The sequence below is a fragment of the Hippopotamus amphibius genome, chromosome 1, assembly GCF_030028045.1.
Source record: "Hippopotamus amphibius kiboko isolate mHipAmp2 chromosome 1, mHipAmp2.hap2, whole genome shotgun sequence".
NCBI classification, from domain to species: Eukaryota; Metazoa; Chordata; class Mammalia; order Artiodactyla; family Hippopotamidae; genus Hippopotamus; species Hippopotamus amphibius.
Window position 1 is genome coordinate 114,163,203 of NC_080186.1, and position 141,770 is coordinate 114,304,972.

At 45.6% G+C, this 141,770-nt stretch overlaps 4 protein-coding genes, 1 non-coding gene and 1 pseudogene across 12 annotated transcripts; 2 read left to right on the forward strand and 4 right to left on the reverse strand.

The window, feature by feature from the left end:
• Positions 1-16,481: 16,481 nt before the first annotated feature.
• Positions 16,482-16,588, reverse strand: LOC130842420 (U6 spliceosomal RNA). The gene has a single exon (XR_009050431.1). It is a non-coding gene; the product is annotated as a U6 spliceosomal RNA (small nuclear RNA).
• Positions 16,589-38,808: 22,220 nt separating this feature from the next.
• Positions 38,809-48,282, forward strand: ZNF687 (zinc finger protein 687). Of its 3 annotated transcripts, none has more exons than XM_057723074.1 (9): positions 38,809-39,686; positions 42,689-44,814; positions 44,964-45,142; positions 45,545-45,721; positions 45,815-45,977; positions 46,136-46,468; positions 46,593-46,705; positions 46,898-47,039; positions 47,158-48,282. In XM_057723074.1, the coding sequence occupies exons 2-9, from the start codon at positions 42,706-42,708 to the stop codon at positions 47,653-47,655; spliced, it is 3,714 nt and encodes a 1,237-aa protein (XP_057579057.1). In that variant the 5' UTR covers positions 38,809-39,686; positions 42,689-42,705; the 3' UTR covers positions 47,656-48,282. The 3 variants fall into 3 exon arrangements, with proteins under 3 accessions (XP_057579057.1, XP_057579047.1, XP_057579067.1); XM_057723064.1 differs by having other exon boundaries at positions 38,810-39,671; XM_057723084.1 differs by lacking the exon at positions 38,809-39,686 and adding an exon at positions 41,089-41,184.
• Positions 48,283-48,512: 230 nt separating this feature from the next.
• On the reverse strand, positions 48,513-75,966 carry PI4KB (phosphatidylinositol 4-kinase beta). 5 transcript variants are annotated; one of them, XM_057723129.1, is made up of 13 exons: positions 74,484-74,646; positions 67,185-68,121; positions 62,594-62,638; positions 59,908-60,135; positions 58,838-59,065; positions 57,071-57,180; positions 56,376-56,480; positions 56,072-56,195; positions 54,760-55,025; positions 50,801-50,933; positions 50,442-50,562; positions 49,748-49,810; positions 48,513-49,354 (listed from the first exon to the last, which is right to left on the reverse strand). In XM_057723129.1, exons 1-13 carry the CDS (start codon positions 74,489-74,491, stop codon positions 49,173-49,175), a joined length of 2,550 nt encoding a protein of 849 aa, XP_057579112.1. In that variant the 5' UTR covers positions 74,492-74,646; the 3' UTR covers positions 48,513-49,172. The 5 variants fall into 5 exon arrangements, with proteins under 5 accessions (XP_057579112.1, XP_057579087.1, XP_057579080.1 ...); XM_057723104.1 differs by lacking the exons at positions 49,748-49,810; positions 74,484-74,646 and adding an exon at positions 75,562-75,966; XM_057723097.1 differs by lacking the exon at positions 49,748-49,810 and having other exon boundaries at positions 74,484-74,639.
• A 6,119-nt stretch (positions 75,967-82,085) lies between these two features.
• RFX5 (regulatory factor X5) lies at positions 82,086-89,976 on the reverse strand. Of its 2 annotated transcripts, XM_057723141.1 has the most exons (10): positions 89,834-89,976; positions 88,826-88,954; positions 88,544-88,577; positions 88,036-88,118; positions 87,654-87,773; positions 87,362-87,481; positions 87,141-87,222; positions 86,636-86,837; positions 86,301-86,401; positions 82,086-86,143 (listed from the first exon to the last, which is right to left on the reverse strand). In XM_057723141.1, exons 2-10 carry the CDS (start codon positions 88,939-88,941, stop codon positions 85,160-85,162), a joined length of 1,842 nt encoding a protein of 613 aa, XP_057579124.1. In that variant the 5' UTR covers positions 88,942-88,954; positions 89,834-89,976; the 3' UTR covers positions 82,086-85,159. The 2 variants fall into 2 exon arrangements, with proteins under 2 accessions (XP_057579124.1, XP_057579133.1); XM_057723150.1 differs by lacking the exon at positions 87,362-87,481 and having other exon boundaries at positions 87,141-87,210.
• Positions 89,977-99,024: 9,048 nt separating this feature from the next.
• SELENBP1 (selenium binding protein 1) lies at positions 99,025-107,149 on the reverse strand. The gene is made up of 12 exons (XM_057723162.1): positions 107,019-107,149; positions 104,316-104,372; positions 104,076-104,188; positions 103,609-103,794; positions 102,840-102,960; positions 101,441-101,623; positions 100,982-101,160; positions 100,455-100,533; positions 100,251-100,372; positions 99,912-100,004; positions 99,627-99,745; positions 99,025-99,430 (listed from the first exon to the last, which is right to left on the reverse strand). Exons 1-12 carry the CDS (start codon positions 107,020-107,022, stop codon positions 99,268-99,270), a joined length of 1,419 nt encoding a protein of 472 aa, XP_057579145.1. The 5' UTR covers positions 107,023-107,149; the 3' UTR covers positions 99,025-99,267.
• Positions 107,150-127,933: 20,784 nt separating this feature from the next.
• LOC130836248 (CD83 antigen-like) lies at positions 127,934-128,621 on the forward strand (annotated as a pseudogene).
• The last annotated feature ends 13,149 nt before the right edge of the window (positions 128,622-141,770 follow it).

Below are 141,770 nucleotides of genomic sequence, written 5' to 3' on the forward strand. Positions count from 1 at the left end.
CTCTGATTGCTGTGGCAAGGACTTCCAAAACTATGTTGAATAATAGTGGTGAGAGTGGACATCCTTGTCTTGTTCCTGATCTTAGAGGGAATGCTTCCAGTTTTTCACCATTGAGAATGATGTTTGCTGTGGGTTTGTTGCATATGGCCTTTATTATGTTCAGGTAGGTTCCCTCTATGCCCACCTTCTGGAGAGTTTTTATCATAAATGGGTGTTGAATTTTGACAGAAACTTTTTCTACATCTATTGAGATGATCATGTGGTTTTTATCCTTCAATTTGTTAATATGGTGTATCACATTGATTGATTTGCGTATATTGAAGAATCCTTGCATCCCTGGGATAAACCCCACTTGATCATGGTGGATGATCCTTTTAATGTGTCGTTGGTTTCTGTTGGCTAGTATTTTGTTGAGCATTTTTGCATCTCAATTTATCAGTGATATCGGTCTGTAATTTTCTTTTTTTGTAGTATCTTTGTCTGGTTTTGGTATCAGAGTGATGCTGGCCTCTTAGAACAAGTTTGGGAGTGTTCCTTCCTCTGCAGTGTTTTGGAAGAGTTTGAGAAGGATGGGTGTTAGCTCTTCCCTAAATTTTTGATAGAATTCACCTGTGAAGCCATCTGGCCCTGGACTTCTGTTTGCTGGAAGATTTTTAATCACAGTTTCAGTTTCATTACTGTGATTGGTCTGATCATATTTTCTGTTTCTTCCTGATTCAGTCTTGGAAGATTATACTTTTCTAAGAATTTGTCCATTTCTTCCAGGTTGTTCATTTTATTGGCATATAGTTGCTTGTAGTAGTCTCTCATGATGCTTTTTATTTCTGCAGTGTCCGTTGTAACTTCTCCTGTTTCATTTCTAATTTTATTGATTTGAGTCCTCTCCCTCTTTTTCTTGATGAGTCTGGCTAAAGGTTTATCAATTTTGTTTATCTTCTCAGAGAACCAGCTTTTAGTTTTATTGATCTTTGCTATTGTTTTCTTTGTTTCTATTTCATTTATTTCTGCTCTGATCTTTATGATTTCTTTCCTTCTACTAACTTTGGGTTTTGTTTGTTCTTCATTCTCTATTTCTTTAGGTGTAAGTTTAGATCGTTTATTTGGGATTTTTCTTGTTTCTTGGGGTAGGATTGTATTGCTATAAACTTCCCTCCTAGAACTGCTTTTGCTGCATCTCATAGGTTTTGGATCATTGTGTTTTTGTTGTCATTTGTCCCGAGGTATTTTTGATTTCCTCTTTGATTTCTTCAGAGGTCTCTTAGTTACTTAGTAGTGTATTATTTAGCTTCCATGTGTTTGTGTTTTTTAGTTTTTTTCCTGTAACTGATTTCTAATCTCATAACATTGTGGTCGGAAAAGATGCTTGATACGATTTCAATTTTCTTAAGTTTACCAAGGCTTGATTTATGACTCAAGATGTGATCTATCCTGGAGAATGTTCTGTGTGCACTTGAGAAAAAAGTGTAATCTGTTGCTTTCAGATGGAATGTCCTATAAACATCAATTAAATCTATCTGATCTATTGTGTCATTTAAAGCTTGTGTTTCCTTCTTAATTTTCTGTGTGGTTGACCTGTCCATTGGTGTAAGTGGAGTGTTAAAGTCCCCCACTATTTCCTAAAGTTGATTTCCTCTTTGATAGTTGTTAGCATTTGCCTTATATATTGAGGTGCATATAAATTTTTTTTTAATTATTTTTTTGGGTGTACACCAAGTTCAATCATCTGTTTTTATAAGGTGCATATAAATTTATAATAGTTATCTCTTCTTCTTGGATTGATCCCTTGATCATTATATAGTGTCCTTTCTTACCTCTTGCAACATTCTTTATTTTAAAGTCTATTTTATCTTATATGAGTATTGCTACTCCAGCTTTCTTTTGACTTCCATTTGCATGGAATATCTTTTTCCATCCCCTCACTTTCAGTCTGTATGTGTCCCTAGGTCTGAAGTGGGTCTCTTGGAGACAGCATATATATGGGTCTTGTTTTTGTATCCATTCAGCCAGTCTGTGTCTTTTGGTTGGAGCAGTTAGTCCATTTACACTCAAGGTAATTATCGATATGTATGTTCCTATTACCATTTTCTTAATTGTTTTGGGTTTGTTTTTGTAGGTCCTTTTCTTCTCTTGTGTTTCCCACTTACAGCAGTTCCTTTAGTATTTGTTGTAGGGCTGGTTTGGTGGTGCTGAATTCTCTTAGCTTTTGCTTGTCTGTAAAGCATTTGATTTCTCCATTGAATCTGAATGAGATTCTTGCTGGGTAGAGTATTTTTGGTTGTAGGTTCTTCCCTTTCATCACTTTAAATATATCATGCCACTCCTTTCTGGTTTGCAGAGTTTCTGCTGAGAAATCAGCTATTAACTTTATGGGAGTTCCCTTGTATGTTATTTGTTGTTTTTCCCTTGTTGCTTTTAATAATTTTTCTTTATCTTTAATTTTTGTCAGTTTGACTACTGTGTGTCTTGGCATGTTTCTCCCTGGGTTTATCCTGCCTGGGAGTCTGCGCATCCTGGACTTGGGTAGCTATTTCCTTTCCCATGTAAGGGAAGTTTTCAACTATAATCTCTTCAAATATTTTCTCAGGTCCTTTCTCTTCTCTTTTGGGACTCCTATAGTGTGAATGTTGGTGCATTTCATGTTGTCCCTGAGGTCTCTTAGGCTGTCTTCATTTCTTTTCTTTCTTTTTTCTTTATTCTTTTCCGTGTCAGTGATTTTCACCATTCTATCTTCCAAGTCACTTATCTGTTCTTCTGCCTCAGTTATTCTGATACTGGTTCCTTCTAGTGTATCTTTCACTTCAGTTATTGTGTTGCTTATCTCCGTTTGTTTGTTCTTTAATTCTTCTAGGTCTTTGTTAAACTTTTCTTGCATCTTTTCGATCTTTGCATCCAGCTTTTTTTCAAAGTCCTGGATCATCTTCACTAACATTATTCTGAATTGTTTTTCTGGAAGGTGCTATCCACTTTATTTAGTTGTTTTTCTGGGGTTTTACCTTGTTCCTTCATCTGGTACAAAGTCCTCTGCCTTTTCATTTTCTCTCTCTTCCTGTGGCTGTGGTTTTTGTTCTGCAGGCTGTAGGATTATAGTTCTTGATACTGCTGTCTGCCTCTGGTGGATGAGGCCACCTGAGAGGCTTGTGTACGTTTCCCTATGGGAGGGAGTGGTGGTGGGTAGTGCTGAGTGTCGCTCTGGTGGGCAGAGCTTAGTAAAATTTTAATCCACTTGTCTGCTGATGGGTGGGACTGAGTTCCTACCCTGTTGGTTGGCTGGCCTGAGGCATCCCAACACTAGAGCTTACAGGCTCCTTGGCATGGCTAATGGTGACTCCAGGGGGGCTCACTCAATGAGCATCAATTCCCAGAACCCCTGCTGCCAGTGTCCCCATCCCCACGGTGAGCCACAGCCACCTCCCACCTCAGCAGGTGACCCTCGAACACCAGCTGGTAGGTCTGGTTCAATCTCCTGTGGGTTCCTTCCCCCTGGGTCCTGGTGTGCACACTCCTTTTTGTGTGCCCTCCAGGAGTGGAGTCTATGTTCCCCCCAGGCCTGTGGAAGTCCTGTGATCAAATCCCGCTGGCCTTCAAAGTCTCATTCTTTTGGGATTCCTACTCCTGTTGCCAGACCCCCACACTGGGACGCGTGATGGGGGGCTCAGAACCCTCACTCCAGTGGGTGGACTTCTGTGGTATAACTGTTCTCCAGCTTGTGAGTCACCCACCCATCAGTTCTGGGATGTGATTTTATTGTGATTGCACCCCTCCTACCATCTCATTGTGGCTTCTCCTTTGTCTCTGGATGTGGGGTGTCTTTTCTGGTGAGTTCCAGTGTCTTTCTGTAGATGATTGTTTAGCAGTTAGTTGTGATTCTGGTGCTCTTGCAAGAGGGAGTGAGCGCACATCCTTCTACTCTGCCATCTTCAGCAGGTGGATTCTCAACCACTGTGCCACCCGGGAAGCCCCACCTATGCCTTCTTGAACCTCCCTTTTTACATCCTCCTCAGAGATAACTATTATCCTGAGTTTAACGTTTATTGTTTTTCCCCTTTACAGTTTTTTCATAGACATAAGGATTCCTGACAAGGATGTTCAGTTTTGTATGTTTTGAGCTTTATAAAAAATAGTTTTAGGGCATTCCCTGGTGGTCCACTGGTTAGGACTTGGCACTTTCACTGTCAGGGCCTGGGTTTGATCTCTGGTCAGGGAACTAAGATCCCACAAGCTGTGTGGCGTGGCCAAAAAAAAAAAGTTTTATACTGTGAGACTTTGGGGCCCACTCTTTAAAAATATTTATGTATTTATTTGGCTGCATCAGATCTTAGTTGCAGCCCATGGGCTCAGTAGTTGTGGTGCTTGGGCTTAGTTGCCCACAGCATGTGGGATCTTAGTTCCTAGACCCGGGATTGAACCTGAGTCCCCTGCATTGGAATGTGGATTCTTAACCACTGGACCACCAGGGAAGTCCCAGGACTCCTTTTTTTAACAGATGTTTTGTTTCTGAGGTTTGTCGGAGTTGCTGCATGTAGCTGCTGTTTGTTCATTTTTCATAGTTGTATTATATATTCTGTGAATATTCTACAATCTCTTCATTTTCCTGTGGGTGGATCTGGCATTGCTTCCAGTTATTCTTCTGTTATCGACAGGATTACACTGGAGTTTTCCATACATCTCTCCTGATGCACCTGTACAGGAGTTTCTTTAGGATACTTTATAGGATATGCTGAGTTGTTTTTCGAAGTGGTTGTATGAATTTGCACTCCTTCCTGCAGTATAAGAATTACTATTGACCACATCTTTTCCAGCCCTTGGGATAATTAAAAGTTCTTAATTTCTGCCAATCTGGTGAGGATAAAATGATAACTTGTGGTCTTGATATGCATTTCTCTGGTTACTAATGAGGATAATTATATTTTCATTTTTTTTAAAAATATGTCTTTATTTCCATTTTTGTGAAATGTTTCTTCATGTCTTTTGTCCATTTTTCTCTTGAGTTGTCTTTTTATTGATGTTTTATAGAAGTTCTTTATTCTTGGTACTAAATCATTATTGGTTATATGTATTGCAAATATGTTCTCTCTTTGACTTGTTTTTTCACTTTTTTTTCTTTTTGGCCACGCTGCGTGTGCTTGTCAGATCTTAGTTCCCTGAGCAGGGATTGAACTGAGGCCCCAGCAGTGAAAGCGGTGAGTCCTAATCACTGGACCGCCAGGGAATTCCCTCTTTTCACTTTTTTTACAGGTATCCTTTAGTGACCAAAATTCTTAAATTTAATGTCAAATTTCTCAGTCTTTTCTTTTAAGGTTAGTGTATCTTGTGTCCAGAAAAAACTTCCATATTTCATAAAAATATTCTATTTTCTTTTGAAAGCTCTATGGTTTTGCCTTTCACATAGAAATTCCTTATTCCGTCTAAAATTGATTTCTGTGTACACTGAACAAGGGATACAATTTCAGTTTTTTAATATGGAAAACCATTTGTTATAGCATCGTTTATTGAAAAGAACCCCTCCTTTCACTGTGCTATTACCTCTGGGCCAAGATTCCATGAATTTCATTTCCAGTATCCTGAAGTCAGACCTTAAAGCCTGAATATAAACAAGGTTCCACAAAATGAAGCTAGAAAACCTACTTTGTGCTTACATTATATTCATATTGGATGCGTTTCGTTTCTGAATGATGAATTTGTAAATACTTGTGTCTAAATTTGGGGGGGAGACTAGTAGTTTTTGAATCCAGTATTACTTGAAAGAAATGGCTTATCATCTAGGGCTTGGGAATCTTTTATAGGTGTTGGTTATGAAGATATTGGTCACTTTGGCTTTCCTGAGCCTGGGTGTAGTTCCCCAGCAAAAACACATGCTGGCAAAGTCTGCCTATCAAGTCATGATGGGAACTGTGTCCCAGTCTCTGGTCCTCTGCGTGGGTGACTTCAGTGTTCATGAGGATGACTCAGCCAACACCTTGGCCTCTTCCAATTCAGAGATCGTCATTACAGTTCATTCTTTTGTACTTATGGCAACATCCTGGTCATGTCCACCTTAAGAAATGCTCCCTGCTGAAGTCAAATACTCACTTGGCACATGGACCCCTCTCTTTTCACCTCTCCCACTTTGATATTCCATATATGCTTTTCAACAGTACTGTGAAAAATGTGTGTACTCTGGGCAGTTCCACTTTAGGAGTTTACTAGAATCAGAGAAGTGCCAAAGACATGTAGAAGGGTGATGAAAAATGAAAACAACCTAATATCCAACAATTATGTTACATTATTACGGAATAATATACTCAGTAAATTTATTTTGGAAAAACATTTAGTGACATTGGATATATGATTATAATATTAGTAAATGCTTGTATAACACAATGTGCCAGGGACTATTCTAAATGCTTTACATGTTTTAAATCATTTAGCTTTCACAACAACCCTATGAGGTAGCTGTAGCATTATTAATCCTATTTTATAAATAAGGAAACTGAAAGCCAGAGAAGGTAGGTGACGGTACTGACCGTGTGGTCTGTGAACCCCTAAGGGGGTTTGTGAGGCCAAAACTATTTTCATAATAATACTATGCTATGATGTTATGCTCCTCTTCCACTGTGTTGACACTTGCACTGATGCCAAAGCAGTGGCGGTAAAACTGCTGGTACCTTTGCACGAATCCAAGGCAATGGCACCACATTGTACTGGCAGTCATCGTGTCCTTCACCCCCACACACTCCTGGCTTGAGAAGAAACAAAAACTATCCTTGATGAAGCAATAAAACATATTAATTGTATTAAACCTCAACCCTTGAGTTTACATCTTTCATATATCTGAGGTAAAGTGGGAGATACCCATAGAGCACTTGGCTGCATCCTGGAGTACAATGATTGACTTGAGGGAGGGCACTTGCGCAGTTGTTTGAGTTGTGAGATGAACTATAGCCACTTTTTCACAGAATAACATTTTCGTTTGAACGACTGCCAGACGAACTATGGTTAGACTTGAGTATTTGGCAAACACTTCCTCAAAAATAAATGAAGTGAGCCTCAGAAGAAAAACAACTGACAGGGACTTTCTTGGTGGTGCACTGGTTAAGAATCTGCCTGCCAATGCAGGGAACACAGGTTCAATCCCTGGTCCAGGAAGATCCCACGTGCCACAGAGCAACTAAGCCTGTGTGGCACAACTACTGAGCCTGCACTCTAGAGCGCGCAAGCCACAACTACTGAAGCCCGAGCACCTACAGCCCATGCCTCACAACAAGAGAAGCCACCACAATGAGAAGCCTGTGCACGACAACAAAGAGTAGGAAGAGCAGCCCCTGCTCGCTGCAACTAGAGAAAGCCTGTGCATAGCAACAAAGACCCAACACAGCCAAAAATAAATGAATAAATGAATAAATAAATAAATGAATAAATAAAGTTAAAATGGTAAATTTAAAAAAAAGAAAGAAAAACAACTGATGGTTTTTGTCTGTGATGAAATTTGAGTTCTCAAGTGAAATTTTTAATTTTGGAAAACATGTAAGTGCAACAGGGAACTTGACATTCTCAAAAAATTTTAGATGGATATTAATTAATTTCTATTACGTGTCAAAATTGTATATTGTAATGTGTCAACGTTAGAAAGATCTGCATTGGGCTTCCTAGGTGGCGCAGTGGTTAAGAATCCTCCTGCCAATGCAGAGGTCACGGGTTCCATCCTAGCTCCAGGAAGATTCCATATGCCGCGGAGCAACTAAGCCCGTGTGCCAAAAAAAAAAAAAAAAAAAAAAAAATAGAAAGATCTGCATTATGCAGTGAACCTATATTCCCCAAATGATCCATTTCAAATACAAAAAGAAAGCAATGGATTCAAATGTAACAGATTACAAAAAGGTCATTGATATTGGTTTTGGATTCCACATTGTGACTAATCTTTTAAAAACTACTATGTATCAAAGCTTGGTGTAGTATCAAAAATATGCACAGTTGTCTGAAAAGGGTTTTGAAATATTCCTCCCTTTTTTAACAACATATTTGTGAGGCTGGATTTTCTTCATATGTCAATCAAAACATTTTGCAGCAGATTGAATGCAAACACAGATATGAGATTTCAGCTATCTTCTACTAAAGAGACTTGCAAAAATGTAAAACAGTGTATGCTTCTCATTACATTTGTGTTTTGGAAAATATAGTTATTTTTCATAAAAACAGAATTATGTTAACATGTAATAGGTTTATGGTTGCTATTTCTTAATGGATTAATATTTAAAATTTTCTGTTTTAATTTCTAATATAGTAAATATCAATATATATAATTTACATAAACAAAAGCTCTTGGAAATCTTCCATTTTTAAGAGGGTAAAGACAATCCTAAAACCAAAAAATCTGAGAACTGTTCTACAGCCTTGAAGTGATGGAGCGGAAGACAGTAGCCAGGAAGTTTGGCTCTAGAACTCATGCTCTTGTGACCAAATTAGACACGAACCTTTCCTCTTGGGACCCTAGCTGAACCCAAGTCCTCCTGGCTATTCAAGGACTTCTTTCTTGCTCAAGTTTGAGTGACCAATAATGAAACTGAGTTTGATGCAAGCAAGACAGGCTTTTATGCAATGGCCAGAGAATGGAGAAGGAAAGTTCTAAGAGCACCTTCTCCCCAAAGGGAGGAGAGTAAGGGAATTTTAAGGGTTAGGAGGCAGACAGGTCATCAAGGCTCTAGGAAAGGGGCAGGGATTTTCAGGGGCAGCTGGGGCATGCGCAGTCTTGCACGTCCCTTTGCTCACAGTGTAAGTTGTTCCCGGGAAAGTGCAAATGCCCTCTTTGGGTGGGGATCTTAGCAGGGTAGCCAAACGAAGGTAACACTGGGACACCTCCAGGCTTCATCTACGCTAGCGTGTTGTGGTCAAGTCAGAGCCGGTTTGGGGGCGGTTGAGCACTCAAAGTACAGCTGCAGAGCATCTGCGCCACATACTAGGTACTTCTGAAGCAAACACAGATAAACCAGGACACGTGTCCTTCAGCTCTCAGGGGTTGGTGCGGAAACACAGAGACGAATCAAGGCCAGGAAAGCGGTGACCTTTAACCTACTTTGTCCGCCATCTTGGATCTAGGCGGTTCCGTCTGGTTTTGTCTCTGGCCTTTGTAACCTGGCGATAAAACAGAAGTAGCTTGTGAGGTTGAAAAAGAACAGTTTCTGCTTCTGAGGTCTGGGCTGCATAGCGTGGGTGACAAATATTTAATTATACCTATTGTTTCCCAGCTTAATACAAGGACTGGCAAGACAGAGGTGAAAATGTCTTAGTATTTATTTGTGGAGGATAGAAACGCATGTTTGGGGGAAGGGGTTGCTTTTATGAATGTTTGAAAATGTTTCAGAATGTTCCTTGTGTAGTACAGGGAAACATGTAAAAATAACTTTACTTCTTTGAACTCAGTTTCTTTTACAGATAGCTTCTTCCTTGCCTAGTTTCCATCTCTAATGAGCAAGGACCTCATAACCTATCATTTAAACCATTATCTTGCCGATAATTTCATCTCCCAAGTTCCTTTTTACCCCCACACTTGCGCAGCTAAATTTCAAACATGAATTAGTTCTCAACCATCTACCTTTTCAACTTTTTCATCTGGACTTGTCAGGTTCAGAGAGGTTAAGTCATTTGAGCAAGGACACAGCTAATTAGGGTCAGAACTAAGATCAAAACCCAGCGTATCTCACTGGAATGTGAGTTGCCACAGAACAGCTATTTCCCGTATCAGCAGCCCTCTCACCATTTCCCTGCAACAACTACTTCATCATACCTTCCTCTGCTCCCCCATGGCTCTCAGAAGAAGACTTCACCTTTACAGAGGGATTCAAGGCCCTCAGCCAGGAAACTCTGAACCCCTTCCCTCACACCTCCTCCAGCCCCTCCTGTCAGCAGTTATTCTCTCTCCTCTTTTGTCTTCACCATCTGCTCTACCAGTGCTTTCCTCTCCTCATGTACATATCAAGTCCACACTATCAATAACCGTATCTGAGATTTTATACTTTTCTGGTTGATGTTTTATTTTACAATGAATATTTCCTTTATAATAACAAAAACATTATAGGTTATTTATTGAAAGGGAAAATGCTCATGATGTATGAAACAGGCATCCTTTGAAGTAGCCAATTTTTATTCAGATACATGTGGATGAATTAAAGGACCATCAAATAAGGATGATGTCACCTCTGCCGACTGGGTGTATAGAAGAATTGTCTATTCTTTTCACTTTCTGTGCTTTCTGAGTTGTATGAAAAGAATATGTAACTTTTGTAGTTACATATGTACATATACGCTCACATGCTGTCTTCCAAAAATAAAATCACCATCTCAACAAAAATAAAATACCTAGGAATAAACCTACATAAGGAGGCAAAAGACCTGTACTCAGAAAACTATAAGATACTGATGAAAGAAATAAAAGATGTCACAAACAGATGGAGAGATAGACCATGTTCTTGGATTGGAAGAATCAATATTGTGAAAATGACTATACTACCCAAAGCAACTCACAGATTCAGTGCAATCCCTATCAATTACCAGTGGCATTTTTCACAGAATTAGAACAAAAAAATGTTTACAATTTGTATGGAAACACAAAAGACCCTGAATAGCCAAAGCAATCTTGAGAAAGAAAAAAGGAGCTGGAGGAATTAGGCTCCCTGACCTCAGACTATACTACAAAGCCACAACAATCAAAACAGTTTGATACTGGCACAAAAACAAATATAGATCAATGGAACAGGATAGAAAGCTCAGAGATAAACCCACGCACCTATGGTCACCTAATCTATGACAAAGCAGGCAAGAATATACAATGAAGAAAAGACAGTCTCTTCAGTAAGTGGTTCTGGGAAAACTGACAGCTACATGTTAAAGAATGAAATTAGAACACTCCTTAACACCATACACAAAAATAAACTCAAAATGGATTAAAGACATAAATGTAAGGCCAGACATTATAAAACTCTTAGAGGAAAACAGGCAGAACACTTTCTGACATAAATCACAACAAGATCTTTTTTGACCCACCTCCTAGAGTAATGAAAATAAAAACAAAAATAAACAATTGGGATCTAATTAAACTTAAAAGTTTTTGCACATCAAAGGAAACCATAAACAAAACAAAAAGACAACTGTCAGAATGGGAGAAAATATTTGCAAACCAAGCAACTGACAAGGGATTAATCTCCAAAATATACAAACAGTTCATGCAGCTCAATATCAAAAAAACAAACCACCCAATCCAAAACTGGGCAGAAGATATAAATAGACATTTCTCCAAAGAAGACATACAGCTGGCCAACAAACACATGAAAAGATGCTCAGCATCACTAATTATTACAGAAATGCAAATCAAAACTACAATGAGGTATCACCTCACACTGGTTAGAACAGTCATCATCAAAAAATCTACAAACAATAAATGCTGGAGACAGTGTGGAGAAAAGGGAACCCTCCTACACTGTTGGTGGGAATGTAAATTGATAACAGCCACTATGGATAACAGTATGGAGGATACTTAAAAAACTAAAAATAGAACTAACATATGACCCAGCAATCCCATTCCTGGGCATATACATAGAGAAAACCATAATTTGAAAGGATACGTGCACCCCAATGTTCATTGCAGCACTGTTTACAATGGAAGCAACCTAAATGTCCATCAACAGAGAAATGGATAAAGAAGATGTGGTATATATATATACAATGGAATATTACTCAGCCATAAAAAAGAACAAAATAATGCCATTTGCAGCAACATGGATGGACCTAGAGATTGTTATACTGAGTGAAGTAAATCAGACACAGAAAGACAAATATTATATGATATCATTTGTATGTGGAATCTAAAAAAAATTGTGCAAATGAACTTATTTACAAACAGAAGTAGAGTCACAAATGTAGAAAACAAATTTATGGTTACCAGGGGGTAAGGAGAGGGGGGATAATTTGGGAGATTAGGATTGACCTATACACACTACTCATTATAGAAAAGATAAACTAATAAGAACGTGCTGTATAGCACAGGGAACTCTACTCAATACTCTGTAATGCCCTATACAGGAAAAGAATCTTAAAAAAAAAAAAAAAGAATGGATATATGTATAACTGATTCACTTTGCTGTTCATCTGAAACTAATACAACATTGTAAATCAACTATACTCCAATAAAAATTAAAAAAAAAGAGAATCAAATTCCCACTCCTTTTTTCAGCCACCACCCTGTCTCTCCGCCTCCACCCTTTTTTTGCCATGCCACGAGGCTTGTGGGATCTTAGTTCCCCAACCAGGGGTCGAAACTGGGCCCTTGGCAGTGAAAGTGTGGAGTCGTAACCACTGGACTGCCAGTGAATTCCCCCTGGTCTCTTTCTTTTTCACATCTCAGCTATTCCAAAGAGCAGTCTTCTCTACCTCCAAACATCCCACTCACCCCTCAAGCCATCACAATCACTCCTCCTCCACCTCCTGTATCCCTGAAGAAACCTCTCTGCCCAAGGTCGCCAGTGACATCCTCCTTATTGAATCTAACCCTTATCTTGCTCGCTCTCTCTGTAGTATTTGGCCCTGTTAAGCAATTTTTCCTTGAAACTTGTTTCTTCTCCTGGTTTCTGTGATGGCACTCTCTCCACTCTCCACCCCCATCTTTTTTGCCCCTCTATTTCAACTTTCTTTTCAGGCTTCTCTTTCTCTGCTTTTTCCTTAAACATTAGTATTCCTTGGGAGTTCTATCCTGGACTTTCTTACTTCTCACTCTGCCCCCTCTCTCTCAACATCCCCAACACCTCATTCTCTGGATCTCCAACATCTGTCACATTGTTATGCTGCTGGCTTCTGCATCTGTAGCTTCAGCCTGTAGATCGAAACCCTTTCCAGAGTTTCAAACCCACAGAGCCATCCAGATACAGGAACCTTTAATTAAATGTCCGGTAACTCCCAACCCCTCTTTGCCCCCACCCCCCTACCTGTTCTTGTCTTTGTTTTTTTCTAAGGGGATGAATCATCTTTTGTTTTTTTCTTTTCTTCCATCCTCATTGCCAAGCAATGGTGAAGTCCTGACCTTTTTACCTCAAAATACCCCAAATTCATCCTCTCCTATCATCCCCCCCCACACATTAGAGTCAAGAAAAGATAATCTATGAAAGAAAGAAAGAAAGAGAGAGAGAGAGAGAGAGAGAGAGGAGGGGAGGGAGGGAGGGGAGGGAGGGAAGGAAGGAAGGAAGAAAGAGAAAAGAAAAAAAGAAGGAAGGACTGAAAACAGGCTTCTAATCAGCAACAATAGATACAAAACCACATTGGAATTGTATGTAAAGTCTTGAGGGAAAATAAACATCAGCTTAGAATTATATGGTTGTTTATTTAACTTCTTAAACTGGCAATTAGCTCATTATTTTTTAGTCTTTATGGTTTCCTTGCTTGGTCAGTTTTCATATAGTTTAATAAAGTATATTTTCCCTCCGATTTTATTTTATATTGCAATGTCATATTTTGACCAGTACTTGTGAGATATTCTTTTATTGATCTTCCTGAGAGTGGAATGGAGTTAAAATATGAATAAAACACAAGGCCATTATCTGATAAGTTAGGATAGAGAAATCAGAGCAACATGACAAATGAGTTAAGACTATAATGATGAAACAACAGAATGAGGTATTGTTTGAAATATTGATAGAATCAACACTTTATGCACCTCAGAGTTATGAGAAAAGTAACTTCCTATCCTGAGAGGACAAATTTGATGCAAAATAAATTATTATAATGTGAAAACACATTAGAGTAATCCAAGATATGTTTTTCTGATAGATTCCATTAGGACACCTAACAATCATTGGGGGATTCAGTCAGATGTCACTTCTGGTTCTCAGAGATACACTGGTTTAGTACATCTTGGACAGGGTAATTAATCTGCACTTTTAATCACCATCTCAGGTAAAATTGACTTAAGTTGTTTCAGAGATAACACTATTCTCATATTGTATGAGAGATAAATGACAGTTTATACACTTCCTTTTATTTTCCCCCATGTGGCTTGCTGGATCTTATTCCCCGAGCAGGGATTGAACCTGGGCCCTTGGCAGTGAAAGTGAGGAGTCATAACCACTGGACCACCAGTAAATTCCCTACACAATTCTTTTTTTTTTAAAAATAAATTTATTTATTTATTGGCTGCATTGGGTCTTCGTCACTGCATGCAGGCTTTCTCTAGTTGCAGTGAGTGGGGGCTACTCTTCATTGTGGGTGTGAGAGCTTCTCATTGCAGTGGCATCTCTTGTTGCAGAGCACGGGCTCTAGGTGCATGGGCTTCAGTAGTTGTGGCATGTGGGCTCAGTACTTGTGGTGCTTGGGCCTATGGGATCTTCCTGGACCAGGCATCAAATTTGTATCCCTTTCATAGGCAGGTGGATTCTTAACCACTGCACCACCAGGAAAGTCCCTTCCCTACACAATTCTAATGGGTGCTTTTAATGTACATAGAGAGAGACCTCCATGAAATGCTATAATAGATATAGAAAATTTCAGTATTTTTTTTAGCATTTAATTTATTTATTTAATTTTTTTTTTGCCCTGCTACTGCAGCATGTGAGATCTTAGTTCCCCAGCCAGGATTTGAATATGTTCCCTTTGCAGTGGAAGGGCAGAGTCTTAACCACTGGACCGCCAGGGAAGCCCCTCTGCATTAAAAATATATATATATATATATATATTTATTTATTTATTCATTTGGCTGTGCCAGGTCTTAGTTGTGGCATGCGGGATCTTTAGTTGTGCCATGTGGGTTCTAGTTCCCTGACCAGGGATGGAACCCAGACCCCCTGCATTGGGAGCACAGCGTCCCAGCCAGTGGACCACCAGGGAAGTCCCCACCCCTCTGCGTCTTTTTGAGAAAAAAAAAACTGAACCCATAGCTCATCAGAAACAAAATAAACCTCTCCAACCCACCGCTTTTAGGAAATGTCGCTTTGAAATTTTATCACAAATTTTGGTAATAAAATCAGTAAAATCATTAGTTCACTTAGTGCACTTTTTACAAGAGAAGATTGGGATTTCACTCTTTACTCCACAACACTCATCCCCTCTTCCAATAGCAGACAATAATTTTTGGATACATTGGTATTCATTGCTTATATAATTATGACTATGTAAACTTTGTTCACTATTAAGCCACTATTAAATTTGACTCTCATGCACATTTCTGTTTTTTCCCAGAATTTATAATTGCCTTGGGCTTTTTTCTTTGTTTTGTTTTCATTCCCTCTGTTTCGAAGTGTAAACCTCTCAAATTGTTTAAAGTGGGTAGCCTGATGACCTCATGTGATAGCCTTCTGTTCCAGTCTGACTGGTTGCATGAGGCCTGCTGCAGTTGTCCTGGCTCTTCCCCACACCTTCATCCAGAGAATCCCTTTGTTTGTCTTCTGTGTGGATCCTCTGTCTCCTAGATACCATGTTCTGATTTTCCCTGGTTTCATGCTCTGCTTTAGTATAATTCATCATCTACTAGCTTCCTGAGGAAGGGAGCCCAGAAAGCAGATTTCCTGTCTTTGCCTGAAAACATCTTGCTGGAGTATATGACTTTAGATTAAAAATAATGTTCGTTTAGAGTTTTGAAGACATTGTCCCATTGTTTCCTAGTTTTTAGGAGTATTATTAAATCCAGTGCCATTCTGAATGTGCAACTGAGTATCTTTTGTTTGCAACCTAATTTTCTCTCTGGAAGACTTTAGACGTTGCTCTTAATATTTACTCTAAAATTTCATGGTGAAAAACCCTTCGGTGTTTAATTTTTAAAAAATTTTTGTTTATGTCTTTGTTTTAATTTAATATACTGGGCATTTAATGGGCCCTTTCAATCTGGAAACTCATGTCCTTCAGTGCAAGAAATTGTTAGTGAATTAGTTCTTTAATAATTTTCCCACTATTTTATTTCTTCTCTCTAAAATTCCTTTTACCAGATATTCTGTCTCCTAGACTGAACCTCTAATTTTCTTACATTTATTTCATATTTTCTATTTCTTTGTATTTTTATTCTATTCTCCAGGATATTTCTTCAACTTTATATTAGAATCCTTTTTATTAAATTACTTCCACTTCCATTTTTTTTCTTTTTTTGTTTTTTGGCCACACCACATAGCTTGTGGGATCTTAGTTCTCCGACCAGGGATTGAACTCAGCCCACGGCAGTGAAAGCACTGAATCTTAACCACTGGAACGCCAGGGAATTCCCTCCACTTTCATATTTTTATTTTTGTTTATTTAATTAATTTTTTTGGCCGCACGGCATGTGGGATCTTAGTTCCCTGATCAGGGATCGAACCCGTGCCTGCTGCAGTGCAAGCTCAGAGTAATAACCACTGGACTGCCAGGGAAGTCCCTCACTTCCTATTTTTAATTTCCAAGAAGTCTTTATCATTTTCGTTTTTTAAAATTTTTATTGGGGTATAGTTGATTTACAATGTTGTGTTAGTTTCAGGTGTACAGCAAAGTGAATCAGTTATGCAAAAAATATGGAACGCTTCACAGATTTGCATGTCATCCTTGCACAGGGGCCATGCTAATCTTCTCTCTATCGTTCCAATTTTACTATATGTGCTGCCAAAGCAAGCACAAGTTTTTATTATTTTCTGAATGTTCCTTTTAAAACTAGCATCCATTCTTTTATCATGGGTGCAGTATTTTCTCTTGATTTCTGAGGATATTAATTGCAGTTTTTCAGACATTTTCTTCTGGTCCCTTCATTATATGTTACACTCCAGGTTCCTTTTCTTTTGGCTTCTGTCTTTTATGTTTGAGACTGCCTTCAACTCTCTGGTGAACTTTGGCTGTCTGTTCCAACTTAAGCGTGAGATCCGGAAGAGCTGAGTGGAAGCCCGGTAGTGGGGCCAGAGATGGTCAGCAGGGGGCGACTCACTGTGCGGTGGGTGAAGGAGGATCGGTCTCCTGTTTCCTGTAAACTTTTTCTCCTGGGTCGGTCATTATCCCTTAAAAGGAATTTTCAGTCCTCTTGCCGCTGCTTCCAGAGGACAAAGAACTTTTAATTTTTAAAGTCTTTACAAGTTCTAAGACTCCAATTATTTTATTCCTTTTTGGTTTTTCCACTTCCTACTTCATGAGAATGGAAAATATTCAAACTTAAGGATTTAAAACCTTACACATACAACTTTCCATTTTTCAAAATCACTTCTCTCATTTTCTCTAGTCTTCTCCTGGAGCTTTTGTTTTTTAATTTCCTTACTTTCATGTTGATGTGGTTTCTGGATGGAGCAGAGATAAACGCATGTGTTCAATCCACCATCTTTAACCAGAAGTTCCTACTTCCTTAAGTCTTAATTACCTTTTTTCTCTAACTCATGAGGTGGTTGTAAAAATTAAAGGTGGTAGTGCATGCGTAACAGGATGTTCAAAGAGATTTTTCTTGTTAGTCTTAGAGGTTGAACTGAGTCCTCAAGGAGAGAAGAGAGCATGTAGGTACTCCACATTGCAGAGAAAGACTTTGGAAAGACTGTAGAAAGGCAGACAAAAGAGGACAACTCCTCGAACAACAATGGTTCCTTATCACCATCTTCAGCCTCTACAAATGAGAATCTTGACAAGGGAATGGAGAGTTATGGAGATAGGGTTGTTGTTCTGTTCTGTAATGCATTGGTTTGTTTTTTTCTATAAATTTATTTATTACTTACTTTTTATTTATTTTTTGGCTGTGTTGGGTCTTCGTTGCTGTGTGCTGGCTTTCTCTAGTTGTGGCGAGAGAGGCTACTCTTCATGGTGGTGCGTGGGCTTCTCACTGCGGTGGCTTCTCTTGTTGTGGGGCATGGGCTCTTGGCACGCTGGCTTCAGTAGGTGTGGCTCTCGGGCTCTAGAGCACAGGCTCAGTAGTTGTGGTGCATAGGCTTAGTTGCTCTGCAGCATGTGGGATCTTCCCGGACCAGGGATCGAACCCGTGTCCCCTGCATTAGCAGGCAGATTCTTTTTTTTTTAAGCTCTTTATTGGAATATAATTGCTTTACACTCTTGTACCAGCTTATGAGGTACACCAAAGTCAATCAGCTGTATTTAGACATATATCCCCATATCCCCTCCCTCCCGTGACTCCCTCCCACCCTCCCTGTCCTGACCCTCTAAGGCATCACCCATCATCGAGTTGATCTCCCTTTGTTATACAGTAACTTCCCACTAGCTATCTATTTTACAGTTGGCAGTGTAAATATGTCTATGCTGCTCTCTCACTTCGTCCCAGCTTCCCTTTTGCCCCCCCACCCCCACCCTGCCCAACCCCATGTCCTCTAGTCCTTTCTCTGCATCTGCAGGCAGATTCTTAACCACTGCGCAACCAGGGCAGTCCTGTAATGCATTGTTATTTCCCCTTCTTCACTCTTAGGTAGGTGAGCAGAGGCTACAGACCAAGTGAGGAGAGTTCCAAGAGACTGCAGGTGCCTGCAGGAAGCTCATTCCTTGGCTGAATGATTCTTGGGTGGTGGAATTATTGTCCTAGTGCTGCTACAGAGCACAGGCAAAACACTGTGAGAGTCTGGAAAAACCTGACATGAGTTTACTGGCGTTTGGGAGATGCATATGAACATAGGGAGGAGTATCTGCTGATGGTTTGGTGAGTGGGGTATGTTACAGACTGACTGGAGCCCAGCCCTGGAATGGTGGTGCTCGAGAGCAGCCTGTACTTCCAGCACCTGACATGGTAAGGATGTGGGAGTTTCTCATGGGCCAAGAGAACATCATGGAAAGTACCTGGGCTTTAACCATCTAGATGGGACTCTGTCCAAGAGAGGGCAAGAAGACTCTAATGGCAAGGTACTGTGGGCTAGAGGCTCAGGGTACTGTGCAAGACTTCAGTTGGAGATACACTGCAGACACAAAGGACTATGCAGTGTGGAGCCTCCGGGAGTCTCCTCAAATACCACCCCCCAAGAGAAAGCCAGAACTTCGGCAGCTGTCACACAGAAGGTTCTAACAGCCCTGGTCATATAAAACTATGCTTTTTCCTTTCTCCCAACATTCCAACCCTGGAGAAGCCAAAGGCAGGAAGTGGAGGGAGGGTGGAAGAAGAGCAAAGATAAAGGTACCAGCCCCCCCCCCCCTTGCCATTTCAGGTCTCTGGGCTGTGGGTCCAACCTGAGCTGGGGGAGGGGTGAGCTGGGAATTGAATATAAGATTGAAATTTAAAAACTGGGCTGTTCAAGACTTGTCTTCCATGCAAATGACAAGAAAGTCATGAAGTGTATTTGAGAAATGTGTCTGAAGGATGGGGAAGTTTGCTGACAGAGCAGGGTTGAAGGCAGCAGCTGATGGCAGGTTGGGTGGGGGGAGAGAGTCTTCGCACCTTCTCAAATCCGGACAATTAAATAAGTCAGTTATAACTTAAAGGGCTAGGTATTCATTCAGGCAGCATTTATTGAGTGCCTACTGTATGTATCAAGTGCCAGATTTTATGTAAGCTTCAGGGAATAAAAACAATGAGTGAGGGAATTACCTGGTGGTCCTCATGCTGCATGGTGCGGCCAAAAAAAAAAAAAAAGAGTGAAAACAAAGGAGTCCCTGCTTTGGATAATCAAGTGAGGAACACATACTGTCTAAGGTAGAAACTGCATTTAGCTGCTAATAATGGAGACCAGAAATAAGATTGTAGTTTTATTTTTCTCTTGTGTAAAAAATGTCCATAGGTAGGTGGTTCACCGTAGCTCCATCATCAACAGAGACCAGGCTCCTTCTATCTTTCTGTATCACCATTCCCAGACTGTGGTTTTCATTCTTAAGGTTAACTCATGGTCCAAGGTGACTGAATGGAGCTCCAGCTTTCACATCGTCATTCCAGCCGGAAATCAGGAGGAAAGGGGAAAAGGCAGAAAAAGATCAGTATTAATTTTTTTGCCCCTTTGTTTGTATAGGCTGTGCCAGGTTGTAGTTGTTGTATGCAGGCTCTTAGTTGCAGCACGCATGCTGGATCTAGTTCCCAGACCAGGGATTGAACCTGGGTCCCCTACATTGGGAGTGCAGTGTCTTACCCATTTACCCACTGGACCACCCGGGAAGTCCTTTTGGCCCCTTTTAAAAAGCCTTCTTGAATGTTTCATGCAATAACTTTGGCTGACATCTCATTGGCCAGAATTTTCTCACATGACCACTCAGCTGCAAGGGAATGTGGGAAATATATAAATTGTTTTACTGAGGAAGAAGAAGAGAATGGAGTTTAGATAGATAACTACCAAACTGTGCAACAGTACATCCCTTCAGTTACTCAAAATCTATTCATTTCTCATGTGGCTATTTGTGGTCCAGCAACCTATAAACCAAAGACAAGTTGTCAGCCCCCCTGATATACCACGGTGGATTAGGAAAAGCAACCACAAGCAAAACTCTCATTCAGAAAAGGAAAGCATAGGCACTTACCTGCTGGCACAGTGTTTAAGAATCTGCCTGCCAATGTAGGGCACACAGGTTCCCTTCCTGGTCGGGGAAAATCCCACTTGCTGAGGAGCAAATGAGCCTGTGCTCCACAACTACTGAGCCCACGTGCCACAACTATCAAAGCCCGAGCGCCTAGAACCTGTGCTCTGCAGCAAGAGAAGCCACTGCACTGAGAAGCCTGTACCCTGTGATGAAGAGTAGCCCGTTTGCCACAACTAGAGAAAGCCCGCGTGCAGCAACGAAGACCCAATGCAGCCAAAAATAAATTTAAAAAATAAAATAAAAATAAAATTAAAAAAGGGAAAGGAAAGCACAGGAAACACCCAGCAGTCACTAGTCACTGATCGATTGACCATTGAGTGGCTTGTGTATGTTCTCATCCCTTGAACCTGGATGTGCCAGTGGCTGCTTGACCAGTAGAACATAGCAGAAGTAATGTTCTATAGCCTCTGAGGCTAGGTCCTGAAACGCAATGCAGCTTCTGCCTTGTTTGCAGGAACACTTATGCTCGGACCCCCTAAGTTCGAACTCCAACTGCCCTGAGGCCACCATCTTCTGGGGAAGCCCAAATTTACCTACACAGAGAGCCACTGAGGAGCTCCGAGAATATATGAAGAAAGCAAGATGCCCAGTCAGCCCCTAGCTGCTCCAGCTTTGGCTGTGACTATAATCACATCACATGAGATACCCTGAGCCAGAGTGCCCAGCCAAGCCCTTAGGAGCCACAGACACTGTGGGGCTAACAAATAATTGTTATTTTTTTATATTTTTTTTTATAAATTTATTTTTGTTTATTTTATTTACTGGCTGTGTTGGGTCTTCGTTGCTGCATGCGGGCTTTCTCTAGTTGCAGCGAGTGGGAGCTCCCCTTTGTTGTGGTGCTCGGGCTTCTCAGTGCAGTGGCTTCTCTCGTTGCGGAGCACAGGCTCTAGGTACTCAGGCTTCAGTAGTTGTGGCACACGGGCTCAGTAGTTGTGGCTCTCAGACTCCAGAGCACAGGCTCAGTAGTAGTTGTGGCGCACGGGCTTAGTTGCTCCAAGGCATGTGAGATCTTCCCGCACCAGGGCTTGAACCCGTATCCCCTGCATTGACAGGCAGATTCTTAATCACTGCACCACCAGGGAAGTCCCAATGATTGTTATTTTTTTAAATTGAAGTATAGTTGATTTACAGTGTTGTGCCAATATCTGCTATACAGCAAAGTGACTCAGTTTTACTCATCTATACATTCTTTTTTTTAATATTCTTTCCCATTATGGTTTATCCCAGGAGATGGGATATAGTTCCCTGTACTATACAGTAGGACCTTGTTGTTTATCCATTCTAAATGCAATAGTTTGCATCTACCAACCCCAAATTCCCAGCCCATTTTTCTCCCTCTCTTCCTCCCCCTTGGCAACCACAAGTCTGTTCTCTATGTCTGTCTCTTTCTATTTTGTAGATAGGTTCATTTGCGCCATATTTTAGATTCCTCACATAAGTAATATCATCTAGTATTTGTCTTTCTGACTTACTTCACTTAGTATGATAATCTCTAGTTTCATCCGTGTTGCTGCAAATGGCATTATTTTGTTCTTTTTATGGCTGAGTAGTATTTCATTGTATATATGTACCACATCTTTTTTTATCCATTCTTCTGTCCATGGACATTTAGGTTGTTTCCATGTCTTGGCTTTTGTGAATAGGGCTGCTATGAACATAGGTGTGCGTGTATCTTTTTTTTTTTTTGTAGTGTTACTATTTTTTCCCACTTTTTAAAATTGAAGTATAGTTGATTTACAATGTTATGCCAGTCTTTGCTGTACAGCAAGGTGACTCGGTTATATACATATAGACAGTCTTTTTTTTTTTTAATATTCTTTTTCATTATAGTTTATCACAGGATATTGAATTTAGTTCTCTGTGCTCACAGTAAGACCTTATTGTTTATCTAGCCTATATAAAATAGTTTACATCTGCTAATACCACAGTCCCAGTTCTTCCCTCCGTCATGCCCCTACCCCTTGGCAACCACAAGTCTGAACTCTATGTCTGCGAATCTATTTCTGTTTCATAGATAGGTTCGTTTATGCCATATTTTAGATTCCACATACAAGTGATATCATGTGATATTTGTCTTTCTCTTTCTGACTTACTTCCCTTAGTATGATAATCTCTAGTTGTATCCATGTTCCTGCAAATGGCATTTTTCCTTCTTTTTTATGGCTGAGTAGTATTCCATTGTACATATACCACATCTTCTTTATCCATTCCTCTGTTGGTGGACATTTAGGTTGTTTCCATGTCTTGGCTAATGTGAATAGTGCTGCTATGAACATGGGGTGCATGTATCTTTTTGAATTAAAGTTTTGTCCACGAATATGCCCAGTAGTGGGGTTGCTGGATCATATGGTAATTCTGTTTTTAGTTTTTTGAGGAACCTCCATACTGTTTTCCACCTGTACCAACTTACATTTCCACAAATGGTATAGGAGGGCTCCCTTTTCTCCACACTCTCTCCAGTATTAGTTATTTGTACACTTTTTAATGATGACCATTCTGACCCTTGTGAGGTGGTACCTCACTGTAGTTTTCATTTGCATTTCTCTAATAATTAGTGACATTGAACATCTTTTCATGTGCCTACTGGCCACCTGTATGTCTTCTTTGGAGAAATGTCTATTAAGATCTTCTGCCCATTTTTTGACTGGGTTTTTGTTTTTTTGTTGTTGAATTATATGAGCTGTTTGTATATTTTGGAGATTAAGCCCTTGTCTGTTGCATCATTTGCAAGTACTCTCTCCCATTCCGTAGGCTGTCTTTTTTTTTTCTTAATGGTTCCCTTTGTTGTGCAAAAGCTTGTAAGTTTGATTAGGTCCCAACAAATAATTGTTATTTTAACCCACTAAATTTTGGAGTGGCAATAGATAACCAGAACATCAGTGTATATCAAACCTGAAGGTCAAAGACCACCTGCCCCAACAAAGGAGTAAGTTGGTCTATCTGGCTTCCCCTGGTTCTGCCCCCTGGGAAAATCCTCACTGTTTTCCATGGTCCTTTGCTCTGTCCTCAGAGAGGCTGTTTCTTGTCCATCATCCTTCATGGCCCATCTGAACAGGCACCTGTGGGTGACACCCTCTTTAAGGGCTACACAGCTTTGGCAGCCACCTCTAGAGGGAGCCACTTCTGTGTAGGAGATTCAGGCTGTTTTGGCTTACAGCCATAGCCATTGCAGGCCAGATATGGGTTTTGTTTGTTTGGTTTTGTTAACATAGCTTCTTGAAATAATTAGTAGGGTCCAGTCAATTCTTAAGCATGAGTTACTATGGCCAAAGATCTTACATATCATATTAAGCCTAAAGACTCATATTTTGCTTGTTGGTTTCTGTGCTCTGACCATCCTCCTTAATTACTCTTCAGGGTTTGAAGAGGAATGTAACACTGTTTTGCTGGGAGTCTTGCACTGGGTAGGCACAGACCTCTTAACAGAAGGTGCTTGAGAAAGGGTTGGGGCCACACTGTTAGAACCTGGCAGGGTGACTGTTTAGCAGCTACCATTCTGAACTGCTTCCATTTGGAAGCTAGAGAAGCAGTTGACTTTTTCAATCCAGCAGACTCCATCTAATTGAGACTCTCAGTCAACTTTTATATTCCTGATTTTGTGTGCATCTGTGGGCCCTAAGTAGAGAGCACTTTACTTAGCAGATTATTATTTCCTTTTTTTTTTTTTTTTTTAATATTTACAGACTGTCCAAGCCTGATTTCGTGTCTCAAGCAGAACTTTGCTAAAAGCTGCAAAGGAGGCAGAACACAATACGTTTCTTAATGGCTTTCTAAGATACAATGAACAGCCATTCTATTGAGTGGTTAGCAAATACTAAGGGTTACCAGCTTCCCAGGCTGCAAGGGAGTGGATCCTCCTTACACACTTGGGGAGAAAACTTCCTCTAAGCTAATATCACATTCTAGATACTGTTACTGCACTACACCACTTCCAATACCAACTATGTATCAACTTGGAATTGCATTTATGTCTGTAACAGAGACTGGAAATAGCAGAAACTTAAACCAGATGGAATTTAGTTTTTCTTGCCAGATGATAAAGTCTGGGTGTAGACAGCTCAGGGCTGACGTAGCATCCCCAGGGACTCATCAGGTTGTCAGACTCCCTGTAACTGTATAATCCTTAGCCTCCATCCTCAGTGTGCCTCCAAATCACAGGATCCTTCAATCATCATGTCTGTGCTCTGGACAGGAAACAGCAAGAGGGGAGACAGGAAAAAGGGACAACAGAATTAAAGAGAGTATATGCCAGCTGTCTGACCTTCCTTCAAGGAGCTTTTCTGAAAGATCCATCCAGCAAACACTACTCACATTTTTTCTCTGTTTACATGCATAGTTAGAATGTAGTCACATGGTCACAATTAGCTGCGAGTGGAAAATGTAATCTTTAAGCAGGTTTATGCTGCCACCCAGGATAACAGGGGCGTGAGTAAACTTTTGGGGTTGATGAGTATGTTCATTATCTTGATGGTGATGATAGTTTTATGGATGTATACTAAATCAAAACATCGTATTGTACATTTTAAATACATGGAGCTTATTTTATGTCAGTTATATCTCAGTAAATCTGTTAAAAATTTTGTATGTGTACCAGAAAAGAATATGTGCCCCCAATTATTGGCTGCAGGGTTTTAGATAAGTTCTATAGGTCAGACCTTTAACTGTTGTTCATATCTCCTATATCCTTACTGAAAAACATGTTTTTTCTTGATCCATCAGTTAACTGAGGGAAATGTTAAAATTTCCCACAATTGTAGTGGATTTGTCAATTTCTCCTGCGAGTTCTGACAGTTTTTCTTTATAAAATTGAAGCTGTATTATTAAGAAATATAAGTTTATAATTATGTCTGTGGTGAATTAAAACATATCAATGTGGCAGCTCTCTTTATCTCTAGTTCATACCTTTAGTCATAAATTTTATTTTATCTAATATTACTATATCTACACAAGCTTTTTTTGTTAGATATTTGCCTGGCACATATTTATCTTCTATTTTTTTACTTTTAACCTTTTTTCTTATGTTTTAGGTATGTCTCTTGTAATCAACACATAGCTGGATATTAATTTTTATTTAGTCTAACTAAGTTTGTATTTTGACTGGATAATGTACTCCATTTATATTGATTGTGATTATGCTATCACTGGGTTCATTTCTAGCAAAAAAATTTTGTGCTTTTAATCTGTCCAGATTTTCCTATTTATTTTTCCCCTTTCTTGTCTTCTGGACTATTTGATGTTTTTTCCCCTTATTCTTTTTTTTTTCTTCTTACATTTGGACATTACGCGCTCTGCTTCCATTACTATTTAAATTAAAAATTTTAACATGAACATTTATCAATCAAAAGTAATCAATTAAGGGAATTCCCCAGTGGTCCAGTGGTTAGGATTCTGAGCTTCCACTGCAGGGAGCATGGATTTGATCCCTGGTCAGGAAACCAAGATCCTGCATGCAGCACTGTGTGGCCAAAAAAAAAAAAAAAAAAAAAAAAAAAAATCAATCAATATATCAAAACAAATACATTAGAATAACTTTAATCAATCCCTCCCAACCAATATGTAGTTATGCCCCAGATTTTAGTTCTATCTTTCCCTATTTTAGTTTTGTTTTTGCTTTTAGTTACACACGCACATAATTTGGAGTTAAACAGTTTATAATACTTGTAAACGACACATCCTGGCCCACTCTCGCCCTTTCATCCTACCTAGAAGAAACCACTTTCAAATCTTGTACCTGGTCTGTTATTAATTTTCTCTTTTCATATCTGTAAATAACACATAGTGACTACTTGACTTGTTACTTAGTAGTATCATGCACTGATTTCTAAAATGCAAGACAAAGACTCCGCCGTTTAATGTCCTCCTCTTCCCTCCCCTGTTTTACCAATGTCATTGGTTAAAGGACTGTTCAGAATGTACATTATTTTGACTATGCAAGTGATACTCACAGATGAATCAATATGATACTTTCTCTTCCTTGAAATGCTTTTGCTTTTCGTTCTCTAGCTGTTACTAATTGACCCCAAACTCTTCTCCAACTGTCTGGATCTCCTCTGAAATCATCAGTCCCTCTCACTTTCCCGTGGAAGTCTTTCCTGGAGCCTCCTGCTGGAGCTTCTCTGGCCTCTTTGCCCCGTGATCTCCCTTCACTGTCATCCTGGGGATTCTCCTGGCTGCTTCTCTGTGTTGGATCCTATTTTCTATATTCCATTGAACTTCATTCTTGGTTTACTCTCTTGCTTTGATGGATCAAACCCTCCAGTTTTCTTTAACAGAGTCGTTCTAGCCTAACCAGCCAAGGACCAGCATGGGTTTAGTGGCCTGTGGCAGTGAGGGAGATCACAGACCAAATGAAACGTGAGGCATCTCACGAATCGGTAGAAAAGATATGTGTGCTACAGGATTGGGGGCAAGGGTGAAGCTTAGGTGAAATTTAAATGAAACAGTGTTCTTAGAGGTTCAAAGTAAATAGGGATCTGTGTAAAGAGGTTAATATCAGGTCTGGACTATGAAGTAAACATTGATGTAGAAAGAATACTGTGCCCAGAAACCCCTTATCTAAAGCTCTGCACCTGGGCTGTAAATCAAGGCTGCTTCTCTGTCTCAATGGGACTTGGATCCTTCAGGCAAAAGAATGATTCATTCTTACTGATATGCTTTCAAAGAGCAATGTTTCTTACAGTTTATGGTTTTAGAGAACAAAGTTTTTCAGTGCATAAGACAACAGTAGTCACAGAAAGGGGTTGTTATGAACTCTACTGGTACATAGCTTGGGGAAAATAGTATTTCTTGTTAACTTTGCTGGCTTTCTGTGTCTGTTACCCCAGCTTGATGAACGGCAGGGCAGAATTGTACCCTCTCAGTCACAGCTACGTTTTACTTTCTTAGGATGTGTGGGAGACAATATTTTTGAGCCTTTCTAGGGAGCTGTTAGCTATGAGGTTTTCTGTAGGATGATCTGGCCAGGCTTTTTCCTGGAGGAACCCCTAGTGTGAGTATCTTTAGATCAGATTCTCCAAAGCAAACCTATTCCATTCTCCTACTTGGAGACTATAGTTCTGATTGCTAGTGTTCTGAGTACTGAGCTGGGGGAAAGGGCTGGGGTTCTCAGAATATAGGGTGTAAATATTCTTTCAGTCTCCTGTTTTTAGAATAATATTCCTGCCCTCTCTGGAGCATAAACCTCCAGGTTTCTGCTATGGTGAAGAAGGAGCAGTCAAATTGCTGTGTGGACTGGAATACACCCCTCCTTAAACAGATTTTCAAATAATTCTCCAGTTTTTCATCCCACACTTATCATCCCCTTCAGAGGTATTTGGTATTGCTGATTCCTGATAATCATGGGGGTTCTGCATCTGCAGTGTAACCAGCTTGTTCTTCAGCTTTGCCCACTGAGTTAGAATTCAGTTGTCGTTGATCTGTCTGGTCAGTCACACGCATTCATCTGCTTTTTTAGCATCTGATATTACGCTGCTGTTGTCTTTTCCATTCTCTTTGTCTTTGGGAGCTTAATGTCTTTTCAAAAATCTCTTTATTGTCATTTCAGTAGATTTCATAAAAGAACAATAATAAATGAGTATATACAATGTACCCTCTATACCCCAAAAATCTGTCTTGTTTTTAAACCACGTAAATCAGATATTATCATTATTGCCATATTATAAGCAGTGTTGATTTAGCTTTACTCGTGAGTTTACTGATTGTTTTTCTCACAGATTCTTAATTCACAGATCTTCTTTCTGGGATAATTTTTATTCTCCCAGAAGAAAATCCTGTAAATTTCCTGTTGTGAAGATATGTTGGTAGTAAATTCTCCGTTTTTGTTGATGTAAAATGTCTATACTTCACCCTCATACACGCCAAGGAGTTTGGACTTTATCATGTGGGCAATTGGAGAGAGTGAAGAGTTTTAAGCATTTGAATATGATTAATTTTGTTTTATAGAAAAAAAATTCATTTGGGGTGGGGCAAGGATGAGGAATCTGTTGCAAACAACCAGGCTAGACATGATAGTGACTGGAACAAGGGTTATGAGAGTGGGCTTGGGGGGTGGATTTGAGAGATATTCAGGAGGTGGAATTGACAAACCTTGATCATCACAGGAGATAAGAAAGAGGGTTGAGTAAAAGACAACTTTCAGGTTTCTGTGTGCCAGTTAGTGGTGGTAACTTTCCCTGAGATGCAAATCCAGGAACAAGAGAATGTTTGGTAGAAAGCAATGAATTTGGTTCTCATTATGGGGCCTTGGAAGTGCCTGTGGTATTTCCAGTGGCATCCTGGAACTCAATGAAAGATCTGAGTGAGTGATGCAGAGTTGTTAGGCCAAGGCGATAAATGTTTGTGGATGAAGTCACCCAGGGAGAGGGTGTGGATTGGAGAGGGAGTGTTAGAGTCTGGGGGTGTGAGGACTTCTAGTTTCTGAAGAGTAAGTCTACCTGAATGAGAGCGTTGTCGAGTGGGGAGGATGGGGCCAAGGGGACTTTTCAATGGACTCTGTACATGCATATATGGTAGTTTCAGTGGCTCTGTTTTCCCTTAGGTGGCAACAATTTAAAATAAACCACAGGAAAGCTTTTCCCTTCTTAGTTACCATAGTCACACCTACCCTTTAACAAGGCAGTTGCAGGGAAATAAGCTCCAGGCAGTAATATATGCCACCAACAGCACTGAGGACAAACAACTGTGAGGGCTTGATTGGTCAGGGTTCAGTACCATAAACAAAATCCAGTCTAGGTATTTTAAGGAGAAAGGAATGTACTGAATTAGATGTTTACAAAGTTATTAGAAGGGCTGTAGGAGAGGGCCCTACTCTGGGCTTCCATGAATAATTCTCAGAACATGGCAGAACCAGTCTGCCTGGGAGGCTGCTATCGTTGCCATGATCAGAAAGCTGGGAGGCTATTAGGAGGTTACTGGAACTGTCCAGTTCAGGAACACAATACTGGGAACTCGCTGGCAGTCCAGTGGTTAGGACTTTGCTCTTCCACTGCAGGGGGCACGGGTTCAGTCCCTGGTTGGGGAACTAAGGTCTTGCATGCTGTATGGCATGGCCCCCCATCCTTCAAAAAACGTACCATTAAAAAAAAAAAAAAAAAAGAACAGTACTACTCCATTGTGATTCATTGGGGGAAAGGATGATCTTTTCAATAAGTGGTGAATATCCACATGGGGGAAAAATGAACTTTGATCCTTAACCTCACACCATATACAAACATTAAATCACAGTAGGTTGTGAACCTAAATGTGAAAAGTAAAACAAATAAGGCTTCTAGGGAAAAAAAAGTTTCTTGACCTTAACGAGAACATGAAAAACACTAACCATAAAAGAAAGGTTGAAAAATTGAGCTTTATTAAAATTAAAAACTTCTGGGAATTCCCTGGCAGTCCAGTGGTTAGGACTTCGAGCTTTCACTGCAGGGGGCATGGGGTCCATCCCTGGTCAGGGAACTAAGATCCTGAGTGTCTTCAAGGTGCAGCCAAAACAAACAAACAAAAAGCACACATACAAAAAAAAACAAAATTAATAACTTCTTGGATGAACTTGGAAAACATTCTGCTAAGCGAAAGAAGGTAGAAATAAAAGGTCATATATTGTATGATTCCATTTGTATGAAATATCTAGATAGTTAAATCTATAGAAACAGAACAGAGGTTGGTGGTTGCCCATGGCTAGGAGGGTGGGGAATGGGAACAACTGCTTGATGGGTATGGCATTTCCTTCTGGGGTGATGAAAACGTTTGGGAACTAGATAGATGTGGTGGTTACGCAACAATATGAATAGGCTAAATGCCACTCAATTGTTCAGTTTAAAAGGTTAATTTTATGTTATGTGTATTTCACTGCAAAAGAAAAAAAGTTAAGAATTTATGCTCACCAAAAAACACCATTAAGAAGGTAGAGGGGACTTCCCTGTTGGTCCAGTGGTTAAGACTTCGCCTTCCAGTGCAGGGGGTGTGGGTTCCACCCCGATCAGGGAGCTGAGATTCCCACATGCTGTGTGGCCAAAAAACCAAAACATAAAACAGAAGCAATATTGTAACAAATTCAATAAAGACTTTAAAAATGGTCCACATCAAAAAAAAATCTTAAAAAAAAAAGTAGAAAAGCAAGTCACAGATTGGAAGAAAGTATCTGGAATTAACACTTTAAAAAAGTTATTTTTCGGCTGCATTGGGTCTTCGTTACTGCACACAGGCTTTCTCTAGTTGTGGCAAGTGGGGGCTACTCTTCGTTGCAGTGTGCCAGCTTCTCGTTGTGGTGGCTTCTCTTGTTGTGGAGCACGGGCTCTAGGCACTTGGGCTTCAGTAGTTGCAGCAGTCAGCCTCAGTAGTTGTGGCTTGCAGGCTCTAGAGCTCAGGCTCAGTAGTTGTAGGGCATGGGCTTAGTTGCTCTGTGGCATGTGGGATCTTCCCAGACCAGGGCTTGAGCCCATGTCCCCTGCATTGGCAGACAGATTCTTAACCACTGTGCCACCAGGGAAGTCCCAACATTCTTGACAATGGACTTGTGTCAAGAATATATAAAAAACTACAAATCAATAAGCAAAGTAAGATAAAACAAAAACAAACAAACAAAATGGACTTCCCTGGCCGTCCAGTGGTTAGGACTCTGAACTTCCACTACAGAGGGCATGGGGGTGATCCCTGGTTGGGGAACTAAGATCTTGCATGCCTGTAAGGCAAGGCAAAAAAAAAAAAAAAAAGACACCCCAAAAACAGAAACAACAAAAAACCAAAACCAAACAAACAAAAACAAAACCCAATAAAAACCTGGACAAAGCACTTTACAATAGAACTGATACAAATGGCCAATAAGAGTAATGAAAAGGTGCTCAACATCATTTTTCATCAGGGTAATACAAATGAAGACCACAGTGAAATACCACAACCCACCCGCCAAAACACCTAAAACTAAAAGGGTTGGTAATGCCAAGTGCTGGTGGAGATACTGTGGGACAACTGGAACACAAAAATTGCTGGTGGAAGTATAAACTGCAGTACTTAGGAAAGCTGGTACTACCTTGTAAAAGGAGACACACATATCTAGACCCACTCTATCTAAGGATATACTCAGGAAAAATTAGTGCACCTGTCCACCAAAATAGAGATATAAGAATGTTCATAGTAGTTTTTACTTTTTTTTTCCCCTTTGGCCGCTCCATGTGGCATGTGGAATCTTAATTCCCCAACCAGAGAGTGAACCCGTGCCTCCTAAAGTGGAAGCTTGGAGTCTTAATCACTGGACGGCCGAGGAAGTCCCCGTAGTAGTTTTATAGACAAAAACTGGATACAGTCAACAGTAGAATGGGTAAATTTTGGCTTACTCATAGATGAAATAATATGTAGCAATAAAAAAAGAATAAACTAATACTGTAACATGATTAAGTCTCACAAACAAAATGCTGAAAGAAGCTAGATACAAAAAATTATATATTATAGTTTCTTTTACAAGAATGTCAAGAGCAGGCAAAAGAAGTCAATGGTGGTAGTGAAACCGTGCACCTCAGCTTGGGACTTGAACCCATGTGCTGGGACTTGAACCGAGCCTGAACCCAGATTGGGACTTGAACCCATGCGGCCAGGACTCAAACCTGGCCAAAACCCAAGATCTCCCAACTGAGATCACACACCTGGTTTCAGGACTTAATGAAGCTCAGGTTCTTCATGTCTCATCACAGAAAGAATTCAGTGAGAGACAAAGTGATAGGTAAGAAGTTTATTTAGAGATTTATTTAGAGAGAAACACACTCTGCAGACAGAGTGTGGGCCATCTCAGAAGATGCAAAAGGCACCAGGGTATGGGGGTTGTCAGTTTTTGTAAGGGTGGGTAATCTCATAGGTTAATGAGTGGGCGGAGTGTTCCAGAATTGGGCCACCGCCCACTTTTTATCCTCTTGGTCGGCCTTGGAACTGTCATGGCACCTGGAAGTTGACTTGTCTGCCATCTGGGACCCATTTGGTTCTAATCAGTTTATGTTATGTCCTTGGGCTATGTCATTCTTTCAAAGGTTGTGCCCTGCCTCCTTCCCTCCTGTTTCAGTAGAAGCACAATAGTAGTAACTATTGTGCAGGAAAGGCTAAGAGGGAACCTTTGCGGAGCCAGAAATGCAAGCGCACACACGATGATACCACCCACCACCTCTCCTTGTTGCAGCCATCTACTGCCCCTACCCCACTCTGTCGCTCTCTCCTACACGACTCCAGTTATAATTCTTGATTTCAATATCCTTGTAAATCAGCCTTCTAATCCGCTGGCTGCTCAGTCTCCCAGTCCATTCCTCTCTCCTGAATGCCTGTTTTCTACCTTCTCTCTCCTCAAACCTCTAGTTCCTTCACCATCCTCGTGAGCTCTTAGGTGATGATCTTGTTTCTTTCGCTGTGATAACAGAAGCAACTGGAGAGACTTTCCACAGCTTCCTCACCGTGCCCACTTACGCAGCCTTCTATCCTGTTATGATGAGTGAACTATCCACGTTCCTCCGTTTGTGAACTAGACCCCACCCTTTGCCCTTTTAAGCACCTGGCTCTGGGAACTTTTCTCTGTGTCTTTACCGCAGTGTAAGTTTTTCCTCTTTACAGGATCTTTTTTCACCAGTGTACTAACATACTGCAGTTTCTTCGTCTTGAAATGGTCCTTTCCTGACCCCTCTTTCCCGTCCAGTTAGCACCTCATTTCTCACCTTCCTCCTTTGAGAGAATCGTCTACAGTCACTGTCTCCTTTTCTCCTTTTTAACAGCCCCTCCTCCATTCTTTTGAGCCCTCTATATGCAATTTTTTGTTGCCCTCAATCCACCTAATCTGTGCTTACCATCATCACCCATGACCTCCATTTGGCTTAATTCATTGGTCAGTTCTCAGGCTTCATCTTATTTGATCTTCTAGAGGTATCTGACAGGTCATCATTCTTTCCTCCTCCTTGAAACATTCTTTATTTGACTTCAAGGACACAACCCTCTCCTGGTTCCCGCCTTCCTCTTTGATCTTTCTCAGTCTGCTTTACTGATTCTGCTCACCTCCCTGACCTTTAAGCTTTAGAGTTCCCCCATGGCTCAGTCCTTGGACTTTTTCTCTACATTCCCTTGGTGATCTCATTCACGCTGACTCAGATTTTATTTTATTTTTTTTATTAAAGTATGATTGATTTACAGTTTCATGTTAGTGTCTGTTGTACAGCAAAGTGATTCAGTTATATACATACTATATATATACATAATATTTATATTATATATATTCTTTTCCATTATGGTTCACTACAGGATTTTGAATGTTTCCCTGTGCTATACAGTAAATCCGCATTGCTTATCTATTTTGTATAGAATAGTTTGTATCTGCTAATCCCAAACTCCTCATTTATCCCTCCCCTACTTCCTTTCCCCTTTAGTAACCATAACTTTTTCTATTTCTGTGACTTTGTTTCTCTTTTGTAAATAAGTTCATTTGTGTCATATTTAGATTCCACATGTAAGTGATATCATATGGTATTTGTCTTTTTCTGATTTACTTCAGTTAGTATGATAATCTCTAGGTCCATCCATGTTGCTGCAGATGGCATTATTTCATTCTTTTTATGGATACTGGAATACGATACATATGTACTACATCTTTTTTTTTTTTAATATCATGTCTTCTTTATCCATTTATCTGTCAATGGACATTTAGGTTGCTTCCATGCCTTGGCTATTTTAAATAGTGCCGCTATGAACGCTGGGGTGCGTGTATCTTTTCGAATTATGGTTTGTCTGGATATATGTCCGAAAGTGGGATTGCTGGATCATATGGCAACTCTATTTTTAGTTTTTTGAGGAACCTCTACACTGTTTCCCATAATGGCTGTACCAGTTTACATTCTGACCAACAATGTAGGAGGGTTCCCTTTTCTCCACACTCTCTGCAGCATTTGTTATTTGTAGACTTTTTAATGACAGCTATTCTGACCAATGTGAGGTGGTACCTCATTATAGTTTTGATTTGCATTTCTCTAATTAGCAATGTTGAGCATTTTTTCATGTTCACCATCTGTATGTCTTCTTTGGAGAAATGTCTGTTTAGGCCTTCTGCCCATTTTTTGATTGGGTTGTTTGTTTTTTTTGTTATTGAGTTGTATGAGCTACTTGTATATTTTAGAAATTAAACCCTTGTTGGTTGCATCATTTGCAAATATTTTCTCCCAGTACGTAGGTTGTCTTTTCATTTTGTTTATGGTTTCCTTTGCTGTGCAAAAGCTTATAAGTTTGATTAGGTCCCATTTGGTTATTTTTTTTTTAATTTTTAAATTTTTTTTCAATTTTTCAATTTTTAAAAATACACTTATTTATTTATTTATTGGCTGCGTTGGGTCTTCATTGCTGCCTGTGGGCTTTCTCTAGTTGTGGTGAGTGGGGGCTACTCTTCGTTGTGGTGCGCAGGCTCTAGGCATGTGGGCTTCAGTAATTGCGGCACATGGGCTCAATAGCTGTGGTTCACAGGCTCTAAAGCGCAGACTCAATAGTTGTGGCACACGGGCCTAGTTGCTCTACGGCATGCGGGATCTTCCTGGAGCAGAGATCAAACCCGTGTCCCCTGCATTGGCAGGCAGATTCTCAACCACTGTGCCACCTAGGAAGCCCCCCATTTGTTTATTTTTGCTTTTATTTATATTGCCTTGGGAGACTGGCCTAAGAAAACATTGGTAAGATTTATGTCAGAGAATGTTTTGCCTATGTTCTCTTCTAGGATTTTTATGGTATCATGTCTTATATTTAAGTCTTTAAGCCGTTTTAAGTTTTTTTGTGTGTGTATGGTGTGAGGGTGTGTTCTAACTTCATTGATTTACATGTGGCTGTCCAACTTTCCTAACACCAGTTACTGAAGAGAAAGTGGTATTGTATATTCTTGCCTCCTTTGTGGAAGATTAATTGACCGTAGGTATGTGGGTTTATTGCTGGGCTTTCTATTCTGTTCCATTGATCCATGTGTCTGTTTTTGTGCCAATACCATGCTGTTGTGATTACTGTAGCTTTGCAGTATTCTCTGAAATCTGGGAGAGCTATGCCTCCAGCTTTGTTCTTTTTCCTCAGGATTGCTTTGGCAATTCTGGATCTTTTATGATTCCATATAAATTTTGGGGTTATTGTTCTAGTTCTGTGAAAAATGTCATGCTTAATTTGATAGGGATCACATTAAATCTGTAGATTGCTTTGGATAGTATGGCCATTTTAACAATATTAATTATTCCAATCAAGAGCATGGGGGTACTTCCCTGGTGGTTCAGTGGGTAAAACTCCACACTCCCAATTCAGGGGGCCTGGGTTTGACCCCTGGTTGGGGAACTAGATCCCACTTGCATGCCACAACTAAGAGTCCACATGCTGAAATTAAGAAGCCCACATGCTGCAACTAAAGATCCTGCATGCAGCAATGAAGATCCCGTGTGCCACAACTAAGACCCGGAGCAGCCTAAATAAATAAATATTAAAAAAAAAAAGAGCATGGGATATCTCTCCATTTGTTTGAATCATCTTCAGTTTCTTTTATTAATGTTTTGTAGTTTTCAGCATATTAGTTTTTCACCTCCTTGGTCAGGTTTATTCCTAAGTATTTTTTTTTTGCTATAATTAAAAAAACTATTTATTTATTGGCTGTGTTGGGTCTTCGTTGTTTGGTGTGGGCTTTCTTTAGTTGTGGAGAGCAGGGGATACTCTTTGTTGTGGTGCAGGGGGTTCTCATTGCAGTGGCTTCTCTTGTTGTGGAGCACAGGCTCTAGGATGCACGGGCTTCAGTAATTGTGGCACACAGGCTCAGTAATTGAGGCGCTTGGGCTTAGTTGCTCTGCAGCATGTGGGATCTTCCTGGATCAGGGCTGAAACCCATGTTCCCTGCATTGGCAGGTGGATTCTTAACCACTGTGCCACCAGGGAAGTCCCTGATGTAATTTTTAAAGATATATATATTTTTAACTTTCTCCTTCTGATATTTCATTGTAGTGTAAAGACCCAGGTTCTAAATACTATCTATAAGCTGATGACACTCAAATTCATATCTCTCAAATATATATATCTACACACACATATATATGTTAAGCTGCTGACCTTACACCAGAACCTGCTTCTCCTGCAGTCTTCCCAACTCAGGATGTGGCAACGTCATTGTTCTACTTCCTCAGGCCTCCAATTTTTGAGTTTCTTTTTCTCATACCCCACATCCAACCCTTTTAAAAGATAAGTAAGGCCACCATGTCATTTCCCATCCTACTTTGAGAAAAAGCCATCCCACTTTAAGAAAAAGCCAAAGTCCTTCCATTAGCCTCCAAAGCATCCCACGATCTGATTCACTACTCCCACCCCCTTACCTCTCTGGAGAACACCCCCACCTCAAAACCCTGTAGTTATTCCCTCTTCCAGGTATGTTCTTGTAACAGATAGCTGCACGGCTCCCTCACAACTTTTGGCCTTTACTTAAATGCCATCTTCTTAGAAAGGCCTTCACTGTCCACCCTATCTAAAATTGCATCCCTCCTCACACTCACACGTCTTGTCCTCCTTCCCTGCTTTGCTTTTTCACATCGTTAAAAAATTAACAGACTTTATTTCTTAGAGCAGTTTTAAGTTTATAGAAAAATCGAGTAGAAATTACAGAGAGTTTCCATATGCTTCCTTTCCCCTGTTTCTCCTGTTATTAACATCTTGTATTAGTGGTACATTTGTTACAATTAATGAATCAATATTAATACATTATTAACTAAAGTCCTTATCTTACACTAGGGCTTCTGACAAATATATGTCATATATCAACTATTACAGTATCATAAAGAATAGTTTTACTACCCTAAAAATCCCCTGCTCTCCTCCCATTCATCCCTCCCTCCATCCGAACCCTTAGCAGCTACTGATCTTTTTATTGTTTCCACAGTTTTGCCTTTTCCAGAATGTCACATAGTTGGAATCATACAGTACATAGCCCTTTCAGGTTAGCGTCTTTCACTTAGCAATGTGCACTTAAAGTTCTTCCATGTCTTTTCATGGCTTGCTAGCCCTGCTTTATTTTTCTCCTCGGCAATTTCTAACATGTTTCTATATATTTTTCACTGATTTATCCTATTTGTTGTCTTCTCCACAGGAATGAACATGCCACAAGGATAGGGATTCTTGTCTACTCTGTTCACTGCTGTATCCCCAGTGCCCACAACAGTCTTACTTATAGACGGTGCTCAAGAAATATTAGTTGAACTAAAATATTTTGTAAATACATTTAGTGTATCTAATTGAAGCACAAACCTATCCAGAGCCCTCCTGGCAAAGGAATATGTGAAAAATGTTTAGCTTGCTGGACTCTGAGAATTTCAACTCCACTGCCTTCGACCTTGGGTAAGTGACCTAACCTGTCTGGGCCAGTTTCCCTCTCAGTAAAATGGAGCTAATAATAGCACTTCGCTCACAGGGTTTTGGTAAGGATTAAATGAATTACTATACATAAATTCTTATAATAGGTCGCACACATAGTAAGTGGGACCTATTATACAGGAAGACTCAGGGGAGATGAGAATGGAATGCCAGTGGGCTACATCTGGTGTGCGGTTATACTTAGTTGTTCAGAGGTGGACGAGGCACTGTGAGCTGGAGGAATTTCAGGCAGCCTTTAGAAAGACGGCGCCGGAGAGAGGGGCACTAATCCCATTTGCCAATCGCTTTACAAAGCACTTTTACATTCTAAACGCTTCAAATCCTCACAAAAACAATCATGCCAGGTGGGCATTATAATCCCAATTTTATCCATGAGAAAACTGGTTCGGGGAGGTTGAGCGACTTGCCCAATGGAATCATATGATAAGTGGTGGCCCCAATATTCCCATCCAGAGGTTCTGATTGACACCTCATTACAGTCGCTATTACCCACGCAAACTTTCAGCGCGCGCCAGAGTGTCCTGGGTCCAGGGGTCCTGGACGGGGTAACAGAACTATCTTAATAACTACATCCAGATTGTCAGCGGCTGCGTGCAAGGCAGGATGTGCAGGCTCGCCGGCCGGCTAGAATGTGCGCGAGGTGGCAAGCTGCACTTGCCCACGAATTCTACACGCTCTTGCCGATTAGAGTACCGAGGTAACTCATTTTCCTATCATCCCCTCCCCTTCCCCCGCCTCCAGGGGGAGGGACAACAAAGCGCGGGAAAATCGGCCTCGACTCCACCCCCTACCCCGTGCTGGGGGCGGGGAAAAGGAGAACTCTTAAATGGGTAATGGATATGGGGCGCGTTTCCCCCTCCCCCATCCCTGTGCTCAGGCAGCCTACCATAGTGCCGCTTTAAGATTCCTTTAGAAATGGCCCAGGCCACGCCAGCACCCTAACGTCACCTCTCCCCTACTTCCGGTCTGCAAGCCCTTCCCAGGCTTCAGGTGCCGGTTCCTTCCATACTTAAAATCCTGCCCCCGCTACAAGCCCTCCTGCAGAGAGAGGAGCAGTGGATGACGTATCGCCCAGGAACTAGCCCGTGCGAGGACCCCATGCACCCAGATTATATGACGTTTTAGACAGTGGGAAAACCGCGAGGAAACGGTCAAGCAGATGACGTGATGCTTTCGGTGACGTCCCATTCTGTGACTTCTGCACGGCATGACTGACACTGGGATTTAGATTTGGAGAAAACAGCGCAAATGGAGCAACATATCCGGGTTCCACTCAGGGCCAACGAGGTTCTCCTCAAAGTGCCCAACAAATAAAAAGCAGAAGAGTTCTCTAAATTTGCATAAGTGAACTGCAGGCTTCGAGGATCGCGGCCAATAGAGAGTGAGGGGGCGGAGACGCACCTGGGATAGTCCCCTCCTGCAGTAGAAGAGCAGGGAATCAGATTGGCTTCTTTCTAAGCGACAGTAGCGGAGGCCAATCATTTTTGAGATGCACAGATGAGGGCCGGCGCAACCAATGGGGAGAAGCATCTCCAGAAGGACTAGGCTTCTTGCCCAATGAGGCTGGGAAGGCTGTGCGGCGCTGTTTCCGAGCGGCAGTATTTAAGACCAACCCAGAGCAGAGCTGGGCGGGGCGCAGTACTGAACGACGGGGACATTGACCAATGGCGAGTGCGAAAACGGGCAGCCCAGACCGGGAACGCGAAGGGAGCTGAGGGAGGGGGAGGCTGAACGGGAGAGAAGCAGGAAGTAGCGGCGGTCGTGGGGAGGGCGGCGGCGGCGGCGGCGGCAGCGGCAGCGGCCGGAGCAGGGAAGAGACCTCCGGGTCTCGGCCCGCACTGGGAGCGGAACAAGTAAGCGTGCCTGGGGTAAATACCCGCCTTCGGCCCCGCCCCCTGGGGGGGCGGGTAAATACCCCCGCCCCTCCCCCACTTGGTCAACTACCCCCCCCTCTCCGCGCCGCCCCCCGGGATGGCTTCTCCCGGGGCCCCAACACCGCCCCCATTCCTTGGGGCCTGTGGGCGAAACTCCCCGCCTGTTGAAAGCACAGCCCCTAGCAGGGTAAACATGGAGGGAGGGTCGGGGTCCCCAACTCCTGGCGACCCCAGCCCAGGAGGCGTCCGAAGCGCGGCCCGGGGACTGGAAGCTGCAGGATGTCGCGACCTAAAATGGTGTCCATGTCCGGGGGTGGGGGCGGGGGACCTGGGCCAGGCCGGAGCGGAGCCTGCACCCCGACTGGGCGCGGGTCAGCGTCTGGGCCCGGGCGGGACTCAGGCTCGAGCCCCGCGCCGCGGCACGCCTTCCGATTCTTCCCCAGTCTCGAGAGAGCCTCGGGAGTCCGCGGGGGGAGGAGGCTGCGCTGCGCAGGGAGGGAGGGGAGGAGGTCGGAGTTGGGACGGACCCCGGCTGGAGAGCTGCGAGTCAGGCGAAGACTGTCCCCTCCCCACTCCTTTCCACGCCTCCCCTGCTCGCGTGTATTCCTGGGCCGGGAGGTGCTGCGCCGAGGCTCCTCGAGGGCCTGGCCTGGCCAAGGCCCGTCCTTCCCTTCGCATGTGGGTGAGAGCTAGAGAAGCGCGGCGCGCCTCAGTTTCCCCGCTGGCTTCTCCCATGTACACCCCGCCCCCTCCCCGCAACCCTGGACGTGCTCCCCGCGCCGGCCCTCGGCAGATGGCAGGGACTTAATTCCGCCCGCTGCCCAGCTTGGCGGCAGCCTAATCGCCCCCGGCCGCCGGCCCCTCGCCCTCCTCTGCGCAGCAGGCCCCGGGCCAGGGAAAGGGACGCGGAGCCCCCACCCGACCCAGGCTAGTTCATCCTCTTCCTGTTCAGCCCTTTCCTTTGGCTTTTGGGGAAGAACAGAGGGAAGGAGGGGGCCTGGAGCCCAAGAGGCAGGTCTCAGCAGCCGCAGAAAGGCCTGGGCCGTGGGGCGAGGGGAGAAGCCTCTTCGGCCTTGAGCTCTGCTGCTTGATCTACTGTCTGCTCCTGGCTATCCGATGACCTCTAAGTCACTTGGACGCCAAAGGGGGAATTGCTTGGGGGAGGCGAGTTCGCAGATGTTTTCTCATAGTCCCCGCTGATCTGTGCTCCACCAGCCCACTTTTCTGAGGGCCAGAAGGTAGCTCAGGCCTCTCAGGGTTGGGAGGGTGCGGGGCAGGGGAGGGCTCTAGCAATCCAGCAGAGCAGAGGCAAGGGGTGGGGGGCTTTGTTTAAAACCCAGATCCTGTAGAATTAAGGAGAGGGGGATGAAGGGAGGACTCCCCTTTCTTCCTCTAGTTGGTACCCTCTCCCTCCACCCCCACTTTGGTCCCAGCCATGCCAGCTGCCACCTGCTGGGACTATCTCCAGTTACAGTCTAAAGGCTGGAAAGAGGTGAGAGAATTGGCCCTGGGAAATGGCTTGCATCCTGGGCAGGGAATGTGGAAGGAAAGAGACTTCTTCGGTTGCTTCTTCCTGGATATAGAAGCACTTGTGGGGAAGAACGGGTAGGAAACAGACCTGGGCCCCCCACATGCTCTAGGCTGGCCTTCTTGTTGTTTTAGTGCCACATAAGTCTTGTGGGACCTTTTATTTTTTTGTACTGGGACACGTGGGGGTTGGGTGAGACTTCCTGGGCTACTGTTGCCAAGGGAAAATGAAAAGGGTGAGGAGTGTGAGTTGGGGATAAATTGGGGTGAGGAGCTCAGAGCAGAAATGACAGGGATGAGGGGCCTGGCTTTTCCCCATTGTGGCAGCTGTGCTGGATAAGCTCATACCCTGGAGTTTTAGCCCTGAGAGAGCAAGATGGGGGAGGGAGGGAGGGAGGGAAGGAGGAGGGGTTGGCTAGGGGCGGGCCAGGCACTCTTGGGAAGATAGGTGAGCGAGCAGCAGGTGTTTGTGACAGGAGAGGCCTAGGCTGGGGCCCTTGTGACCAGGCTGCTGTCATGGTTTTCCCCTGTTTCTTCTCTTTGTCTCTTTCTGTTCCTATGTCTTATTCTTTCCATCTTGGTTTCTTGGGCAACTTCCCTGAGCCCACTTCTCCCTGTTAACCAAGCTAGATCTCCAGGTGCCAGTAATGACCCCAAGTGGCCAAGGCTTGACCTCGTACAACCCTTGACTCTTGTCTCTGACCCCAGCCCTAGATTTCCAGTGCTTATTCCATCCCAGCTCTTTCTTGGCCTGGCATGTCCTTGCTGTCCCAGCTGTAATAATAAATCATGCTCTGGTTCTTACGTTTATGATTCATGTCATGCTCAGAACAAGCGTATGATACACAGATTACTTGCCCCTCTTTCAGACAGCAGGAGTAAGGCAGCGGAGTCGCTTGCTTACACAGCAGGCCACTGATAAGGCTGGAACTAGGATCAGTTCTTGCATCGTGGCTTAAGTCACTGGCCCTTTGTCCACATGGCCTTTCAGATCTCTGTGAACCTCCAGAAGATCCATGAAGAATATGAATGGTTCCCATGCTGCCATGAATGAGCCCTTAAACCTAGAGCATTGTGTACATCCTCCTCCTCAATAATAGTATTGATTAATTGATTGATTCTGTGCTTGGCACAGGAGTGGTTGGTTTTAACTAAGATGCGCACTGAACTCCCTCCGTCTCTACTCCCGTATCTCTTTTCTGTATTTATGAGAAGTCTCTTTCCCTTTGCTTTCTCTGGATCTTGGTGTCTTCCCTGGAATGTGCACGCTACACTCCTTTCAGTTTTAGGGATTGGCAAAACAGGTGCCTCCACCAGCTCTCTAGGACTTGCACTATGGTGGAGCTGTACCCAAGTCAGTGTGTGTGTAGGTTCTGAGAGGGGATGACTTTGGAGATCCTGCGGGAGGAGGTCCAGCGTTCCTGTGTCGAGAGGTCTCAGTTTCTCCCTCTTTTTCCTGTTTTTCTCAGGGCTGGGACCTGTTGCCATGGGGGACATGAAGACGCCTGATTTTGATGACCTCCTTGCTGCCTTTGACATCCCTGACATTGATGCAAATGAAGCCATTCACTCTGGGCCAGAAGAAAATGAGGGGCCAGGAGGCTCAGGGAAGCCGGAACCCAGTGTAGGAGGTGCATCTGGAGAAACAACAGCAGCAGCTGCTGGGGATGGCCCTGGGGTTCCCACCCAGGCCTCTGACCATGGCCTGCCACCACCAGACGTCTCAGCAGTCAGCGTCATTGTCAAGAACACTGTGTGTCCTGAGCAGTCCGAGTCCTTGGCTGGGAGTTCAGGAGGGGAAGGGGCCCGGGCTGGGGGAGTGACTAAGGAAGGGCCTTTGGGACCTCGTCTGATGCAAAATGGTTATGGGGGCCCTGAGCCATCCCTTCCAGGAACCCCGCACTCTCCAGCTCCTCCCAGTGCGGGTACCTGGAAAGAAAAATCCATGGAAGGCAAAGCTCCCCTGGACCTCTTTGCTCATTTTGGGCCTGAGCCAGGGGAGCACCCCGATCCTCTTCCTCCCTCTGCACCCTCTCCACCTCGGGAAGGGGCCATGACCCCACCTCCTTTCCCCTCTCCCTTTGAACTGGCCCGGGAGAATGGCCCGGCGCTGCTGCCCTCCGGTTCTCCCCCACTGCTGGGGGCCTTGAAGCAGGAAAGCTGCAGCCCTCTTCATCCCCAGAGCCTAGCCCAGCCAGGCTCAGGCTCTAGCCCTGAGGCCACGGGCATCCCTACCAGCACCTCCCCTTCCCGGGTTGCAGGGGTGTCCTTCTTCAAGAAGTCTCCAGGGCACCAGAGTCCTCTTGCCTCCCCTAAAGTGCCCAGCTGTCAGCCCCTAAAGGAAGAAGAGGATGAGGGACCAGTGGACAAGTCTTCCCCAGGAAGTCCCCAGAGTCCTTCTAGTGGAGCCGAGGCTGCAGACGAGGACAGCAATGACTCCCCTGCCTCCTCCAGCTCCTCTAGGCCCCTCAAGGTGCGGATCAAGACCATTAAAACATCCTGTGGGAATATCACAAGGACTGTAACCCGGGTCCCCTCAGACCCTGATCCCCCTGCCCCCTTGGCCGAAGGGGGCTTCCTGGCGGAGGCTAGCCTCCTGAAGCTGTCCCCCGCAGCCCCAACCCCTGAGGGTCCAAAGGTGGTGAGTGTCCAACTGGGTGATGGCACGAGGCTGAAGGGCACCGTGCTGCCCGTGGCCACCATCCAGAATGCAAGTACTGCCATGCTGATGGCGGCCAGCGTGGCCCGCAAAGCCGTGGTTCTGCCTGGAGGCACTGCCACCAGCCCTAAGACAATGGCTAAGAATGTGCTGGGTCTGGTGCCCCAAGCCCTGCCCAAGGCTGAGGGGCGGGCAGGGCTGGGGACTGGGGGGCAGAAGGTGAACGGTGCCTCGGTGGTGATGGTGCAGCCCTCTAAGCCGGCCACTGGGCCGGGGGCAGGGGGTGGCACCGTGATCTCACGGACCCAGTCCAGCCTGGTGGAGGCCTTCAACAAGATCCTCAACAGCAAGAACCTGCTGCCTGCCTACCGGCCAAACCTGAGTCCCCCAGCAGAGGCCGGGCTGGCCCTGCCGCCCACAGGCTACCGCTGCCTCGAGTGTGGGGACGCCTTCTCACTGGAGAAGAGCCTGGCGCGACACTATGACCGCCGGAGCATGCGCATCGAGGTCACCTGCAACCACTGCGCCCGCCGCCTGGTCTTCTTCAACAAGTGCAGCCTGCTGCTGCACGCGCGGGAGCACAAGGACAAGGGGCTCGTCATGCAGTGCTCGCACCTGGTCATGAGGCCGGTGGCCCTGGACCAGATGGTGGGGCAGCCGGACATCACGCCCCTGCTGGCTGTCCCACCTGCCCTCGGACCTCCAGCCTTGCCTGCCTTGGGCAAGGGTGATGGGGCCGTCACCTCCTCTGCTGTGACTGCAGTTGCCGCCGAGGCCCCCGTGCTGCCGCTCTCAACGGAGCCGCCTGCCGCCCCCGCCCCCTCTGCTTACACGTGCTTCCGCTGCCTGGAGTGCAAGGAGCAGTGTCGGGACAAGGCCGGCATGGCTGCCCACTTCCAGCAGCTCGGGCCCCCCGCCCCTGGGGCCACCAGCAATGTGAGTTGCCTTTCACAGCCCCTTCCTGGGAAGGGGAAGGCCAGGTGCCATGGGGACAGGATCTAGGAAGGTGTGGGGGCTCGGTTAGGAGAAGGAATGGGGGACAGGCCACTCCTCACAGACTCGCCTTGTTTCAACCCCCTCAACAGGTATGCCCAGCCTGCCCCATGATGCTCCCCAATCGCTGCAGCTTCGGTGCCCACCAGCGCATGCATAAGAACCGACCTCCGCACGTCTGCCCTGAGTGTGGGGGCAACTTTCTGCAAGCCAATTTTCAGACCCATCTCCGGGAGGCCTGTCTGCATTTCTCTCGCCGCGTAGGATACAGGTGCCTCCCACCTCTCCTCCCCGTAGCCTCTTGACCCTTTTCCTCCTGCACTTGGTGGTCTCATGGCTCCTGGGACCAGCCTTTTAGACGGCCTCGCACGGTGAGCCCCCCTCTCCTGCTGAATCGCTCAGCCCTGGTGTGTTGGCAGATGCAGCCTGAGCGCTCTCTACCTTTCTTTCCTTCCCCACGGAGAGGGAGCGAGCAGGGCCACCTCTGCACCAGCTCTGCCTCCGCAGGCCTCCCCTGGGGAACCGGGTCCTGCAGCGTCTTCCTCTACTTGCGCATGTTCCACTGCTGATTAACTTCTCAGAGTCCACCCGGTCCCCGAGAATGAGTGTGGGGTTGGGGGTAGCCGTGGAGATGCCCGCACCTCACCGCAGCGCCTCCCACTTACTCCCCAAGGTGCCCCAGCTGTGCAGTGGTGTTTGGGGGTGTGAACTCCATCAAGTCCCACATCCAGACGTCACACTGCGAGGTTTTCCACAAGTGCCCCATCTGCCCCATGGCCTTCAAGTCTGCACCCAGCGCCCACGCCCACCTCTACACCCAGCATCCTAGTTTCCACACGCAGCAGGCCAAGTGAGACCTGGGGAGGGAGCGAGGAGGGGCGGGTGGAGGAGGGTTGGGCCTCAATGGGGCAGGATGTCTGTACTGTCCTCTCCACCCACACAGGATGATCTACAAGTGCGCCATGTGTGACACGGTCTTCACTCACAAACCCCTCCTCTCCTCACACTTCGATCAGCACTTGCTGCCCCAGCGTGTCAGCGTCTTTAAGTGCCCATCTTGTCCTCTGCTTTTCGCCCAAAAAAGGACCATGCTGGAACACCTCAAGGTACAGGAGTCAAGGGACGGAGGTGGGGTGCTCCGCCGTGTTGACCCCGGGGTTAAGGTCACACACCCTCAGGAAATGGGAGCAGAGGAGAAACCAGGCCTCCGGCAAAGCCGGGCCCTCCCGCACACCAGCCATCGCCCCTTGTCTCCCTCTCACAGAACACCCACCAGTCCGGGCGCTCAGGGGAGGAGACTGCTGGGAAAGGGGCCGGGGGTGCCCTTCTGACCCCCAAGACTGAGCCTGAGGAGCTGGCTGTGTCTCGGGGAGGAGCAGCTGCCGCTACTGAGGAATCTTCTTCATCCTCAGAAGAGGAAGAACTGCCCAGCTCCCCTGAGCCCCCTCGCCCAACCAAGCGGCCCCAGCGAGAACTGGGGAGCAAAGGCATCAAGGGCGGGGGTGGGGGCCCTGGAGGCTGGACCTGTGGCCTCTGTCACTCCTGGTTCCCGGAGCGTGACGAGTATGTGGGTCACATGAAGAAGGAGCATGGCAAGGTGAGGGGCGCCCCCCGGGAGCAGGGCGGGCTGGAGGGGCAGCCCTGGGGCGGGTCCGTGCGGCCGCGGGGAGGGGCTCCTGGGCGGAGCCGGCTCTGAGGGTCCCCGCCCCCCGCTCTCCTAGTCGGTGAAGAAGTTCCCCTGCCGCCTGTGCGAGCGCTCCTTCTGCTCCGCCCCCAGCCTGAGGCGCCACGTCCGGGTCAACCACGAGGGCATCAAGCGAGTTTACCCATGCAGGTAACAGCCGCCCCCTCGCCCCCTTCCTCTTTTCTGTCCGGCAGGATGCCCCCAGCCCTGCTTCCCCAAAATGCCTTCCCGCCTGCCTCTTAGGTCTGAGTGGACCGACGGTTGAGGCCTCCCTCTGCTCAAGCCACGAGCCTCGGTCTCTGGGCTGTGCCCCTGCGCCCACCCGCCCGCTCTCCCCTCTAGGTATTGCACAGAGGGAAAACGCACCTTCAGCAGCCGCCTGATCCTGGAGAAGCACGTCCAGGTCCGGCACGGCCTGCCGCTCGGGGCCCAGTCCCCTGGCCGGGGGAGCGCCCTGGCCCGGGGCCCTGGTGCCAGAGCCCAGGTAGGCGGGGGCCCAGCCTGCCGCGGGCGGGCGGGCCGCGGGAGCCCGCGCGGGGGCGGGGGGGCGGGGGGCGGCGGGGGCTGACGCCGAGGCCCCGACCCTCCCCTCTCTTCTCCAGGGCCCGGGACGGAAGCGCCGCCAGTCCTCGGACTCCTGCAGTGAGGAGCCGGACAGCACGACACCCCCGGCCAAGTCCCCCAGGGGCGGGCCCGGGGCGGGCGGCCACGGCCCCCTGCGCTACCGGGGCAGCGGCTCGGCCGAGCAGAGCCTCCTGGCGGGGCTGCGGGTGGAGGGCGGCGCCCAGCAGTGCCTCGACTGCGGCTTGTGCTTCGCCTCCCCCGGCTCCCTGAGCCGGCACCGCTTCATCAGCCACAAGAAGAAGCGGGGGGTGGGGAGTGCCAGTGCCCTGGGCCTGGGGGATGGGGAGGAAGACGCCCCCCCTCCTTCCAGGTCTGACCCCGAGGGGGGAGAGTCGCCCGTGCCGGCCTCTGGGGGCCCCCTGACCTGTAAGGTGTGTGGCAAGAGCTGCGACAGCCCTCTCAACCTGAAGACCCATTTCCGCACGCACGGCATGGCGTTCATCAGGGCGCGGCAAGGGGGCAGCGGGGACAACTAGAGCCCAGGCCGGGACTGACTTGCCCCCTCTCTCTTTCTCTCTCTCTCTCTCGGGAGCCTGGGTCACTGCTGCCGCCCGGTCCCCGGGCCGCGGAGGCCGTTATACTTCATGTGTTCAGCGCCTCTCCTGCCGACCCCCAAGGACAAACGAGCTGTTGAGAATGGCCGTTACCTGAGGGCCCCCCCTGGGTCTGGCCCTTGGGTCCTAGTAGAGTGGGGCCTCCATTCCTTCTTTCTGAGCCCAACACTAATTTTTCGCTTGCTGCAGCCCCCCATGTGGGACGGGGCGGGTGGGAGGACGGGAAGGCCCCGTGCCGGGGTGGTCGTGGTCAGGGGCACGCTCCTCAACCCTGTGGGCACAGATGGCAGCCTGGGCCTTGCCCTAGTGCCCCCCTCAGACTTCCTGGCACTCAAGCCCCCCCACTCCTGCAGTGCCTTTTCACTTTTTTTTTTTTCCCCAGAAATCGGGGGGGGGGGGGGGTTGGTGGAGACGAGTCCTGTCGAGGGGGTCCTGGGGAGAGGAGGGGACAGGCTCTCAGGAATCCTTTATTCTTGTAGTAATAATAATACTAACAGTGGGGGAAATGGGAGGGAGAAAACCAGGCCATTAAAACTGCTCGTGGTTTAATCCCCAGTCAAGCTCCTCTTTTTATGTGACTTAGACAATGTGGACATGTCTGGGAGGGGTGAGTGACGAAGCTGGGAAGGCCCTTCTTCAGGGACGAGGTGGTATTGACTGAGACGGGCAGGGAAAAAGCATCTTCCTCCACCTCATTCTGTGTGGTCCCTTTTGTATCCTGGACACTGAGGCATCTGTTTACTCCCTACCCCTGAAAAAAATACAACTCAGAAATGACACATGGCTAACTAAGGACTTTATTTCAAACAAAAATTAAAAATAAAAAATTGAGAGCTATTTCCCTGGGTGTGGGAAAGGGATGAGGGCAAGGAATTTCCCGTGGCTAGGCCAGTACCCTCAGACTGGAGGGGCTGTGATCATTCCCTTCCTCACAAGCGGGGTGGGCAACTCAGCAAGTGCAGGACCCTGTGCCAAAGCCCGCCTACCTGGGGAGCTCGGGACGGGTCGGGCAGCAGCACGGCCAAAGGCCAACCACAGGATCGAGTCCTAAGTACCAAGAACCTACTCTTTTCTCCTTCCTGGGGCCCAGAACACTAAGAGAATGGCCTGTGGAAAGAACCTCTTGGACCCTGGTGAGGCGAAAAAGGCCCCAGTGTCCCTCACGTTTATCACTCTGTCCTCTGGAGGGCAGTGAGTCCTGGAGTCTGTCAGGTAATACTGACACAGCTGGGGGCGCGGCAGGGACGCCCCAGCAAGTCTGGACCCCACCCTGGCAAGCTCTACAGTTACCACATGATCCTCTGTATTTCTTGCCTTCCATTTCCCTTGGTGGATGGCTAGGTGGGTGGGGCTTCCTGGGTTAGGGTTTCTCTGACAAGGGCCTTCCCGGGGAGGGTCCCCTGAATCCCCCACCGCTCTGAGGCCTGAGAAGGAGGGTGTCACATGATGCCATTGGTGAGGTACTGGAAGCCGTCGTAGAGTTTGGTGGTGATAGACCGCATGCTGCCGTCCACCATCTGCTCCACCAGCAGCTGGAGCTGCTCCTCAGTCATGCTCATGTGGAATCTCTCCTTGAGGTTGCGGATGGTGCTGGAGCCGTGGAAGCAAGGAAGCTGAGAACCTGGGGGCGGCAGCGAGGCAACAGGGTCACGGGTGGGAAGGAGGGAGCAGCAGTGGTGACAGCCACAGCCAGTGCAGAGCCGGGCTGTCTCAGGTGCCCCTTCCCTCCCACCTCACAGAGATCCCTAACAGTGTGGGTGCAGTTCTGCTTGGGCAGAGAAGGGGGAGCTGCCGGGAGGGCCTTGAGCCCTTCTTCATCCCACACTCCTAAGCCCCTCTCGGTGAGGGCACGAGAGCAGAGGAGGGCAGAGGGCCAACACCACATCTACCCCAGTGAGGGTGGAGGGAGCAGTCTTAGGACCCAGAGGGAAGGCTGGAAAGAGTCTAGGGAACGGGCCCTGAGCTGAGCACTTATCTGGTTGCAGGCCTCTGCCTAGCTACGTCTGACACTCACAGATGACCTGGGCCACCGTCATCACGGGGCCAGACGGGGATGCTCCTGAGCAACGGCGACAACCTGTGGGGTGGGGGCGGGGATGGGGAGGGAGAGACTGGCAGCTCAGACTGGGTGGACACCACAGCCTTGAGGAAATGGGGATGAGGGCCCAGAGGAGCGGGGAGAGGAGGAATCCTGGACAGAAGACTGCAGATGGCAAGGCCGTGAGTAAGCAGCAGTGAGAGCAGATAAAGATGAGAGAGGAACACGTCTTGGCTCAGAGCAGAAGGGGTGCGAATTGCGACAGGGAAGGGGTCTGAGGAGAGGGCAACCAGAGGTCAAAGGCCAGTGGGGAACAAGGTGGTGACTGAAAACTCCTGGGCTGGTGAAAAGCTGAGTGATGGAAGGAAGACAGAAGCTCAGTGTTGGAGGCTGGCGATGGGACTGTCCTTTCCCTGAGTGCACCCAGGAGGTAGTTTCTGCTGCCTCCACCCTCCCACCCCCAGGCCTAGCTCTGTCAGGAATCAGGAAGCATGTGCCGAAGGAGAAACAGGGCCCTGGATCAGAGCTGGAAACCCTCTGGGAGCTCCCGCCCCCAGTCTTGAGGCGGAATCAACTTTCTGGAGGTTCCATGCCCCAGGGCCCCAACATAAGCGGGAATCCCGAGGCACCGTGGGTGCCGCCCTATCCCCAACACCTGGCTTCTCCCCACCTTGCTGCATGATCTCCACGATCTGCACCACCTTATCCATGTGCTTCCGAGCAGCAATGAGCCCCTGCAGCATCAACATCTTGTAGTAGTTGAACATGTCGCCATCCAGGCCGCCCATCACCTGGGAGGAGAGGAGTTGTGTGCGCAAGGGGGCTCAGTGTCAGAACTTCCTCCCCTGGGCAAACGTGCCAAACTCTGTTACTTCCCCGACTCTTACCAGGCAGGAAGCCTCCCGGGACATCCAACCTCACCCTGACTTATTGCCATTTCTGTCGTCTGTCCCCATCTAGGGAGAGCCTATCAGCTCCCCCTCCCTCGACAGAAAGAACACAGTGAGGCACCTCTCCTTCCTGACTCACGTCCACAAACTCTGTGGTCAGCTTAAAGGCTGAGGTCTCAAAGCCCAGGTTTCGGGGTGAGCTGGACAGGATGAAGCCAAAGTCGATGTGGATGATGTGGCCTTCTGCGTCCAACAGGATGTTCCCATTGTGTCTGAGGAGGGGGCAGCGGAGAGGAAGAGGCAGTAGTGAGTCTGACTGAGGTGGGAACTTCAAGCTGCAACACACTGGCCACATGACACCAGGCAAGGGCCCTGCCACGTTTCCTGCTGCCTATAGCTCTGGGTCCAACCTCCTAGAACCCAAAGCCAACAGTGAGAAGAAAGGAAATCAGAAAAGTAAACTGCTCACAAAGGCTGTGGGGTCTGATTTCCTATCATTAACAACCTAATAAAATAGTTTAAGATTACTCAAATCTCCCAGTAATTGTGCCTCTAAGCACCCAAACCGATCCCAATCTAGTAGAGAAGTGCGAGGCTAGGAAAGAAGGCCTCTGTGCGCCAACCAGCTGCCACAGAGGCCAAGCACTTGGCTTAGGGGGAGGCCTCTAGTCACAATCTAATTACCTATGTTTTGTTTGTAATTCTTATTAGCCCACTGCAGATCAGAAGCCCCACTGGAAGGGAGCAGTGATCGCAGGCTGAGTGGAGTTTAAATGTAAAATAGTGTGGGGGCTTCGCAGAGTCAGTTTTAACTATCTGGTAAAAGTGCTTATGTAAAAAAAATTCTCCGGAGGCAATTCCTACAGGCTAGCTGCAGGAAGAAGAGTTAAAGGGAGATAAATCCCAGGTCTTTGTGATTCCCAAATGAATGGGCAGTCGAAGGAGGAACAATTAACATGCTAAGCACGTGAGGACTGGCCCATAATGGACCTCCTCTGCGTCAACAGAGGCTTTGTTAGGTTAAGAGCTCATGGTGTGAGGCCACCTTCTCGGGGGCCGGTCTGACTGGCCAAAAAGACGGGGACAGAGGGAGAACCCAGTCCCATCTGAGTCCTTCCCCCTTCTGGGAAAGCATGACAAATTCAGCAACACACACAATCTTGAAAGCCAGAAAGTTCTAGATGTCCTAGTTCAGCCTCTCACTTTACAGGTGAGGAAATAGAGGCCCTGAGAAGAGAACTGACTTGCCCAAGGTCCCAAGCCAGTGAGGGGCAGTTTCTCTCTCTCCTTAAGTGCTGGAGTTAACTCTAGCTGCAAAGCTACGGGGGACTCGCTCTGAAGCAGTTAAGGAGACCTTCACCTGCCTTCAGCTTGGGGCCCCCTTCACTGCGGCCGCTTCTCTCCAGTGGGTGAGTCCATTCATGACTTGACTACATCTATTCTTTTTTGACTTATTATGAAAGGTTTACCAGCTGCCTGTCCTCTCTCCCCCTTTTAAAGGATGGACTCTCATCTTCCAAATGTATTAGTCTCCTAAAGAAAAGCCCAGAGGCCCAACTAGCACCTGCTTCCCTGCTCCCACTTACTCAACCCAGGGGCTCAGGCTCTAGGCTCTCTGGGCCTTTGGTTCCAAATGCTGACTCTTTAGGGACAGCCTAAAGCTTAGAACCAGGTTCCTTATAAACAATGACATTTCCCTTCAGTTCTCAAATGCAAAGCCTCTGCTGGCTTCATCTGTAAGGCTGGCAGGGTGGAAGGAGCACAGGTTCTGAAAGTTTCCTGACCCTAATTTCCCTCCTGAGGAAACACCTGTTTGACAGCATTTTCATCTGGTTTCAATATAAGAATGTCAGGCCCAACAGGCACGTGAAAAGATGCTCATCGTTGCTAATTATTAGAGAAATGCAAATCAAAGCCACAGTAAGGTATCACCTCATACCAGTCAGAATGGCCATCATCAAAAAAGTCTACAAATAATAAATTTGGAGCGGGTGTGGAGAAAAGGGAATGTAAATTGGTGCAGCCACTATGGAAAACAGTATGGAGTTTCCTTGAGAAACTAAAATTAGTGTTATCCAGCAATTTCCCTTCTGGGCATGTATCTGGAAAAGACAAAGACTCTAATTCAAACAGATAGATGCACCTCAATGTACACTGCAGCACTATGTACAATAGCCAAGACAAGGAAGCAACCTAAATGTCCATCAACAGATGAATGGATAAATAAGATGTGGTGTGTACACACACACACACACACACACACACACACACACAAAATGGAATATTACTCAGCCATAAAAAAGAATGAAATAATGCCATTTTCAGCAACATGGATAGACCCAGAGATCACCATACTAAATGAAGTAAGTCAGACAAATATTATATGGTATCAATTCTTTGTGGAATCTAAAAAAATAATACAAATGAACTTATTTACAAAACAGAAACAGACTCACAGACAAAGAAAACAAAGTTATGGTTACCAAAGGGGAAGGGGGGATAAATTAGGAGTATGGGATTAACAGATACACACTACCATATATAAAACAGATACATGGGGGACTTCCTAGGTGGCGCAGTGGTTAAGAATCTGCCTGCAAGTGCAGGGGACACGGGTTCGAGCCCTGCTCTGGGAAGATTCCCACATGCCATGGAGCAACTAAAGCCCATGCGCCACAACTACTGAGCCCATGCGCCACAACTACTGAAGCCCATGCACCTAGAGCCCATGCTCCGCAACAAGAGAAGCCACTGCAATGAGGAGCCTGCGCACCACAATGAAGAGTAGCCCCCGCTTGCCGCAATTAGAGAAAAACCCGTGTGCAGCAACGAAGATCCAATGCAGCCAATAAACAAATTAAATAAATTTATTAAAAAAAAAGATAAATGATAAACATTTACTATATAGCACAGATAAGTGTATTCAATATCTTGTATTAACCTATAATGGAAAAGAATCTGAAAAAGAATACCTGTGTGTGTGTGTGTATCCATATATATATATGTCTCAATCACTTTGCTGAAGTTCACCTGAAGTGAACACAATATTGCAAATCAACTATATGCTTCAATTACACACAACAAAAAAAGAATGTCAGGCCATCACAGGCACTTAGTAGATGCTAGGTTTCTGATAAGCGGCTGTTAGCTAATCTTAACGTGCTGACGTATCACTTGGAACCCTGGAAGCACTGGCCACTGAATCAGTGTTTTCCCAGGACAGCTGCCCTCGGCCCTCTGAGAGGAGCAACTCACAGGAGCATTCCAGGTATTGACTCTGAGTCACTCTCTGGAGACAGTCTTAAAAAGCAGGGCCTCAAGCGTGTAATTATCTCTGTACGATATGTTGTTCATCCACATGCGAAGGTGAGCTTCACAAAGGTCACATGATATTGGGAGAAATGGCAGCTCTGGGCAAAACAAAAGATACTTAAGAGTTTTGGAAATCATATGTTGGAACAAGGAGGAGCATTCAGGGCTGGCAGTTTCAACTTGGTGTCTACCATGTCTCTCACATCCATCTGCTTCTTTCTGCTATCAGTCACTACCACTGCCCTCAGGCCAGGCCTCATTACCTCTTGCTTCACTGCTAAAGAACCACTTACATCCAACCTCACCAAAGTGCCACAGGGAGCATTCATTCAATACAGACTGGATCATGGCATTCCCTCTGCCTGCAGAATAAAACTCCTCAGCCTCATAATGAAGGTCCCACTAATCTGGCCTCAACTTACCTGATGTCACCGCTACTACTGTGCCATGCAGTGTGGCCCAAGCTTTAATTACCTCCAGTTGTTTCCTCTGCCTGGAACATCCTTCCCCCACAGCTTTCTGTGTCCTCATTCTCCTTCATCCTTCAGGACCCTGCTTGCTCAAACCCTTGCTCCTCCCATAAATCCCTCACTTCTTTGCCCCTTACCCTGGGGTACCTGTCAGCTGCTTCCTAGCCTTCATGGCATATGAACGCATCTGTCTCTGCTTAAAATATGTTGTTTGTTTCATCTTTACATCTTGGCAATGGAAAGTGGTGGTGAATAAATGAAGGGACAGAGGGAACCCTGGAGAAAAGGTTAGGATGAGGGACAGGAATTTACCTACCTGTCCTTGACTTGCAGCAGGTAGCAGACCAAGCAGTAGCCAGCACAACTCTGCACAAAATTGCGCTGGGCACTGAGGAACGCCTCAGTGGTGTAACTGCCATGCTCCTGCAGGAAGTAATCGAGCAAGGAGAGCTGTGACTGTTTCTTCACCTGGTGGATAGACACAGCGTTGACCACTGGTTCAATCATGCCACTGTCGGCCGAAATCACAAGAATCTTGTATGGCTTGATCCACAGGGGTACTCGCTCCTGTTCCCAAATGGACTGTGAGGAAACACAGAGGCATTGAGACTCTCTCTAAATGGGGGGAGGAGGCTAAAATCTCCTCTGTCCCCAACCTTGGACAGTTCCCATTCTTGGTGGCATTTGATTCTAGGCCATCAAGTGAGTAAAAGCCCCTGATCCCACTGAGAACCAGTTTTGAAAGGAAGTCCAGGGTATGACAAGACACAGGGTGGCGTATGGGAAAAGGCATCATACAGAGAGAAGTCCAAAAAAGGGAGGGAGAAGAAGAAACCTCACTGTCACCTCCCAAGCTGGGCGAGTGGGAGCTATTAATCCAAGTGCAAAGAACATGGAAAAAAACCAAAAAGGATTTAGGTTCAGAGAAAGCTTCTCCAGAAAATAAAAATATTTATATAAAGAACTGATTAGGGACTTCCTTGGCGGTGCAGTGGTTAAGAATCCGCCTGCCAACGCAGGGTTCCACCCCTGCTCCACAGGAAGATCCCACATGCCGCAGAGCAGCTAAGCCCATGTGCCACAACTGTTGAGCCTGTGTGCTGCAAATACTGAAGCCCACGCGCCTAGAGCCTGTGCTCTGCAATAAGAGAAGCCACTGCACTGAGAAGCCTGCGCACAGCAATGAAGAATATCCCCCATTCGCGGCAACTAGAGAAAGCCTGTGTGCAGCAACGAAGACGCAACACAGCCAATAAACAAATAAATAAATAAATGGGGGGGAGGGGGAAGAACTGATTAAACAGGTGAAGTCGCTTGTAGGCAACCAATCCGGGGGTCATGGATCAACATCTCAGCCCAATGCAACCCACTTGCTGCACATGTCAGTTGGGAGTCCCGATCAGCGATCAGAACAGGTGCCAGTGACAGAAGGGCCACAAGAGGTCGCTGTGGAGCTGCTCCTGGGGCTGTACTTCCGGGGAGGAGCACCAGCTTAGTTTAATGTAAATCCAACTTAGACCTGGGCAGGAAGCTGGTCCCCAGCAGAGCTCCCTGCAGAAGGACCTGCATGATTACCTCAGGTGGGCTGTGGATGGACGGAGTTTTCCTTCTTTCTCCCTCTTCCTTACCTGTAGTTGCTTCAACACCTGGAAGGCCAGCAGCTCCTGCCGAAGGTCATCCCCACACTTGACAATGACTGACAGGAGCCGCCAATTGGGGAGATGGCCATAGGGGGAACCCTCTCTAATGCGCCTATGAAGAGAAGAAGAAGGTATCAAAGGGTGATGCCAGGTTGAGGACAGAGACACAGCTTCTATCAAATGTCCAAATCAAACTCCCCACAAGGTAAGGACTCAGATTGCCTGGGGGCCTGATGGATTTTGCCGGGGAGGCTGAGAGACAATATGGATGGTGGACTTCTATCCAACTCACCGCACTTTCTCCTGCCAGGGCTCTTTGAGAGCAACCGCAGAAGGGTCTTCTGGGTCTCGTTTGAAGGCTGTAGGGGTGTGAGCCAGCTGCTCCGAAAGGCGCCGTCTAGCAGGAAGAAACTATATCATTTGCTTGGAGGAGTTACCCCAGAGCCTCATGTCCCTGTCTATGCCGGCATTTCCTGCACTGTTTCCTTGATTCTGGGCACACAGAGACAGAAACCTGGGCTGAGAGAGACTCACGGAAGGAGACACACCACTAATAACCTTTTTGCTAACCTGGTGGTTTGTCATCATGTTAAATGCAGATTACCAGGCCCTCCCCATTCTCCTACCAAGATTCTACATTCAGAACAGGTGAGGCTCCAGCATCTGCATTTCCAGTAAGATCTCCTCCCTCTCCCTGGATTCTGACATGTGTATCCTCAGACCCACTTGGGAAACGTTGCTGTGCTTCGTTCCTCTGGTGCTTTTGCTCCTTTGGAGTCCTTTTAAAATTTAATTTCTTTCTGTAGTAGCCCAGTAATTTCTCAACCCACACCTTCACTGCCTCAAGTTTGGTGGCCTCAGGACAAGGAAAGAGTAAGGAGAGAGAGAAGAGGGAAAAATACAGGCTGACAGAGAGGAAGGGGACAAAGAGACAGGCAGTGCCTAAGAGCAGGATGAAAAATGAGGGGCCACGGGGTCTGGCCATACCGGATGTCGCCCGCTGCAATGAACACAGGCTCCTTGCTCTCCTGGCTGGTGATGCTATCCACAGAGAACTGGGAGATGTTGTCACAGCTGTTGGTGTGCACTTCAGGGAGCTGGGGAGGGCAGGGGACTGCAGGTCAGAAGGGCTAAGCACAGGGGTCGCCTCTTCACCTCCTCCTCAGATCACCCTGCGTGCTGCATCTCCACGACACGATCAGCCCTCCCTTCCAAACCCTGCTCGGAAAAGCCTCGCCCCGTTACTCACCATCCTGACCACTCAGACCCCAAACTGCCTAGGCCCCCACAAAGGCCCTCTAGCAGTGTTTTTCAATGTGTCAACTAACTGCATCAGAATTACCTGGAATGCTGCTAAAACGCAGATCCCAAACCACACCATCGACCTGAATTAGAATGACTGGGAATGGGATCGGGAAGTCTGAAATTTCTAACAAGTTCTCCAGAAGACTTCCAATGCACTCAAGTTTGCAAACCACTGCCATGACCATCACAGAAAGCGGAACTTTCAGCCTTATATTGAGAGCTCTCCAAGGTCAGGGATGCATTCTCCCTTAAGGTCCAGAACAGACCCTCTCCAGGCTAGGTTCCTCTGAGCATTTCTTCAACCTAAGTCATTCACTCTTATCTCCCCATCTCTCTCTAACTATACAATACTCTACCAGACCCCAGGGTCCATATCAAGTCCCTTCTTTACTCTTTCCTTTGTACCAGTGCATTTTTCCTTAACCTCTTTCATCACTTACTGCACATTGCCTTGTTGTGTATCTTATATGTAGATTTTTTTCTTAAATGTCTGCATCCAGTCTCCCCAGCTGGACTGTAAGCTCAAGTACAGAGAGTCTGCCTTTTTATAAAGTGAAGTCTGGTTGTGCCACAGTGGCAATAAAATCCTGCTCTGGACCCCTACAACCCCAGAACAAAACCCAACTTTCTTTCCACAGCTCACAGGATCCTTCTTACAACCTGGCCCATGCCAGCCTCTCCAGCCTCACTCTTCACCACTCCTTATCTTATGACCACACAACACAGCCACGCAAAATTTCTTTCCATTCTTAAAATGGGCCAAGCTCTCTCGTGTCTTCCAGACTTTGCACGTGCTGTCCCCTCTGCCTGGAATACTCTGTCCGGCTAATTGCTACCTACCTTCAGTCCTCAGCTGAGATATGAATTCCTCCGGGAAATCTTTTGGGGTGTGTCCAACCCAAAGTCTGCAATAATGCTACCTCAGGTGCTCCCATGACACCCCATGCTCTCTAGCACAACCTGGATCACTCCACAATACATCTACTTGCTGACTGGTCTCGTTCTCTCTCCTATTAGGTCATAAGCTCCTCGCAGGCAGGGGCCAAGCCTTGTTTACTAGGATATAGCACTCAAGGCTGGCACAAAGAAGGCCCTCCATAAATATTCCCTGAGTGAATGAATGAATGTATGACTTATTCTTCTCTGCTTTCCTAAGACAATTTTATATAGCTGGTGTTCAATACATATTTTGATTAAATTTTCCACACTCCCCTGGGCTTAGACGTTCCTCCTTACAGTAAGCCGAAGTTCTTCTTGCAGGGAAACGAGCTCCAGCTGCATTTATCCCAGACTAGAGCTGTTCAGAGCCTTCCCCTCTCACACCTGTCAATACCTACCCCACTCAACTGGGTACTTGCGTCAGCCTGCCTCAGGGTGTGCTGTGTCGTCTCAAATATATTCTCCTGAAAGCTCCAGGAGAATAGGTGCTTGCCCTTGGAGCTCCCTCACCTCCACCTGCAGCTCGCCTATGTCATCCACCGACCAGGCCTCATCATCGTTGTCATAGTTGGGCACAGTGCTGAAGCTGCCTGCCCGCTGCTCGTGGGTGATGCCGCATTCGGGCAGGTTCTCTACAGACCGGGTGCTCCGAATTCGGTTCTCAGGGATCCGGGCGGGGACATTGGTGGTGTCAAAGTTTTCACATTCGAGGACTTCCACATAGATCAGGTAGGGAGCCTGGGGGGGCAGTGAGAACAGTATTTGCAACTTATCTCCACCACTGTTCCCCCAAAACCTCAACTCTGCTAACACAATTCTTCCTGCTGCCCACTCCGAATCCATCAGTCCCCTGACACCAGGAATGCCATATTTAGGGCAGGAACTTATCCTATGAACATCTATATAAAGAATTTGGCTGAGAGAGTACGCAGGTATTTAAAATGTTTCAGCTGAGCTTCAGAATGCATAGCTGATGCACCTGGGCAAAACGAAACTATCAATTACCACCCATTCATGGAGGCCTGAACATCTCTGTGGGCTTGTTCTAAAAACAGACAAAAAGACTGGGAAAAAGTTGGACACTGTTCCAAGCAGGATTCTAATCTTTAATATGTCTTCTAGAAAAAAAAATCTGAACCACTGTACTCATTTCAACCAGTAGACTAATTTAGCTAATTCTCCCCTTCTCCCTCCCCACTGTGATCAGAAAAGCTCTTAGAAACAAAGATTTCTCTACTCTCATTGTTGCTGTACCTGGAAAGCCTAAGAGTTATAGAAGGGCTGAGAAGAGCTACCAAAAGGACTGTAAGGAGGGAGGAGAGTGGCTCTCTCCTAAGACACACAAGGGGCAGGCTGGAAAGATCAGGTCTCTTTGGTCTGGAAAAACAACACCCAAGAAGGGGGACGGGAGGGTCCTCGGGATCACAACAGTGCGGAGGTAAAGTCAGGGCTGACACGTGTACATGAGCTACAGAGGGAACCTAGGATGCCAGTGGGGCGTCCCTGGGCACATACACACACCCTGGATAACCACGGCAGTAGTCAGATGAGGGGTGTGGTTTCAGCCACAGCCTACCTACCTTGTCCTTAGAGTTGAGGACAACAGCCTGGGTGTGGGGCACGCGGACCACGTGGTGATCAAAGCCGGCAGTGGGCAGCCAGACTCGGGCAGGAAGCTTATGGTTGAGCAGGGAGAGCTCTGAGATCAGCCGCTGTGTTTTCTGCTCCTTAGTGGGGAGCGTGGCCAACCGCTTGCCAATCGCCATCAGGGACTTGATGAATTCTCGCTCAGGAGCCAGTCTGACAGGCTACAGGGGGTTGGGGTGAAGTAAAAGATGGTGAAGAAACCATAGAAAAAAGTGGCCCACCCAGTCACTCCTGGACATACAGGCCAGGGGTCCCAGTGTCTCTAGAACTCCAGGGAAGGAGCTAATTTTGGCCCACTTAGGAGATTCCACCCACCCCTGTCAACCTGAATTGGGAACAGGTGGAAAAGCCAGCACAGTCCCTTCTCCACAGGCTTTTTCTTGAGGGGAAGGGGGCAGTATGTGTGAATCCAGGTCACCAGGGGCACCACTCTTCTCTTAGACTTGAGTTCCTGAGGAACTGTCCCAAGGCTTCAAGACGGGTGGGGGGATGACACCCAGAGAGGTCAGCCAGGGACCCAGAGAGAAATGCTGTTCACACCTGACGTGCTTCACCCATCTCAAGAACGAGGCTGTCCCCCTCCCGACCCGAATCCTTGGGCTGGGTCTCCAGCAGGGCCCCCAAGGCCAGGGAGGGGAGCTGCGAGTCAGCATCTCCCCTTTCAAAGGAGGACTCCATCCCTTCAAATGACGTGGGTTGCTTTCCACGGCCTCCCCCCGTCCACCCCACAATCTCTCACAAAGGGTCCGTGCACATGCAGGGGATGAGGGAAGGAGAAGCAGACTCTGCACTCCTGAGGGAACAATCAGTGGGGAAAGGAAAAGCAGACGGCGGGGGGCAGGGCTGCGCAGGTGGGTGGAGAAGACAACCGCTCCTTTCAGTCCCTGATGATGGCCCTGAAGGCCCGTTTTGTCAGGGACTCCTCCTTGGGTCCTCTTCCCCTGCCTCTCAGGGCCTAGCCTCTCCACAGGAACTCCCTCCTGGGGGCTTGGCTGCTCACGCTGGGCACTTCGTTCTCGGAAAGGGCAAACTCCGTCTGGGGAGTAAGGCGGGGTGGGGAAAAAGATGGACTCAGCTGGACAGGAAGCAGGGCTCTTTCCCCAGCCTAAGTCCTTCCACCGTAAGGGGCATTTTATCAAGATAGCCACCCCGTCCCATCTCTCCTCAGCTAGATAAGAACAGTATCTCTTCCTCTTAGAGAAACAGTAGTATTTCACTCACCAGGCTTCTCTCCCTCTCTGTGTGTCTTGCTTAGTCTCCTGAGTGAGAATTTCTACCCTCATTCCCTCACACTGCAAAAAAGAGCTTCCTTTGAAAGCTGGGCAGTACCATGTCCACCTCTGCATGTGCACAGAGCCAGGGTTCAAACGGACAGCTCATCTCTCAGCCTCTACCCCACCGGGGGCTGGCTCAGGGCCCCATACAGTAATGAAAAACAGGGTGTCTGAGTCAGTCAGGAATGCTTGGGGAGGCAGGGTTGAAAAGAGATAAAGACAGGAAGACAACAGAACTAGACCTCTGTGGTCCCTGCAAATATCCCAGGGGCTTCATAGAGAAAGAGAAAGAACGGAAGAGGAAATTTGGAGACTCACGCCTTCATTTATCCTGATGCCTTAATCCATCCACTCAGGTGGCAAACGGTCATGGTCCCTAGGACCTTCCAGCCCCACCAATTCATAGTTATGTCAGATTAGAAACAACAGAATTCCTTCCCATCCTCAATTCAGCATTTGGGTCGGGGCCCCCTAAATCACATCAGCATGTTGGAAATGTGACCCCAGACCCCGAGAGAGAGGCGCTGCCACATGGGAGGAGATAGGAATCATGACTGAAAGGGGATCAGCACAGAACAGAGAAAACTGATTGGGTAGACAAATCAAAAATAAAATGTAAAAAAATCATCCAAACTCCCAGAGGGTCCAGCATTTCCTCTCACGTCTCTGCCCAGCAACAAGGTCCGAGACCCTGTGGGACCAGAGGGTAAGGGGTTAGTCCAGGGGGAACAAGCAAGGAGAAGGAGGAGTAAGGAACATCCTGGGCAGTGAGCTGGGAAAGGGAAGAGCTCAGACCTGGAAGAAATGTGGTTGAAGTTAAAAAAGAAAACCGGCTGTGGGGAGGTAGAACTTTCCTTCAGGCCAAATCCTGTTTGCTTTTCGAGTCAGCTCACCCAGCACAGGGCCTAGCATTTGGAAGACGCTGAATAAGTATTTGATGGTCTGATGGCAGAAGCCATGGGGAGAGGGTTCTGGGTGGGAGAACCAGCATCCTGGGGGTTTCCTGCCAAGCAGTTTTTGGCTCCAATCCAGAGGTAAATTCTCTCTCTCCCCCAGCTGTTTGCTCTAGAGACCCAGGAGCTGGGGGCTGAGCTGCACTGCATCCCAGCTGTCTCTGGGAGAAGGATCGGCGAAGCCCAACTCAGCCTGGGCTCAGAGCACTGGCAAAAATCGGGCAGGGGCTCCTCCAGGTCTCGGAGGCCTGGGAGGGAGGCACTGATGTCCCAGGAAAAAAAGGCACCTTTTAACTCCAGCCTTGACCTGGGGACTCAGAAGACCTGGGGACGGAGAGGAAATGCGGCCATGGGGGGAGCCTGCCACCCAGTCCCAGCCTGGCCCCACTTACGGAACTGAATGACTTATCAATACTCTCGGTGCTGGAGGAGAGCTCCTGGGAAAGGGCCGGAGGGCAAGGGGAGAAGGAGGGGGCAGGGAGGGAAGGGAGAGAGACAAAGGCAAAGAATTTAGCTCCAACTTGGATCATAACTGCTTCTCTTGTGTAGCTCTACCTCTCCGCTTTAATGAAAGAAAGTCAACCCACAAATGCCACTTGCCCAGTATCTTGACACCTGTGGAAGATGCTAGAAGGCTAGCACAGACCTTGAGGTCAGAAGGGTTGAAGAGACAGTGGCCTCTGCTTTCCATTTCTTCCCTTCTCTTCTTGCCTGCCCAAGTCTTCCTTCCAGGACAAATCCTTAGGGAGTAGCTCTGTGCTGCCAGGCTTCCGCGCTTTCTCCTTATCCACTCACACGCGCTCAACCAGCCCCTTCTCTATGGAGACCACCACCGAGAGACTGAATTTAACAAGCTTCATGGCCCCCATACTGGAAATCCCATGTTCCTCCAGCTTCTTGGAAATGTCAAGGAGGAAGCAGAAGAGCTAAACTTTCAGTGCCAGGTACATCCCCTCTCTAATCAGCCTCACTAGCCCCCTGGGAAACCTAATCCCAACCTTGAATCATGTGACAAGGAACACGCTGGACCCATGAGCATGAAACCTCTGGGCTAGGTGCTGCTGGGAGTTAAGGATGAATACCCTTCTTATCTACCAAACTTCTGCAGGCTTCCTATCAGGGTATTTCACATGATACTCAATAAATTACAATTTTTTAACCTAAGTTGCGGAGCCAGGTCCATCTGAGAAAGCTGAGTAGCTGAGCAGCCGCAGCTGTCCTAGTCCCAGCCCAGGGGATTTAGCTAAACCTCAGCCCATTCCTATGTCTTACTGCTGTCCTTGGGCAAAACAAGGGAAAGAGCCGGTACTGAAACCCATTCAGCAGCTCTGCTGCAGCTTGTGCACAGGCCCATCCTGGGCTCCGTCCACCAAGGCCTCCCAGGGCAGGGAGAAGGGGCAATACGTGCGATAGATGTGCAGGAAGGGAGGGGCCTGGACTCAAGAGACAAAGTCCCAGGAACTCCCAGGGCAGGAGGGCAGTGGTCATTGAGCTGTGAGCCTTTCAAGCATCTACTTAATTCAATTCCATGGTTTAAGCTGTATTCTAGCTGGAGGTCCTCTTGTCAGATCTTTCTTTGAAGAATCTGGGGAGGGGGCACTTTGAGGGAGAAGCCAAGCCGAACACTCTCCCAAAGCAACTCTTCTGCTTTGTGTAGGGGTGCGAGGAAGAACTGAGGCAGTGAGGATGCTAGAGGCTATGATGACTTACTGGTTCATTTTTACTTATGAGCTGGGTGGGGAACGAACAGCAGGCAGGATATTGGTTCCATGAGCCACACTCCAGCTGACTCTCCTACAGATAGGACAGTCCTGTCTGACTCATTAACAGCCTTGGGGGAAGGGAGGTATATCATGACCTGCTCCTCTCTCCTGTTTGCTTGAGTCACTCAAACTGAGTCAGCTCCACCGAGAAAAGCCTGAGGCCAAGAAGCTGACATCACACTCCATCAGGCTGGAAGGCCCGCTGGGGTCCCCAGTGTGCTATGCAGCGTATTTCTCTGTACAAAGGTCGCAGCCCTGAGAAGACGATGCTGATCTACAAGTGTCATTATGTGGGGCAGCATGTGGGGTGGGCACAGTAGCTAAGTTACTCTCTGACCCTGCAACCCCAACCCTATGTCAAAAGATCTACCAATTGGTTACAACTGGAAAGGAAAACTGCCTGACAGAGTCCCCTGACTAGGCTGATAGAAACTGCTTTGAAGGAGTGGGTTTGGAGGGGTGGGGAATGGAGGGAGATGGCAGAAATCAGTGCTAGAGCCCTCCTAATATAGGGGAGAGTGTAAAGGATTCCTCATTAACAGAAAACAACCCTCTGTGAGATCTGGGCAGAGAAGAACACTGTAGGGAGACCCCAGGCAGGAAGAGACTGCATGAGCACCCGGGCCTCTTCTCTGAGGCCTCGCTTCACCCTCCAGAGCTTCTCTACTGGTGGCATGAGAGCAGGATTAAACTCAGAACCCACAGGCAAAGTGAGAGATGGGGAGCAGTGACTCCTTCTGGAGTCTCTGCTCAGACCTTAGATAATTATGTGTTTTGTTTTAGTAAGCTATATACTTCCTCCTCACATGCAAGAATCAACATTTCAAGAGAGTCACAAACTCCACCAAAAAACTATTAGAACCAATAAATTCAGGAAAGTTTCAGGATACAAAATCAAGAGTCACAAACTAAACAATTTCCTAGGTAATGAGTTCTCCATACTATCTTGGTAAGTTCCTGGAGGGAAGGACAGCATTTTATCCTACATCCTCCACTGCCTTTAGCCTCTGCACAGTGTACAAGCTCAAGAGCTATATGTTGAGTGAATAAATGTTGCATGACAGGGGAGAAGGAGGATTAAAAAGAAACAAAAACAATTCCCTTGGTATTTGAGAGACAAAGGCCTTGAAAAATGTATCCTCAAAATGCCAAAGGGGTTTGGAGAGATCTCTGTGCTGAAGACTCCAATGCTTAGACTCCTGGTGACTCTCACTCTCAAATTTCCTGAGGAGCCACAGTGGATTCAGGTGTCTCTTTCTGCCAGCATCAGATAACCTGAGCCTGCCTGGGGACGTGGTATCTCCTTCCTTTCCTGGATCTACTGACCCAAGATAAAAGAGCCAGGTTGGGAAGAATGGCAGCTGGAGAAGCCAACCTAGAGGATTTAAGCACTCACGGAATACCTGTGACTCAGCGTCACCCAAAATCCCATTCCAGGCTGGAGTTAGATGCAAGGAAGAGGGACTGAGGACCAACACAGAGTAAGAAAAGCCCGAGGCCTCAGTTCTTCTGGTCCTAAGATGAGAACTACAAAATGTCTGCAGAGAAAAGCCAAGAGGCACCTGACAAGGGGCACCAAGGGATTCATTTCCAGCTGCTCACACTCATACTGCTACAGGCTTAACCCCAGGAGGAGGAGCCCAAACCCTTCACGCCCTTAGTCCCACCAGCTCCGGGTGAGTCTTCCTGCTCCGCAACAGCCTCCCTTCATGACTCTGGGCTGCCCTGCCAAGCTCAACCAGCAATGAAAATGGTCTGTTCTGGTTCTGAGAACTGTTGGGCTCTGCCTGTGCGTGGACGTGGAAACCTCCGTGGCTAAGGCCTAGGCTGTTCTTCCCCATATGGGTTCTGACAGCTGAGGCCTGGTCTAATATGCACTGGTTGAGAGACCTGGGGCAAATCATCTAACCTAAGCTGTTTCCTCAATGGTAAAATAATACCTGTCTGCTAGGGGTGTTGTGAGGATTAAATGTAAAGTATTTGATACGATGTTTGGCACGTACTAAGTGCTCAATAAATGTTAGCTCCTTTAGCCTATTATTCTCATAATAAAATACCGAATTTCCAGAGAGACCAGGCTCTGTAGTCTCCCTGCCTCCTGCCTTCCCTTCCCTAGTCACTCTGACCTCTCTCTAGTTGAAAGAGGTCCCATTGTACCAAAAACGTGGGTGTGTTATGTGCCCCACAGAGGCAGATGCCAGCACCATGCCTATATGCATTTTCCAACAAGAGCAAATTCCTCGTTCTTTTCTGCCTTCTTTCCCAGGCTAGGCTGGCAGCCAGGATGGGAGTGTGGCTGGTGGTGAGTCAGGGGTGGGGTGGGGACTGGGGTGCCATTGTCTGCCTGGGACATCTGGTCACTAAAACTTGGTTGTCCACTGGGCAACTTCCCCTGCTATCTGTCCAGATGTGGAATGAAAAGCGGGTGTAACCTATGATGTGCTTATCTCATCCCTGCTCTGTATCCTAAATGGGATACCCCGACTGCTGCTCTCACTTCTTTAGGCTTCAGGTCCTTGACGTGACACTGGGTATGCCCAAGATTTACTCTACCCTAGAACTGCTTTCCTCTTCCTTTTGTGCTTCTCCCAAATAATATGGGAAAGAGACAAGCAAGACATTCCCTCCTCCAAGGAAAGGCAGACCCGAGGGCATTCTGCAGATGCCTGAAAGATAGGGAATGAACCTTACCCTCCTGTCAACAAAGAGCAGGACCTTCAGGGAGTGGGGGAGGGGGATTATGAGGAGGAGTGGCTAGGAAAGTGAAGCTGAGGCTCTGCTTAGCATCTCCCCTCCCCCGGCACACACAAAATTCACACAGAGGCCCTTCTCCCCCATGGGTGCTGCTCTGAGAGGTCCTGGTAGATTTCCCAGGTTTCAAGTCAGGCTGGGGAGGGGCTCTGCCACAGTTCTCAGTAATTACGAGAACGGCAGTGCAATTTAGTGAAAACACACTGGACAGAGTCAGGAGTACCAGCCTTGCTGTTAGCTACATGACCTGAAGCAAGTCACTTTATCTCTCTGGGTCTCCGAGTTCTTCCTCTGTAAAATGAGGCAGCTGCAATACATGAATTCTAAGGTCTTTTTCCATTCTAACATTCCATGCTTTTATCGATGAAATGAAACACAGGGAAGGAGAGAAAGGACAGAGCAACCCTACGTCAGACATCCTGTCTCCAGGCCCCCTTGCTCGCCCCTCTGTCCCTCCCGCGGAGTTTACCTCATCCTCATTCTCCACTTTAGGATTGCTGGCTGTTCGTTTCAGGTTGCTGCTGAGACTTATGCTGGCGGTGGCATCTGACTTAGAGCGCTGGTGAGTCCTTTTAGAGGGAGACAGCCCTGTGTCAGGGGCTGGGCTCAAGGAGGGCAGCTCCCTCTTTCGGTGAGCTGGCTTCAGCTCATCTGAGAGGATCAGCTTCCGCAGCTTGGTCCCACGGGAGTGTCGCTGAGTGGAAATGTGCATGTCTGAAGAGTAGGCCCCCAACAACAGGGCACACTGCAGGGAAAAGTTAATGCTCTGGCGGCAGCGGTGGACTATGTAGGGCTTGATGGCATCACCCACGTCCTCATCCATGTGGATGTACATGTTAAGCAACTGGGGCAGATAGAAGTCCACGTCCTCATTACGAAAGCAGAAGAGCCGGTTGCCAATGTAGGCTTGCACTCCAGGCTCCTTGGAGTTATACAGGTATGAGATGGCCATGGAGATGTCAAACAGTTTTGACTCAAACAGCCTCAGCAGCCAAGACTGTTTGGCTGAGTTGTTCTGCCGCCGCCTTCTTGCTCCCTTGGCTGTGCCCGAGGCCACTGTGGCCCCCATCTCATCTTCCTCCTCCCTTATCTGGGCGGGTGGATCATCCAGGCAACGGATCTCACCGTCCACACCATCCCCATTGACCAACTCCAGTGGGGTGCCTCTGCTAGGGATGGCCACGCCTCCGTGCAAAAGCTTGACTTTCTCCAGCACCTCCTGGCAGGCCTTCTGGGCCACCTCAGGGTCAATCACTGATAGTTCCCCGACCCCCTCCGTGATGACACTTAGCAAGGAGCCCCCATTATTCCCCGGTGGGCCAGGAGTGGGCTCAGAAGTTGGCTTCAGGGGGGCAGGCTCCACTACCGTGTCTCCCATGGCCACAGCCAGACTTCGAGCTTCCAAGCTACAGAAGGAAGGCGGGAGAAAGGAACAGAAAGGGAGACACACACACACACGTTGGTTAGTGGTGCCATCCTCAGGTCTTCCCTTCGCCATGCAACCTTCCCACGCACCTCCTCTCTTTCTGTCTCCCTGGACTCATTCAAAATCAGATGAAAAGTCCTCTCCCCCCAAGGAAGCTCTGCCTGACTGCCGCCCCCACTTCTGCTTGCTACGGTACTCTCCATTCCTTCCGCACAGAGCTACTCGGCTTAGCCTCTGTTCTCAACCTGCATTCGCAAAACGTTGCTCTATATGTGTTACATTTACACAGGCTTACAAATGCTTCATGTAGACTGGGAAGCAGTTCTGGTCTTAATTCCCTTATCTCCAACTCTTCAAATGCTTTTCTATCTCCATGCTCTTCCCGTATCTCCTCTTAAATGCCTGCCAATAACCTTTTTTCTTTTCCTCTTTGAATTGTATTTCCTTACTCATGTAACACTCCATACCCAGGTCCTGAACATCTCACCTTTATTTAGTGTTAAAATCTTGATGTATTTTTCTAGTTACAGATACTTTCTTACCTTCCCTTTTAGACTCAAAGCTCCCAAGAAATAAGGGCCAGAAACTACCACACCAGGCTTCACTGAGAAGAAAAACCTCTAAAACAACCATCATCAACCCTGCTGAAGTGTGCCATTTCTCTGCTTGTCTGACTTCATGACATCCTTCTCCCTTTCTCCAGTGCTATGGCAGCTGAAGGATAGTGGAAAAACTCAACCTGGAGTCAAATAGGCTGAGTCGAGGTTCAGAATCCTGGCTCTGCCATTATGAGATGTGCAAACTTACACAAACCACGTATCTTCTGAGTTTCAGTTTCCTCAACTGCAAAATGGGGAAAACATATCTGTTTATTGTTGCTGTGTAGAATAAATAACTTCATGTGTGTCAAAGGATCTACCACAGTCCCTGGCATACAGTAGTACTTAACAAATGCTAGCTGAATCCTAATCCCCTAAAAGGTTAGTAAACAATGCATGTGCACACACATGTTGTTTATAAGGGAAGTGAATTACAGTTAACACTCATTACTTGAGACTCTTCCAAAACATTCACCCCAACACTACCTTCCCCATTCTCATACACACACTCCAAGAACTGGGGGGCTGTGAGAAGGCAGAAAGGTATCAGGCTGGAACTCACGTGCCTAGAATGTCCAAAGAACAGGGAGGAACAGGAATCACATAACCAAGAATTCTTCTCTGGAGGGACTCTCAGAAGGAAAGTCAGTGAGAGAACACTGTTGATAAAAGCCACTGCTTTCCTAGAATGATTCTTCAGAACCCCACCAAATCCAAATCAGGAGAATCAGTGCAGAACAGGAGGAAATTTCAAAGCAAGGACTGGGAGAGGCACACTGCCAATGTCAGATCAACCCAGCTCCAGAGCCTGGCTGTAGTCAGCAATGGACTCAGAGGCCTCTTCACGAAAATACAAATAGAGTGAGTCTAAGACACTCAAGAGCATGAGCGAGAGAAAGGCAGAAGCAACTATGGAGCTGGAATGCAGATCATTTCTAACTGATAGTGACATCAGCTTTGACAGTAGTGAACCTGGGTGCATACACTTTGGGTAAGTGGAAGGAGGCTCAGGATACAGATTCTCTAGTCGCTCTGCAAAGCCACGGTTTCCACTACCACTCTTTCAGTGCCTCTTCTTGCAATTCTGAAATGTTAAGACTCAAGGTTACCTTCATCTGCCCAACATTATATAGTACAGCTCCCTGTCTCCCAGCAGTCAACCACTAAAGTTTTGCAGGAAGACAGATGGGGAACTCAATTCTCAGAGAGCATCAAAAATGGCTACTTCGGTTTATCTTTCTCCCAACTCCGTCAAGCAAGAAGTTCATCCCCAAATTTAACTTTTCTGATGCAGTTTTGTGCTTGGAATCAGCAAAAAGGTGGCAACTCTTTCACTATGCTTTCTCCCAAATTAGGCAGTGCCTTCTGAGCAGCAGAACCAGCATGGCTGCCTGTGCAGATCTGTCTCTACTTGCAACTGCAGGCTGCACAGGAATAATAAGGAGGAAGCTTTCATCACTCCCTGCCGCACCTTTGTAGGACACTCTGCACCAGAGGGTCCACTCAACTTCAACTGGGACCACTGCCTCTTAGGTCTGCTTTTAGAAACTCACATAACAGCCTCAATCACGTTATGCAACCAACTCTTTTTTCTCGATCTCTCTATGTTTGGCATATTTTATTCTTTTCCTCTAATTCCAGAGACTTCCAAGTCACCAAAAGCTCCTAAAAGTCCACTTTCAAAACTTCCAAGAGAATGAAGTTCAGACATTCCCTCACAAACAACATCTCAGATTTCACTAGGAAATGCAGAAGACTGGGAAAAATGGTCACAACTGGGATTATTACAGGCACCAGGAAGGAAGGAAGGAGACCGTCATTTCTTTTATCTCAGGGCTTAGTTAGAAATTCCACACTGCAGTATTCAGGGGACTTCCCCACTGAACAGAATAAGTCCCCCATTTGGTAGCCTTTACCCCCCAGGGAACAGACAATGTCAAGAGGAGGAGGAAAACCAAACTCCTTTTCTGTATAGGCAGCTCTGTCACTAGAAACTACCAAACTGGAGCGAGGCCTCCCTCCTGGCCTTTCTGAGCCTCAGGAACTGCCTGCATCTGAAGCAAGTCATAGGGAGAAGGAGGAGTTGAAGGAAATTTAGTATTTTTGGCAATTTAGACAATAAGAAATAAGAAGTGGATTTTCCCAAACCTAAATCCAGATATGGTCTCAACATCAATTCACTCCCTTTCAAATGCAAAGAAAATATAGCTTTGAAAATAACTATTCTAAAGAGAGTGAAAGGACTAGAAAGCATAAAAGGAAGAAAGTTTCTGCTTTCATCACCCTGCCCCTTATAAGTCAGAGAACAAGAAAAAGACAAGAGGAGAAAATCCAAACCTTTCATAGCAAGTGACTTCTATGGCCCTCAAGGACATTCAAACAATTGAGACGCCACACTTCACACTGGGAGCCTAAACTGGTCTTCCAGTGAGACTGGAAGAGAACTGGAGGCCTACCCCGCCCCAGACTAGCAGCTGGCTTCTAGGAGAGGGGTGTCTGTGTGTGGGTTGAGGGAATGCTGACAACTGACTGGCTCCACACCTTACGTCTGGGCAATGCAGGGAACCCTCAGCTGAGCATCGGGGGTTGTTCAGGGCAAAACAAAGAAGAGCAGCAGTGAAAGGGGACAGCGAGGGTACATGTGCATGTGTTCCAGGACTGAGCATTTAAGTAAATGTCTGCAGAAAACTCGGGGGCAAGGGATGCTATCACTTAACATGGTTTCCCACTTCTCATCACCTCAGAAGATTCTAGGCAAACAAACCTTCATGGCCTCCACTGAAGGACGTGGTGGATTGGTTTCTGCTAGGACAGGATATAAAGAGCCCCAAATCAGTTTTCTCACCCAATTAATCACTATCCCCTTCTTAAGATCTTTTTCCATGAACTAGATAAATACGAATGGTTCGGATCAATCCTCATGTTTTTATATGTTCCTGTATTTTCATAGAACGACCCTTAAGAGATCTTCTAATTTAGTGCTCTGCCTCCAAGCAAATAGATGAGCTCAATTTTCCACCTCCTTTTAAAAGATCCCTTTGGACAAAAAAAAAAAAAAAAAAATCCCTTTGACATGGATCATGTGAATTGGAAAAAAGAGTAGTGGAGCCAATATCTTCATCCTACAAGGTAGGTAGTTAAGAGAGGCTATTAAAAGTTAATGGAGGGCTTCCTAGGTGGCTCAGTGGTTAAGAACCCGCCTGCCAATGAAGGGGACACGGATTTGATCTTTGCTCCAGGATGATCCCACATGCTGCGGGGCAAATAAGCCCGTGCACCACAACTATTGAGCCTGTGCTCCAGAGCTCATGAGCCATAACTGTTGAGCCTGTGTGCCGCAACTACTGAAGCCCACGCGCCTAGAGCCTGTGTTCCACAAGAGAAGCCACTGCAATGAGAAGCTTATGCACCACCATGAAGAGTAGCCCCGCTCGCGGCAACTAGAGAAAGCCTGTGTGCAGCATCAAAGACCCAACCCAATGCAGCCAATAAATAAATAAATAAATTTATTTAAAAAAAATTAATGGAAAGAAAAGGAGGTTCAAATATGTTATTTAAAGTTACACAGGCTTCCAGTAGAAATAAAAATTAAAATTATATAAACAAGAGGTATGAATCTTCTAAAGTGCAATCTTCTTTTGTAACAATTAATAAACCAAGAAATAGAGGCAAGAGCATTTTATCTAAGGCTATGGCAATAACTGTCAGAGAGAAACACTGTAATAATTAACAAGTTAACTCTAGGAGTAGGGATGAAGGGAAAGGGACTACTGATTTTCATCATAAACTCCTTAAGTACCACTGGATTTATTCAAATGCATGTATGCCTTCAGTAATAATTTTTAAAAAGAAGGTGCTCTTCAAAAGAGACCCCTAATCATCCTAAGCCGTCTGTTCCGCTGTTGAGAATCTCCTCCTCAAGTCTCAAGGTCTAACTCAAATCTTTCTTTAAGGAGGCCTTAGCACACCTTTCCCCCTTAACCTCAATGGTTAAAAACGGGAGATTGAGTACAACGTTTTCCTTGTAGAAACACAGAGCCGAGCAGTCAAACAGGCTCACGCCCTACCAGGAACCAGGTAAATACTTACCCAAGGCCCCAAGGCAGGGTGGCATCAGGGGAGAGGGCATTCTCAAGCTACCAGCAGGAGGGTAGGGAGAGCAGTGGTCTCAGGGTAATTAAGTCAATATTAAATTAGGCTGAGAATTCTGTTCAGGGCTATAGAGCTGGTATAAGCAGATTCCAGTCAGACAGCCCAAGCCAGCTCTGGGAGCCCCTGCTCTAACAGGCAGATGGCAAAGAAAGCAACCTGTACACTCACCTCTCTCCGAACTGTTCCTCCCTGCCGCAAGCTCCAAATGCACTTGAACTAGGCCCTCTCCTGTCTCATGCCAGTTACTGAAAGGTCCCTCTCAAACTTTGCCCCCAAATCAAAGAATCTCAATTTGCTGCTTTAGATGGTGTTTAGCAAACATGTTCTCATGCAGTGTGGACCTAGCTCTGCGAAGGAAGCAGGGAAACTAAGGGAAATATGACTTCTCTTTGAGGGTGCTTCCAAGGAGTGAAGCTCTCCTAAAAAGGCGAATTATGAGATTGAAAAGGGAGAAGTGGGACGAGGTAGCATGATTACTTTCAAACAGGCCTGGACTAGCAAGATGAATGGAACTTCATGTGCCCTCTTTGCTATCGCAGGCCAAGAGACATGGCATACAAGGGAGCAACTCGTTTCCTAAGTCCCAACTCACTCCACGTTTTCTTTTCCAGCCAGTTTCCTCAAAGGACTTTCCCACAAACATACTTTCCACCTACAGAATCTGGAGTTATGGCTCAAGTGCAAGACGAACAGCGAAGGTGGTCAGCAACTTAAAGGAGTGGGGGAAAAAAAGCAAGGCAGATGAAAGACGCAGGTCTGGGGACTCTGCTGGTGGCACAGTGGCTAAGAATCCGCCTGCCAGTGCAGGGGACACGGGTTCCATCCCTGGTCCGTGAAGATGCCACATGCCGCGAAGCAAGTAAGCCTGTGTGCCACAACTACTGAGACTGTGCTCTACAGCCCAGACGGCACAACTACTGAGCCCGTGTGCCACAAAACTACTGAAGCCCATGCACCGCAACGAAGAGTAGACCCAGCTCACCGCAACTAGAGAAAGCCCAGGCTTTGAAGCAATGAAGCAGCAATGAAGACCCAACACAGCCGGAAGAAAAAAAGAAAAAAAAAAGAAAAAGGAAGCAGGCCTGGAGCTTGTCTTTCAAACTGATTCACTCCCATGGCTGTAGACTAGAAAGGCCCAACAGAGAGACCAGAATGAAGAAAATTCTCAGAACAACTAAATTACTACTAATAAATACCTTGTGTCTGAGGAGAATGTTTTGTAAACAAATAATCAAGTCTAATTTTTTCCTCAACCAACATCCTGCTCCAAGCCTATTACTGCACTGATGTCTACAGTGTGGACCATCTTCCCAAAAAAGGTCACTCTAAAGGTCAAGTGAGGAAGTCACATGCTGAACCCAGGAGTCCTGATTCTGAATATACAGGCTCTTTCCATTGTCTCATGTTCCTTTTTCCAGTTACCCCCTGACCAACCCCACTCGAGGCCTAAGCTCTTATGGAATCCACCAAAACCATTCTAGTAAAGCCACAGACAGTAAACTGATTCCTCTTAGGTAGTGGGAAGACACTCTATTCTGTGATCCCTTTAAGACAAGCCTAAAATTAAATAATGCAAAACAAAATTTCTCACAGCCTCATTCGGTTTCCATGCAGGCCTGTTCATTCCTCCAACAAAGTGTAATCTGATAGGAACTTCTTCAAACTTGCTCCATCCTTCAGAAACACCCTTCTGTCCAGAGAAGAGCCTGAGACAGCTGAGGCTCCCCCTCCTCCCAACAATTTTCTTCTCAGCTCAAAGTTTAGCTGATCCTGAAATAAGTGGTATGTAAAGGGAAAGAGCGAGACAGAGAATACATAAAGACCATAGGGAAGACAGAACCAAGTGTCACAGGCATCAGCAAAAGCCTTGAACCTCAAGGGAGGTGTCAAAGTTGAAAATCCTGAATGGGAAGGGGCTTTGTCAGATCTCTCTTCTACAGGAACAAACCTCCAGGGGTTGGGGGATTGGGGAAGGGTAGAGGGAAGCTAAAGAAAGTTACAGGAATCATGAGGCACTCCAGAGAAGAAGGGTAAGGCTTAAAGTCAAAGCAAAATGTAAACAGTACCGTGGGAATGATGGTGCGGGCCTGAGATCCCTTAAGGAGATGGGAATAGACGATTCTTGGAAGCCAAGAGCTGGGTGGGTGGGAGGCAGTGAGGTCATGGAATCAGAAGCAGCAGCAGCAGAAGAGAGGGCCACACACAACCTTTAGATCAGGGAAACGGGAACCCAGCGCTGGGGCGGCACAGAGACATCGGAGGGAAGGGGCAAAATCGGAAAAGGGATAAAGGCGGAGGCCATGGGAAAGATTCGGGGCTGGAGCACAGACAACGAGGGAAGCCAAACAAGGATAATATAAAAGGCGTCGCGATGTGTGTTGACGACTTAAGAGAAAATAATTCGGGACCGAGGCAACGGGGGGGGGGGGGGGGGGGGGGATCCCCGGGCGGAGGGAGGAGCTAAACAGAAGAGGAAGCCAAAAAGCAGAGGAGGACCCCGGGCTCGGGAAGAAAGGGTGGAGAAGGTGCCCGGGGCGCAGCTGCCACCGGGAGGGCAGTTTTGTAGTCGAACCCACGCGCGGGGGCGGGGGACGCCGCGCGGGACGAGGTGGGAGAGGGACCCCTTCACACACAGGGCGAGGGGCACTCACGGGGCAGGAGCAGCTTACCTCCGGGGGACCCCGGCGGAGGGGGTGCGGGCGGTCGGGGTCGGCTGCCGACACCGCCGCCTCAGCAGCAGCGGCCGCTCCCGGGTCCCATTGGCCGCCTGCGCTTCCCTGACAGCGGCCGCGGCGGCTGCACCAGGCCCCGGCCGCGGGGCTGCCCTCGGCGCCGCCTGAGGGGGCCTTCGCGCTGCCCGACGTCCCACCGGGCCTCACGGCCTTCTCGTCCTCCCTCGCACAACCAAGACCAGACAGCAACAGCGGCACCACCCAGCGGATCTCGATTTTTCTTCTGAGCTCAGGCCCTCCTTCGTGGGCTATGCTTTCTTGCTTCTCCGCCGCTCAGGACCCTACCGCTCCCATAGTAATCTGAGGAGTCGGGTGAGCTGCCTGCAACACGCCTGTTCAGAAACAGAGAAGGGGGCGGGGAAGAGATATTTGGAAGCTGGGGAGGGAGGCGAAGGCCAGGGGAGGGGCTTACGGGTGGGAGGCGGGGCCAATCTTTGGGAGGCGGACCTAAGAGGCGGAGTGTGCGAGGCTAAGGAAGCCGAAAGGGAAGTAAGATTTGCTGGATGAGGGGCAGGGGCTCCCGGCCCAGAGCAGAGAGCGGCAGTGTGGCAGGCAGGCAGGCGTGGGCACCCTGTTGGAGGAGTGCAGACTTCTCGAGTACTCCAGGAAGCACAGGAGCATGCAAATTATATGTAAATGAGCCCGTTCGAGTCAGCAACCAGGTTACCGTAATTGCAGTCCGTGGCTTTCACCCTCCCTTACTCCACAAGACTCCCTTAGTAAAGCAGGTCGGGGGATGGACGCTGGGGATCCGGCTGGACAGCAGAAAGACAAAGGGCAGGCGGGGAAGACAGTCACCTTCACTGTCCTTTTCCTACTCATCTTTAAGGACAAGTGCCAAGATTACGCCCCTTATCGCTTGGGGGAATGGCGCGGTCCAACCGTGTCAGTCTTTCACCGTTAGCGGCGCGACTCGAGGCCGCGGTTCTGCCTCCGAGGTCACCACCTGCTTGGGCAGCCTTTGGCCTCCAGCGTCCGGACCTCGATCCAGCCAGCGAGGGGCTGGACAGGGCCAGGTTGGGAGAGGTGAGTGAAATGACAAAAGCTTGGAGGGTATAATCACTCCTTCCAAACAAAGCCAAACAGTATAAAACTAAATAAACAGAAAATACGCCCCGCAAATGGACTTCTGGGGTTGGTTTTGTGTATTTGTCAGTTTATTGGCTAGGAACCTTTTCCGTCAGAACCTCTGTCCCAATCCTCAAAGGGCCTTACTTAATATTCTACACTGGGGCTAGTTATTTGAGCCCAGATCGTGGACGCCACCTTCCCTGCCACTTAAAGGCTGTTTGATTTGGAATGACTGATTTAACCTCTGTGAACCTCCGTTTCTATGTCTGCAAAGTGGATCCAAGAATATTAACACTTTACAGGGTTTTGTGAGGATTAAAAGAGAGTACAGATTACTACTATACACAGTACTATATTACTATTATTGGGACAATAATATAGGATATATGACGAAAGGAAAGAGGGTCACTGCTTCAGTGTTTGGGAGGCAGAATAAAGACTAATAGCTTGGGGACTTCCTAGGTAGCACATTGGTTGCGAATCCGCCTGCCAATATAGGGGACACCCGTTCGATCCCTGGGCCGGGTAGATCCCATGTGCCTTGGAGCTACTAAGCCCATGCGCCACAACTATTGAACCTGCACTCTAGAGCCTGTGACCCACAACTACTGAGCCCATGTGCCACAACTACTGCAGCCCACACGCCTAGAGCCCGTGCTCCTCAACAAGAGATGTCCCAGCGATGAGAAGCCCACGCACTGCAATGAAGAGTAGCCCGCTCGCGGCAACTAGAGAAAGCCTGTGTGCAGCAACGAAGACTCAATGCAACCAATAAATAAAATTTATTAAAAAAAAAGATTAATAGCTTGAAAATACCTATGTATAACGTGCAGTATGTACAAAAGTAGAACAAATGGGGTACCCGATTGCTGAAGGAACGTATTGTTAATTAATACAGAAGGCCAACTCTGTATATGATGAATGAATGAATGAATGAATGAAATTTTCTCAAAAATATTGTGAGCCAGGTCATAGAAGAGATATTGGAAATGATCCAGCCAAACAAAAAAGAGGAGAGAGCATTCTGAAGGGAATTTGCTCATATCATGGGAGGGCAAGTTGATAAGCTAGGTTAAAGCAGGAATACAGTAATGAAAGATGAGCAAAGAGGCCAAGAGTGCCAAAGATAGTTTGAATTTGTCACCACTGCTCTGGAGTGGGGAATCACCAGTCCACCTGTCAGGCCTAGCAGCTCTTGGCCAGATCCCAGTCAGCTGTCTGGCAAGTATGGAGAGGGGATGACCCTGCTTTACCCTAGAGTTTAAAATGTCACACATCCATCCCCCCAAGGGCTGTAAGACCAGCTTTTTGAAACGGTAAAAAGAGAAGTGACAACCTTATTTTTTATAAGAGGAAGTTTTTTTTTTTTCCAGTAACATCTCTGTTCAAACTTTAAGCAGGAACTTTTTGTAGCTACAGCAGTTATAAGTCCTTTATAAACTGAGAACCCACCCCCCCCACCCCCCACCCCCCCTCCGCCACAGTATTATTAGGTAGAAGACTTTGTTTCAAGTTTTCTGGTTTATAGCTCTAAGGGCTCTTTTATTTTCTTTCAAATGTTCTTTTTTTTTTAAGAAATAAATTTATTGACCGTGTAGGGTCTTCATTGCTGCACATGGGCTTTCTCTAGTTGCGGAGACCGAAGGCTACTTTTCATTGCCGTGCATGGGCTTCTCAGTGCGGTGGCTTCTTTTGTCGCGGAGCACAGGCTCTAGGTGCGTGGGCTTCAGTAGTTGTGGCTCATTGGCTCTAGAGCACAGGCTCAGTAGTTGTGGTGAATGGGCTTAGTTGCTCCGCGGCATGTGGGATCTTCCTGGCCCAGGGCTCAAACCCATGTCCCCTGCATTGGCAGGCGGATTCTTAACCACTGCGCGACCAGGGAAGCCCCTCTAAGGGCTCTTATGTGTAAATTTCTTTGCCTCTCTTTATGACTTTGTCTTTCTGCCTTCTTTTGGAGGTTGCTTTGTTTCCCTCTGTTTCTGGGTCTCCAACCCCCTGTAGTCTGAGCTCCTCAAGGCAGAAAAGGATTTATCTTTGTATCCTAGCTGTATCCTTAGTTTCTACCACAGGTAGGAAAAAATGTTTATATTTGTTGACACAGTAACAGATTGAATGCAGAAGCAGATATAAGAATCCAGTCAAGCAACAGAGAGATTTCCAAAAATGCAGAACAGTGCCAATTGTCTGATTTTTTTTTTTTGTCGTTGTTTTGGGAAAATAGTTCTCTTTCATAAATGAATTAATGAAATAGAAATATTTACTAACATCACACTGAAATTACTTTTTAGATTCTCTTTTGATAGAAAAAAACAACAACCCACCACTTACCTCTATCTTAGGTCCCAGGGAGCTGCTACAGGTATAGATGGTTGTACATGCATGACCCATGTACATGGTGACCCTATAGGAACTCATACTGTCCTGAAGCCTCTTACTTTGGTGGGAAAGCATGTGTGCATGTGGCTTCTTGGGGTGTGAGGGCAGGAAAGGACCAATAGGGTCAAGTAATGTCATTTATTTATTTAAATGTCATCAAATTGGGGAACAAAATTGGCTTCTTCATCAAAAGTTGGTAAAACTAGGGGACCCAGGTTATACTACAGCTCCGGTTATATTTTAAACACCCCTATGGTTAAAGAACTTATAAAGAGTTCTGAACCATAGATATTATGAGCTTTTTTTCAGAGAAAAGAAAAAGAAGCTGCTACAGTTATTGCTTGTGGGCTCCTACTGTGTATGAATACAAACATTACCTCATTTATTCTTCACGACAACCCTGTGAAAGAGATTTTATTTAATGGAAACTGAGCTTCAGAATGGTTAAGTCATTGTTTTTTGAAACTGTTTTACTTCAACCCACAATGAGAAATAGATTTTATAATCACGACCACTGAGGAGCTTACAGACATGTCTTCACTGAAATAAAAGTTTCATGAGGCAATGCTTACCCTTACTATATGCAATGCATGCTATTTTCTGTTTTATTTCCCTTTTTAAAAACACTGTTTTGCATCCTGATAAATCAGTTTCACAACCCACTAATGAGTTGCAATCTATTTTTGATTCCAGTTTGAAAAAACTGGACTAAATAAGTGTTCAAAATCATATGGAAAGTGGTAAAGCTAAGATTTGAACTGAATTCATGCTCTTTCCTCTAAGCAAATGCCTCTTCATGAACATTTCTTAAGAAATATTGCATTATATATATATATATATATATGTTATGATTAGCTTTACCTCATAGGATGAAGGCAGCAGGACGATCCTAGACAAAGGAGTAGGCCCTACTTATGAACCAAAACACTAGACAAAACACTTAGACAACTATATAATGACATTAATTCCCCCATTTACAATGTGGTATTTGATTTTTTTTTAAGAAAATTGATTTTTGTCCACAAAAATAAACAATAAATTCATTTATTTGAGGCCATAAACTAGACATATTATCTTGACTTAATAGCAAAAGATTATTTCAAATTTTAGTAAATTATAAATTACCTCTAACTTAATTTATGATAGGGCTAAAATGAAAAAAGACAAAAATGGGAACAGGGAACAGGGTATAGGGCAGAGAATAGGGAATGGTAGAGAGGAAGCAGTAGGCAGTCCCCAAAACCTTAGTTTAGCCCTTCATCTAATAAACTGAAGATTGCCTGAACTACAGAAGAATAACTTTTTGTTTCATGTTAGATTTGTAAAATAGGGTAAAAATTTAAAATAGGCTACTTAAAAACCCTGTAATATTCATATAAATCTCAAAGTCATCCTGTGGTCTGGACTCCCAAAGTGAATGGATACATCCCCAAACCCAATCATGGTGAGGCCAGTATTCCCTCGGTTGCTTCTATCTGTTTTATCACCAGTGGTTTATTTTTCCCAATGCCTATCATCTCTAATGTGTCAGCAGCCTGGTCTAGTCCCTCATCTCCTCCCACATGGATAATGGCAACAGCTGCCTGGCTCTTTCTATTTGACTTCAGTTCCTCCATCCTCTAATGCAAACTTCATACCTTTCATTCATTCATTCAATCAACGGAAAACTTTCAACCATTCATTCAGTGGTTGTGTGTTCATCTTCCAGTTTCTTACTCTTGTTCATATACATCCCTTCTGCCTGACAGGTCTCTTTACTGGGCTGTACTGCCATGTCTTTACTCACATCCCATATCCCCAGACCCCTGCTTTTCCTGGAATGCCCTCCTCTTTTTTCCCTATTTAAGCTCTACTTACCTTAAAGGCTTAACTCAAGCCTACCTTTTCCATTAAGCCTTCCCAAATGATTCAATCTCTTTGAATACACAGCTCTTATGCAGCAGAATGAGTATCATGATTTAGCTCTTTTTACCACATGGCTTCTGTTGTTCTGTCCTTGCTTTATGAGTTAGACTTGTCCTACCCACCTCTACTAGGAAGTCATTTCTGATCCCTGTCTGACATATATGCTATTCCTCTGGGCTCCCACAGCTCTCTGTGCTTACTGCTAACATAATAACTCACACTGTGCTGTGATCATTATTGACTTGAAGACAGTGCCTAAGTCAACTAGCTTCCAACAAGTGCCTAAGTCTTAAAAAAACAAGAAGGGAAATGTCAAAACCACAGTAATGGACTCCTATTTCTGGCATCACGGAGAAGAAGAAGGGCTCTCTTACCAGAATACACCTGGATCCTGGATAAATTATAGCAAACATAATGTTTACCACTTTGCTGGGCTCATCAGAAAGTAGAATAGATCACTAAAGAAAGGAAAAATAACATTGAGCTGAAAACCGGATGAAGGATGAGCAACACGCAGTAGAAGCAGCCTTGCCCTGGGGGCAAATGCCAGTATCATTACTGGGAACAGAGGCTCAGGCCTGGGCCTGGCCAAAGCAGGGGAGAAAACCTGGGGCTCCTGAATTAAATTGGGACTCTTGAAGGAGCTAACACAGTCCCAGAGAAGGAGCACCCTTTGTCTCCTGGCAGAAACAAATGCAAATCCTCTCTGGAGGAAAGTATCCCCAATTTAGGCCCACTGGATTCCCTTAGATTAAGTTTAACAAAATAGGAGCTCAAAATCCAAAAATACAAAATATACAAGGAAACAAGCTGTCATGGGCAGGAGTCAGCAGAAAACAATAAAACAGATTTAGACATCCAAGATACGTTACAGAACATAAAATAACACACAACAAATTTCAAAGAATTGGTATCATAGAGGCCACATTTTCTGAGCACAAATGATTAAACAGAAAATCAATATCAAAAAGATAAATTTTTAAATATCCAGATTTTGGAAACTTATAAAACTTTTCTAAATCATGAATCAAAAAAAGTCATAAAAGTAATTTAAATATTCTTAGAACTAAGTAATAATTTAAATACTTTAAACAGAAAAATTTGGAGACTATAGGGAAGTGAATCCTTAAAAACTTATAATAGAAAAAAGAGAGCTTGAAAATTAATTAGGTAAAAATTAAGATTAAAATTAAGATGTTGCAGAAGAACCTAAAATTAAATCTAAAGAAAGCAGAAAGAAATATTATAGATAAGATTCATAATTAATGAAGTGGAAAACAAATATATTATGCTTAGGATCAACAAAGCCCAAAGCCACAGCTAAAATCAGACAAGTAAAATAAATTTCTGGTGTAGTTGGTCAAAGGGGAAAAAACGAAGGCACAAGTAAACAGTAGAAATGAAAAGGAGGGCACGACTACCCAGGGAGCAGAGGCAAAAAAGAACATGGAAGAAATTTCATTTCAAAAAAATGACATAAAATGCACAAAATTCTAGGAAAACATTTTACCTAAATTGACTCAAGGAGAAATAGAAAGCCCAAATAGCCTACAATTATTAAAGGAATTGAATCAATAGTTAAAATGTTTCCCACAAAGAAATGCCAGGCTCAGATGTCTTAGTATGTTTTATCAAATTTTCAAGGGATGGTCCATTTCAATCTGATGTAAACTCTTTTAGAGAATGAGACAAGAGGGAACAGTCTCCAAATCAGAGGGTGTACAGACCAAAGGAACCATCTTAGAAACCTTCTTAGAAATCTTACTAAAAACAAAGGCACTAACCTGTACAAGAATGTTAGTAGCAGCATTATGTGCAACAGCAAAAAACTGGGAACAACCCAAATGTCCATTGATAGGTGGATGCGCAAATTGTGGTTTATGCACTTGAAATGTTATGTGGATAAAAATGAATATCAGCCATAAAAAGGAATGAAATCGAGTTATTTGTAGTCAGGTGGATGGACCTAAGTATGTCATACAGAGCCAAGTAAGCCAGAAAGAGAAAAACAAATACCGTATGCTAACGCATATATATGGAATCTAAAAAAATGGTACTGATGAACCCAGTGGCAGGGCAGGAATAAAGATGCAGATGTAGAGAACGGACTTGAGGACACAGCCGGGCGGGGCGGGGGGGCGGCGGGGGAGGGGACCTGGGATGAAGTGACAGAGTAGCACTGACATATATACACTACCGAATATAAAATAGCTAGTGGGAAGCTGCTGCATAACACAGGGAGATCAACTCGATGGATGATGACCTAGAGGGGTGGGAATAGAAAGGATGGGAGGGAAGCTCAAGAAAAAGGGGATATTGGGATATATGTATAAATATTGCTGATTTACTTTGTTGTACAGCAGAAACTGGCACAACAGTGTAAAGCAATTATACTCCAATAAAGAGCTGGAAAAACAACAACAACGAATAATGGATATCTACAACATGGATGAATCTTAGAAATAATGTTAAGTGAAAAAAAAAAGCAAACCACAGGGGAGTATTCGAGAATTAAATTTTGTGAAGTTAAAAAGCAAAATTGAATAATACTTTTTTAAAGAATATATACACATATGGAGGGGATATATATCCCATATATATATATGGCAGGTAATTAATAAACACAAAATTAAGGATAGTGGTTACCTCTCCGGAGAGGCAGGATAGGACAGGGGAAGAACACAAGAAATTCAATAGTATTTCTAATGTTTTAATGTACAAATTGGGTGATGGGTCATTTAATTAATATGCTTCATAATTTATTCATGTTAAATATATTCCTTATAGATATCAAACATTACATATTATAATTTTTAAAAATTTGCAGTGGTGTAAATAAATGAACAAATGAAGGCTCCCTGAAAGAAAACTGAGAATCCCTGACAGAAGCTACTCTGTGCAGAAGACAAAGTAGGTCCTCAATATCAGCTGCTTTACTGCTTTTCCCAAATATATACCTGGATTCCCTTCCCACTGGTGCTCCCTGATATGCACAGCTAACCCCTTCCATACACACAGCCTAAGCCCCACAATCCTGGCTAAGTCCTGACACATACATGACAGAAGACTGACACCTGGTGGATACAGAATGAATTTAATAAAATGACTAGGGAGTAAATCTTTCACTCTATTTGGTGAAAGAGGCAGTTAGGGTGGAGGATAGGGAATGAGGAGAAAACTAAAATTCGGAAACAGGAAAAGGAAGGATATCCATCTCTGAGATGTAGGTGGGAAAAAAAAGGGCATTGTCATCTAAATGAGACTAAAGAGATAGTCCCTAAAGGAGAATGACCTCCTTCTCATTCTTTCTGAGGCTAGAACAAGAGGAAAGAGATTATAGCTGCAGCAAGGAAAATCCAAGACTATTTGGAAAAAAGGAAGCAGGTACAGCTGATCTCAGACTAGCAAGCTAAAACCACGGGTGGTACTTCAGAGCAGTGGCCAGGTGTCAGCTCTCCCCTCCCAGTTTCCATTGAGGGAACTATGTGATTCTAAGGAGGCTGCTCCTGCCCTTTTTTTCAAAAGGTGAAGTCCATGATGTAGAATAAATAAGCAAATGAGCATGTACCACTCTCCTGGCCAAGGTGACTGGTTAGGGCTGGGCATGTGACCCAGGCTGGCCTAACTAGAGTGAAACTTAGGGCTTTTGCTAGGATTCCTGGCGTAAAATGCTCCGAGGACTGCTCTCAGCCATGAGGTGGACCACACTTAAGATGACCCTACAGAAGGTGGAGCAGTGGGGGAAGAAAATCAATCAGATATTTAAAGACACACTGAGCCATTGGATCAGTTTTACCTGGAGCCAGCACTACCTCTGGACTTTACAGTCATGTGAGCCAATAAATCTTTTATTTTTAAGCCAATTTGAGTTAGGTTTTCTATGATTTAAAACTGAAAGATTCCTAACCTACACATTCACCATACTCCATCCCTGTAGTTCCACAGGATAGTGCAGGAATCCAGGAAAGAGGGTCACTAGAGATTTATTAGTGACTCTAAAGCCGAGGGTGTTGAGCTGGAAAGGTGAGAGGCGAGAACTAGGCACTGTGTAAGACAGGGTGCCTCGGCTGTCCACACAGAAGAGAACGAAGAGCCGCGTGAGAAGCAAGTGCTAGGAAGGGCCTCTACTAGGCAGGCAGGTGGAGTTCACACTGGGCTATAAACACTCTTCCCCACATACCTGTCATGGGGGTGTTGCTTTGGGGTCTTTCCGCTCATGGGGTAAGGAACTTTGAAGCACGTGCCCCTTTAAGTCTTTATTACCCTGTGCTGCAGTGTCCACCTCTCCCGTGACCAAGTGAAGAGCCTCCTTTTGGATTCTACTGCCCTTGATGACACTCACTTTTGGGGTGACAGGAGGAATTTTATCTTCTGCTTCTTTGGCATGGCGGGAACTGGGGCCCCTTCCTCCTCTGGAAGCAGCCCCATCCTCCTGACCTTGGGCAAGCATCTCCTTCTCAGCCTCTCCCATTGGCCCTGGCCTCTCTGACCCTCCAGCTGAGTTGCTTTCCCCTCCAGAGGCCCACGTCTCCAGTGGGAACCTCGGGGACGGGGCAGAGTCCACGGCAGCTGCTGACTTGTCAGGGGTAGAATTCCTTTCCCTACTTCCACCTGATTTTTTTCGAGGGCGCCCCCGTTTTCTTCTGGCATCACTTCCTGTATCCTCTATATCCTGCTTTGTTGCTTTAGCTGGTGGGTCCTGCCCACTGGCCTCACTCACAGGTACTTCAGCTGTCCTCTTGACACCCCTGTCGTGGGGCCCCGGGTCACCACCTATGCCCACTTCCCTGTTCTCCGTGCCCCGCGGCTGAGTGAGCCCCCCAGGTGGAGCCTGCCCGGGCCCAGGTCCAGGCAGAGCAGGAACAGTTGGTAAGAGCATGTTAATGATGGGGACAGCTGCTTGGGGCCCCCCAGCCCTAGCGGGCAGAGGCAGGGTAGCCATTTTCAGAGTGCCTGCAGAAAGCCTGGGGGCCAGCACGGGTGGAGAGACTCGGAGGGGCGGAATAAGCGAGCGAGGGGCCCGAGGGAGGAGCAGAGGCAGCCGGGCCACGAGGGCATTGACCTGTGGGTTACTGGCTGCTGGCGCCGGGCTCTCCACTACACTCTTCTTTCGCTCTCCACGTGCTGGGGTGCCAGCCCCAGCCCGGGGGTCCAGCTCCTTAGGAGGCTAAAAAGTAAAGAGAAGAACACAATAAGTAGGAACACTGGACAATGGAGGAAATACAGACACAGGAGGTGAAAAAGTACTGGACCCTCTGGGGGAAGGATATACTAAACCCCCAACCAACCCAGGGGAGCAAGGTCAAATGCATCAGCTTCCTTACCTGGGCCTGTCTCTCTGGTCTCTTATGGGCTCCACCCTCCAGGTTCTCTACACCATTCTTGGACTTAGATGACCGTTCCCGAGGGGCATGTTCATCCTCTTCTGCAGATGTGCCAGAAAAGGTAACAGGTGAGGAGGAAACAGAATGGAGGAGGGAGGCAATTCTGACTGACTGACTGGTAGAGGCAGGGGAAAGAAGGTGGTCTACGGCATGTCCTAGAATGGTCTCTAGGAATAGAAGGCAAATCCAAGGTGTCTCTATCCTAGGATGTGGGAGGGCCTTTGAGGTTGAACGTGGCTGAGGGTTTCTCAGAACGTAAGAGGGGGTCCACCCACCAGCCAGCCCCATAGCCTTGAGCACATGGGCATGCGCGGATCGGGCAGAGATCAGATGCTGCTGTAGCAGGAAGCGGGCCACCTCGACAATGGAACTGAAGGACCGTTTCAAGATTCGCTCCGCCCAGTCGCAGGTCAGGGCACAGGCTGCTTCCACCAGTTCATCCCGAGGTGCTGGGGCTACTTCCGGGCCCACTTCTGGCTGCGGGGGGAAGGACACGCCCAATCACACTCTGAACAAAGGACCCCCTTCCCCTCTCAGACGCCAGTGTGGCCATAGGATCAGACCAGGGGTGGGAGTAGCCTCCATCATCCCATGCCAGAAGCCCGCAAATTCTCTTCCGCCTCTGCGTCAGCTGTAGGGCAGGCAGAAGGGCATAGCCTGTACACCCAGAAACTGTGTGCAGAATGGCCTCGTCTGTGTTAGGCCTTGAAACATCTCCCCAAGTCCTCTAACGTCTACCTCGGAGAGAAGCGTGCGATCGGAGGGTTTTTTGTTACTTACGCTCTCAGAGCCCTTTAGGTCAAGTCCTGGCAAGGGCGGCATCGATACCAAGGTCTTCCTTCGTATGCCACTGTAGCAATATCTGATGTAAGTTAAGGGGCAACGAACACATGGAGGTCACCAAGCCCCTTAGGAAGGTTGGGTTGTTTCCACTCCTGGCTCTGCACATCCTACGTTTTCCTCCCCAGGTCCTCTAGCCCAACCTCTCCAGTCAAGGATACTTGGACTGGCCCCGGCCTCCAAGCCTTCGGGCCTTGATGTCAGGGAAGATCTCTCTGATGATTTTGCCAAAGTTGGCTGTGCTGAGTGGGCGGCAACAGGCAAGGCTCTCACAGTACTTCCTGAGTGAGTGGGGGACAGAGGGGGATTGTGTGTAGGGGATGGTTCGGAGGGTCCCTAGGGATCAAGGTTGGGAAACCCTTTAAGAAGTCAGGCTCTATCAAGGCAGGGAGCTCTCCAGGGATGAGAGGGTAGTCCTAGGCCCACCATCCCACCCAGACCCCATCCACCCACCGATAGGCATCATAAACACTCTGTTTTGGCAGGCAGGTGTCGGTATGCTCTTCTAGGTGGTTGCGAATCCACCTATATGCATACATGTACTCCTCATTGCTGAGCGTACTTGGCTCTGAGCTGCAAGAGAAATAAAAGAGACAAGTATTACTAACATCTCAACAGCTGCCCGGATTCTGTCCAAATTATCACCTCAGTAGTGCTGGACTGAATCAGTGCTTCCAGAATCCACCTTTCCCTGGTAAACCAAGGCAGGACAGGGACTTTTCTTCCCCACTAAGGATAGCTGTTATGAGGATTCCTATTCACCCCACCCCCTTTTAGGGAGCCTTTCTTTAAGAATCAGAACTTCTGATATCTAAAACGCTAGCACCAAACCTACCTTTTGTCTCCAGTACTGGGCCCTGAGGGGAGCTGAAGGTAGAGATACAACTTGTCGTTGTCTGAGAATTTCTGTACATCTTGCTGAGGTAGGGAGGAACAGAGGCAGGAGAAATAATAAGGCCAAGAAGGACCCAAAATAGGACCCTCTGATCCTTACTAAAAAGTCTAGCTGACATAGTGACTGTCAGGCTGACAAAGGACCTTGGACATGATTTGAGGCTGGGTGCTCACTGTGCCCTGAGAAGCCCTTAGGGGCTACCAAGGTGAGAAAGGGAGTGGAGGGGATCAACTCTGATTTTATTTCTACTGGGCTTCTACACAAGAGGTCACAGAGATGAAGTGAGATGCTCAAGGGGTCAAAGTGATAGCAAGCTGCAAAGCCAATTACCTTCTGACAGGGTAGATTACACTCACTCTCTCACATAAACCTTTCTTACTCATATCCTCACCATCCTCATCTCCCACCAGTTCTCCCCCTCTATTGCCCTCTTCCCCAACATACTCACCAGGATTCCCTCTACTTTGTTCTGCACGGCCTTGCTGTGGAGGAGAGGAGAAAGCTGGAGGTCATACGCAAGATTTTTTCCCATCCCTATGTCTGATTGCCAGGGAGAGGAAGAGGTCTGAAAAGCCTAGCAGGTGCTCAAGGACTGCTACCATGATGAAGAATCTCCCCTGGTCGGATGCACTTGCTCGGGAGGGGCCGGTCATGTACAGAGGAAATGAAGTGCTACAGGGATCTATACCCAGGTCTGGAATGTGGTTTAGAGGTGGTGATGAGTACTTACGAAATGGTACCTCGGAGCCTCTGAAGAAGGGTGGTGGGTTCCCCTGCCTCAGCACTACCTGAGGGGGCCCTTCCCCCAGTCTTTGGGCTCTTAGCAACAGGTTCATCTTCTGCCATCCCTGCATGAGGGCTAGAGTTGGGAGAAGACAGGACAAGAAGATTTAACTTCCCTTCCCTCCTGGAGGCCCCAGGGCGCTCCTCATCTCTCTACCCAGAAAGACAAAAACAAAAAACAAAAAACAAAACACCGGAAAGAAAGCCTCCAAGTTTCCCCAATGGTCTTTCTCTAACACTTGCCTTCTCCAAAAATCAGAAATTATTTCATGACTCCTCCAGGCCCATATATACCCAAAGAGACCTCTGTCATCTCCATTCTATCCGCCCCACCTTTCTGCAGTCTCCTAAATGTGGAAAACTGTAAAGGAAGAGATGGGGGGTTTGGGAATCTACGTTAGATTTTTTCATTTCTGCCTCTGACCCCATACTGCCCGCCTTCCCCTCAAAATCAACAATAACAACCACAAGACAAAGTTGTTTAATTCTCTAATATACTCCTCACCACTGAATCTGCCTGGGAGGTCAGAAAGGATACGAACATTTTCTGCCCTTTCAGGCTTGGAAAAAACTGGGCCCAAGTTCTCATTACTTAATCTCGCCACGGCTTCCCCCGCAGCTCCCCTCCCCACGTCGCCGGCCCCTACGTCATCTCCCTCAACATCCCATCCTGACGCGCGCCCCCACCTCCCTCCCTTCCCCCTCCACTCAATCCCGCGCTGCTGCTAAGTCGGGGGTTCAGGGTAGCGGAACTCCTTGGGCTGGGCGTAGGAAACCCGGTTACGGGAATGGGGTCCCAGATTCGGGGCACGTGCACATGGGTGAAGAAGCAGTTGAAAATACAGCCAAAAATCTTTTTCTGCTCTCGTCCCAACTCATATCGCCCCCTCCCTACCTTTGAACAGTCGCCTTCCAACACAAGCAACAATAAAGGTAAGGGAGAAAGAGAAACTACCTCGTAGCCACCTTCACTCCAGCCCAGCCCCACGGTCCTGGGCCCAGCGGGCTCGCGCGTTGCTTTATTTTCTTTTTTCTGAATGGCTGGAACAGCCCCGATCTGCCTAGATACTCGGACGGCCTGCTCTACCATTGGTCGTCGCTGCCACCCGGAGACAGAAGGCGCAGGGCTCGCACCGGCGGCAGCCAAAGTCTGCCTGGTAACAGAATCTGATTGGTCAACAGGGGAGGGAAAATCCAAAGTTGGTCTTATTTGAGTCAAGAGGGGGAAGTCCGGGTTAGGTTTCGGTTAAAACTGGGGTCGGTTGGGACTGCCAGTCCCAAGATGTTCTTCTCTTAAAGGGACCGCAGGACGAAAGACCGGGAGCTCGCTTCCTTCTGGAGCTTTCTTTGCTTTTGCTTTCTCCTTCCGTGTTTCAGTTTTGCCTTTGGTCGTCAGAGCTACTGGAAGAAAAGATTCCATGGATGATAAAATAACTGGAAAATTATAGGTAGTAGGGATGGAAGTTCCCTGTAAGCTCACATTACCTCCTTTTGATGAAAAAACAAGTCGAACCATTCTCCCCAGCCCCCACCACCAACACACGCATGCAGACACTGACAACAAACCTGCAAACGCAGGCTCACGTTCCTTATTGATGGAGCCCTCCAAATCTCAGCAGCTGTACCACGTTATGCTAAGTGCCCTTAGTGTCCCTAGGTTTCCCGTGTGTACTTTATTTCCTTCCAAAGAGTTGCTAATACCTTTGCATTCCCATAGTTCTGTAGTCAGTGAACACTGGAATTTTGACTGACTCCCCCAGGGGGTGCTGGATACCCACATGAACTTTTTCTCCTGAAAAGAGAACATTGTACTGAAAGGTCAAGGGTTCTTCACCCTCTTCTGTAAGGCTTCTTAAGGTCAGGAATCAGATGAAAGCATTGAACACTCTGCCATGAAAAGTGCAGGTACAGACCAAGTGGTGCATCTAATTTCAGAGGTCACAGACTCAAGGGTAGCCACCCTTTGAATGGATTTACAGTATTTTGTTTTGCACAGCAGATCTATCACACCCAAAATTATATTTGTAATCCTGACTTATAGTTCTCCAGTCTCATCATCATTGTGCTTTTGTAAAGAGGACAGCAGTGTTGCCTGATCTCATGGCCATTGCCGGCTGCAGCCTCCATTTCCCTACTACCAGCTTCTGTAGGTACTGGCGGAACCCAGGGGATTGCAAAGTTGGGGAAATAAGGATATACTGGCAAGAAGGTTTTCTAGTAACAGCTAAAATTTATTTGCTAACTGCGAGCCGGACACCAGACCAAACGTTAAAAACCTCAATTTGAAGTAGGAACTATTACTGTCTCCATTTTACAGACAAGGAAACAGAGAGGTGAAGGGATGTGTCCACAGTTACATTGTAGTAAGTGCTGGAGTCAGGATCCAAAGTCAGACAGTCTGCCTTCGGAGCCCATTCTCTTGAACACTGCCCTAGACTGCATGTATACAGATTTGCAGGAGATCATATACAAATATGGAAAGATACTCCGAACACCACTGTTTGGTATGAAGGGGAATATAGAGCACTTTAACTGGAAAAAGAATTTGGGGTAGATTATGCTGGCTTAGGAATTTGCAAGTGGCAGAGAATAATTGGAAGCTTTAGCAAAGGGAGAAAAAATATCATAGCTATGTAAGGGAGATTATTTTGCAGCACTGTAGAAAGGTGAAGTTGAGTGGGGAGGCAAAGGGAGGCTAGAGATGGGAAAAACAGGCAACTAACCATTTACACCTTCGCCAGATGTTATGCGAAGAGCTGGGGATACAAAGCTGAATAAGGTATGATGGTCCTTGCCCTGAGAAGTAATAATAAAAATTGTGTGATATACACCATCATAATAGCAAATATTTATATAGAGCTGAATATGTGGTGAGGATTGTTCTAAGGGCCTCACATATGTTACCTTTTTATCTCATAGCAACTCTATCAGATAGGTACTATGATTATCCCCATTTTACAGATGAGGAGACTGAGGCATTGAGAGATTACTACTTTGTCCAAGGTTACCCAGTAAGTGATGGAGCTAGCATCTGAACTGGGCTGCCTGGATTCAGAATTTGCTCTTAGGCACTATTATACATTGCCTACTAATATTGGGAGGGAATTTCTTAAACAAATACAAGAATGTAAACCATAAAGGAAAATATTGATAAAATTTAGATACATTAATATTAAAATCTTAAACTTATTTAAAAAACCACTATAAAAAGAATGCAAAGTTAAGCTACAAATTAGGAGAAGATGTTTTCAAGACATAATTGGCAAAGGATTATTATTTGGAATTTATAAAGACCTCCTACAAATAAAAAGATAGCCAAATGCAATAATGGGCAGAGAAAATGAACAGGAATTTCATAAAAGATGCAGAAATGGCTCATAAACTTATGGAAAGTTGTTCACTCTCTATAGTAATCAAGACAATGCAAAGTAAAACCACATAAAGATACCATTTCATACCCACTAATAAACTGACAAAAATTTAAAAGTCTAGCAATACTGAAATTTGACATGGTTGTGGATCAACAGGAGCTCTCATCTACTGCTGATGGGAGTGTAACCTGGTATTACTATTTTGGAAAATCATATGGTATTACTTGGTAATGTTGAATGTATGGATATCTTATGATTCAGCAATTCTACTCCTACAGATAAGCCCTAAAGACAGAGGCAGTAAGGTTTATAATCCCACTGCTTGCATTAGCAAAAACTGGAAACAACCCAAATGTCCATCTACAGTAGAATGATAAATTGTGGTGTATTCATATGATGGAATGTCAGAGCCATGGAAATGAATGAGCCATAGTGACAGATGTCCACATGGATGAATTTTAGAAACAGCGAAAGAACACAAAAGAAAACATACAGTGCAATGCAATGAATAAATATTTAATGGCAGGCAAAACTGAACTATGTATACATTGTGGATAGTTACATATCTGTAAAAAAATAAATGAAAAGCAATAGAATCATTATCATAAAATTAAGGATATAGGGACTTCCCTGGTGGTCTAGTGGGTAAGACTCCATGCTCCCAATATAGGGGCCTGGATTCCATCCCTGGTCAGGGAACTGGATCCTGCGTGCATGCTACAACTAAGATCCTGCAAGGCACAACTAGAAATCCCTTGTGCTGCAACTAAGGCCCGGTGCAGCCAAAATAAACTAACAAACAAACAAATAAATAAGTATTTTAAAAATAAAATAAAAAAATAAAGTGTACTTATTTAAAGTAAAAAAATAAAATTAAATTAAGGATAGAAGTTTCCTCTGGTGGGCAAGGGAAAAGAGGTTTGGGAATGATTGTTCAGTAGCCAATCAGTAATGTCTTCTGTAGGATCTAATTTAATTTGTTTGTTTCTCAAATGGATGGCCAGTCATTTCAAAATACTCATCATTTCTTTCTTATTCTGGCTATTTCCTCTTATAATTTTATCTTATACTTTTATCATATGCTAAGTTCCCTTTTATAGTTGGGTCTGTTTCTGGACCATTTTCTCTTGTGTTGATTCTATTTGTCTGTTACTCCACCCATAACACACTGTTTTAATTAATGTAATTATATAGTATGTTTTGATGTCTAATGATGAAAGTTTCCCATTATTAGTTTTGTTAACTAAAAAAAAATATTTCTGCATATGGAAGATTGTATTTTCCAGTATGGGCACAGTAACTTCTCTGGTTCCACATTGCTATTCCAGAACCTTGCCACTTCCCCATCAAGAGGTAGAATTTGTTTCCTGTCCCCTTAACCCTGGGAAGGCCTTTGTGACGGTCTCAGTGAATGTAATGTGGTAGAATTGACGTTGTATGAGTTCCAAGTCTAGGTTAAAATAGTTGATAGAGTTTCCTCTTTCCACTCTCTTGGGATATGCCCTGGGAACCCAGCCACCATGTTGTGAAGAAGCCAAGCAGCCACATGGAAAGGCCCTGTGTAGGTCATAGCCTCAGCTGAGGTCCCAGGTGACAGCCAACATCAATCATCAGACATGTGAGTGAGTGAGCCTTCAAATGACTCTAGCCTTTAGCCTTTGAACTGCCCCAGCTGATACAGAGTGGAACAGAAACAAGCTGTTCCCATAGAGCCCTTTCTAAATCAAAGAATTGCAGGAATTCCCTGGTAGTCCAGTGGTTAGGATTCCAGGCTTTTGCTGCCAAGAGTGTGGGTTCAATCCCCAGTTGGGGAACTAAGATCCTGCAAGCCACATGGCCAAAAAAAAAAAAAAAAAAAAATTATAGACTTGTGAGCAAAAATAATGTTGCCATTGCATTAAGCCACTAAGTTTGGGGGGTCATTTGTTACACAGCAATAGATAACTGGAACACAATGCATTTGAATTTCCAGATTAGTTTTAGAAACAGCTTGTCAAGTTTCATAAAAAATCCCGCATCCCTCTGAGGTAACGTGTCCTGTTAAGTATCCTCCCACACCCATTTCTGTGTTCTTACAAGCACAAGTCCACCTAAATAGAAGTTTTTATTGAATTTCTTCTTAAAAATGGGGATTTTAATCTATCTATCTATCCATCATCTATCTATCATCTATCTATCTGCAACTTACTTTTTTTACCTAAGAAAATGTTGTACATACTCCTCTAAGTCAGGTAGTGTTTAGAGCAGAAAGCCTGCTACACATCAAAATCAGTAAGGAAGGGAAGGGACTCCTAACAGCATGTGGGAGAATGGCCAAGAGAAAATATTTAGAGCATGAAGCCAGGCAATCAAACAGATGGAAGATGCAAGAAGGAAGATGAGCCTCATTAGCCCCTGAGATGAGAGCAACTGCCAAAGTTGCCTTTAAGGACCCAGCTGCAGTGTGTGGGAGGGCTGATCATGCTTAAAGAACCCATGATGGGGTAGACACTTCCTAGTACTCTCACATCTTTCATCATGGTGGACTGGGGCTACAGCTTTGCTCAGGGGGGAGGTGTGTCCCTGAGCTTAGCAGACTCTCTAGAACCTTCCAGATGGTCTCCTAGGCCAACTTGTGGAGCTGGCCATGGTGCTGGCAGGAGATCCCAGATGATGTACCAGACTTTTCACTTGGCAAGGGCAGCTTTGCTCTTCTTGCTTATGTAGCCTGGTGCTGGACCATGGGGTGGAATCTTTGTGAGGACAACAGAGAGAGGTCTTGTCACGGTGGGTACATCAGGGATTGGGGTCACAGATTGCTGGTGGCTGGGTTGTGTGTGACAGGAAGGCCGCTCTTGTTTTTGGAGTGACTGTTTCAGTAGTGTAGGGGCAGAAATAGTGAGATGAGGCCAGGATTAGGATGTGGGTGAAGAGGTTTTTGTTTTTTAAGTTTTTATTATGAAAAAATTTCAAATATAGAAAAGGGGAAGAAAGAATGTAACCCCCTCATACACATACCCATCATCCTGCTTTAAGAATTATCAACATCTGGTCAGTCTTGTTTTATCTATACCTCTTCCACTCTCCAACTCACTCACTCTAGATTATTTAATATAGATATTCATTGTATCATTATATCTGTAAATAATTCAATATTTATGTAAGTACTTCAGTATGACTAAAAATAAGGACTCTTGGGACTTCCCTGGTGGTCTGTGCTTCCATTGCAAGGGGCACAGGGCATGGGTTTGCTCCCTGGCTTGGGAATTAAGTTCCCTAATCTTAGTAGTTAAGATCCTGCATGCTGCACGGCATAGCCAAAAAAACAAATAAATAAAAATAAGGACTCTTTTTGAAGGAAATTAGAACACTCCCTAACACCATACACAAAAATAAACTCAAAATGGATTAAAGACCTAAATGTAAGGCCAGACACTATAAAACCCCTAGAGGAAAACATAGGAAGAACAGTCTTCGACATAAATCACAGCAGGATCTTTTTTGATCCACCCCCTAGAGTAATGGAAATAAAAACAAAAATAAATAAGTGGGGCCTAATGAAACTTCAAAGCTTCTGCACAGCAAAGGAAACTATAAGCAAGATGAAAAGACAACCCTCAGAATGGGAGAAAACATTTGCAAATGAATCAACAGACAAAGGATTAATCTCTAAAATATATAAAAAGTTCATGCAGCTCAGTATCAAAAAAACAAACAACCCAATCAAAAAATGGGCAGAAGACCTAAATAGGCATTTCTCCAAAGAAGACATACAGATGGCCAAGAGGCACATGAAAAGCTGCTCAACATCACTAATGATTAGAGAAATGCAAATCAAAACTACAATGAGGTATCACCTCACACCAGTTAGAATGGGCATCATCAGAAAATCTACAAACAGTAAATGCTGGAGAGGGTGTGGAGAAAAGGCAACGCTCTTGCACTGTTGGTGCGAATGTAAATTGATACAGCCACTATGGAGAACAGTATGGAGGTTCCTTGCAAAACTAAAAATAGAGTTACCATATGACCCAGCAATCCCACTGCTGGGCATATACCCAGAGAACACCATAATTCAAAGAGACACACGCACTCCAATATTCATTGCAGTACTATTTACAAGAGCCAGGACATGGAAGCAACCTAAATGTCCATCAACAAATGAATGGATAAAAAAGATGTGGTACATATATACAATGGAATATTACTCAGCTGCATGGATGGACCTAGAAACTCATACAGAGTGAAGTGAGTCAGAAAGAGAAAAACAAATATCGTATATTAACACATATATTCGGAATATAGAAAAATGGTACAAATCAACTGATTTGCAAGGCAGAAATAGAGACACAGATGTAGAGGACAAACATATGGACACCAAGTGGGGAAAGCAGGGAGAGTTGAGGGGGAATGAATTGGGAGATTGGGATTGCCATATATACATTACTAATAAGAAAAATATACCAAATTGTACACTCTAAATATAAGCAGTTTGTCTGTTAACTGCATCTCAATAAAAGTTCTTTAAAAAAGTAAAAAAATAAAAATAAGAACTCTTTTTAACATAGTCCTAATGTCATTATCACATCTAAAAAATAACCTCTTATTATCGTCAAACATCCATTCGGTGTCCAGATTTCTCCAATTTCCTAAAAAAGTATATGTTTTTCTGTTATGCTCAAATCAGTATCAACAAGGCCCACACAGTGCATTGCATTTTTTTTTTTTTTTAGGATGGACGTTTTATTTTGTTTTATTTTATTTTATTTATTATTTTTTTGGGCAGTGCATTGCATTTGATTTTGGTTGCTGTTTCTTGAATCTTTCTAATCTTATATTCTCTCTCTCAATTTATTTGTTGAGGAAACTGGTCATTTGCTCTATAGAATTTCCCACATTCTACATTTTTATGATCAAACCTTTATCGTATTTTTAAGCTTTTGAAACGTGTTCTTCCGCCTCCTGTATTTCCTGTCAAGTGATTCCTCCCGCAGGCTAAATCAAATTCATTTTGGCTTTTTGGCAAGAATGCTTCATGGTGGTGCTGTGTACTTCCTATTGCATCGCATTAGGAGGTACGCTTTTTGTGATGTAAAGATTGAGTCGTATTTTCAGGTTTTGTCGTCTGATCTGTCCATCATGAAGCCCCGTTTCAGGCTTTCATTGAATGGTGTTAGCAGTCACTGATGATCTTTGCCTAGATCCAGTTGTCATTAGAGGTTGCAAATGGGTGCTATCCAAATTCTATCACTCCTTCTGACTTTACCAGCTGCAATTCTCTGTTGTTGTTTGGTTGGTTGGTTGATTCTTTTTTTCCATTTTATTTTTGCGTTGGGGTTTGGGGGGCTTTGGGGTTGGGGGCATCATTTTGGGGGCAGCAGTTGATGTCCCGGTGAACGAGAGGACATGGAATCTGACTCCCACAGGCTCTTATGCGTTGGGAGCGCTGATGGCTACCCCTCCCCACAGGGCCGGACCCCCCGGGGCCTGACCGCCTTGCAGTGCTGGGCGGTGACCACGCACTCCTGTCTACTGGCTGGAATTTTATAAAGGACTTTTCCTCATCAACTATTTGCTTATCCCAAGGCAAGTTCTTTCTGAAGAAGTGTGGTTACTGAAAAGGACAGGGTAGAAATCTAGGGGAGACGTCTCGTAAGACCCAGTAAATCCCAAGGCTCCTTGTAACTCAGTCGTCCTTTACAATCACCTGTTCATTAAGGCACACTGTGTGCTAATATCCAAGCTGGGTACCGGGAATAAGCAGGGATTTTCAATATAGTGTAACCTATGTTCATGCTGAGGTGACGGGCAGGGACCCCTAACCTGGAATCATCAGGAAAGGAGACTTTCCCAGGGATAGGACAGCCTGGCCCGGACTGCAGGGAAGGCAGGGGGAGGAATCAGGAGTCACGCGGAGACAGATGTTTCAAGGAGCATGTTTAAAGACCTCAAAGGGAAAGAAAATGTAATACATTCTTGGCGGGGGGGCCTGGCCATCTTGGGGGGTCTCAGACTGCTCCAGAGTTTAAAACAAAGCCACCTTTGTGGAAGACTGAAAAAATGTAAATTAATCCCTGGACGTTGCTTGGTACTGTCTTGGGTAGAGAGTAAAAGAGTCACTAGAACTACTGCTTGGCTGCTGTCTCTTAGGTTCCTGAAACTTCCATCCCTCTCCTCTTATAAACAATGAAAGACTTAGTGCAGAGAAAGGAGACATCTCTGATTCGGACAAGGTTCTAAAACACCATCCGGGCAAGGAGACAAGAGTGCCGGGGCCTTGTCTGTTGGGTTGGTTACCTTGATGTTCCCAGACCTCCTGCCCCGTCATTTTCCTGTCTTCCCGGTAGGAGGTGACACACCTAACCTCCCCCGAACAGTGCGTCCTCCCAGTATTGTCACCAGCAGTGGGAACTGATGGCAGCATCTATGTTAGGGGTCTAGCATATCTCCTGTGTGTGAGGGGGCACGTTACATTCTCCGGGGGTGATGGGTGAGATTTTAGGTTCATTAAAAGAAAGTACAAATTAAAAAAAAATAATAATAGTTTAGGAACACGGATTGACAGCCTCTCCCTGCCAGCTCTCCTTGTGACGACCACCTCCAAGATCTTCAGGTTCTGCGTGGCCATAAAAGTGAGATTTTGGCACCATTAGCATCGTGCAGTTATCACTGGCCTGAACGAGTCATCATAACCACCCCACTCCCTGGTCTGCTTCAGGACTTCCCTGTGCAAGATACAAAAGGTCGGCAGAGGAGGAGTCACGGGCCCGGTGCCCCAAAGACAAGGTGATCTCAGGAAGAGGTCTACCAGTTTATTTCTTAGTGAAGTAATTTCCAAGAGCTCGTGTAAAAACAGCACAGTGAGCAGTTCTCAGCAGTGATGGGTAGATGCGGACATGGCTCAATACATTTCAACAGCCTAAGTCTGGCTTTGGGAGGACAAGCTGCCAAGGGTTGGGGGGCCAAGAGAGCAGAGTGAAGCCAGGTTCCTGCGGAAGTGAGGGCTCAGGACGTGTAGTGGGGCTGGAAGAAGTGGACTTCAGAGCCAGATGTCAGAGCTGCAGTCGCCCCCAGGGTAGCGGAGCTCATGGGCCAGGGCTGGGCCAAGGGGCTCCTTCCCAAAATCCACCAGGAAGTTGGGGTTCAACTTCAGCCCTCCCTTTACTGTGTCTACATCGATCTGCAGCATCACAGAGCCTTCCCTGGTGGAAATAGGGAGCGAGGAGAGGTCAGAGGGGGCTGTCCCCTTCTCCCAAGAATTAGGTAAGTGTGGGGGAGGGGGAGGGGGGTTCCTGAGGAGGGAGCAGAGTCTGTAAGTGGAGCCAAGGAGTCTTCAGAAAGCCAAACCCCTCTGGGAGAGGAGGGCTGGGCGAGGAGCCCAGGTTGTCTACTTCTTACCTGATGAGGTCAGGGTAAAACTGCTTGTCCCAGGCACTGTACAGTGACGTGGTGATGTAGAGACGCTTCCCATCCAGGCTAAGCTGGATCATCTGAGGGCCTCCGGGCACTCGTTTCCCCTTGGGAAAACCAGGGGTCCGACCCCAGGGTTACATACAGATCCTAGGCGGGAATCAGAGGCACCACCCAAACCCCAAGAGCGCGCTCAGCTGCCGCCCAGCACCCTCCCCCGTCCATCTCCAGCATGGATCTGAGGGGCCCGTGGGCAGGCGGAGAGGTCCTCACCTTGACCACCAGGGGCTCTGGCTGGGATTTTAGCTCCTGGTCCTCCAGCACTTGCACGGGGCCTCCCTTAACAATGCTGCCCCCGAGGAAGAGCTGGGTGGGAAGGTGCAGAGCGTAAAGGAGGACAGTGGTGGGAGGTGAGGACATTGCAGGAAGAGCGCCTCTCTCCCTCACGGCCGCCACGGCGATTCCCCATGGTCCTGGCTTGAACCATCCCTCAGCCCCTATCTTTGCTTTTCCCACGCCTCCCTTATCACCCCCCAGCCACTCTGTACCCTCCATCTCATGCCCAGACTTCTCCTTCCTCCCTCCTTTCCTCTCCATCCGGCTAGGACCCACCTGTCCCGTGAGGCGGGGCCTCTGCGGGTCAGAGATGTCATACTGTCGCAGGTCTCCATGCAGCCAATTGTTGAAGTAGAGGAAGCGGTCATCCAGGGACAGCAGGATGTCCGTGATCAGGCCTGGGGGCGGGGGGTGCAGGTCAGAGGCTTTAAGGCCTCTTGTTCCCCAGCCCGAGACTCCCGCACTCCCCTGAGCCCTCACCGGGCATTTCAGGCAGCATCCAGCCCTTCACTTTCTTCGGCGGCACCTGGATCACCTTCTCCACGGACCAAGTACCTCTCTGCATTGGGATTAAGAGGCAGAGAGGTGAGCCTGTTAGAGTGGGTGCCAGATCTGGGTCTCCCCAGAGCATACCACCTATAGGGAGAGTAGATGCAGGGCCTTCTTGCCACTAGGATCTAACTCCCATGCGGACCCCTTAAGGCAGGGGTCATGCCAGCTTCCCCACTGTGTTCCCAGCAACGAGCACAGTGCCTGACTCACTAAATATTTTTTGAATGAATGAATGAATAAATATGGCCACTTAGGGCTCAGGGAGAAATTAGCCTAGGACTGAGAGAAGAGAGGCAGGGCAGGTGGCCTCGTTTGTCACTCCTGGGAAGTCTGGGTTGGTGGAGCCAGGCAGAGGAGGCCTGGGTCACTCGTAGGGAGAAAGAAGCATCATGGCTGTGGAAGCTGGCAAAGTGCTGACAGGACTGCTGGGAGGAGGGGGCCAGAGCACGCGTCACCTCGTTCTTGTAGAAGCGCTGGATGTTGGAGCTGAGGGCACAGCCCACAAAGCCCTGGTCAGCGGCCGGGTTGTGCAGGAAGCGGATCTCCAGGGGGATGAGGCCGTCCTGTAGAGTCAGGGTCTGCACCATCTCACGGCGCTGCCAGTCCCACACGTTTAAGTGGCTCCCATACAGCCCTGGGGTGGGGATGTGGCCAGAAGATGGAATCAGGATCAGGGCGGTAGGGCAGGGGCCAAGGCTGGGGCACAGCCCAGGGTAGAAGTTTGAAAAACAGGTTGGAGGGATCAGAAGGACACTTGAGCAAGTCAGAGCACTCAGCACATCCTATATCATTACCCGAAGAGTCTGGGTCCACATGAGGGAAGTAAGAGGGCTGGAGAGTGGGGGTTTGGAATAGAAAGCAGGGGTTTGTGTGACCAGGCTCCTGCCAGCCCACGGGTAGGGGGTGATTCTCACCCGCCTCAACATCAGCGGGGTTGAAGCCATCTTGAAAGACATTTGGAGCTGCCCATTCGGTGCTTATCATGACATTGTGTCGAGGCTGGTACCAGAAGTCATAGCCCATAGGTGCAGCCCCTCCAGGCCGCTCCCACGTCCCCTTCACCTCAAACGTCTCTCCATCCAGCAGCACGAAACCCCCTGAGCAGGGACAGAAGTAGGGTGGTAGGTAGCGGTAGTGGAGACGTGACCTGCACCCAGCCCTCACCCCCAGATCTGTCCTAAAGGCTCCAAGCCCATTGCCTGGTGCCCCTCCTCCCACTGGATTGGCCAGATCCTTAAATTCAGGAGCTGAATTTGGACACTTGTCCATAAGGTCTCACCCAGAGGGCCGGGTGAGAGATGGGGACTTACTCTGGTGCCCCTACCTCCCATCAAGGTCATCCCTTTCCCGGACCACAGGGTAAAATTTTCCTCCCTTGAGCCAAGATCTTCTGGGACTCTGTACCCTTTGCTTCCTTTGCCCAGCCTCCTACGTGCAATGTAGGATTCCTGCCAGAGTCTAAACTCCTTTCTGCTCACTATATTTTTTTAAGAGAGAAAATTATATTTATTTGTAATTCAACATGAATGCCCCCTATGTTTTTCCCTATCTGAGTATGTCATGACATCTTGCCACTTCTTTGCAAGTGTAAACAGATGTCTACTCCTAAGTGTTCTTAAATCTAGGAATGTCATGTATCCCATCTCCTGCAACTAAATAGAGTCTAATGCGGTAACCTGAACTGGGTGACCTTAACTGAGATTTCACTCCAAGCCCCTGGATGGAGAGTTCCAGTGAAACAGGTGAGGGTGGGAGAGAAGCAGCAGAGCGTGGTGATTAGGACAGAGATTCTGGAGCCATACTGCTGGGTTTGAATTCCAGCTCTGTGACTTAATAGCTGGCTGACTTCGGGTAAATTATTTAACCAGCCTGTGCCCCAGTTTCCTAACCTGTAAAACAGGGATCACAGTAGCACCTATCTCATAGGTTATGTTTGACACATTGTAGACATTTTATGTGAAAGCTCTGATCATATCATAAATGAGAAAGTAGCTGTGACAATTAAGGATCCCAAGGACTGGGAGATTTGCTCATGAATTCACCAAGGCTGATATTAAATGTATGTGTTTTCTGGGGCCATGTCTGTACCCACTCACATTCCCCAAGGCAGACGGTTCTGGCTTTAACTTGTAAGTGAATTCATTACTTAAGGCTCATCTTCATAAAAATAATTTAAATAACTGAAGTTACTTGACTATAGTTTAAATACTGGATGAGACCCCGTCCTCCGGTTCTCCCTGGAAGGTCATTCCATCCCTCCCCCAGTTTGGCATCTGCTTCCCTCACGGAAGTGCCTACAATGCCGGCAGGTACCTTTGCCATTGCCCTTGGGGTCTCCCAAGGAACTGATCATCACCTCGCCACTGGCCAGGCAGTGGGTGGTGTGGAGGTAGCCCAGGTCACACTTGGCATGGATCTCCCTGGGCTCAACCACCTGGGGAGGATAGGAATGGCATCAGAATCCCACAGGGCCAGGACTCCCCACTCCTTCCTCCTCCCCTCCCACACTTCTGTCTGCGGACCCCGCCCTCTTTTCCTTCAAAACATGGAGACAATCTTCCCTGCAGGAATATGGCAAAGACTGAGTCTGCAAAGCAGCAGGGGCATCAGAGAGCCTGATAACTACCCAGCAGAAAGCACAGACTTCTCTCCTCCTGTCTGTCTTGAGGGCACTCACAGCCCTTTGAGGCCATAAGCTCCTCCCAGGCTGGGAGGAGGCCAGAGTCAACTCTGTATCACCAGCGGCCAGCAGTGAGTGCCTGGCACAAAGAAGGCACTCAACAAAGTGTTGAAAGGAAGGATCAGAGGCTCCCGCCAAAGGGAAGCCCTGGGCTCCTAACTGGCTGGGGGAGAAATGGCTTCTTCTCCAGCTCAGAGTGAAAAAACAAGAGCCTCCCCCCTTCCCTCCGTTGACCCTAGGTGACGCTGACCCAGCACATCCATCTGGTAACTCTCCTCCAAAGTCTAGCTCCGCTCCCTACTGCTGGGCCCCGACCCAGGGCGGCTTCCTGGCCACGGGCTGCTGGGGCACGGTGCGCACGCTAGGGGCTGGGCCCGGAGCTGGCTAGGGCAGAGGACGCGCCTTGTGCAGCTTCGGAGCGCGGGGCTCGGTGCCCACGTCCACCACATAAATTCGGGAGGAGATGATACTGGGCAGCAGCAGCTTGGTGCGTGACTTGGTGCTGTCCCCGAAGCAGCTGCTGCAGGTGTTCCATCCTGAGTGATGCAGCTCGTCCTTCAGGTAGGGCATGGGCAGCCGGTGGATGACCTAGGATAGCAGAGGGGGCGGGGGTGGTGCTCACCCAGACCACGCTGCTGTGCGCTTCGGAGAAGGGGCCCCCTGGACCCACGTCAGGGGCAGCACAGCACAGACCAGACTTGATGTCAGCACTGCCCTCGCACATGGGTAGGGGGTGCCTTTGTGCAGTGAGCAGCCTGAACAACCATACCCAGGGAGGGTGAAGAAGGATGGAGCGGGGGAAGGGCATTGCCAGGGCCAGGGCTAGAGGAGGGGTCTGAGGGTCCTCTGGTGCCCAAGCCCCACCTCACCTGGCAATACTGGGGAGACTTGGGGTCAACGTCCACAGTGGCCAGATAATCCGGGGCCTCCGTGTTCGTGTTTCGGTAAATACAGGGCAGATAGACAATCTCCTCCCTGGGTCCTAGAGGGTAGAAAGCAGGCAGTGGGGGCGGTGGGGTGGGGAGGAGGGCAGGGTGCAGCCATGGCCTGAGTAGCAGGCACTGGCTTGCCTCCTCCTGGGCATGCTGGCTCTGTCGTCTCACGCTTACCTTTCATGGCCTCCTGAGGGGAAGGGTAGCCAGGTCCACATGTCCCACATTTCGTAGCTGCGGAAACAACGGGGCACGTCGGCTGGACCACGCTCTGGAGGGTGAAGGCTCCTTCCTTACACGCTCCAACACCCTGCCACACCCCCCCCCCCCCCAGACTGCCACTGGCCAAGGTAGAGGCACTGTCCCAGGTCCCCGCTAGATCCTCAAAACCCTGATGAGTGTGTGGATGCGGTGGGAAGAAGTGCAGAGATATGACCTGAAGGTACACAGACCCTTGAACAGGACCCAGGGGAGGCAAGAAAAGGGTGACTGCAGGGGAGGCTGTGTGGGGCAGTGGTTATGACACTGATTTGGGTCCCAATCCCAGCTGGTCACTGACTAGCCAATGGGAGCTTAGGGAAATCACTTAACCTCCCTGGCCTCAGTTTCCACATCGTCTATAAAAAGAGGGTAATGAGAATACCACAGTGGGCTTTTCTGAGAAATAAACAAGAAGCTGCAGTCAAGTGTGCAGCTGTATACGTGCCTGGTAGGAGCCAGTAAACCTTGGCTGTACTTGAGGAACAGCCCTCAGGGAGTGACCGTGGTGGTGCCTGTTCAGCTCCTTTCACTGCAAGGTATCTAAACCAGGAGCTGGGGCACTTCCTGCTTCCCTCCCCGCTGGGTCCTGCCCCCAGGCTGCTGGCCAGAGCCTGGGTTACATAAACAAGGGTCTGGCAAGGGATAGGAGGCTGAAGTTCAAGGCTGCAGGACCTCTACCAGCTGAACGTCCTTAGACTACTTTCTATGCCTGGGTGGGCCCTGGGTGGGCCCCATCCACTTCCTTTATCTCTAAAGCAAGGTGTTTGGCCCAACCCTGGAGAGCTGAGAGGCCCACCCATCAGAGCTGTAGGAAGTGGCCCTCCTTGTCCCCTGAAGTTTGGCAAGAGAAGCCATGTGGATCTACAGGACCAAAGTCAGGAACCAAAGTCAGTCGCTGAGAAGGAGGGCTGCCACCAGGCATCAAGCCTCAGGATTTGGAGCCTAACCAGGAGGAAGGGCTGAGGAATAAAGAGGTGGAGCTGTAGGCCGAAAGAAATCCTAGAGTGGAGTTCACAGGACCTGACACTGCCTCCCTGCCAGGTCCCATGGCCAGTCTGGCTACTGTCCCAGAGTCGAGCCTTCACTGGTGCCTGGGCTCAGGCCCCCAGCCAGGAAGTCAGGCCCCCTACTTGCAGCAGCCGAGTGACTTAAGAGGCTAAGAGACAGCAACAGCATTTTAGAGTTCAGAAATGTGGTTTCAAGGTCCAACTTTGACATCTACTCTCTCCATTTTTTCCTCTTTGTTTGCCTAAAAGGGGTAATAATATCTTACCTTCTTCTCTAAGTGGCTATGAAGGCCAAATAAGACAACATATTCAGAAGTACTTTTATAAGTGAGAAGTGTTGTGTAAATATGAGTAGGGCTGTGCCAGAAATCTCTGGTGCCCAGAGAGAGGGCTGGGGCTGGGGTGGGACAAGGTGAGCTCCAGTTCAAACGAATTAAGGAGACTTGTTCTGCTGTACAAGCAAGCTGGGTCAGGGTTTGGCACAGGAGGTGAGGGAGAGGGAAAGGAGGTTGCCAGACACAGAATCGAAGGAGATTCAAAACTCCAAGACATCAAGACAGAGATACAAAATCTGCAAAGCCAGAGACTGAGAAAGAAGCAAAGATATGAAGGAAGTGTGTGAAGGAGGTACTGCCCCTCAGCCCCATCTCCCCATCTCGAATCCTAACCACGCCATCCCCCACAGCATTTCTTAGAGTCAGGGTCAGGCCCCGCTGAGCATCTGTCCTCCTTCTGGGGAACATCCCCCCTGTCTTAAGCATCTCAAGCAAGATCTCTGAACATCTTTGGGTTTGAGATGAGCCCAGGGAAAGCTCACTGGGTTTTCCCAAGGCCAGGCTGGTTTGTTGGGCATTCTCCCAGCCCAGGAAAAAGCAGATCCAAGGGGGCAAGGACCTCAGTACTCCCAACCAGACCCAGACTCCTCCTCAGCCTGACATCCAGGAGTGCACGGATGGGGAAAGAGAAGAACCTGGGGGACTGAGAGGGTGGGAGGCACTGAAACAACCCCAGTCCTGAAAGAGTGGGGGCTCCCTGATTTCCCTCCCAAAGTGATTGGTGGGGCAGCGTAGCTAGACAGCGACCTGGCCAGGAAAGCTCCGGTGGTTCCCAACCTTTTTGGCACCAAGGACAGGTTTCGAGTAAGACAATTTTTCCACTGAAGGGGGAGGGGGTGTGTGGTAGGGGGGTGGAGGGAGTGAGCAGGGTGGGATTGGGGACCCCTGCCCTACTCCCTGCAGTAAGAAGTTGGCCTCGGGTAGAAATCAGGGTTGTCTGTCTCCTACGGTAACAGACAGAGACATAGAGTTCCTCCTAAGTACCCTTCACCCTTATTTTCTCAGCTGCAGAGAGGCCCCCCTGGCCCCAGGCTGCAGCTGGGGAGCTGGGTGGGAGCCCAAGGTCACCCGTCCCAGCAGTCCCTCTGCCTTCCTTCCCTGAAGCCTCCAGAACTTTGGCTAAGCTGGGAAAGGCAGGGGTGGGGGTGGGGTGGGGACAGTGGCGCGGAGCCCTGCGCTCCCTCCCCGAGCCAGCTCCGGGTCCAGGTTTTCCGGCACTCCCTGCGGGGCGGGCCCGCGGTGGGCAGCGCACGGCTGTCAGAAGCCCCCCTCCTTACCCATGCTGCTCGCTGCTGCGCTTTGCCCCGCACGGGTCTGCCAGGAGTGGGCAGAGACGGAGAGCTGTGCTGTGGTCCAGGAGGCTGCGCCGGGGAAGGGGCAAAGGGAGGGAATTTATACAACCCGTTGGGGGTGGGCGGGGCAGGGGCAGGGCCTGGCCGCAGCTCAGAGTGCCTGTCGGAGAGCTTCTGGCCAGGACACTCTCAAGTGGCCTGGGGCGGTTGTGTTTGAGTTACTGGCTGTGTGTGTGTGTGTGTGTGTGTGTACAAGTGGGTGTGTGCCGGAGGCTGTGCATGTGCAGATGTGTGCTGCGCCTGCGCGCATTTCTCTGTAGTGGCATGAGTGCCTGGGCACGTGTGAGCGTGTGTGTGTGTGTGTGGGCTCATGCTTGCTCCTGTATCCCTGTGTGTTGCCTGCGTGTGTACTTTTATGCACGTGCCTGCATGAGTGTGTGTCTGTGTCTGTGTGCCTTTGTGAGTGTGCTTGTGTGTAAACATCTGTGCTTGTGTATGTGTGTGTGTGTCCCTGTGCAGCTCTGTGTGTACCTGAGTGTGTGCCCGCCAGAATATTGATGCCTGTGTGGGGCATGCGCATGTGTGCCTGTGGGTGTGTGTGTGTCTGTGTGAGTGTGTGTGTGCCAAGTGCCTGGGTCTCTAAATGCTCATCTCTGTATTTGGACCTGTCTCTTGGCATTTAGGGGCAGCGAGGGCTGTGGGCCCATTTGCTGCTACATCCACAGCCGGGGTCAGCTCTCTCCTAAGACTGCCTTCTTATTCCAGACATCCATGTTCTCCTAGGACTGCTACCCATGTCTTCCTGCCATGGCTGCCCTGACTGGAGGGAGGGTGGCATGTGTGTCGGGTTTCCACTCTCCCCAGACCCATTCATTCCTCTCTTTGAAGTGGAAGGAAAGTTGGCAGTGCCCATTATCCCCCTCTACGAACCTCATAAACCTCAGAAGGGGAAGGTGGAGTGCCTCCCCCTCTTCTCCCAGCCTGGTCCTCAACAGCTCCCCAGGGCAGGGTAGCAGGGCCCAGAGCAGCCCAACGTGAAGCCACTGTCCCTAGCTGACCATGACAAGCCGATGACAAGCCGACAAGCCGTAAAACTCAGGTTCTCCATCCATCCAGGAAAGACTCCTCCACCTGGAGGACTCCCTGACTGCTGAGCCTGCTCATACAATGTCCCAGCCCCTCAGGCAAATGACAACTACTTGCTGAAAAGCTGAGGCAGGGTTGAGGCCTGATCCCTTAACCCTCTCTGGGGCTGCCCTCATCCCCGGAGCAAGGTGCTGAGAGAGCTGGACAAAGGGACCCACACAAATTGCTCTCCATCTTGAAGCCGAGGGTCCCCTCTTTCCTCAAAGTTGGCCACCTGACCAGGGTAACCCCTGCCCCCCTCTTCCGGGAGTCTGCTGGCTCTGGTCCTCAGAAGCCACTTTCATCTCCTTGGATGAAAGCTCTGGGGCGAAGTTTTTATTAGAAAGTGAAAGGAACAAAGTGTGGGCTTGAGATTGCCAATAGAAAAGAGCCACGAGGTTTCCAAAGCAGAGTAGAGGGAAGGAGAGAAAAACTGGGCTTCAGTGTGATGGGTGTCTGTCCTCCTGGTTCACATGAATAAGGGATCATTTGCCCACAAAGGAAGATGTCCTGTGGCTGCCCAGGGCAGAGGGCCTCCCTTATTCCCTAATCCCCAGCATCACTCAGCCCCTCTTGGCTCTTTCCCACTTCTATATCCTTGCCATTGTACTGTCAGCCAGGCAGCTATCAAAGTGAGTCTTGTGGGTGCAGCTGCCCCACAGGAGGTGGCCCCCGAGGGCTGCTTCTTTGCCTTTGCCAGCTTCTTGCCTCCTGGCCGACTCCACTCACCCTGCCTTATCCCTCTGGCCATCCTCCTCCTGAAGTCTCCATCGCCTACCTCCTCTCTACTCTTCTACTTTTTGGCTTGAGGTAGCCCAACATCCAAGATCTGAAAAAGAAAGAAACCCCATCCCCACCCTCTTATCAAAAGTTCTTAAGTTCAAAGAAGCTGTTATTTCGCTTGTTCCAGACTCTGTCACGGACTGCAAGATCTTTCACGCCCTGTGACTCTGACCTGGCAGGTCTCTGCGGCTCCTCTTTGGCACCCCTAACCTCCTCCTGTGGCTTTCTCCCAGGATTCTCACTCCACCCTGCAAGGTGGTTGGGGAAAGCTGTCCCAATCCAGGCTGCAGGTGGATGCAGTCCAGGGTCAGGGTTCAGGCTAATAACAGAGAAGCGCGCAAGGTGTATTTGCTTCTTTTGGACCGAACAGGGCTTGGGCTTCCACAGTGAACTGTGCCCCCATCAGCATGTGTCTCCTGAGCGTCACTAATGCTGCTACTCAGGAATTTCAGGGCTGCCCTCCTCTAGCCAGAGGCCAGCCAGCGTTGGGCGAGTTGGACTTCAGCCTGAGTCTGCTAACCAGGGAGGCTCTGCATGGGGCCCTGATGCTGGGTGCACCTCAGCCCGAAGCAGGGTGCGTGGCAAGGCTGGTGGGGTGGGTGTGACCCATGTTCCTTCTGTTGTTTCAAGTCACAGAGAAACACAGTAAGTGTTAGAGGTGATAGGATATCGGGTTGACACCTGGACAGCCAGGCGATTATGTAACCGCTGCCTGAAATTTGGCTGCAGCCTCCACAAACAGGAAGTGGACTCTCGTGGCCCCGGGGATCCTGGAGCCGCAGCTGCACAGGGAGGGCACAGCGGGCTGCTAGTTCTCCCCTTTTCTTCCACCTTCAGCCCAATTTTTTTTTCTTTAAATTTATTTATTTATTTATTTATTGGCTGCACTGGGTCTTTTTTGCTGCGCCTGGGCTTTCTCTAGTTGTGGAGAGTGGGGGCTACTCCTTGTTTTGGTGCACAGGCTTCTCATTGCCATGGCTTCTCTTGTTGCAGAGCATGGGCTCTAGGTTTATGGGCTTCAGTAGTTGTGGCACACGGGCTCAATAGTTGTGGCGCACAGGCTTAGTTCCTCCGCGCCATGTGGGATCTTCCTGGAGCAGGGATCAAACCCGTGTCCCCTGCATTGGCAGGTGGATTCTTAACCACTGCACCACCAGGGAAGCCCTCAGTCCAATTTTTTTGGACCTCTTTAAACAGGTCCTGAGATCACTGATGGGAAAATAGGGAATTGAGGGAAGAAGGACTAAACACAGCTAAGGGAAGGGAGAGGAGATGATGAAGTTGGAGTCTCTAAGGATAACTTGATGTTTAGAAAAAGAAAGAAAGAAAGAAAGACAAAAAAAATTTGGTGATCATCTCTAGCAAAACAGAAATGACAGGGAAGCAGTCAAAGTTCTCCTGGGAGTGACATTGGGGAGAAAGGAAAACTAACTTGTGAAACCACCTCCCACGCACCAGCCCTTGCCTGCAGCACCCAGTTTAACCCAATCTTGTAAGTAAATCATCCTTCTTTCACTCATGAAGAAAATGAAGCCCAGAGAGTGCCAAGGCCACTGCCAGATGGCAGAGCAGGCTTTACACCCAGATCCGCCTGACTCAGGAGCTCACGGTTTTTCTAAACAATCCTTGGCATTTTATGTTTTGTTTTGCTTTGTCTGGTTTAAGGAGGAGGAGGGTGGGGAGCAGAAGAACCAGAAGGAATGTGGAAAGCTGTGGTGTTTTGTTTCTTGGAAGTCTCAGAACAGAGAGACTTTTTCTCTGAAAGGGCGAGAGGAGTGAGGAAGCAGATGTCTCCAGCGTGGAGCTGTGCCGTCTCGGCGGGGGGAGTGATGGAGAGCCCCCCGTGCTCTGGGAAAGGCTGGGAGCATGTGCATCTGGGCGCTGGCCACGGTTACCTTTGGAGAGAGGCAATGGAAGGAAAGGGATGATTCCATTTTTTCTTTATATACTTCTGGATTTTATAAGATAACAAGCATGGGGAATTCCCTGGTGGTCCAGTGGTTAGGACTCCGTGCTTCACTGCGGTGGGCTGGGTTCAATCCCTGGTCAGGGAACTAAGATCCCGCAAGCCACACGCTGCAGCAAAATCAACAACAACAACACACACACACATAACAAACGAACAAAAAAAACCAACCAAGCATGTATTACCTTTGTAACCAAATCCCAAATAAAGGTATTAAAACAAAACAAAACTATATATATATAGAGAGAGAGAGAGAGAAAGAGAGAGAAAGAAAGAAAGAAAGAAAGAAAGAAAGAAAGAAAGAAAGAAAGAAAGAAAGAAAGAGAGAAAGAGAAAGAAAGAAAGGAAGGAAGGAAGAAAAAAAAGCAAAGCAAAGCAGGATAGAAGATCAGTGCCATGCAGTCAGGGCTAGTCGGAGCCCCTGTTGGGGAGGAGGACTGGCCCTGGGCCCTTCACCTGGCAGATGCCCCACCAACCTGTGTGCCCTCTCCTTTGAAAGACACACATGTGCCTGGTCATTCATTTATTCAACCTCCACAAACATTTCTGGAGTCCTGTTTTGGTAGACAAAAGGGTGAACAAGACAAAGTTTCTGCCATCAAAGAGATGACGTTCTAAGGGAGACAGCCAATAATTAAGTAAATGTGTAAATAAATAAGATCATTTTGTAGAAGTGCTAGGAAGGAAGGAAGGTAATGTAAGGGTGATGGAGAGTACAACATTCGGTAGGGTTGTCTGGTAGATACAGGTACAGATTTGTGTGCAAAAGAATAGCATACACATACTAAGAACCCAAGAATACACAAATGTGTACAAAAACGCCTGTAGCACCTAAGGATCAGCCTGTGGTGCCCTGAAGCAGAACTGGCTGGACAGGTTGAGGTTTGGGCCGTCGCAGGATTTCTGAGCCCTGGCCTGCTCATCTCTCCATATTAACAGACCAACTCCGCACCCACAGAGGAAGAGAGTAGTGTTTACTGAGAACGTGTTACCAGGTGTGACTGGTGCCAGGCCGGGCCCTGCATGCTAGCCAATGGCTCAGGCATGGCCCACAGCAAACCTGGAGAGGCAAGTAGCTTTTTTCTTCATCTCACATTAAGGAAACAGAGTTTTACTAATTCATTCAGCTGCTCGCGCTCATCTAACAGCACCTCCCATCTCTGAACAATGCTGAGATCGGAGCCTGCCGCTTAGAGCAACAGGGAAGCTCAGGGAAGAGAAATAAAGAAAAAACAACAATGCCCTCTGGCCGGGCTTCCTGCAAAGGGCATAATTGGAGAGGGTTTCCTCCCCACCTCGAACCCACCCAGAAATATCCTCCCTTCTGGCCTGCCGTTCATGCCTGAAACTTCACCACCAGCAGTTTGCGTCTTTGTGTTTTGAGTTGGCCTCTTCTCCCCTCTGAGTTGCGTGGATTACCCCTAGGGTGTTAAGCCACTAGTATTTTACCAGTGGGCTCAGATGCATGCCTCCCAGTGGGCAGTGCTGCGGAGTGGCTACTGGTCTAATGACAAGAGCAAGGGAGACACTAAAGAGGGGAAAGAAAGTGTTTAAAAAGCAACCGTTACCTTGCTATTTCGTCCCTGTCCCTTAAGAGAGAAAAAAAGAATAGAAAGTGAAATAGATCTCTCTCTCTCTCATTCGGGAAAATTTCATTAAACACGAGAGTAGAGTGAATAATGCAACGAACCCACAGCTACACCATTCACCTTCAATAAAAATCAGCTTCTGGGACTTCCCTGGTGGTGCAGTGGTTAAGACTCCGCCCTCCCAATGCAGGGGGCCTGGGTTCGATCCCTCTTCAGGGAACTGGATCCCACATGCATGCTGCAACCAGGAGTTCGCGTGCCATAACTCAGGACCTGGCGAGCTGCAACTAAGGAGCCCACCTGCTGCAACTAAGACCTGGTGAAACCAAAAAAAAAAAAAAAGAATCAGCTCATAACCCATCTTGTTTCAACCATAGCTCCCAACCTCTCTCCAGCTTGGATTTTTTGCAGCAAACTCTAGACATTATATTATTTTTTGAATTAATATTTCAGTATGCATCCCTTCAAGATAAGAATTAAAAAAAAAACCACAATACCATAATCACAGCTAAACAAATCAATGCATCCTTACTGTTATCAAATATTCAATCAGTATTCAAATTTCCCCAATTGTCTCATAAATTTTTGTTTTACAATTTATTTGCATCAAGAGCTAAACTGTCCATAACCAACTATTGACTTTCTCTATGAATCTCTTACATCTCTATAACCTAATCTCTTTAACTTCTGCCTATTGAAGACTTGATTTTCGGTTTAAATGAAGAGGCTGACTAGAACAGAAATTATGTGTCTTGTTATACATCTAATCTAAAGAAGAAAAGGTGAAGCGGGTTTGGAAACCAGTTATGTAGTCTAGAAAAGCTAACATCAGTTATAGGGACACGGGTGAGAGTTCGCCCTGCCCCCCGCCCAGCCTTCCTCCCTTGCCAGGCCTGGCACCAGAAGAGCTGAGACAAGAGCCATAAAAAGGCTTTAATGCAATCATCTCCACCTTTACACAGGCCCACTTGGCTTGCACCCTTTCACTTAAGAGCCTGGGAAGAAAGAATTGCATCAGTTTTGGTTAATGGCCCAAATTAAGCCATCAACCCCCCTAATCAAGCCTTCATTGTGAACATGTTACAATACTGTAAATAAAATATCCAAAGGAAAGTAAAAGCCTTTCTATTTGAGGCTGGAAGGACCTTTGGTCCCTGGAGACATATTCTTGAGTCACAGTTTCTCTAAGACTCAAACAGGCAGGAACAAATTCCCTCCTTCCCTGGGAAGCCCAGGGCCCCTGCTTTCTCACCTCAGCACCAAGATGCTACCTGGGAAGAAGGTAGGGGATACTTCTCCCAGGGTCCCAGAAAGATAGATAGGAGTCCTGAAGTTGGGGGGAGACTTGCCCTCATTTCTACTTGGAATCAGAGGGAGGCCTGGGAAAAAGTCTTCGTGCAGATCCTGTGCCGAGACCAGCTCGGCGATTCGAGGTGAGTGACGGGTGCCGCAAGCTTGAAGAAAACACAGACACAGACTGAAGAGAAAAGTGGGGGGGGGGGGGCTCAAGACCTCTCGGATCAAGAGCCCTGCTGACTCATCCCACGTTGCTTTTATTGAGTTCTTCCGCTAACATTCTCAGGTTACACCCATAAACAATCAAAGGCCTCACATGACTGAGGCAATTATCTTTGTTTGCTTCCTGGGTCCGAGTTGAGCAGATGTGGATTTGAGCTGGGCCTGGAGAGCAAAACAGCCCTGGGGGCAGGAGACCTCTCTCAGATATTAGGGGTCTGTGCCCCACCCCTGTTGGCCCCTCTGCGGCTGTGCCTGTCTTAGGTTGTTCCTCCTCTGAGGAATCTTACCCGTCTTTGGCTAACCAGCCATCCTTCAGGGCCAAACAGGGTGATATTAGTCTCCATGTCCCGCACCCTTAGCTCCTCCACTGCTCAAGCAGGACATTCTGAATCCCATTGCTCGGCCCACATACTTTAACATTTTCAAGGTTTCAAAAAGGTTCCTGAATGTCTTCCCACAATCCTGGATTCTCTGTCTTCCATACGCCATATCTAACCTGCTTTTTCCACTAGGATCTCCCCAGGGTCACAGCCACTGTAGAAATACTAATAATTGCTATTTGCAAGATGATGTTGTGAGATTTTCAAAGCAAAGTTTAAAAGCCTTAAACTGAAAAACAATGATTGCTCTCAAGATCCAAAATCTCCAAGAAATCAGTCGGAAGAAGACAGCATAACAGAAAATTGTGCCAAGAATATGAAAAGGAAAGATAAATGGCTTATAAACATAGAAAGAGTTACCCAATCTCATTAGCAATCAGCGATATGCTTGTTAAAACAACAATATGATGATTTTCAAAAATAAAAAGATTGATAATACTCAGGGTTGGAAGGAGTGTGGGGAAAGGGTCATGCTTTTATTTTACTGGCAAGATTATAAAATGGTGGAACATTTTAAGAAGGCAATTTAGCAACAGCTTGGAACATTTTAAACAGAAATCCACTTTTTAAAGTATTTATTTATTCGTCTGTGCTGGGTCTTAGTTGCAGCATGTGGGATCTAGTTCCCTGAACAGGGATGGATGCCGGACCCCCTGTATTGGGAGCATGGAGTCTTCGCACCAGAAGGCCAGGGAAGTCCTAGAAATCCACTTTTAATGATCTGCTGTATGGAAAGACAAGTACCCAATATAGAGGAGCACACAGATAGGATGTTCATTGCAACATTATTTGTAATAGCAAAAAATTGGAAAGGACCAATAGGGGAAATTGTTACATTTGTTACATGACCCATAATATGGAACACGAAGTAACCATCATGTGCAGTTTTGTATATACTGATATGGAAGGATATCCAAGGAATATAGTCAAGGGTAAAAAACAAAAAAAAATAGTATAATCTCATTTAATTTAATTAAAACTATATATAAAATTAGTTAAACCACTTAACTGTTTAATTTAATTTAATTTATATTAAACTAATTAGTTTAAATTATATATGTTTAACTTATATCTGTGTATATTTATATGTTCATAAAAAAGGATTTGTAGAGATAAAGCTTCGTTTATTATACCAAATGTACCAAATGTAACTAACAGTGGCTACCTCTGAGGCCTTGGATTATAGGGAAAATTTTTATTTTTCACATTATATATCAATTATGTATTTTTATTTTTTTAATTAAAAAAAATTTTTTTTGGCTGTGGCACGAGGCTTGCAGGATCTTCGTTCCCCCACTAGGGATTGAATCTGTACCCTTGGCAATGAAAGTGCTGAGTCCTAACCACGGGACCACCAGGGAATTCCCCAATTATAGAATTTTAAAATTTTTATAATAAGCTTGAAATACAGGCATAATTTAAAAACTGAAATAATAAAAAAACAATAACACTGTTTCCTATTAGGAGGGCAAAACTTTTACAGGTTAAAATCCAGTATTGGTGAGACAGGAGGAAAAGGCATGCTCATGCAGGATTGGTGAGGGTATCAGTTGGTTCCTTGTTAACAAAATGCAATTTGTCACTGCCTATCCAAAGTCAAACTGTGCAAACCATTTTACCTAGGAGTCCCACTTTCAGGATGTAGTCCAGAGACATACTTGAACAAGTAGGCAAGACACAGGTAATGATAATAACCACATCTATCACTTATTACATGCTGTTTTAAGGACTTAAAGACATAGAAAATAGACATGAACCACACGACTCGTATAAAAGCTTCCCTGTGTCAGGTACTTCTCTAAGCTCTTTACATGCCCTGTGTTTAATCCTCACAACACCCCGTGACGTGAACTCGCTCATGTCCACCTGATAAGGGAAGTAACTTGCCAAAGTCATACAGCTAGTGAGCGGCAGAGCGCAGGAATTGAATCCAGGCAGTTGGCGTTAGACTCTGTACCTGTGACTCCTACACTATAATGTAGTAAATCATATAATCTTCCATACAAATCCTTGTTTTTGTGTTTTATTGTTTGAGTCTGGCCAGCACATATACATCCCTTTTTAAGTTTGGTGGGAGACAGAACCCACCAACCACTTCAGGACCTGAAAGGCCAGATACACACTGTCCCAGGTCCCCTTGTAGCTAGGAGCAAGCATGTGACTCGGTCTTGGATGGTGACACAAAGAAATAGAGACAGTGGGGAGTGAGCTTTGGTTGATGTGGGGGCAGGCAAGTGTGTGGGTGGGTAGCAGTGCTACAGAAGCTCCCAGGGTCCCACAACACTGGTGGTTCCAGGGCTGTGCTTGAAATTCGAGGGGCAGAAGCTTTGTTTTGAGAATGGGGTCTCAGACAAGGAAAGGCTCTCTGGCTGCTCCTGGCTGCAGTTCAAGCACATCTGCCACTGGAGCTTTATGACTCAGGGGATCCAATGGTGCTTGACAAATTGGGGTAATCCCTCAGGCTGTGGCAAGCAAGTCCCAGAAAGAAAGTCTCCAGCCTGGCCCAAAGGAGTGGTGAGGCCCAGCCCACTTCAGCAAGTAACACTTCTTCTCTTAATAAATAGCTGCCTGGGAGTTTCCGGATCCCTGGAGAAACGAAACATGGGGCCAAGCCACAGCATGAATTGAGGATTATCGGATCCATCTAGCCTGCCCAGGATCTCACAAGCCTGGTGCTCCTCGTGCTCAGATAGAGCTGACTGGAGCCCGATGATATCCTGAAGGCAGAAAGAAGCCACAGAATGCCCTGGTGTGCCCTCGAGTTTGCCCTATCTTGCCAAATAGCCTCTCCTCCCTCAGTCCAGCCCAGGGCTTCAGGAGAAGTTAGGCATGAAAGACATTGGAAATAAAAAAAAGAAATTCCAGGGGACTTCCTTGGTGGTCCTGTGCTTAAGAATCCGCCTTTCAGTGCAGCAGATGTGGGTTCCATCCCACATGGAGAACTAAGATCCCTCATGCTGCAGGGCAACTGAGCCTGTGCACCGCAACTACTGAGCCCACGTGCTCTGGAGCTCAGCACCACCACTGGAGCTCAGCACCACCACAACGAAAGATCCCACATGCTGCAACTAAGACCCGACATAGCCAAATAAGTAAATAAATATTAAAGAAAAAATTCCAGCTTGGATTACAGGTGATTGGCTCTCCACAGTACACCATCACCAGCCAGAAGTGGCCTATTATTAAGAGATTAACAGCAAGAATTCTAAATAGATAAACAAGGTACACTGTATAGCATAGGGAACTATACTCAATATCCTATAATAAGCTAACGGAAAAGGATCTGAAAAAGAATATATACGTATAACTGAATCACTTTGCTGTATACCTGAAACAAACATAACATTGTAAATTAACTATACTTCAGTTTTTAAAGATGGTTAAAAGAAAACAAAAACCACAGTTAAAAAAAAGATTAATAGTGAGAATTCTAGAACCAGACTGCCTGTATTTGAATTCTGGTTCCACCAGTTCCTAGCTATATGAATTTGGGTAAGTTTTTTTTTTTTTTGAACGTACCAAGCCTTGGATTTTATTTCCTTGTATTACAGTTTTTGGATCTGGGAAAAACTAACATTTATTTCAAAAGAATGTTTAATTCCAATGTTTACATAACAACTAATAAATATATAATAATGTTGACATAAACAAATATGATTTTTACTTTGAAAGAGGTCTTAAAAGCCATAGGAATGAATTAATGCAAGTTCTTAGGATCTGTAATAGAGCCGTGAATAATATGCATTTTCATAAATTTGTATTACAGCATGTCCTTTTTCTTTAACCTATTTATATTCTCATTTCCTCAATAGTTCACTCTAGAGAGATGAATTAGCGAATCTCATCTTCTAAAATTAAATTTCCATTTCCTTCCCTTTAAGGGAAGAAGATTGTGAATAATATAGATATTAATTTTCAAATCGGTTGATTTCAAGTAGGATGAGATGCAGAGAGGATCTTAATTTTCACATAATTGATTTTTTTTCTTCATATATTTTTTTTAATTTAATTTTTTTTTTTTGGGGGGGTACATCAGGTTCAATCATCTGTTTTTATACACATATCCCTGTATTCCCTCCCTTCCTTGACTACCCCCCCTGGAGTTCCCCCCACCCTCCCCGCCCCAGTCCTCTAAGGCATCTTCCATCCTCGAGTTGGACTCCCTTTGTTATACAACAACTTCCCACTGACTATTTTACAGTTGGTAGTATATATATGTCTGTGCTACTCTCTCACTTCATCTCAGCTTCCCCTTCACCCCCCGCCCCCTCCCATACCTCGAGTTCTCCAGTCCATTCTCTGTATCTGCATCCTTATTCTTGTCACTGAGTTCATCAGTACCATTTTTAGATTCTGTATATGTGAGTTAGCATACAGTATTTGTCCTTCTCTTTCTGACTTACTTCACTATGTATGACAGATTGTAGTTCTATCCACCTCATTACATATAGCTCCATCTCATCCCTTTTTATAGCTGAGTAATATTCCATTGTATATATATGCCACATCTTCTGTATCCATTCATTTGTTGATGGGCATTAGGTTGCTTCCATGTCCTGGCTATTGTAAATAGTGCTGCAATAAACATTATGGTACATGTTTCTTTTGGGATTATGGTTTTCTTTGGATATATGCCCAGGAGTGGGATTACTGGATCATATGGTAGTTCTATTTGTAGTTTTTTAAGGAACCTCCAAATTGTTTTCCATAGTGGCTGTACCAACTTACATTCCCACCAACAGTGCAGGAGAGTTCCCTTTTCTCCACACCCTCTCCAACATTTGTGGTTTCCAGACTTTGTGATGATGGCCATTCTGGTTGGTGTGAGGTGATACCTCATTGTGGCTTTGACTTGCATTTCTCTGATGATGAGTGATGTTGAGCATCTTTTCATGTGTTTGTTGGCCATCTGTATGTCTTCTTTGGAGAAATGTCTATTTAGGTCTTCTGCCCATTTGTGGATTGGGTTATTTGCTTTTTTGGTGTTAAGCTTCATGAGCTGCTTGTATATTTTGGAGGTTAATCCTTTGTCCGTTGTTTCATAGGCAATTATTTTTTCCCATTCTGAGGGTTGCCTTTTAGTCTTGTTTATGGTTTCTTTTGCTGTGCAAAAGCTTTTAAGTTTCATGAGGTCCCATTCGTTTATTCTTGATTTTATTTCCATGATTCTAGGAGGTGGGTCAAAAAGGATCTTGCTTTGATGTATGTCATAGAGTGTTCTGCCTATGTTTTCCTCTAGGAGTTTGATAGTGTCTGGCCTTACATGTAGGTCTTTAATCCATTTGGAGTTTATTTTTGTGTATGGTGTTAGGAAGTGTTCTAATTTCATTCTTTTACATGTTGCTGTCCAATTTTCCCAGCACCACTTATTGAAGAGGCTGTCTTTTTTCCATTGTATATTCTTGCCTCCTTTGTCAAAGATAAGGTGCCCATATGTGTTTGGGCTTACTTCTGAGTTCTCTATTCTATTCCATTGATCGTCCTTTCTATTTTTGTGCCAGTACCATACTGTCTTGATCACTATGGCCTTGTAGTATAGTTTGAAGTCAGGAAGCCTGATTCCACCAACTCCATTTTTCCTTCTCAAGATTGCTTTGGCTATTCGGGGTCTTTTGCGTTTCCATACAAATCGTAAGATTTCTTGCTCTAGTTCTGTGAAAAATGCCATTGGTAATTTGATCGGAATTGCATTGAATCTGTAAATTGCTTTGGGTAGTACAGTCATTTTCATGATGTTGATTCTTCCAATCCAAGAACATGGTATGTCCCTCCATCTGTTTGTGTCGTCTTTGATTTCTTTCATCAATGTCTTAAAGTTTTCTGCATACAGATCTTTTGCCTCCTTAGGCAGGTTTATTCCTAGGTATTTTCTTCTTTTTGTTGCAATGGTGAATGGGAGAGTTTCCTTAATTTCTCTTTCTGCTCTTCCGTTGTTAGTGTATAGGAATGCAAGAGATTTCTGTGCATTAATTTTGTATCCTGCTACTTTACTAAACTCATCAATTAGTGCTAGCAGTTTTCTGGTAGAGTCTTTAGGGTTTTCTATATATAATGTCATGTCATCTGCAAAGAGTGACAATTTTACTTCTTCTTTTCCAATTTGGATTCCTTTGATTTCTTTTTCTTCTCTGATGGCTGTGGCTAAAACTTCCAAAACTATGTTGAATAATAGTGGTGAGAGTGGACACCCTTGTCTTGTTCCTGTTCTTAGAGGGAATGCTTCCAGTTTTTCCCCACTGAGAACGATGTTGGCTTTTGGTTTTTCATATATGGCTTTTATTATGTTGAGGTATTTTCCTTCTATGCCCATATTCTGGAGAGCTTTTATCATAAATGGATGTTGAACTTTGTCAAAAGCTTTTTCTGCATCTATTGAAATGATCATATGGTTTTTATCCTTCAATTTGTTGATATGATGTATCATGTTGATTGATTTGCGTATATTGAAGAATCCTTGCATCCCAGGGATAAACCCCACTTGATCATGGTGTATGATTTTTTTAATGTGCTGTTGGAGTCTGTTAGCTAGTATTTTGTTGAGGATTTTTGCATCTATATTCATCAGTGATATTGGTCTGTAGTTTTCTTTTTTTGTGATATCTTTGCCTGGTTTTGGTATCAGGGTGATGGTGGCCTCATAGAATGAGTTTGGGAGTGTTCCGCCTTCTGCAATATTTTGGAAGAGTTTGAGAAGGATAGGTGTTAACTCTTCTTGAAATGTTTGATAGAATTCGCCCGTGAACCCATCTGGTCCTGGGCTTTTGTGTGTTGGGAGGGTTTTAATCACTGCCTCAATTTCCGTACTTGTGATTGGTCTGTTCATGGTTTCTATTTCTTCCTGGTTCAGTCTTGGAAGATTGTATTTTTCTAAGAATGTATCCATTTCTTCCAGGTTATCCAATTGATTGGCATATAGTTGCTTGTAGTAGTCTCTCATGATGTTTTGTATTTCTGAGGTGTCCGTTGTGACTTCTCCTTTTTCATTTCTAATTCTGTTGATTTGCATCTTCTCCCTTTTTTTCTTGATGAGTCTGGCTAATGGTTTATCAATTTTGTTAATCTTCTCAAAGAACCAACTTTTAGTTTTATTAATTTTTCTTATGGTTTCTTTCCTTTCTTTTTCATTTATTTCTGCTCTGATCTTTATGATTTCTTTCCTTCTGCTCACTTTGGGGTTTCTTTGTTCTTCTTTCTCTAGTTGTTTTAGGTGTAAGGTTAGGTTGTTTATTCGATCATTTTCTTGTTTCTTCAGGTAGGACTGTATTGCTATAAACTTCCCTCTTAGAACTGCTTTTGCTGCATCCCATAGGTTTTGGGTTGTTGTGTTTTAGTTGTCATTTGTTTCTAGATATTTTTTGATTTCCTCTTTGATTTCTTTAGTGATTCCTTGGTTGTTTAGGAGTGAATTGTTTAGCCTCCATGTGTTTGTATTTTTTGCAGTTTTTTTCCTGTAATTGATATCTAGTCTCATGGCGTTGTGGTCTGAGAAGATGCTTGATATGATTTCAATTTTCTTGAATTTGCTGAGGTTTGATTTGTGACCCAAGATGTGATCTATCCTGGAAAATGTTCCGTGTGCACTTGAGAAGAAAGTGTAGTCTGTCGTTTTTGGATGGAATGTCCTATAAATATCAATTAAGTCGAGATGGTCTAATGTGTCATTTAAAGCTTGTGTGTCTTTGTTTATTTTTTGTTTGGATGATCTGTCCATTGATGTAAGTGGGGTGTTCAAGTCTCCCACTATTATTGTGTTACTGTCGATGTCCCCTTTTATAGCTGTGAGCATTTGCCTTATGTGTTGAGGTGCTCCTATATTGGGGGCATAGATATTTACCATTGTGATATGTTCTTCTTGAATGGATCCCTTGATCATTATGTAGTGTCCTTCCTTGTCTCTTTTAATAGTCTTTACTTTCAAGTCTAATTTGTCTGATATGAGTATTGCTACTCCAGCTTTCTTTTGACTTCCATTTGCATGGAATATCTTTTTCCATCCCTTTACTTTCAGTCTATATGTATCCCTTGGTCTGAAGTGGGTTTCTTGTAGGCAGCATATAGAAGGGTCTTGTTTTTGTATCCATTCAGCCAGTCTGTGTCTTTTGGTTGGAGCATTTAATCCATTTACATTTAAGGTGATTATTGACATGTGTGTTCCAATTACCATTGTCTTAATTGTTTTGGGTTTGTATTTGTAGGTGTTTTCCTTTTCTTGTGTTTCCTACTTAGAGAAGTTCCTTTAGCACTTGTTGTAAGGCTGGTTTGGTGGTGCTGAATTCTCTTAACTTGTGCTTGTCTGGAAAGCTTTTGATTTCTCCCTCAAATCTGAATGAGATTCTTGCTGGGTAGAGTATTCTTGGCTGTAGGTTTCTCTCTTTCAGGACTTTCAGTATATCCTGCCATTCCCTTCTGGCCTGCAGAGTTTCTGTAGAGAGGTCAGCTGTTATCCTTATGGGTTTTCCCTTATATGTTGTTTGTTGCTTTTCTCTTGCTGCTTTTAATATTTTTTCTTTGTGTTTAATTGTCGTTAGTTTGATTAATATGTGTCTTGGTGTATTTCTCCTTGGATTTATTCTGTATGGGACTCTCTGTGCTTCTTGGACTTGGTGAATTATTTCCTTTCCCATGTTGGGGAAGTTTTCCACTAGAACCTCTTCAAATATTTTCACAGACCCTTTCTTGTTTTCTTCTTCTTCTGGGATGCCTATAATTCGAATGTTGGTACGTTTAAGGTTATCACTGAGGTCTCTGAGACTGTCTTCTAATCTTTTTATTGTTTTTTCTTTTTCCTGCTCTGTGGCGTTTATTTCCCCCATTCTATCTTCCAACTCACTTATTCGTTATTCTGCCTCAGTCATTCTGCTGGTTATAGCATCTAGAGTATTTTTAATTTCAGTTATTTTGTTATCCATTGCTGTTTGTTTTTCTGAGTTCTTATGAACTGTTTCTTGTACTTTATTTTGTTATCGAGATTTTGTATCATTTTTACTATCATTACTCTAAATTCTTTTTCAGGCATTTTTCCTATTTCCTCTTCATTTATTTGGTCTTGTGGGTTTTTTTCCTGCTCCTTTGCCTGCATGGTGTTTCTTTGTTTCCTCATGGTTGTCCAAACTTTTGGGGTTGCTTGTCCGGCTATGTCGTGGTCCCTGCGGTCCTTTCTGGTGTCCGAGGCCGTCTGCTGGTGTTCAGCTGGTTCTCTGTGGGAATTACTGCGTCCTTCCGTGCATTCCCAATGCATCTGCTGGTCTTGGAGAGTCTCCTGGAGAAGCAGAGGCCGGCTGCGGCTCACGCTGGGGCAGCAATATTTAGGAGCTCACTCTACCTCACAGAGCCAGGGCCAGGGCGCCACTGTGGCGGCTCCTCCCTTGGGTAAGTGTTTTAATAGCTCTGTACTTCTGTTTCCTTATCTCTAAAAGAGAGGTTAAAAAAAAATACCTACCCTCATAGGTAGCTTTGAAAATTAAATAACTTAATGTATGTAATACTCTTAGAATAGTACTTACATGCACTGTGTTGCTGTTATTGCAGTAACAAAGCCCTTCTGAGAAAAATTTCTAGAGATCTGTTGCACAGCAATGTGAATATACTTACCGCTATTGAGCTGTACATTTTAAAATGGTTAAGACAGTAAATTTAAGGTATAGGTTTCTTTTCTTTACCACAGTTTAGAAATGTTATAACACTTATGAAAACAGAAGTTTTTAACATGGAATTTTATTTTTTTTTAAATGGAGATTTATTTATTTATTTACTCACTTATTTATTTATTTTGGCTGCTCCACATGGCTTGCAGGATCTTATTTCTCTGACCAGGGATCGAACCCAGGCCCCTTGCAGTGGAAGCATGGAGTCCAAACCACTGGACCGCCAGGGAATTCCCTGGAATTTTATAATTAAGATATTTACTTTCAAATCTAGAGACTCACTGGCCCTTTTCTTAAACTGTACATAATTAATAAATGCCTCTTTATTAAAAAAAATAAATAAAGCCCTTCTGAGAGATGGTCCTGGAAGTTAATGGAGGAAGAAACTCCTCCAAATGGGTAAAATTTCAAGTAGAATATATCATTGGCTCTGTTGGGAGAAGACATAGAGGATCTATGATTCATGTGCAAGATCAGTGATTTGGCTGGGTGGAGAAACTTGGATGAAACAAAATCAGAGGGTTGGGGAAAAGAGGTTTGGGAAGAAGTCTGTGAATGGACCCACAGGAGGGTCCCAGAGCACAAACATATTTGTGTCTAGTACAGCCACTCACCATCATGAGGCTGTCTCCCTAGAGGCTGCTTCTGGTGGTCAGATGGGTGAGGTGAACCTGCTTTGTGGATGTCATTCCACTCCCCCGCCCGCCGCCCCTGCCAGACATTCCATGAACAAAACAGCTGCGGTGGCCTTCACAAGATGGACCGCCCCTTACCAAGTCGGACCCGGTGGGGGCTCCTACTGAAGGTCAGCTTGGCCCACAAAAGCTACCAATTCAGCCCACCTACTTGATGAAGGGTGCTTATGTGAGCTCTCTTCCAACAAGGAAGCGGCAGAAAGTTGTTCTCTCTAGAAGGCAATTACATATCTTTAGCTTTGGATTTGTTTTCCCTGCTCCCATACATCTGCTGCCCCCACCTTCTGTGGACATTCTGGATGCCTCATACGCTGTTGTGGTTCCCCACACAACATGGGTTCTGACCAAAATCTCACTGTACAGTGAAAGAGTGCTGACAGTGTCTTCCAGCATGTGAAGTGCTCTGCAAGTATTAGTGTAACTGAAAGTGGGTGTCCAGCTGCTTGCTGCTCAAAAGTCAATGAAGAGGCAAGTTGGGGGGGAAAAAAAAGAGACAAGTTGGTGGAAAGGAAAATTTGCTTTATTTTGGATGCCGGCAACCAGCGGGGGGTTGTGGGGGGGAGAGGACACATTCCTGTCCAAAGGCCAAATCCTCACCACCCCCCCCAACCCCCTGCCCCTGCCAATTAGTGGGCAGGAGCTTTTATAGATGGAGGGAGGGGACTACATGCACAAACAGCACGGTCAGCTCTGACAGTCATCTTGAAATTGGTCACAAATGCAGTGGTCTGGCCAGTGTCATCTTGATTGTTTTAAGTATAGTTAATCTTCAGTTCCAGGGTCAGTTTATTTCCATTTCCTTGAGGCCAATTCTCGGAATTGTGGCAGCTTTTGTCATGGCTACAGTCTGGTCGTCGTGTAGTTAACTTCTTCCACCTGGTGGGGGTTTCAGCATCTATGAGAGCGCTCAGGATATGGTTCAGAATATTATCTATAGCTCTCGAGGAGGAACTAGAGGTGCTTGACTTTGCTTACTAACTAAACTATTATCGTTTTGTCCCAGTTGACTGCTTTTCTTTGCTTCTGCATTTTCTCACTTCTCTGATTAAACTTATTCTTTGGTTAAAGTTTTTCCACAGACGAAAGGCAGGTGGAGGACATGTGGTGGGAGGGACCACAGGGTCCTGCCCCGTTTCATTAGCTCATCTAATCTTCACAGCAACCATATTAAGCTACATACTGTTATTAACTCCCCTTTACAGATAAGGAAACTGAGTTACAGAGAAGTTTTGTAAATGGCTCAAAGTCACAGTAGGTAAGTGAGTGGTGAGGGCTACATTTGAATCCAGACAGTTTGGCTCCAGGGTCCATGTTCTAAACTACAGGGAAGGCCCGTGGGAGTCGGGGATCTTATCACATACCCCATCCCTCAGGAGCATTTGGCTTTGCAGAGACTCAGTTATGGCAAAAGCTTCTGAGGATGGAGTGCTGACCTTCTGAGAGTGGAGTGCAGGGTGTGCTCTGACCAGCAGCCATCCTCTCTTGGCCTGGATACGTGGGGGCCCCAGGAAGAGAGAGAGAGAGGTGGGAGTGGGACCTCTGACTACAACACCTAGTAACCCATTCACACCATTGCTGCTTGTAGTCCTGTGACTCTGGGCTCTGCTGGTTTAGAGGTTTGGTATCCCAAGGAGATTTGCTTCCAAGAAGAGGAGACACCGATAGTCCCATTGCACTGGAGCCTGAGACAGAGTCCTGGCTTTGGGGTTTTTCATGCCATTGAGTAAATGGGCAGAAAAGGGGGGATAAGATGTTAGCTGGCATGATTGATCCTGATGATTTAGAGAAAATAAGATTACTATTACACAACAGGGTCAGAGAGGAGGATGTGTGCAACCCAGTGGCACCGCAGGAATATCTTACACCTCCATGTCCAATGGTTAAAGTTAACAGAAGACTGAAGCAGCAGAAACAAGACAACAGAGAGTTCAGATCCTCCAGCTGTCAAGGTTTAAGGCATTCCATAAGAAAAGAACCTAACCATCTTAAGTTCTGGTTGTATAACATAGTGGTTTAGAGCCTGAGCTCTGGCACCAGACTCACTGGATTTAAATCTGAGTGCTAACATGTGCTGGCTGTGTACCTGTGTCTACTTTAGTTTCCACACCTGTAAAATTTGGATAATAACAGTTCATACCTTAAATGGTCATTTTGAGAATTGAGTAATACTTATAAAACACTGAGGACAGGGTCTGGCATGTAGTAGACACTCTATGGATGTTAGCTATTATTAAGACGAAGGAATGAGAAGCAACAGAGGAAAGTCATAAATACCAGTGACAGCCTCGGGATCAGTTGCGAAATGAGAACAGTACACAGTAAAACTGTTACCGAGTCCAAGCTTGCTCTGCTCGCCGCACAACAGGCCAATGAATTGGAGACGAGGTGTTGAGGCAAGGAATACGACTTTATTCAGAAAGGTGGCAGACCGAGAAGACGGCAGACTAGTGTCTCCTAAAAACCATCTTATTGGGGCCTGGATGCCAGTTTGTCTTATAGAATCAGAGAGGGAGAGGCGTGAGGAAGTAAAGTAAAAGGGCCATCAGTCTTGCAAAACATCTCCGGGAATGACCAGCCTCGGTGAGGGGTTGTGTTAATTTCACCCATTCACACAGGTGGGCAGGGCAGAATGTCTGCCTGTGAGCCAAACAGAGGCACTTTAGTTCAACATTCAGGCAGAGAGGCAGGGCTCCTGGAGGCAGGCCATCATGTATGATTGTAATAACAAAAGCAACGAAAAGCAATGGTTAGAGTCAAAGAAACAGATTGAACGTGGAGTCAGATTTAGCTCTTCCCTGTCACAAAACCTGTATAGGAATGTTTATACCAGTTTTGCTTGTAATAGCCAAAAGCTAGTCAGAAACAATCCAGGTGTTCTGTACTAGGTGATTAAACATACTGTGGTACATCCACACCACGGCAGATTACAGCAGTAAGAAGAAATGAACTACTGCACAGTGAAATAAACCATCAACAAAATGAAAAGGCAACCTACGGCATGAGAGAAAATACTTGTAAATCATCTATCTGATAAGAGGTTAATGTCCAAAATTTATAAAGAGCTTATACAATTTAAATGCAAAAAACCCCAAAACAATCTGATTAATAAATGGGCAAGGAATCTGAATTTTTCCAAAGAAGACATACAGATGGCCAATGGGCACATGAAAAGGCACTCAGCATCACTAACCATCAGGGAAATGCAAATCAAAAACACAGTGAACCACCCAGGGGGAGCTGCCGGGGAAGCCCAGGTACAAAAGGCAGCATGGTGCCAGGTCCCAGGTCAGCAGCTCCCAGCGGTGGCTGGTGGCCTCCAGCTCCTGCTCCTGAGCTGCGCCTGTAGCCTGGTGCCTGCAGCACGGGAGGTGAAGTTGGCCTGTTTAGAAGATGTGGACTTGCCACGCCCTGCCCCCTGGGACCCACAGGTCCCCCTACGCGGTCTCCTGGACCAAGCTTACAGAGAGGTTGTAGGTGCCCCAGGAAGACCTGTGATGCTCTCAGCAGAGGGGCTCTTCAGAGGCCCCCAGGGAAAGGCTGTGTTCCCTGAGGATCTGGAACACTACCAGCTGCAACTCCGGGACCTACCGTGCACTCTGGTGGATCCGGAAGGGCAGAGAAACCTAAGGGGCACAGTGATCTTGAAAGTGACAGGATGCTCTAAGGGATGCAAAGAAGAGACTTTAAAGAAATGCAGAGCTGAGACTGTCCTGCTATTGGCTCTGGTCATTTTCTACTTAACACGCATCATTTTCACTTGCAAGTTTGCACGACAGCAGAGTATTTTTCCAGACTTTTCTAAACCTGCCATGGAACATGCTTTTCTCCCAGTCATCTCCCCAAATAAGCATTTGGAGCAAGTGACTTCACAAGACAGAGCTGGTGTGAGCAGAATTTCCGCACAATGTTTTTATAAGGTCAAATGCTCAGTGGTGCGCCTCTGTGTCTCACTGAACAGGAGCCCCACACTGAAGATGGCATCCTTTCTGTGAAGCTCTTTGCTTGACCGAAACATCCAACAGTGGATCCCGCCCCACTTTTTGTGAGCAGAGCCTTGAAAATTACGACATGACCACAAAGCATGGGGCCGCCTGCAGGGTGCTCTCCAGTGCTGCTTCTTCATGACCTTCTTAACATTTTATTCAGCTATCTATTCAACCTCTTGGCCATTTTTTTTTTTTCAGTCCTAGAAAAGCTATGGTGAGATGCAGTTGGAAAAGGACCTTGGGAAATATGAATGCCTGGAGCTGGCCCTGTGTAGGCTCTTGAGGACCGCTGTCCTCTTCCACATCTGGAAAACATCCCTGAGTGTGCTCTGTTTTCTTGTCCAAGCCCTGGTGTTTTGTGTCTGGGAGAAATTGACAGGCCAAGCTGTGAGACACGGAGAAATATTCAGCAAATAATTTCCCGGCATGAAGGTCCTGCTATTACCAAGGAGTATGATGTGTACATAGAAATAGCAGGTCGATGAACTGTCCCCACCAGGGCCTTTTTATCTGGGAAAGACATCCATAAAGAAGCAATAGTGAGGGACTTCCCTGGTGGCACAGTGGTTAAGAGTCCACACTCCTAATGCAGGGGGCCCGGGTTTGATCCCTGGTGAGGGAACTAGATCCCACATGCATGCCTCAACTAAAAGCTCACAGGTCACAACTAAGGAGCCTGTGAGTCGCAAATAAGGAGCCTACCTGCTGCTGCAACTAAGACCTGGTACAACCAAATAAATAAATAAATATTAAAAAAAAAAAAGCAATAGTGAAGAGTGGCACAATTCTTTTTATATCTGTGTATACTTGTCAAAGAAGGATTTGTGTTTCTTCTCCTTTTGAAATCGGAATCTTCAGTTAGATATGGTTGTTAACTGACAAGCAGCCTGCATGTGGAAGGCAAGAAGAAGTTGGAGACGGTAACAATAGGAGAGAGAGCTATTTAGTGACCTGATGGAAAAGCTGGACCAATCATGCAAACTAGGGTGCTGGCCCCAGTTGTCCCACTACTCAGCAGTCTGATCGTGGACAAGATCCTTTAGGTTTCTGCTTTCTCAGCTGCAAACCAAAAGGTTGTTGTATGAGTTGATTGAAAAAATGTATGTGGAAATGCTTTGAAAGAATATAAAGCACTATCCAAATTCGAAAAAAAAAAAGTACAAAGAGATAACATCTCATGGCTGTTAGAATGGTTATTAACAAAAAGACAACAAGTAACAAGTGTTGATAAGGATGTGGGGAAGAGGGAACCCTGGTGCACTGTTGATGAGAATGTGAATTGGTGCAGCCACAGTGAAAAACAGTATGGAGTTTCCTCAAAAAATTAAAAATAAAACTACCATACAATCCAGCAATCCCACTCTTGGGCCAAAAAAAAATAAAATAAAATAATACTAACATGAAAAGATATGTGAAACCCTATGTTCGTAGCAGCAATATTCACAATAGCCAAGACATAGAAGCAACCTAAGTGTCCATCAATGGGTGAACTGATAAAGAAAATATTATATATTTTCTTACACACACACACACACACACACACACATGAATATTTTCCAGCCATAAAAAGAAGGCAATCTTGCCATTTGCAACAACATGGATGGACCTTGAAGGCATTATGTTAAGTGAAATAAGTCAGAAAGAGAAAGACAAATACAGTACAATCTCACTTATATGTGGAATCTTAAAAATAACAAGAGTAACAACAACAAAACCAAACTCAGATCCAGAGAACAGGTTGGTAGTTGCCAGAGACAGGAGTTGGAGAGGATGAGGGAAATGGGGGAAGAGGATCAAAAGATACAAATTTCCAGTTATAAAATAAATAAGTTGTGGGGATGTCATGTATAGCGTGGTGACTACAGTTAATAATACTGTATTGTATATTTAAAAGTTACTAAGAGAGTAGATCTTAAAAGTTCTCATCATAAGAAAGAAAAATTTTGTAACTATGGTGACGGATGTTAACCAGACTTACTGTAGCGATCATTTGCAATATATACAAATATCACATCATTATGTTGCATACCTGAAACGAATGTAATGTTACATGTCAATTATGTTTCAGTTAAAAAAATGAACTATTGTTACATGCCACAGCCTGGTTGAATCTCCAGAGAATCATGCTAAAAAAGCCAATCACAGTGAAGTAAGTCAGAAAGAGAAGGACAAATATTGTATGCTAACTCACATATACGGAATCTAAAAATGGTACTGATGAACTCAGTGACAAGAACAAGGATGCAGATACAGAGAATGGACTGGAGGACTCAAGGTATGGGAGGGGGAGGGGGGTGAGGGGGGGGCTGGGACGAAGCGGGAGAGTAGCACAGACATGTATATACTACCAACTGTAAAATAGTGGGAAGTTGTTGTATAACAAAGGGAGTCCAACTCAAGGATGGAAGATGCGTTAGAGGACTGGGGCAGGGAGGGTGGGGGGGACTCGAGGGGGGGGAGTCAAGGAAGGGAGGGAATACGGGGATATGTGTATAAAAACAGATGATTGAACCTGGTGTACCCCAGAAAAAATAAATAAATAAATAAATAAAAAATAATAATAATAAAAAATAAAAACAAAAACAAAAACAAACAAACAAAAAACTTAGAAACTCAGAATTTTAAGTCCATTTCAAAATAATTCATCTTGAAACGTATAGTTTTCAATGAACTTCTTTTAAATCAATAATTAAAAGCATCCCATTATTCTTTGCCTGGCCTTAAATATAATAAACCTATTGAATTTAAGTTAAAAAAAAAAAAAAAAAAGCCAATCACAGGACTTCCCTGTTGGTCAAGTGGTTAAGACTCTGCACTTCCACTGCAGGGGGCGCTGGTTTGATCCCTGGTCAGTGAACTAAGATCCCGCATGCCACATGGCATGGCAAAAAATAAATAAGTAAATAAATAAGCCAATCACAAAGAGTTACATAATATATGATTCAATCTATATAACATTCTTTCTTAAATATTTATTTAATTTATTTATTTAGTGTTTGTTTTTGGCCGTGTCAGGTCTTAGTTGCTGCACGCAGGATCTTCAGTTGAGGCACATGGGATATTTCACTGCAGTGCGCAGGCTTTTCTCTTGTTGAAGCATGTGGGTTTTCTCTCTCTAGTTGTGGTGTGCAGTCTCCAGGGCACGTGGGCTCAGCAGTTGTGGCATTCGGGCTTAGTTGCCCCACGGCATGTGAGATCTTAGTTCCCCCACCAGGGATCGAACCTGGGAGCCCTGCGGTGGAAACTTGGAGTCCTAACCACTGGACCACAGGGGAATTCCCGTTACTTTGTATATTTATGTATTTTTTATCTTAATTTTTTTTTACAATAAACAAGTATTGTTTATACTTTCTAAAACTAATTTTAGGCCCAAGCAAGCCTGAACAGAGAGCATTTTGTAAGGTTCATAGACAGAGTACGGTCTCAAAACCAGGGACCCTAATAAAAAGAGTGACTCAGGAGAGAAGGACAATCTCTGAAATAAAACGTAGTAATTAGATCATAAATTATCTTAGTGAGAATGAAAATAGTAAGGCATCAGAAGCAACTAATGTGGCTGCAGAGACAAGTTCTGAACGACTTGTTCCAAACATGAAAGGAGAAGGCTAAAGTTTTCCCCTTTGCTCTCCAACATCTTGGCCTCCTTTCAAATGACTTTATAAAACAGATTTACTGAGATATAATTCACATACCATAAAATTTACCCATTTAAAGTGTATAGTTCAGTGATTTTAGTATATTCACAGGTGATGCAACCATCAGCACAATTTAATTTTAGAATATTTTCATAATCTCAAAAAGAAAATAATATCCATTAGTAGCCACTTTCCATTCTCCACCCCCAGCCCTAGGCAACCACTAATCCATAGATTTGTTTTTTCTGGACATTTTATATAAATGCAATCATATATATGTGGACTTCTGTGTCTGGCTTATTTCACTTCATATGATGATTTCAAGGTCCACCCATGTTGTAGCATGTATCAGTACTTCATTACATTTCATGGCCAAATAATATTCCATTGAGTGGCTATACCATGTTTTGTTTTTCCATTCATCAGTTGATTGACATATGGGTTGTTTCCACTTTTTGGTGATTATGAATAATGCTAATATGAACATTTGTGTACTAGTTTTCCCGTGGACATACGTTTTCGTTTCTCTTGAGTATATATACCGAGGAGTGGTGAGATACATTTTTCTGTTTCATTGAGGAGGGGGATTTCTTTCTCTTTCATATTGGAGGCTTTCCTCAAATATCTAGTGATCCCTGGTGATCCTGTTTATATTTAAATCAGAATTTTCAGCATGTCCATCTCAGCCCAGGCTTTCAAGGTAGCCATTGCCTCCAAATTCTAAGAATTTTAGGCTAAGACATTTTTGCTTTACTACCGTAAAACCAAAACTCTTGTGTAAACCTTAAAAATTAATTACAGAAGCAATAATATATATTCTTTTAAAATATTATGGTAAAGCTAAAATCCCATTATAACTTCTTCCAACACTATTTTCCTCTCCAGGGACCAAGTTATTCCCCTCACTCCAGCAAAGCATACTTTCTGCTTTAATTCCATTTTGATTTCTTGATCTTTTTTGTTTGTTTCTTTCTTTTTGTCTTTGGCTGTGCTACGCAGCTTGTGGGATCTTAGTTCCCCAACAGGGATCGAACACTTCCCCCTTGCAGTGGAAGTGTGGAGTTCTAACCACAGGACAACCAGGGAATTTCCAAATCTTTTATTCCTGGGATGTTTTTCAGATATTCCTTGAATTTTGCCCTGGAGTGTCATTATAAATAAGACTATGTAACAGTCACTTTCAACCACCATCATGAGCCCATTAGCCCATTATATATATATATATACATATAAATAGTGTGTTTCATGTGTTTAAACTAATGCAAATGGTATCACATTGCTCCTATTCTGTGGTTTGCCCTTTTCACACAACGTGTTATATGTTAGGTTCTTTCTTTTTAGCCACCTTGTAATGTTTATTTGTAATAACACATTGCCTTTAATTTATTCATTTCCCCTTTGATGGGCATTTTGACTGCTTTCAATTTTTTGCTATTACAAATAATGCTCCAATAAATATCCTTAAGCCTGTTTCCTTGTGTATATGTATGACTATCTACAGGTCATAGAGTCAATTAGCATGTATATTTTTCAATTTTGTTAGATGCTATCAAGTTGTTTTCAAAGTGCCTGCTTCAACGTACACTGCCATCAGCAGTCTATAAAAGTGCCTTTCCCCATACCTTTCCCAACAGGTGATATTGCCAAATAATTCATTTCTGATAATCTTATTAGTGAAAAAATAGTATCTCAGTGGTTTAACTTGCATTCTGTTAAGTGAGGATCTTTTATATTTTAACATTTGGATTTTTTCCCTTCCATTGTTATTTATATTATTTGCTCATTTTCTTAGGATTGGTTATGTTTTTCCTGCTGATACATAAAAGTGTTCTGAATTCTAGTGCTTTATGTTGACATAAAAAAAATGCACAACGTGAGAGTTGCGAGTTAAGTTTTATTTGGGGCAAAATGAGCACTGCAGCCCGGGAGACAGCATTTCAGATAGCTCTGAGAAACTGCTCCAAAGAGGTAGGGGGAAGGTCAGTATATATGTGATCTTGGTGAAACAGGAGTACATGTAATCAAGCACATATCCTTGTAGAAGTTTTCTACTAGTCACAGGAGCAGATGTCACCATGAAGGGATTTAGTGCTTTTCTAGACATGAGGAGATGCAAGGATTGGCTCACAAAATCAGCTCCTGCAAACATCTAACTATCTGAAGACCTGTTCTGCCCATTTTCCCAAAGCACAGAGTGTCTCATTCCTGATCTCCACCCTGAATTCCCTTCAGGGGATGTTGAAGGTCAGAAGCTGCAGCAGCACGTGTGGTTTAATCCCTGTAGAGATAGATGGCAAGTGCCCATGGCAAGTGGTAATTTCTAGTTGACATTTATATGGTGTATTTGCTTCCCTGTCACTATGTTTTACTTTGTAATAGTATTGAAACAGGATGGAAGGGGGCAGGGCACAACCTTTGAAAGAATGACAAAGTCTGAGGACATGACATAAACTGATTAGAACAAAATGCTTCCAAGATGGCGGACAAGTCGACTTCGAGGTGCCATGACAGTTCCAGGGCCAACCATAAAGATCAAAAAGTGGGCAGTGGTCCAATTCCTGAAAATCCCCGCACCCTCCTGAAATAGCTGGAATACTCCTCCCACTCATTAGCCTATGAAATTACCCACCCCTATAAAAACTGACAACCCCATACATACCCTGGTGCCTTTCTCACCTTCTGAGATGGTCCACACTCTGTCTGTGGAGTGTGCTTCTCTCTAAATAAATCCACTTCTTACCTATCACTTTGTCTCTCACTGAATTCTTTCTGCAATGAGACATCAAGAACCTGAGCTTCATTAAGTCCTGAAACCAGGTGTGTGATCTCAACTGGAAGACCTTGGGTTTTGGATAGATTTGAGTCCCAGCACGTTGGTTTGAGTCCCAATCTGAGGTGCACAGTTTTGATATTTTGGATCATAAAAATTTTTTTAATTTTGATGTTGAATTTATCAATCACTTCCTTATGGTTTGAATCATGTTTTAGGAATTTATTTACTATCATAAAATGTTAATCTCCCAAAATTCATGTATATATTTGATGTAATTTTAATTAGAATCCCAGTATGATTTGGTGTTTTTTTAAAATTGGATAAAATAATCCTAGAGAAAGAATAAATAGGGAATTCCCTGGTGGTCCAGTGGTTAAGACTCCGAGCTTCTACTGCAGGAGGCTCGGGTTCAATCCCTGGTCGGGGAACTAAGATCCTGCAAGCTGCGCAGCGTGGCAAAAAAAAAAAAAAAAAGAAAGCCCGTGCAAATTAATCCAATATAAGAGTGAGCAAACAATATAAATAAACAATGCTGAGGAGAGAAAAATTTCTGCCAAGAAATAATGAAAAGATGCTTAAAGTCACCATTGGTCCAGGAAACTCAATTTAAAGTAACAATGAGATATCACATTCCACCTTGACAGGCAAAAAATGAGAAAGCGCTATGACAGCTATTGCTGGTGGGGATGTGGAGAAAGAATATTTTCATCTTGCATTTTTGACAAAAGATAACAAACTCAGAGATTTATACACTGAAAAAATATTTTGTCTATGAATATTTCCTTATAAGCTTCTCATTACATCATTTTGTCTGGATTTATGTTTTACTTTCTTTAATTTTCATTTAGTTCTCATAATTCTATTCCTCAATATTTTTATGCTTTTCTGAATGGCATTCTATATTTCATTACTTTTTTTAAACATACTTTATTTTCATATTTTTCAAAAAGATTTATTATTTAATTATTTATTTTTGGCTACATTGGGTCTTTGTTGCTGTGCACGGGCTTTTTCTAGCTGTGGTGAGCAGGGGCTACTCTTTGTTGCAGTGCTTGAGCTTCTTATTGCAGTGGCTTCTCTTGTTGGGGAGCACAGATTTCACTAGTTGTGATGCACAGGCTCAATAGTTGTGGCTTGAGGGTTCTAGAGCACAGGCTCCGTAGTTGTGGCCATGGACTTAGTTGCTTTGCAGCATGTGGGATCTTCCTGGCCGAGGGATAGAACTGATGTCCCCTGTGTTGGCAGGCAGATTCTTAACCACTGAGCCACCAGGGAAATCCCTTCATTACGTTTTTTTCTTTTTCTTTTTTTTTTAATAAGAGGAGAGACTTGCACTTTTTTTTTTTAATTGGCTGCATTGGGTCTTCATTGCTGTGTGCCAGCTTTCTGTAGTTGCGGAGAGCAGGGGCTTCTTATTGTGGTGGCTTCTCTTGTGCAGAGCATGGGCTCTAGGTGCGCAGGCTTCAGTAGTTGTGCATGTAGGTTCAGTAGTTGTGGCTTGAGGGCTCTAGAGAGCAGGCTCTGTAGTTGTGGCCCACAGACTTAGTTGCTGTGTGGCATGTGGGATCTTCCCAGTCCAGGAATCGAACCCATGTCCCCTGCATTGGCAGGCGGATTCTTAACCACTGGGCCACCAGGGAAGCCCCTCTTCATTACATTTTAATAGCGTGTCCATTTAGTATCTTTGATTTTCTATTTAGGCAGTCATTTTGCCTCTCCACATTTTTTCTTCTTTCTCAATTCCTATGTCTCATTTCTTTTTCTTTGCTTTTTCCTTCCTCCCTCCTCTCCCTCTGTTTTATTTATGAGGCTAGGATTGCCATTCTATCAGATGCAGTGATAACGGTTTTTATCGTGTTCTTTAATGAGATTATGGGACTACCTCTAAAGTTTTACCACGAACTAATGTTTATTGTGGGATTTTGGTGGATATTCTTTATCAGGCTAAAGAAATTCCCCTCTATTCCTGTTTTGTTAAAAGTATTTGTGTATTCTTTTCATGGGTGTCTGTTTTAAATGTCATCAAATTCTCTTTCTGCTTCCACTGATATAACTACATAGTCTCTCTTCTTTAATTTGGTGAATTACATTGATACATTTCCTAATGGTGAATTAACCTTGAAGCCCTGAGATAAACCCTACTTGGTCATAATGTATTATTTAATACACTGCTGGATTCAATTTATTAATATTTTATTGTTTTTGCAAATATGTTTAATAAGCCTAAATTTTTTGTATACTCTCCTTGCCTGAAGCCTCAGTGGCCTACCTAAAGCTATACAATTTGATTCTAATCTTCCCTGATCTTTCACTCAACGATGTATTGGCAATGACTCTCAAGCAATGAGAGTGGCAATGATTTTGGCAGGAAGCATGTTAGAATTATCTTTCTCATCTCCAATTTCTGCTGTTGTTTGATTTGAATACCTATAACCAAACAAGGTTCACTGGCCTGGGAGGGATATACAGGTTGAACATGAAATTTCCTCTACCTCTTCTAGAGCTTGGAGCCATGCAATTCAATAAACACTTAAAGGTGTGACGAGAAGACAGCTATTTTGAGTTGCTGCTGTGACAACCCCGTCATACCAGAGTCTGAACATTTAGATAAAAACCTGAGCCTAGGAGTCTAACCCCAAGTTCCTGCTTTGTTTTTCCTGGGAAACCTTTTAATTTTTTTAAATTAATTTTTTTGGAGTATAGTTGATTTACAATGCTATGTTAGTTTCTGCTGTACAACAAACCGAATCAGTTACACATGTACATATATCCACTCTTTTAGATTCTATTCCCATGTAGGTCACTACAGAGTAATGAGGAGTTTCCTGTGCTATACAGTGGGTTCTTATTATTGTAGTGATCTATTTTATATATAGTAGCCTGTATATGTCAATCCCAATCTCCCAATTTATTCCTCTCCTACCCCCTACCCCTTTGGTAATCATGTTTGTTTTCTACAGTTGTGACTATATTTCTGTTTTTTTTAAATATTACAGTTCTTTTTTTTAAATTAATTAATTAATTAATTAATTTTATTGGCTGTGTTGGGTCTTTTTTGCTGTGTGCGGGCTTTCTTTAGTTGTGGTGAGTGGGGGCTACTCTTCGTTGTGGTGTGCAGGCTCCCCATTGCCATGGCTTCTCTTGTTGCAGAGCATGGGCTCTAGGCGCATGGGCTTCAGTAGTTGCAGCACATGGGCTCAATAGTTGTGGCTCACAGGTTTAGCTGCTCCGCAGCATGTGGGATCTTCCTGGAGCAGGGATCAAACCTGTGTCCCCTGCATTGGCAGGTGGATTCTTAACCACTGCGCCACCTAGGAAGCCCCTATATTTCTGTTTTGTAAATAGGTTCATTTGTACCATTTTTAAAGATTCCACATGTAAGTGATATCATATGATATTTGTCTTTCTCTGTCAGACTTAAACTTCACTCAATATGACAATCTCTAGGTCCATCCATGTCACTGCAAATGGCCTTATTTCATTCTTTTTTATGGTTGAGTAATATTCTATTGTATATATGTACCACATCTCCTGTATCCATTCCTCCATCGTGGACCTTTAGGTTGTTTCCATGTTCCGGCTATTGTAAATAGTGCTGCAATAAACATTGGGGTACATATATATTTTCGAATTATGGTTTTCTCTGGATATATTACCAGGAGTAGGATTGCTGAATCATATGGTAGCTCTATTTTTAGCTTTTTAAGGAACCTCCATTCAGTTCTCCATAGTGGCTGTACCAGTTTACATTCCTACCAACAGTGTAGGCTCCTTTTTCTCCACACCCTCTCCAGCATTTATTGTTTGCAGATTTTTTTGGTAATGGCCATTCTGACAGGTGTGAGGTGATACCCATCAGTTTTGATTTGCATTTCTTTGATAATTAGTGATGTCGAACATCTTTTCATGTGCCTCTTGGCCATCTGTATGTCTTCTTTGGAAAAATGTCTATTTAGATCTTCTGTCCATTTTTTGATTGGGTTGTTTGGTTTTTTTTGATATTGAGCTGCATAAGCTGTTTGTATATTTTGGAGATTAATCCCTTGTGGTTGCTTTGTTTGCAAATATTTTCTCCCATTCTGTGGGTTGTCTTTTCGTTTTGTTTATGGTTTCCTTTGCTGTGCAAAAGCTTTTAATTAGATCCCATTTGTTTATTTTGGGGTTTTTTTGCATTACTCCAGTTGGTAGGAACCTTTTAAAATAACCACTTAGAGTTGAAGCCCACAGAGTTGGTGATCTCTGCCCCTTGTTTGCTACCCTGCTCTCTATGTCTGCTTGTTTGTGACATGTGACAGAGAACTGCCTTCTCCTGGTTCATTGTGCACTCCCCTGTTCCCCCACGCGCCCCCCACCCCCACCATTTCTGGGATCTGTAAGTAATAAATCTTGTGACTCCTTTTGTGTGAGTGGACTGAGACCGTGCCTTCAATCAAAATGACCCCAGGGTTTCACTTCCCCAAATTGTGAGCATGGATGCTGAAGGAGCTACCTGCCAACCTACGTGGGTGGCTTGTGCCTCCTCATTCCGCAGGTCACGGTCTGCACAGTCTTAATTTAATACACCAGCTATGGGCCCCCCAACACAAAGAAGAACAGAGGCAATAGAACTGGATGTGCAGATAGTTGGCTTTTCTTCCGGGCACTCCATGAGATGAGCGTTCACAGCATGAGGGGTGCTCTGAATGGGATGGGTCAGGCTGGGTGGTTTGGGGAGAACGTGTGTTGTGAACATCTGCTGGCTCTTTTAACCTGAGGACTCAGATACAGTGATTCTGTGAATATGAATAAAAAGCACTTCAATAAGTGGGAGATTTTAATCATGTCTATTTCAACCTGGTCATTGCTACTCTCGAAAGCTTGTGTACCTTTATTTTTCACCAGTCACTTTATTAAATTCTCTTATAAATTCTATAGTTTTTAATTGATTAGGATTTCTAGAAGTACAATCATATCTGAAAGTGTAAATATTTTTAGCTCTTCTTTTCAAATATTTATGCCACTCTTTCTACTTTATTGTCTCATTCCTTCAGCTGTAAGCTCCACAAAGGCCAGAACTTTATTCACTACTCTACAGACTGTTGTGCCTAAAACAGTTCACAGCAAACACTCAATGAACATGTGTTGAATAAATAAATAAATCAGATAAAATCTTCAAAATAATGCTGAATATTTATGCCAACAGCGTACTTCCCCATCTGGTTTTGTTTGTTTGTTTTTCTTTTGGACACTCCCCTCAGTATGTGGGATCGACCTGGCGCCCCCTGCAGTGGAAGCGTAGAGTCTTAACCACTGGGCCACCAGGGGTACCCCCTGTATAGTTCTTAATTTGAATACTTCAGCAGTTAATATGTTTGTTGCTGGTTTTTGGCAAATAGACACTGTTGTGTTTATGATTTCTATTTATTACTATTCTGCATAGAGTTTTATTAGGAATGGCTGCTGATTTTCACACAGTGCTTCTTTGGGGGTATCCATCAATATAATCTTATGGGTTCTCTCCCTTATTTTATTGATATGGTGAATTATGTTTACAAAATAGGAAAAAGTATTAAACTTTTTCTCTATAAGGAAAAAGATGAAATCTTACTTTAAAGATCAATAAATGACTATGGAAAGGTAAACCATATTTCTAGAAGTGAAAATTTAATATAAAAATGTCAATCCTTCTCAAATTAATGTCATTATTTTCCATTAAGAACACCAATGGGGAGAGAGAGGGTGGGGGGGAGTCCCAGGAGGGAGGGAATATGGGGATATGTGTATAAATACAGCTGATTGACTTTGGTGTACCTCAAAAACTGGTACAAGAGTGTAAAGCAATTATATTCCAATAAAGAGCTTAAAAAAAAAAAAAGAACACCAATGGGGGGTTATGGCCAGGATGGCAGAGTAGTAAGATCCTAAACTTACCACCTCCCACAAGCACGTTAAAATTACAACATTTACAGAGCAATTATCCATGAAAGTGGTCTCAGGACTAGCAGAAAAGATCTACAGCTAAAAATGTAAGAGAGGCACCACAAGGAGATAAGGAGGAATAGGAGGGGTAGGGATGGGATATAGTCAAGACCACACCCCTGGGAGGGCAACCCACAGACAGGAGGATAATTATTTTCTTTCAAGATTATTTTATTTTTTAAAATTAATTAATTAATTAATTGACTGCGTTGGGTCTTTGTTGCTGCATGCAGGCTTTCTCTAGTTGCAGCAAGCAGAGACTACTCTTCTTTGTGGTGTGGGGGCTTCTCATTGTGGTGGCTTCTCTTGTGGAACATGGGCTCTAGGTGCTTGGGCTTCAGTAGTTGCAGCATGTGGGCTCAGTAGTTGTGGCTTGCGGGCTTTAGAGCACAGGCTCAGTAGTTGTGGTGCACGGGCTTAGTTGTTCTGTGGCATGTGGGATCTTCCTGGACCAGGGCTTGAACCTGTGTCCCCTGCATTGGCAGGTGGATTCCTAACCACTGTGCCACCAGAGAATTCCCAGGAGGATAATTATAATTGCAGAAGATTTCCCCAAGAAGCAAGGGGTTCAGGCCCCACATTGGACTCCCCAGGCCAAGGGGTCCTGCATTGGGAAGATGAGCCCTCAAAACATTTGGTTTTGAAGGCCAGCAGGGCTTACTTTTGGGAGAGCCAGAGGGCTGTA

Bases quoted from the DNA above. Each gene is read 5' to 3' on its own strand.
- ZNF687 (XM_057723074.1), top strand. From the start codon at position 42,706: ATGGGGGACATGAAGACGCCTGATTTTGATGACCTCCTTGCTGCCTTT. The intron at 46,469-46,592 runs GTGAGGGGCGCC...CCGCTCTCCTAG, and splicing joins TGAAGAAGGAGCATGGCAAG to TCGGTGAAGAAGTTCCCCTG. The intron at 46,706-46,897 runs GTAACAGCCGCC...TCTCCCCTCTAG, and splicing joins AAGCGAGTTTACCCATGCAG to GTATTGCACAGAGGGAAAAC.
- SELENBP1 (XM_057723162.1), bottom strand. The intron at 100,005-100,250 runs GTGGGTCCTAGC...CTTCCCACCCAG, and splicing joins GGCCCCGCCTCACGGGACAG to CTCTTCCTCGGGGGCAGCAT. The intron at 99,431-99,626 runs GTAAGAAGTAGA...TATTTCCACCAG, and splicing joins TTTTACCCTGACCTCATCAG to GGAAGGCTCTGTGATGCTGC.
- RFX5 (XM_057723141.1), bottom strand. From the start codon at position 88,941: ATGGCAGAAGATGAACCTGTTGCTAAGAGCCCAAAGACTGGGGGAAGG. The intron at 88,578-88,825 runs GTAAGTACTCAT...TCTCCTCCACAG, and splicing joins AGGCTCCGAGGTACCATTTC to CAAGGCCGTGCAGAACAAAG. The intron at 86,144-86,300 runs GTAAGGAAGCTG...TTTACTTTTTAG, and splicing joins GACCAGAGAGACAGGCCCAG to CCTCCTAAGGAGCTGGACCC.
- PI4KB (XM_057723129.1), bottom strand. The intron at 57,181-58,837 runs GTGAGGGAGCTC...TGCCCTCCCCAG, and splicing joins TAGGCGAGCTGCAGGTGGAG to CTCCCTGAAGTGCACACCAA. The intron at 56,481-57,070 runs GTATGGCCAGAC...TCTTCCTGCTAG, and splicing joins ATTGCAGCGGGCGACATCCG to ACGGCGCCTTTCGGAGCAGC.